Below are 144,179 nucleotides of genomic sequence, written 5' to 3' on the forward strand. Positions count from 1 at the left end.
ACCATGAGAGAGGGTGAGACAGAGCGCTGGGTCACCTTGCTTCACGTCAGCGACTCACCATGTAACCGGACTGTTCATCTCTCTACGACTATGAGCTCTTTAAAGACAAGTACCTCACCTTAGTGATTTTATATGCCCACGATCGGTATAGTGCTCGGGGCCTACACAGTACATTTTCAACAGATAGTTGTTGAGCAGAAATGGATTTCTCTTTGGTACACCCTAAAATGTCTAGCGTACACAGCAGGCACTCAATGAAAGCTCATTGGATGAATTCATAACGACGAGGAGAAGTAATGTTGTGGGCCTGTGTAGAGGAAAATATTATTTCTCATCAAAATCATCTCAGCAAAACCATCTCTTAGGGCTGGATGGGCACTAAGGGAAATAACACTGATGTTAGACCAAGTCCTTGGAAATGAGTAGGCCTCAGCTGACGATCCAAATTGGTTTGGGTACCATCTGGTGCTATGACTGAGGCATTTTTCATGCTCACTAATAAAGAACTCAGGCTGGCTTTAGGGAGGACGGGGTCAGACCAGTGACTTCCCCGGGCTTGAGCACCAAAGCCGGCAGGGGCTGCAGAGGGAGCTGACCTGGCTGGCTGTTTCCTCCTCCCACCCCACAAGGCAACAGGCGCAGACTCCGGGGAAGAGCCGGAGGGCCCACGCTTTGCGGGGAGCCCCCCAGGGAGTACCTGACCACGAGGCTGCAGCAATGAAAAGATCCTTTCTCTGCACTTGGCTCGCGAAGGAAGCCCTGTGGCTTGAATCCACCAGCGCCGCGCAATCTCCGACAGCAGAGCAGCTCGGAGACCTGCCGACGGGCGAGGGGACAAGCGAAGGAGAAACGCTGCCAGCGGTGGGAACAAAAGCTCGCTCGCATTGCTGGGGTTGCAGGGGAAGTAGCCTAGGAGTTTTGCTTTCATGAAGGAAAAAAAAAAAAGGAGCATTTGGAGTCTGGGATGGAGAGGACAGAAAAGAATTTTTATTCTTCATGAGGAACTCAGGGAACCTGGATTGTGGCACGAGAAGTGCGTTGACAGAGCCCGTGAATTTCAAACAAGATGGTCAACACGCACGTTCCCTGTGCTTCGAGCAATCTTCATGTGCCCCTCTTTACAATCAGACCCCCAAGGAAATTCTCAGAGAAGGGCCGCTCAAGGGTGTTTTAGGCCCTTTTATTCCTTTTTGCTTTGTTTCCTCTCTTTTCTTCCCTTCGGCTGTCTGTCTGGGAGGGGGGAGGCAGGGCAGTGCCTCGTGACAAAGAGCTGAATAGATCTGAAAATTATTCTCCAACTTTACTTGTCCTTCAAACTATATTTAGAGAGGTGGCCTTAACTAGAAATACCTAATCGTAACTAACATTTATTTTTTTTTTATCATTTCCCACAGGACAGGAACCACTCTTAGTCTTTACCTCTGTTAATTCAATTCATCATACAATGGATTCTTGGGGGGGGGGCATAATAATCACTGACACTTTAAAGACGAGGCGATCGTAAAACAGGAAGGTCAAGGAACTGTCGCAACTCTCTGTCACTCAGAGAATAAAGCATGAGGCTGGGACTCAAAGCCCAGAGGTCTGGCTCCAGAGCTGGCCTATGACACTGCACTAGGGGTCCTCCAAGAAGGGACATCACCACTGGCCTGTCGCCATGGTGACTCCTTGCCTGGCAACCCTGTCTGACAACTGCCCGCCTTCTTCTGGCTTTGGTTTTGTCTCTGGATACAATCTCTTGATCACTTGCTTCTGTTTCATGCACGGAAGACGGTTCTCAGGCAAATGTCACTGAGGCTCCAGGGACACCACCCCCGACAGCCCCGGTGCTGGTGCCCAAGCTCCTGGGCTCGGGGGGAGGAGATGACACTTCCAGGTCTTCTCTGTGTTCTTTCAGCTACGCCATTCGTCTCTCCTTCAGCCCGCTGTTTTCTCCTCCTGATAATGCTCAGCGCCTGCTTTCTGTGTTGTATTTAGACACTTCATCCTGTTGAGTCCAGTGCCTTAAACCTGTGTTATTAATCTCAGCATCACCGGCAAACCCAAGAGCAGACTGAGCATAGAATTCATCTGTGTTTCCTTCCACAGCAAAGCAGAGCTGTTGAATGAATCATACATGAACAAACCACCTTTTCTTTTCCTTTCCTCTTATTCTTCTGACCCCCACAAGTCAAAATTAAACTTTAGGTGGCTAAGAAGTTCTGGGATTGGTGGCGGCAAGTACACTATGGAAATATCAGAAACCAAGTGATGGGGGCTCAGTGCTGACTCCACTCCTAATTTTCTGCTGAGACGTCTCCCCATACCTCCTAGTCTGAGAACACTAACCTCAAGAGCCCACTTAGGGTGGATGGGACGCTCCAGATTTTCAGAAGTGAAAATGTCACATTTAGCAGGGAGGGAAAAGGAGAGCCCTTTGAGACAACACTTCTGGACCAACATGTCTACTTAGATACTCATGAAAACCAAAGAAAATGGAAACAGGAAAGCCTATCAGCTTATACTGAGTTCTTTAAAGACCACCGGTTGTTTTCTCCAAGCATCCAGCACAGCAGCTAGACATTAGAGGATGCCACAGCGTGCCTTGTGGCTCAGCTATGCTGTTTGAACTCCAAGGACCAGGAGATAGACCTGTCATTCTCCCTCTCTCTTCCAACCAGCCCCTTACCTGATCCATATCCAGCCTTTCTTCCCCAGCAAAGTGTGGTACAAGGAACACGGGTTCTGGAGTCAAACAGTCTTTGATCCAAAACCCAATAAATAAATCCCATCATTTATTAACTATGGGATCTTGGGCACTTTGTTTAATTTTGCTGATTTGTCTTGAAGATGAAGTGAGGCACCATGGAGAAGTACTTAGTAGAGCTTCTGGCTTACGTAACTTTGAGCAGCATTGACCGTGTTCTCCACCTTTCTTCTAGCTCCTTCCATTTTCTTCCTGATGTTTTTACGTTTTTAGACCTGTATTTGTTAGTCTTTGCAATTTCTGCTTAACTACTTAAGCTATCCTTCACAACATTTTTTTTTCTAAATTGCAGCTCTAAGTTGAAAAAGAAAGAACAAAACAAAACAAAAAAACCAGAGAAGTTATAACAGTATTGAACCTGGAAACGATAAATGGAAAAGCACTGCCAATGAGCCGTGGCCTGAGAAGGAATAACATGTCACTGAGATTCTGCGAAGTCTGGAGGCACCAGCTGGGAGTGACACCTGTGAAGAAATAAGCCAGTGTCTCCCTCATTCAGAAGATACTCTGGCCTCAGGGATCAGAGCAGCCCTGAGCCATTTTCAGGGATGACGCAGTGTCATGGATGGGAGAAGAAGGGGAAACAACCTACTGAAATATGAGTCAAGAGAGAGGACTTGGAGTCTCTAATTGAATGTGTGTCTCTCTAAGCCTTTGTTTCTTTGGACAACAGTCAGGCTCCTGTAAGACCCTAAAACTTGGTTGGCCTTTTGGTGGGTGTTGACCCAAAAGACACAACTAAGCCAAAGAATGGGAAAAGGAAGGGGTTTTACTTTCAACAGGTAAGGAGAACACTAGGGATCTTTCCCAAAGCAGTGTCTCCCTGAACTACACAATTGGGCAAGTTTTAAGCTAAGGGTGCATGCATATTCATGAAGGGGCTTGAGTAATGGGGAAGACAGCATGGAATTGGGGGGAAAGTCATCTTAAAGTGACAGAGTCCAGGGGCGCCTGGGTGGCACAGCGGTTAGGCGTCTGCCTCCAGCTCAGGGCGTGATCCCGGCATTAGGGGATCGAGCCCCACATCAGGCTCCTTTGCTATGAGCCTGCTTCTTCCTCTCCCACTCCCCATGCTTGTGTTCCCTCTCTCGCTGGCTGTCTCTATCTCTGTCAAATAAATAAATAAAATCTTTAAAAAAATAAAAAAATAAAAAATAAATAAAGTGACAGAGTCCAGGTCAAAGTCACGAGGACCAGCAAGGGTTGACAACACCAATCTTCTGGTTCTTGTTGGTCTGGTGTCTGAGTATGCAGAGAGGATTAGATCCTGCAAAGATATCTCAAGAATGAGCATCAGGTCAATCTTTATGTTGACTCAGCACTGGGAGTTTTATCATAGATTTATTGTCAATGATATGAGTAGGCAATCTCCTGGCCTGATAGTGGCTATTTGGTCTTACATTCTTTTGCAAGATGGCCAGGGTCCTAAAATGACTTTTCTTGTGTCAAGAAAGCTATGTTTTGTCTTTCTTTTCCTGAGGACCCCTCATTCTGCTTACACTGTGAAGGTTCATGGCTAATTTCATAGCTTTTGCTCTCTAGACTCTTATAACTATGAATATTCTTCAGGAAGACCTCCTGAGAACGTATTTATGCTACCAGAGCCTACGTGCTTACTTTTGCCGCATTGTAGTAACAGGAAAAAGAATGACAAGAAGACAAGATGGTATTGGGCAAACACGCTAATATGAATTATACTTCAGGCCTGGCTTCAGGAAGCACTCAGTTAAATCGTCTGCATCTCTATGATTTCAGCGTGAGGAACAGAAAACGCACCCATAACATACAAGGTAGAAGATCTGCGCTCACAGAAGGCTAGCTCATAAGGCAGTTTCCAAAGGGGGAAAGCTCAGTCATCTCTGGGTGGAGAAAAGAGCCAGCTGCAAAAGCTTTATGGAGACTTAGACCTTAAGGGATGACGAGGATTTGCCAGGTGCACATGGAAAGGAGAGCAATCCAGGTAGGAGTCCCACAGAAGCCAAGCACAGGAGGGCAAGTATAGGATATATTTTTTAAAAAGCGAACAGTTCAACTTGTTAGGAGTATGGGGAATATTTAAGGAAATAATGAATATAAGAATGGAAAAAGCCGTAGGAAGGGAGCAGGGGTGAGGTATTTCAGTTTAAGGAATTTCAACAGTGGGAAGACAGAGAGCTGCCAAGATGCCAAAGACAAGCTTGTGTCTGCCTTCTCGTGGGAACTGGTCTCAGAGTATACATCCAATTACTACCGGCCTTATATGAACATTGAGCATTCTGCCTTTCCCACTGAGCTCTTTCACTTCTCCCTCCATTTATCAGTGACTGGGTGAATCACTGATAGCAACGTGGGAAGGGAATTCAGAGATCCTCTGGCTCATGCTCCCATTTTATGGATAAGAGAACTGAATCTCAGAGAGTTCTCAAGGCCAGTCAGTCCAAGGAGGTCACCTATCTCAACCCACCTCCATAGCCTTTTCCACCTCAAGAGGCTGCTTCCTGTGGCAAAATGACTCCCTCCTTTTCTCTCTCTGCACTCCAGGGCTAGTTTCCTCATTAGCATTGTTAATGTACTTTGGAAACATGCCTGTTCTGCACAGAGTAATGGCTTTGCTAAGCAGCAGCTTCCTTTAAACCACTTTCCTCTTAAAGAGCAAAGAAGACTGCTTGGCTCTCCTCCAAAAAGTCTTGGAATATTTAACCCAGTGGGTTACCCAGAGAAAATGTGAAGTCAGCACAATATGGCTACCAAAGCAGGGAAGAGTGGAGAAGGAGTGACCTCCTAATAAAACACTGATAATTGGGTGGTACCATCCTCTTTAGAAGTCTTTGGAAATAGACTAGGTGATGTCAACCTATGCTTCCTTGACGTAGGTCAGATGTTAACTGACTCAACGGTGGGAAAATGGAAGTCATGGCTTTGGTGGCTTCGAGTCCACAAATGTGTTTGTTTGATAGGAGATCTTGTATTGTGATTAATCCAGATCTTAAAAGTAAAATATATAAACATCTCAAAATGATTAAGCTCACATGTAAAACTGTATTTCATAGAAACTAAATAGCATATTGTAGGAAATGTGTGTATTAATTTTCGGTTGCTGTATAACAAATTACCGCAGACTTCGTGGCCGCAAACAACACACATTTATTATCTTACGGTTCCCATGCATCAGACCTGGGTCTGGTACAATTGGATTCTCTGTTCAGTGTTTCACCTGCTTGAAATCAAGGTGTCAGAAGAGTAACATTCTTATCTGGAGCTCAGGATTCTGTTCCAAGCACACTGAGATGGTTAGCAGAATTCAGTTACTTAGAGTTACAACTCTAAGGACCTGAGGTCCTGCCTTGCCTGATGGCTGTCAGCTGGGGACATCTCTCTGCTCTTAGACACTGCCCTCAGGTCAGAGCCCTGTGGCCCCCTCTATCATCTGTTTACAGTGAGGTTCTTCCAGTATCTTCTAAGGGCTCTGACCTGACTAGGTCAGACCCATTACAGATAATCGTCAATTTGATTAGCTCAAAGTCAACTAATTAGATACTTTTAATGATATCCATACAATTCCTTTTGCCATGTGATACAGCATTATCACAGGAGAGCTATGCCATCATCAGTACAGATCCCACTGACACAGGGAGGGCATGATAGAACATGTACATGGGATGGGGAGGGGATGGGTCAGGAATCTTGGGGCATCATCTTAGAATTCCGCCAAACTCAATGTGTATGTACCCTCTCTTCCCTTCCGGGCTGTGAGCTTCTTCAGGACAAGGATCAGAATTTAAATTGTTGGTTGAGTTAATGAAAGAAATACTTGAAATTACTTTCCCCGATCTTCTAAGTGTCTTTAGTTTATATCTGGTTATGTTGAGACTTTGTCACCAATTATAATTAAGCATAGATTTCCATAAATAACTGGCAGTTTGTAAGAAAGATTTGTCAATATAACTGGCACTTCTAGAGATCCCAATTTCCTAAGATCTGTATAATGACTAATTCTTCCTCAGAGTAAGCCTATTCATCAACACGCACTTATTGGAAACCAATCGTGTATGTACTGAGCAACATGCTGGACTATATGGGAGACAAGACAGAAGAGTGCCAGACGTCCTCTTTTTCTCAAAGAGCTTACAGCGCAGTAGGGAAGACAGCTCAGATAATATTAAACAACTCCAAACAGCACAGTTTATATGACTGAACCGAGTGGCACTGTACACGCTGCTAAAAGTTCCAGAAGTAGGTGATCAAGATGGCCTGACGTAGGAAAAGAAGTTTCTAAATTACATCAGCTCTCAAAAGCCAGGCAGAGAGACTAGATTTGATGGGTTAGACAAGCCAGCTGCTAAAGGATTTGAACGAAGACAGAAAGCGACGGAAAGCTACAGAAGGAACAGGAGAATGAGAAGAGTTTGCAGCGCGGACTGAGGGGGAAGAGGCTGTCGTGGTGGAGATCACCTTGAAATCTAGCATAGTAATCGGGAGGTGAGGGGGTTAGAGCCTGGGCCGTGTGGCAGAGCTAGGACTAGATGGGTGGTGTAATGAGCTATACTTGAAATAAGAATACAGCAGAATTCGCTTTGACCTGATTTGGTAGATAAAACAGGGACTGCTGGCTGCACCTCAAAACCCATTTCCTTTTTCCTTCCCTGACAAATAACTGGACTACATTTCCCAGCTTCCCTGGAAGGGGGCGTGGCCATGACGCTAAGCCCTAGCCAATCGGGAGGGCAGAGATTATGCAGTACTGCCCTATCCTTGAAACCCCCTACAGGCAATCCTGCATTCCCTTCTTCCCTCCTACCTGCCTGGGTTGGAGTCAATGCTGGGGTCTCTAAAAGGACTCTGTGGAGAAGGACCACCCAGCACACCTGTTTTCCCCACCCTGTGCTGTTATGTAAAGAGAAAATTTCAATGGACTTTGAGTCATTTTGCGTTCTTTTATCTATTTATTTTAGAAATCAGACTAACCATTGTCTTAGGAATAGTGACATCACCAACAGAAGTAGTGAGTTGGGCAGAGGACGTTCATTTGGTTGTTATAGAAAATACCAGAAGAGAGCAGAAAGTCTATCAGGCAGCTGGTGGTACAGCAGGATCAAAGCTTAAGAGCAAGGACTCCATAGGAAATAAATTTGTTATTTGCAAGTAAGTTTGTTGACACCACAGAACAGAAGACGTCTCAGATGAAGGGAGTGTAAGAAAACAAGAGTGGGGATCGAGGACTGGGTCTTAAACATACGTTCATAGTTAAGCAGTGGAAGGAGGAGGAAGAGCCAGCGGAGAACTGGGAGAGGAGCTTTAGGGATACAGGAAAATAACAGATTTTCCAACAGCTCGAGTTTGAAATCCAATTTTGACCTAAGTGTGTTCCTGACGCACCTCTGACCTAGAGCCATGCAAGTCCAGATAACATCACCATCGTGGACCTAGGGCCATGTTGCAGTGGAATCAGCCACCACAGCTCATTGCCTGACTCCTTCGTACCCTTCGAATGCCTCTTTCCTCTCAAACGAACACGTGCAAAACAATGAACTGGCCAGAAAACAGGCAGCATTAAGGAGGAAGAAAAAGCACAAAATCTGATTTATGAAAACATGATTATATCTGCCTTCACTTGACTAAAAATAGCTTTACGCACATTTGGAACTTTCATCCATTTTACTTCGTCATCACTGTACCTCAACTTTTTTTTTTTAATAATTTTTTTAAAGATTTTATTTATTTGACACAGAGACAGCCAGTTAGAGAGACAGCCAGTGAGAGAGAGACAAGCAGGGGGGAATGGGAGAGGAAGAAGCCGGCTCCCAGCAGAGGAGCCTGATGCAGGGCTCGATCCCAGAACGCCAGGATCACGCCCTGAGCCAAAGGCAAACGCTTAAGGACTGAGCCACCCAGGCGCCCCTGTATCTCAACTTTTAACTGCAAAATATTAACTGTTGTCTATGTGAGATCAAACCGTCTCTGATTTTTTTCCCATGAAATTATTTAAATTACCTGGCTTTTGTTGGTGTTATGTGGGTACGACCTCAGGGGCAGCCGCACAAACCGAAAGAAATACCTAAAGTCTGGTTTTGAACTTGAGCTTTGTTCCATAGTAATCATTCTATGCAAGGAGTCGTATATTTTGATTTGTTCACAGTTTAAATGTAAAAGCCTAAAAATGGGGTTGGTTTGGTTCTGAGCTAAGGAAATAAATACAAGTTATTTTGTTGTTGTTAATAATAATAATTACATTTGAGGATAGTCCTTACTTAAAGGAAAAAGACGTTTAAAGCAACAAAACGGTCTTTAAATTAAATGTCAATTGTACAAAAATTTCAAAACAGAGATAATTTTGGGTGGAGGGTAAAAAATATGATCATTTCTATGTTTAACTGGCGGGAAGACATTTTGTTAATATTCTCACAAGTGGCTTAAGGAATAAAGCCTCGGACATGCCCATCACTCAGCTAGCTCACAAAAAAATGTGAACACAGCCTTGCAGACACTCAACAGCTACACCTTGTCCATCTGATCCTCTTGCCCATTCCCCATGGAGACGCCATGTTCCAGGCATGGCGGTCGGCACCACATTTAACTTAACTGTGTGGGGAATGAAACTGCAGAAGGATGTGATTTACTTAAGGCCACATCTACGTGATACCAAAGCCATGCATCACTGCAATCAATCCAGTCAAAACAATCAGTCAAGTTAGAGAAAACAAATAAGTCAGATTTATTATTTAACGATGCTGACAAATCCAGTGAATGATCTGAGCTATTCAATCTCCTTCGGTGATTTTTTCCCCACTGTAGAAAGACAGAGGTCCTTGATACAAGATGACTTCACTTATTGTCTTTATCATGCAAAGCACCACTGTTCTCTCCTCTCCTTTTTTATACAGTGTCACTTTGCCCAACTTTCAAGTAGGCAAAATAACAGTGATGGAAATGACTCAGTGATCTTTTTAATTTCTCAGGCTCTTTCAACCTCTGTAGACCGACTTTAATGCAAATCAAACTTGGGTGGATTATGCATTACCTCCTGAAAAATAGTTTCAATTAGAAATTTAATTACACTGTCTTGAGGAAATGGAAACGACATTTTCTTTGAATTTTATACATTATGGAAACCTCCAAAGTGCTATAAATCTGCTAATTGATTTCTGTACCTGTAATGTTTGATTAGGTGTATTTTATTGTCTTCTTGGTTTTAATTAACCCTGGGCTTGTCAAAATGCTTCCAGCGACAAAGGATATATGATGAAGTGTGATAAACTCTATTAACAGAGGCTGACTTTTGTCAGTAATTGCTCTCATGCACAAGAGTTATTAGAAATTAGCACACAGAAAAAAAAGAAACTGTACTTTTGGTAACAACTTTTATTGGCAGCCATAAATCTGGGGATTGCCCCCTATGTGCTGGTGATAAGCAAATGTGAGTGACCATAGGGTCCTGTAGAAGATCAATCACTCACTGGATGTCATATAAATATTAAGAGTGACAAAATAGAAAGAATTATGAAGCCTGAGTGATAAGAGCCAAAATTATACCAACATCCCTAACAGTTCAGATTAAGGAACTGGATCCAGCAGGGGGACATAAATGTGAAGTCTCAGCTATTACCACAGCAGCGGACCCAAAGCAGACATTCACTAGGTGCTGGTGCCACTAATGTCAGAATAAATTAATCAATCAGTCAATGAACTTTACCAGATGATTAGGATTGCTCTTCCTTTCCAAATCATTTTAACCATAATTTCCTAGCAAGGGGATAATACAGATCCTTCTGTTGCAAATAGAAAGAGGAACTTTTATGTTCCACTATCTACTGTATCAGAAACAGAAAAGAGGGGAACAGGTTGATGCATTTGTCCAAATATTACAACGACTTTTGTTTTGATTACAGTCTGACATGGCAGACCCATACCAGCAAAGGCTCTTTGGTTTTAATGCCTAAGATACTGAGAGAAGCACTCCTTCCTAAGAATATCTTCTGAAAACTTGTTTTACACTGATATCATGTTAGAACCCTGAACACCTGGGGGTGCCTGGGTGGCTCAGTCGTTAAGCGTCAGCCTTCAGCTCAGGGCGTGATCCCAGCGTTCTGGGATCTAGCCCCACATCAGGCTCCTCCGCTGGGACCCTGCTTCTTCCTCTCCCATTCCCCGTGCTTGTGTTCCCTCTCTAGCTGGCTGTCTCTCTCTCTGTCAAATAAATAAATAAATAAAATCTTTAAAAAAAAAAAAAAAAAGAACCCTGAACACCTGGATGTGTGATATCATTTAAGTAACCAGATGACTTTGCCCAATCAGATTAGACAATTGCCCATGATGCCTGGATCTTGGAGGCAATCTCTGGGTTGGTGATCAGTGTAGTGGGTGTCCTGGTGTTGGTGATCCTCTGGGGGTGACTGGTCATAGCGGTATGGCACCCAGATTACTCTCTTGACTGAATCAGAACTTGCTCTGGTGACATAGGCGGTAAGACCTCAAAATTCTCAACTAATGGAAGTATTACTATAAAGTCAATCCACATTATTACGATTGCTATCCATTTTTTCAGAAGTACATCTATTGAATGTGTTCACCATGGCAGGGCGCTATGCTAGGCAATTGAGGAGACACAAAGATGGATTAAAACATGAATTTCATTCAAGAACATTATGGATTTTCTTTTACTGGAAGGGATAAAACAGACTAGGCAGGAAATAAGTGAATTAATATATGTGAAGTGTTTAGAATAGTGCCTGATAAATTAAAATTCAGTAGAAGTGCTAAGTAAGTTTCAAGTATTAGGTATTATTAGGAAGTGATACATATATGTGAGTTACATGAGAGATTATTTCCATATGAAGATATAAGGAAAGTGGCTTTGCAGTAAAGCCTTGAAGTATGTTTTCAGCTTTAATAAATAGAAACGGTCAGAACGTATAATTTGAGGGAGAAATGCAAAACCTTCTCTTTGGCATGGGCAGGAAAGAGTAAATTTTCTTGGTGTCTGTAAGAAGATGGAGGGGAGGAGCTCATATCACAAAGAGGAGAAAGCCCATTAGTGCCAGGCTGAAGGGTCTAGAACTTCTCAGAAGTGACGCATCTGACAAGTTGCTGACTGTTTGTGGTGCACCACAGTGTGCTCTGCACCCCAAATTCAGGCTGGCTCTACCCCAAGAACCCCCCTAGACAGAGCTTGCTCTTCCTGTAGCATGAACCCCCAAGAGAAAGAGGAGAGCAAACATGGGAAAGTGGTGTTGGGAGGACCGTTGGTCTCCTCGGGTCCTGAAAAGCTGCAGAAGTATCTGGCATCTGAGTTTAAAGAGCTGAGAGATGGGGCGGGGATGACCTGTTGGCCACTGCGCCACTGGCCCGTAGCTATGGACATCACTCTTTCAGCTTCATCATGGATACTGACCCCGTGTAGAGCATATGGCAGCTGAGCCTGAGCCCAAAGAGCTAATGGAGCAATGTCCCGAGGCAGGAATAAAACAAATAGCCAAAGAGAGGAATAACAAGGCAAGCGCCAAGCACGAAGTTCCTACTGGTGAAGAAGTCTTGGAGAAGATGGCAATGTGAACAAAATAATGCTGGTGATAATATTATGAGTGCTTAAGGAAAGTGAATTAAAGCACAGGCACTTCCTAGAACTTGAAATTCGAGTTTCGAATTTTGAAATTTAGTAGAGGCAACCCAAGAAGTCTATATCCAGCCAAGATAGCACTCACCTATCTATTAAGATAAGAGAATGAGGGACGCCAGGGTGGCTCAGTTGGTTAGGCATCTGCCTGCAGCTCAGGTCATGATCCCAGGGTCCTGGGATGGAGCCCCATGCCAGGCTCCCTGCCTAGCAGGTGGTCTCCTTCTCCCTCTCCTGCTGCCCATACCCCCACCCCTGTTTATGCTGTCTCTCACTCACTCTCTCTCTCTCTCTCTCTCAAATAAATAAATAAAATCTTTTTTAAAAAAAAGATAAGAGAACAGTATACAAGAACTTAGACAAATACACCATTTGCATACTCTGAGAATAATATTAATGGAAAGGACTTTAGACAGCAAACGAATCCTGAGGAAGAATTTAAGTTAGGGGAAGGTACAAAGGAGAGGAAAAAGGAGCAAGGGATAAACCTGGCAATATGTATAATTGAGTGTAAGAGAATAATGACAGAATGATGGATCAGGAGCGGCCTCATTGTGAGACTAGAATTCCTAGAATAGAAACACATCCAGGGGCGCCTGGGTGGCACAGCGGTTAAGCGTCTGCCTTCGGCTCAGGGCGTGATCCCGGCGTTCTGGGATCGAGCCCCACATCAGGCTCTTCCACTATGGGCCTGCTTCTTCCTCTCCCACTCCCCCTGCTGTGTTCCCTCTCTCGCTGGCTGTCTCTATCTCTGTCAAATAAATAAATAAAATCTTTAAAAAAAAAAAAAAGAAAGAAACACATCCAGCAAAGAAAAACCTAAATATAGTTTGAAATTAAAGGTATACAACTACTTCAGCAATACCTAGGGGTTGTAAATGTTGGGGATGGGTGAATGAATGATGAAGATATCACCCACCCAGGAAAGAGAGGAAAAGGAAAAACAGTCTAAAGGTCTCATTTTTCTGGGGTGGGGGAATCAACAGATGAACAGTGTCTTGGAAGGAAGAAATAGTTGTCATTTTGTTTTCAAAGAAGAGCAAAGAAATACACTCAACAAGTGAAATGTAGGCACTTATTAAACCTCTGTTGAAGCAATACATTGTGGGTGTTGAGAAAGAGAAAAGCACCATGAGGTGAATAGAAAATGATTCTGGAACTTCCAAACAAGAGGAAAAAAGTGAATAAATAGTCACTTCATTCAATGAGCATAAAACATGAAGTGCTTAATTAAATATAAAATAGAACGGAAAGATTACAATCAAGCATACACATTGCTTTCCTTAAATGTGAATATGCCAAATTCTCTTATTAAATTACAGGGACTAAGAATTTCTTGGTGTGAAAACAAAGCTCAAATTAAAAAAGCAAAGAAACAAAGCTCAGCTATATATTGTTTACGACCTTGTTACTCAAAGTACGTGGAACCAGCAACGTCAGCATCACCTGGAGCCTGTTAGAATGCAGACTCCTAGGTTCCACCGGAGACCCACCGAACAAGAGCCACGTGTCGTTCATCTGCATGTTAAAGTTTAAGGAACATCCTTTTACAAGACGCATATTTAAAACGAATTTAGAAAAGAACATTGAAAACACAGAGGTAGGCAAAGAGGTACCAGACAAATGCAAACAAATAAAAAAAAAATTGGTGTCAATATTAATATCAAACCAGGTAATGTTTAAAGTTAGTTAACAAACAGATGAAAGAGGAAAATTGCATGTCAATTGTTTTAAAGCACAATTATTAAATTATTGATGTAATACTATTATTAAAATTATTTTTATTTGAACTCAGGCTCACAAAAGTGGATTATTTATAACTCCTAGTTCTCATCGTTCATCCATTCATAGCCTACTTTTATTTAGTTAGTTGGATATTTCATTCATTAGTTTTAATTTATATTACTAACACCTGAGAATCCTGACACACAATAACTGGTAGGAAAGCAGCAATCACCTACATCTAACCATATGTCCCTCTTCTACCCCACCCCCTGTTTTCCCCCACCTGACATAAAGATCACTCTGAGTCCTGTACCTATCACACACTTGGTCCCCTTTTTACATAATCTCCTTCGATTTATATTTTCCTAAATCACATGCACACACACTCATCCTTAGTTTTATACAAATGAATTCCATGTATGAAATCCTTGAGGAATTTTTTTTTATTGCCATCTTATTGCTAAGATGCATCCATTTAGCTGTCTGTCCTTACAGTTTTCATTGTCATAGAATATTCCACCGAACCAGAGTGCATCCTTTCATTCTCCCGTTGGTTATTTTGGGGATTTTAGAGGTTTTTGATTTTATCAACCAGTGCTGCTATGAACACTTCGTACGTGTGTCCTGTTAGAGCTATGGCAAGAGTGCCTATCGCGTACGTATACAGGGTAGGGGACGATCTAACTTTCAAAGATGATGCCAAGCTGGTGTTTGAAGAACAGAGCACTGTGTGAGAGGTCCTTCCTGCCCACATCCTCCCCCACACTTGACATGGTAGACTAGTAAATGTTTGTCTGTACAATAGGCATAAAATGGTGAGTCATTGTGATCTTGACCTGCATGTATGATGGTAAACATCTCTCCATGGTTGTATTGGCTCTATGAGTCCCTTTCAGGTGAAATGCCTGTTCATAACCTTTACCTTTCTTCTATTGGTTGTTTGTACAAAAAGTGCATAATCAAACAGAGCTGGTGGACAAAAGTGTATAAGGCCATGGGAACAGCATGATACAATAAAACTTAAGTTTCACCCACACAGAACTTGTGTGTGTGTGTGTGTGTGTGTGTGTGTGTGTGTGTGAAGAAAGAAAGAGAGAAATTTACATCTTTAAAAAAAGGAGAAAGTAAATTTATTTCGTATGTTCATGGAATATTTACAAAAATCTACCATGTAACTGTCGTAAAACAATTTTAACAACTCTCGGGAGAGAAATTTTTATAATTTATTTCAATAAAATGGGCATAGAGATTTTAACTCTTCAGAAATTAAGTAGCCCTACAAAACCACTGATCCAAAAGGCGGACAAAATTGAAACTCAGAGTAAAAAACGAGAGTTTGATTCATATTATAACCTATAATAGCTAAAGGAAAACTTACTAAATGTTATTTGAATATGTATTTTAAATTTAATAAAAATAAAAACGTTTATTTTTAAATAAATACTAGTGACAAAGGAGCTTAGGACTCAACCTAAGAACTTTAAAAAAGGAACAAAAGTGCAATGCCTGGGTGGCATTTAAGCATCCAACTCTTGGTTTCAGCTCAAGTCGTGATCTCAGGGCCCTGAGATCAAGCCCCACATTGGGATCCAGGCTCGGTGGCAGAGTCTGCTTGAGATTCTCCCTCTCCCCCTGCCCCTCCCACTCCTGCTCTCCCTCTCTAGAATAAGTCAATAGGTCTTTTTAAAAAAGGAACAAATGGATTCAAACAAAGTAGGAGATGATTAATATAGATAAATGCCACAATCAAAGCCAAGAAGTTAGAGAGGATTCATAATTCCAAAATCTGTTTGAAAGAACTATTTTTAAAAACTCAGCTTCCTGAAATCCTGTTTAATGGGAAAAAGAGAGAGTAAAAATACAAAAATCAGAAAATGAAAAGGAGACAAGAGATTTTGAAAATTAGGAAAGAATACAATCTGTGCCCTGTGGAGCCTTGTTTGAAAACCTAGAGAAAACACATAATTTACTAATAAAATGTAAATGAATAAGAAAAAACCTGTGAAGAAGTAAATAATTTGAATAGGACCAGATGTAACAGAAGAATTTGGAAAATGATTAAATTCTATCCTTTATACTCAGTATTGTTTAAAGTATTTTAAATGATAAAAAATGGGATGCTCTATAATTTATTTTATGGAGGGAGTATAGCTTTAATACTAAAATCTGAAAAAATCATTACAGAGATCAAGACCTGAACATATCGTTGTAACTTGTTGAATTTTGTGAAGAAATAACCCCATGAGCTTCCAGTCAGAAAAAAAAGCAAACAAAAAACTATAACACCAACCAAAAAAACATAAATAAATAAAAGCCAACAAACACAAACAGTTGACTACAGAGGGGGGTGGGGAAAGCAGGGGCTCAGATTTCTCCTTTTAACAATAAATGCCTGAAGACCTGAAGACCATAGATAGGTAACTATTGAGTATAAAGGAAATGGCTATAATTCAAGGAGTCCATATTCAGTGAAATCGTAATTCACACGTTAGGAAGAAGATACTCTCAGATACGCAAGGACTAGGGAGAGAGAATGTTTATGTACCAGTGCTGAAAATACTTTAATCCGTGTGCTTTCCATTGAAGAATGAATTAATATAAAATGATGAAAAAGAAAACGCTGTGAGTATATACTGACCTAAATGATTACTGAAAATACATTTTAAATAAGGAACAAGAAGACAAAATTTTCTCACACAATAGAAAAAATCAAGAAGACAGGGAGAAAACCTTTTTATGCGCATTCCATTTTCTTATATAGCGAGGTTGTTAATTTTAACTACTGGGGGTGAGATAACTTGAAAGGACCAAAGGTTCAGTCTTTAGACTCCTTTTCTTTTTGATCTGTGCTTACTTCTTTGATAATCTCGCCCAATATTGATAACTATAATCAATACACTGTTGACCTCCGGATTTATGCCCCTAGCCCTGATCTCTCCCCTGTCTTACCATGGGCTAATCTCCATCTCCACTTGGGTCTCTAATAGGCATCTCAGCCTGAGCAAAATCAACCCAAATTCAGGTGCCCTACATTCTCAGTCTTCCTCCAGCTTCACAAGTGGCCCCATTTGTACTGCAGCTCAAGCCAAAAATCCTTCAAATGATGCTTGACTCCTGTCTTCCTCTGATGCCCCACACCTAATCCCTATTCCCTGGTGTTCCTACACTGCATATCCAGGGAATCCTGCTCTCTCCCACCCTCTGTGCCATTTACAGCCCTAGTTACATCCTTCATCTATCTTTTTCAAGAGAGTCCTAACAATTTTCCTTCTTCCTCCTGATACTCTCCGCACAAGAGCCAATGACCTTTCTAAAATACGTCACATCCTATGCCTGCTCTGCTCCATACCTTTGCCTCTCCTTCAGAGTTAAAGCCAAAGCTCCCAGCAGAGCCTTCACAGTCCTGCACAACCTCATGCCCCCAACCCCCCTTCTGTGACCTCATGTCCGCCACGTCCCCATCAGTCAGTCCTTTCACTATAGCTGTACTCAACTCCTGGCCAAATGAGTTCCCAGCTCAGGCACTTAGCTGTTGCTGTTCACTCTATGGGGAATGCTTTTCCCCCAGAGAGCAGCAAGCACAGCTTACTCACCTTTGGGTCTTCTGTCGAATGTCACCTTATGGAAGATGTCCTTCCTGACCACCTGTATAAATTAAAGCACAATCCCCATTTCCTATCTTCGTATCCCGCTCTGTTCTTTTTCTTCACCAGCACTCATTCTCACTGGACATATTTACTTTTAGACATTCGTTGGCTGCCCATCCCCACTAAAAGGTAAACTACATGGGCACAGAACCACAGTGCTTCCAAGCTGAGCTGCCTAGCACATAACAGCACTCAATAAATATTTATTGAGTAAGTGAATAAGATAATTACTAGCAACACACACACACACACACACAAGCACACACCCTACAGAGCTGCATTCCTAACAGAATTATCGACTGAGTATGAATTCTATGGGATTTTAGCAAGAGATATGTCAAATAAGCTTAGGGAATATCGTGTTAAATGAAATTGCCTGCATTCTTGATGGGCTCGATATATCGTTACGGGCTGCCTACTATTCGTATAGAAAAGGCAGATGCTGAGACTCTACTGATGACCAAGACAGACAAGTTCCTGCTTTTATGGAGTTTACAACCCATCCAAGAAAACAACCATTAATCAAGTTATTATACAATAACTAATTATTTGTTGTTATAACCAGTGCTACAGAGGAACAGCGCAAGATGCTTTGGGAATATATAATGTGGACCTGATCTATAGTCTGGAATTTTCCCCCAGTGAAATGGTATTTGACTTGTGAAGTGGAAGAATGAGTTATCTAAGGTGCAGAAGCAAGAAAAAGAACCCTTGGGCAAAAGGAACTGTTGTGTGAACGTCTGAGGCAGGAAAGAACTTGGCGTATTCGCGGAACAAATCAAGTCCGACAGAGTGTCATGGGGTTGGTAGGGACCAGATTTCAGGAGTTCACAGGCTGTGCTAAGGGTCTAGGATTTGGTCTAAAAGCAATGGGAAACCATTGGAGAGTATTAAACAGGACTTCTCAGAGCCCTTAAAATACTAATACAAATTATAAATCTCTAAGAAGAAGTGTCTTCAATGTATTTGATTACAAAAACTACTTTTTTACAGCATCTCGATAGGACTATTATTCTATAGAACGTATTTTGGGAAATGCTACAATAGGGGAAAAACTTATTAAGGAAAATATCTAAGTAGAAAAATAAGAAGGAAGCATATAAAAATAAAATGAGACTTTATAGATCAGTTGGGTCCATAAATGTATATGGATTAAGTTTTATTGTTAGAGGAAAAAAAATCACATATTGGTTCCAAACCCCAAGTCCAACATCGTGCTGTCTATAAAGATTAATCTAATATAGCTCCCATAGGATACAGCTTCTCCATTCCTATTTACCCAAAAGAAATAAGAACATATGTCCACACAACCACTTGTACATGAAAGTTCACAGCAACTTTATCTGTAATAGCAAAAACCGGAAATAACCCAAATGTCCATTAGGAGGTGAATCAAGAAGCAAACTGTGATGTGTCCATATAATATATGGATATAATAGATGTAACAGAGCATCACATAGCAATAAATAGGAAGGAACTGCTGACATATACAGAAACTTGGATGAATCTGAAAAATCAGTATGCTAAATGAAAGAAGCTAAACACAAAACAGTATATACTGTATGATTTCATTTATAGAAAATTCTAGAAGATGAAAAATAATTTACAGTGTCAAAATAGAGATTAGTGGTTGCCTGGGGCCAGAGCGGAGGAAGAGATGGATTGCACAGGAGCCCAAGGAAGCTCTAGGGAAGGATAAAATGTCCCGTATCGTGACTGGGGTTGTGGTTTCTTCGGTACACACATCTGTCAAAATTCATCTAATTGTGTGCTTTAAGTGGGAACAGTTTATGTGAAGTTCATCTCATTAAAACTAATAAAAACTGAAGAGAAAAAGAAAAGATAACTCTAAAGCAGGGAGCATATCTGTTTGGTAGCCACTGCGAGCCTGGCACTTCATAGATGCCCAACACATGGTAGATGCCTAATAAATAAGGAAATACTTTGGTTGACACAAATAGTGCATTTGTTTTAATGGTTATATAGAAATTTGTATCTTACAGAAGGACAACACATATGTGCAGTTGGCCACAAAGAAAGTACACGCCAACACTCTCTTAAGAACAATGTCGCCAAGCTAGGAAATAACCAAAAGACAATGGCAAAGCTGTAACAATTTGAAAAAATGTAAACACTTATTTTAAAGAGGAGAAAAATGAGAAAAAAGAAGGGGAATAAAAAGATACAAATTCAGAAGCAAGAAAGGTTTACAATTACTGTTAAAACTAAAATATGTTTTAAAATATATAAATGATGTAATATAACAATTTGAAAATCATACCTGCAATGAACATATTTCCAGAAAAACTAAATTATCAAAACAGTCCAGATGAAATAGGAAATTTGAGTAGGCCAGTATTATGGGAGGATATGGTATACATTGTCAAAGATTAGAAAAGGCACAAGCAAGCACAAAATAGAAATTGTAGCCCAATATCGCTTATGAATTTAGATTTTAAAATTCTAAGTAAAACATTAACAAAGAGTCATATAATGCATTAAAAATTATTGATGATCAAGTGGAGTGTATTCCAAGGTTAAGTTGGAGGAAAAGAAGTAATAAATGTAATAAATGTAATAAAAGTAATATTTTTATTAAGTGCATTTTTTTAAAAAGCTATTGTTCAGTGGTTTTTCACCTTAAATATGTTCATGTTATTTAAGAGAAAAAACATTGAACAATGATTGTAAAAAAAGTATCTAATAAAAGTAAGCAGCAAATCATAACAAATATTCTAATTAAAATAGGATAGAATGAAAATTTCTAAAAACAGTAAAAAGCATGAAACAGAAATTGGTAACAAATGTAAAATTATATGACGAGACAATGGATGTATTTCTCTAAAGCTAAAAATGAGAGAAACGCCTGCAGCCATCACCAGTTAAACAGTATTCTGGAATTAATAGCTAACGAAATAAAATAAACAAAAGGGCATATATATATATTCCAAGAGATTCAACCGATATAAGAATAACTATCAGAACTACTAAAGAATTCAGCAAGTGGCTGGATACAAGATTAACAGTAAATGGCTTTCTTTGATACTAACAAATCAGCTGGAAACTATAATCAAAAAAGATATCCTGTGCTTACACATCAGCAGAAAAAGTATAAAGTATCCAGAAATAAATATGTAAGGAAATGTGTAGGATTAATAAAGAACAGAACACAAGATTGTGTCATATTTTTGTAATTCTGACATTTATGCTTAGTTCTTTTGGCATTTCCCTTTGTCCAAGGTACAAGGAAGGAATTTAGCTTCTATGGGTAAATAGTCTCTGATATCTACACTGTCCATTTCCCATCATTTGAAAATATCACAGTGATCATCTAATACATTCTTATATATTTGAATCTTTTTTCTAGGCTACTTATTCTATGCCACCGAGTTGATCTATTTACATATTTCTGAACTTATAATATAAACACCTTTAAGAGAAAATAATATTTGCTAGAGGATTCCAATCTACCGGTTAATAACCCTTCCTGTGAAACATAAATGAAAAGGAGTGTCATTAAACAGACTTCAGAATTCTGGAGCCAGGTGGTTTTCCGTGTGAGAAATCCTGCATGCATTCGTCTAAGAAAGTGGATTCCTTCACTGTCAGCATGCCCCCCGCCCCCAGCCTTGTTTTTGAAACAGTTATTAAATATAATGAGAAGTTGATCTTAACAGAAAGTTCCCACCTTCTCTGTTCACTGACCTAGTTTGGAGCCCAGCAAGTTGTTGCTCAGCTTTTAAAAAACTGGTGACTCTCTCCAGGGGGTTTTAAAATACTAGTGCCAGGTGCAGCCCATTCAAACAAAGGCAAGGCTCAGCATTTCCAGGCGATTCCAACTCTTCCCGAGGCTGAAGCTAGCAGTTCTGTCAGTCTGTCCCCAAGGTAGCTGGGGGTCCCACCAGGAAAGAAGAGTCTTGCTTATTTAATTTTGATTTGCTTTAGAAAGCAAATACACACAAATTTTAGTACGTGCCTGTGAGGACTCATTTGTTAACCGAGTAACTATTTCATTGTGTAAATGTATGTGGGCATCGTCCTTCCTGTTTCCAAGGAGATTTAACTGCACCCACAGACAAACACATGTGGATCAGAAAGCCTCCCTTTTATGAATCTGATCAGAATTTTCTTTGTTTTGACCAAGGATTTCCAAAACCTTCCGCAGAAATAATGGGTATAATCTGGCATTCTGAAAAGTTTGTAACTTTTCAGAACTTCACCTTTGTAAGGTCAAAATTGGACCAACTTAGGGTGAACTCAAAACCAGAAGAATCACACACAGTTTTTAAATTGGTATTGTAAGGTGAATCACCCGTGTAATGTATCATTACGTTAGCTTGATGTTCTCTCAAGCATAACTTTGGACCTTATTTTCAAAGTGACCAATAGATCAAGAAACTTGTACACAGGTCTTGTCTTTAGTAACTAAGTTTCTTTTTTTCCAGAACAATTTTTCAAGGAATAGTAGGATTGATCATTAACAGTTTTTGAGGGGTGGGGAAAGGAACCACCAATGTCCTTTTAGCCAAATTCCTGTCGTATGGAAGAGGGTTCAAGAGTATTGTGAAAGACTTTCTACTTCAGGTGGTTTAAGATCATAGGCTTTGGGGGGATGAGGAAACCCAGTGATATTTATTTTCAATCATGATTATAGACCATGGATCTGGCATCAGTTACCACCTCATTCTGGAAAAACAAATTGACAAAGTAAAATAATCTAACGTAATTAGCCTGCTTATTGTATAACAGCTGGTTGGGGAAGAGGCGATTCTAATGTATGGAAGTCTATCGGACAAAAACTTGGGCCATCACGTTATCGGTGTTGATGTGAGAGCAAAGAATTCAGTTTGACAAGTGTTTGTGGGATGTATATCATATCCAGGAACCATGTCAGGTGCAGGAGGTATAAACATATGATTCCAACCATAAGAAGTTCACAGTTGAGTGGGAAAGACAGATGAACCTGTAAATATATAATCTCTCTATAATGTGGTAACAAACAAGTTAGGACAAAACACAACACAACAAAACAAAACAAAACAAAAAAAACTGCACGACTTTGATGAACAAAGGGAAGTAGTAGTATCTAAGGGTAAAAACCAGGCTCTAGAACTTGGTCCTCCTTTCTATAACCTTGAATTTCTCCAGGCCTCAGTTTTCCCATCTGTAAAAAGAGGAATTCTACAATTTGCCTTGAAAGACTTTTTTGGTGAGGATTTAGATGAGATACTTTATGTGCAATGTAGCTCCTTATTAGTCATTAAGTAAATAGTAGCTATTGGCAATATATGCTGTTAATACAAGGGACGTAGAAATCAACACCCAGCTACTAAAAACAAATAAGCAAACAAAAAAATGAGAAACATACATGAAGAGCCCACTCGCAAAAGAACAAACTCAAATAGCTAATAAAAAAAGAACGTCATTCCAACTTCACGTGTAAAAAAATAAAAAAGAATGAGATGCATGTCTTGACCACCAAATTGGCAATTTGTTTCAAAGTAACACTGGACTGTGGCAAGATTGTGGTAAAATGAGCTGTTTGGAGTAGCACCAGTGACTTTGCAGAGAGTTGTAACCTTTCTGCAAAGGAGTTGGTCAATATGTAGCCAAGGCCTTCAAAATGTTCACATGGCCTTTAGCCTGGTAATTCTGCTTCTACTTTAAAGATATCCATTACTCTGCTTTCTATTAGAAAGATTTTTTTTAAAAAAACAATCTAGATATAAAAAATAGGGAAATGGAAAGGTTTCATTCTACCTCCATAGAGTAGACTATCATATAGGGGTAAACCTAATGCTTGGCCAGAATTTTCTATTATGATTATGATTAAAATGTTGAAGGGAAAGAAAGATACAAATTTGTTGTAATTGGTGTGATTTCTACTACAGTAAAAATATGTACGTATCAGTAAGCTGTTGCTGCATAACAAGCAGCCCCTCAAAATTTAGTGACTTAAAATAACCATTATTTAGCTCATAATTTTGCAGCCAATTCAGGCTGGGCTCACTTGGGCAAGTCTTCTCAACTACGTTTATCTCCACTGGGTTTGTTTAGGGATCTTTGATTAGCTGGTCAGTTGGGAGCTGGCTGGTGTAGGATGGCCTCAGGTGGAATGATTCATCCATTCTCCAAATGTTCTTTTATCCTTCATGAGGCCAGCCTGGGGTTGTTCTCATGGTGTATCGAGGTTCCAAGAGAGAAAGGGGAAGGGTACAAGGCTCAGAACTGGCACGTCATCACTTCTGGCACAGTCTGTTTTCCAAATAAGTTCACAAGGTCAACCCAGACAAAAGGGAGGGAAAGGAGACCCCACCTCCTGGGAGAAGGAGGTACAAAGACATATTGCAAATGACCAGAATACAGACAGAGGTGGAGAACTGAGGAAATTTTTGTTTTGTTTTTTAAAGATTTTTTTTTTTAATTTCTTCATTTGAGAGAGACAGAGAAAGCATAGAAGCAGGGGGAAAGGCCAAGGGAAAGGGAGAAGCAGGCTCCCTCCTGAGCCAGCCAGGAACCCGATGTGGGGCTCGATCCCAGGACCTGGAGATCATGACCCAAGCTGAAGGCAGATGCCTAAACATCTGAGCCATCCAGGCAACCCGAGGAAATGTCTTATAATTAACCTATCACCATAAACACAGAAAAAGGTTTGGAAGGTAATATTAACTAACATATTAACATTGTATTTTTGAGTGATAGAATGGTGATTTTTAGTTTTTCACAATTTTCCCTTTTCTGAAAGCAAACTTTTAGAAGCAGATAGAAATTAATATGAGAAATGTATTCTCTAGTGTACATGCATCTAGTGCTGTGAACACATCAGGGCAGGTGTGGGATCACAGCCTGGGGTGGAGGTCAGAGCAGGCTTCTAGACTTCTAGACAGGGCGCCATTTGAGCAGAAAGTTAATGGAAGTATAAAGAGGGTTTGGCCAAGCAAAGGAAGGCAGGACTTTGAAGGTCGGAGAAGGGGTCAAGAAGAGAACTCTGTGCAGGTGGGCGAAAGGGTACTGAAATGGGGGGGGGGGGTCAGGTGGGAAGGTGGTACACGGAGGGGGGCTTGTGTTGTACTGTCTGGACATGAGCTATGAACATTTAAACCCAGTCCTTACAAACTCAGAGCAGGATGATTTTGAAAGGTGGTTCTCTTCTAAGGTTTCAAAGATATTAAACTACAGTCATGGGGACACTGGTGCTGAGGAAGAGAGGTTGCTTTCAGCTGAGATCAAAACTCCCAAAGAACAAGGTGCAGAAGTAAAAGGACGACCATCTATTTTCTCAGCAGCACCGACCGCTCCCCCCTCCCCTTTTGAAGCGTAGGGAGTCTGGGCAACTGCGTGCTAAGGAAGATTTTTAAAGCAGGATTAATCAGAACCTGCTGGTTAAATTTTGGGCTATAAAATTGCAATATAGCTGTCACAGTTCTAGTGACAGTCGTCTGTGTTATGTGTTTTCCAATGAAGGGCTTAATGAAAATGAATGCCTAGATATTTAAATTCCTAGAGCCAATCAATCAGCTCGTTGTTTATGACTTCTCAAAGGACCCCTCGTGGTCCCAGTGTAATGCGGGCTGTGGTCCCAGTGTAATGAGGGCTGTGGTCCCGCCCCTGAGAGAGATCACCTGTTCCAAAAATCGAGTTCACAGCCTCGTCAGTGCCTGACTTACCAAAGGAGGAAAAAAATGCAACAAAACACAGCAAACTGCCACGCTGGCAAAGACATGAATGGAAAGTCATGTGTGGAAATCCAATCACCAGCTTGACAGACGCCACCTCACACAGTAGGCTGTCAACTCTCTTCCCTTCTTAAGAAGCCCAAGGAGTGTAACATATGTGTGTTACCTGTGACAGCCATTGGCACTCAGTAAAAGCTCAGGGAAGGTTCTTTTACTTCCCTGTCTAACTTTCCGTGGCTTTCTGTGATGGTGAGTAGAGACAACTGAGAGAAACGGTGTTCTTCTTGTAATGATGAATGAATTTTAATTAGGATCGCTACATTTAGCAAATAAAAACTACAGGATGCCCAATTACATTTGAATTTCAGATACACAACAAATATAAATGTAAGACATACTAAAAAAATTACTCTTTGTGTATCTGAAATTCAAATGTACCTGGGCGCCCTGTATTTTATGTGCCAACCCCGACGTTAGGTGTCTGCTGGGAGGGCAGAGGTCCTTCTTCACAGAAACAGCGGGACTTGGGCTGGGCACGGGAGAACCCAGACGGGAGGCCAGGTGTCTGAGTCGGCACAGCTTTGGAGGAACTCCTGGGGTCCCCGAGCCCCCGCTGGATTCTCTTTCCTCACCACACCCTGGGTGCACTTCGGTTGGGCAAGTCATTATCTTCCAAATGACTCCATCGAATTTTATGTGGCTTACCTGGAGAGAAATATGCTTCTTTAAGCAAAACTACCTAATTTGCTAAGCTGAGAGCCAAAAGTTTGACTGTTGGAGTCACCATACTGCTACCCAGCCCAAATGTGCAAGGATATAGGGGTTCAGGGAAAAGGGAAGACTTGGTAACAACCCTACAGTATGAACATGTGAACATATCCACTTGGAGGGATCTGACCGTCAGAGGAAGGACTCCCTGAACCTCATCTAAAGCAATTATAAAATAGGGCTTGGACGCTCCTCAATTCCTTCCTCATTAAGAAATTAGAAAAACAAAATATCCATTAGCCAAATTCCTCTCCCATGTAGCCCTAATTTTGGAGATTCTGCCATCTATTACCCTCTGTCCTCCCCCCACACTGGTCTCTCTGGCGTGATGCTTCCAAATAGCAGGGTCCTCATGGCTCTGTGAGGATTTTTCGTAGTACCCGTCTGCAGTTGGGCAGTGTTTGTTCTCAGCTCTGAGTGTTTTCCAAGAGCCACTGCTAAGGATGTTGGCTCCTTGCGCTGCACTCTGCTGACGTGCGCCAGTTACTCTCCAGCCCAGGAATAGCTTCTCTATCTGGCCGCTGGTGCTGCAGCTCAGCGTTCTGCCCCATTGGGTTGTCCGCATGCCGCGGTGACAGAGGATGTCTGGCCCCCCTCTTGGGAGAAAATGCCATTTCCTATTTGGGGTCCGATCTGAAAATAAATTCCCCACAGGGCAGAGACATTGATTTCATTCATGCGTTCTTCCACAAATTATTCCTGAGCACTGATTATGTCCCAGGCACTACACGAGGCTATGGGAATAGAAGGAAAGAAAGAAAGAAAGAAAGAAAGAAAGAAAGAAAGAAAGAAAGAAAGAAAGAAAGAAAGAAAGGAAGGAAGGAAGGAAGGAAGGAAGGAAGGAAGGAAGGAAGGAAGGAAAGAAAGAAAGAAAGAAAGAAAGAAAGAAAGAAAGAAAGAAAGAAAGAGGAGGGAGGGAAAGAGGGAGGGAGGAAGGGAGGAAGGGAGGAAGGAAGAAATATGCCCCCTACAGTCTAAAGAAGAAGGCAGATACTTATTAATAATTTTAATAATGTTGGGGTGCCTGGGGGGCTCGGTGGTTAGGCATCTGCCTTCAGGGTCCTGGGATGGAGCCCCGCATCTGGCTCCCTGTTCCGTGTGTCTGATGGGGGGAGGGCTGAAACAGAAACATGTATCAAGGCCCCTAAGGAGAAACATGGAGTTTGATGTATCATGAAAATAACCAGAATATGAAGGAGGCTTCAGGAGATTCACAAATATTTATCAAATGTCTGCTATGTACCATACTATTCTAGAATCTGGAGGCACAGCTTCGAATACAACAGACATTGAGGAGGACCTTAAATCCTAGCTAGGAAGACCGACACCAGGGAAACAGTAACAAGATTACCCCATGCATGGACAGTTCACTGAAACAATAAAATAATGAGCTCGGGTCCGATTGGGTTAGGAGCTGGGCTGCTTTAGCCAAGATGGTCAGGGAGAGTCTTTGAGGTGGTGACAGTTCCATTGAGGTCGGCATGTGGAGGGGAAGCAGCCTTTTTTGGTCCGGGGAAGGCAAGAATGCCATGAAACAAAGAAGATCATCAAGGACCCTTAGAGCCATGTTTAGGAGTTTCAGCTTTATTCCAAGGGTACTGAGAAAACAGCTGAGTCTGTTATGCAGGTGAGCAGTTTTTTTTTAAATAATGATTATTTGGGCTTTCTAGATCAGAGAGGAGCAAGACAGAATGTGGCAAGTGGTCCAAGGGATGGGAAAAGGATTGGGTCCAGAAACATTTCGAAATGGGAGTTGGTTAGCTTGTTGACTAGGTTGTAAAGGGGATGAGGGAGAGAGAGGAGGGAGGAAGGTTTTTTTTTTTTTTTCTTTTTTGTCTTGCACAACCGGGTAGCTGGTGGTACCATTTGCTAAGAAGGAGAGATGAAAATGATAAATTATATTTTGTATGTGTTGGAATGGGGTCCCTATGGTACATCTAAGTGGGGGTGCTCAGAAGAAAGGCACATGCATAGGTCTGGGCTCAGAAGAAAGGTCTGGGTTGGACATGTGGTTATCAGAAGAGCAGACGACAAAGCCGAGGGAAAGGGTAGACCATGGATAGAGGACCTCAGACACAGCCCTGAGGAGGGCCAGTGGCAGCCACTCAGGCACATGACGGTTTTCCACGTCCGTATTAAGCATGCTGGACATCCTCGAAACACGTCTCCTGCCAGTTGTTGAAAGACCTGGTGCAGCTCAGGATGATTTTCATTTTGCAAAATTTATTATATATCTAGCATGAAGACAGACCTTTGTGAAGCATGGTAAAACACCTCTTATCAAGAGGTGAAATATACCTCTTGATAAGAATTGTGTCTAGGAGGCCAGAGATCTGATGAGGATTCCATGGGGGCCAAGGATGTGGGGTGACTCCCCTGCCCCGATCAGTAATAATAAAAATAATGAGTCATGGGATGTCTCTACGCCAGACACGGTGCTGGATGTTGGAGATCAAACAGTGAATCAGCCCGAAGCTCACAGATGGAGGTGGAGTTTCTCGTATACGAAAGTGACAACGAACCACTTTCCTGCAGGAACAGGACACACAAAGAGATAGGGAAAGGGTATTGTGGGACATAGAAGAGGGAGGGGGTAGTAATGGCCTGGAACACCAAGGAGAGGAGGTGATGCACTTGACCCGTGGTTGCGGCCAAATGCCTAATGCTAGGATGGAGACAGATCGTACCGAGTAATGCGAATAATCCATATTGGGACTCGCGAAGATAAAGCCCTTAAAACTCTTGATGGGTCATAAAATGCTTGTGGGGTGGTGGGTATCTTTAAACTATTTTCAAACAGTACAAAAACGAAAGCCTTCTATGGAAAAATAATTGGATTACACATCACTCTTACCTGGTCCACATCAGGTGACTGATCGGGGTCTGAAGTAGGAAAGCCAGAGGCTGCTATCAGGAACTCTTGGCAATTTGCTTCTTGTATGTGGCCTACACATGGGAGGTCAAATTTCTCTGACCCTAAGTTCCTGCATCGCTAATCTAGGTGGGGGGGTGGGGGTGCGTATGAAACCTTCTCCACGTGGTGAGGATGGATGTCGTGATGTCCCCGAATCAGACCATGCACTCAGGAGATGGCCCGGGATGTCCTAAGTATTCTAGTTACACCTGGTGATGCTGATAGATCATTCCAGATGTATCTTCAGGACAGGCACCACGTTTGAAGGACCTGGATGTTGCATCTCGGGATATCCCTTGATCCACTCAATTAGCAAGGTTATCTGTGCCACCCGTGAGTAAACTTACCGAATAGAAAGCACGGTTATTGTAGACGACAGAACGACCAACAGCCAGCACTGGGGGAGCGAGCAAGTCAGAATCTCCACCCAACTGAGGTGGATTAAGAAAAACAACACACAGAACAGGACCCAAATTGCCTGAAGTTGGGATTAATTAGCAGAAATGATCCAGAATCGGGTGATAAGGTTGAAGCTGGTCCAGGGTAAGAGCAGTTTCTAATCCTAACAACGTACTATTATTCAGAGTCCATAACAATTTTGGCTAAAGCCACCATTTTAAGGCGCAACATGTCCTCCACATTGGTTTTCCAGTCTAGACTTTCCAAATAAATCAGAGCATTTGTTGATTAACCTCTCATTAATTTTTAATTATTTTTGCTGTGTTAATGGCCTGCCCCGATCAATGGTTTTAGTCACAAAGACCAGACACACGGATGGAGGTAAGGCCAGCTGTGAGCGCACTGAAAGGGCGACAAGGGACCAGCCAGTGCGGGTCGTGGTGCCTGGCAGTGAGCTGAGGGGAAGAATTTGAGACGACAGTTGTGGCGTTTGGTGACAAGCCTGGCAGGCATTTGGGATCCGAGGGCTGGACCCTGCTCTCAAAGTCCGACCCAGGTGTCCATCACAACAACTGCCTGGTCGAGACGGGAATCTTCTGTGACTTTTTAGGCAGAAGGTGCTCAGATCCAACGGTTCTGTCCTGGGGAGTGCATGCAGGGTGAGAGGGTCTACGTGGTCCTCCTCACTGTCCAGCCTCTTGGAAGACCTTCAGGGAGCAGTGGAAATCACGCAGGAAGATCTCATGTCCCCTAAGCACTGGGCTGATTTTTCCTCCGGCTGCCTTCTCGTGAGCCAGGAATTCGGATAAACGGGGGTGTACTTCTTGTTCCAGCCAGTCAACACTGTAACCCTCCGCCAGCCACACGGAGTGTTGTATCCAGCATAAAACTAGATCTGAGCATTTCACAACATTCTGTTCTCCTTTAAGGATGGTATTTGTTTTTCAGAAATATGTAATGTTGCTACATTGTGAATAATGATGGACATCCCTGAACCATCACCTAACTGAAGAAAGAAAACATTAGCAATCCAACGGAAGCCTTGACTAGAGCCTTCTGAGAGGACAAGGCGCCTCGCTATTCTCCAGTAAGCGCTAACCTGGAAGTGATTGAAGTTTAAAATGGAAAGAGGGGCACGTGCCCCTGTGACGCTTGGACATGGGGTGAGAACTTCCAAGGCAGCCTTAGCTCTGGGACGTGGGGTTCCTGGAGCCCGGGCCCCATGAAAACTGGTGGGATTCCCTCCCTCCACCACACAAATCCCTGTTGCCAAGGAATGCCATGGAACTTTAAAACTCTGCAGCAAGCAAGTAGGATTTAGTACATTTTTTAAAAATTCAAGTTCATTACCATAAAAATGCGCCTTTTCTCTGTCCCAGCTTGCAATTCTCTCCGACATTCAATTGACTGATCAGCAGACCTGTGCCTTATAGTTGGAGATTTTTTGCATTCCTCTTTGATCTGATTTCCCCCTATTTAATAGACAATTATAGGCTCTTGAAATCCCAAAGGTTCAGAGACAGCAAATAATTACCAGTAGCAATTTTAGAATAAAGCCAATTTAATGAGTTCGGTTAAATTATGCGATACTAAGTAGTGGCGTTTTTTATTTTAAATAAGGCCAGCAAATCCAAACCCCAAACAATCGTTATACTGCCTCCAATTCCTCCTGACAGCTGCCTGTTAAACTTCTGACCTGTTTGTAAAAATCTGCACACCATCTACCAAAGGGATATACACATGATTGCAAACTTCTGTTCTAAGGACATTAAATAAATTATTTCTTTAAGATCATATGGCAGATCTATAATTAATTAAACCCACCGTGATATTACGGCAAAATAATTTAGCTTTTCTAAAAAGGTAAATGTAATTTGCCGATCCGGTATTTGGAAGAATGCTTTGCCCAAAATCAATTCCTTTAGTTTCTAGAGAATAGAAACTAGAGGCAATCTCATTTTAATTATATCTCTTTATTGCTAACAAAGGAATGATTTATGCAATTAAATTAACTGGCTAGAAAATTATTCTCAGCTGGGCTGTCCTAATTCTTTGCTTTCTGAATTGCAGGCTCTCACACTTTCCTACGTAGATTAATTTTCCTGATATGCAAACAATGCTTCTGTGTTCGTCTTGTCCTTTTTTTTTTTTTTTTTTTTTTAATTCAAAAGTACCCTTTTCTTCTTGCCAACGACATGAGTAATATTTGTTGAACTGCCGGGCTTTGACTAGTATTTTTTTTAATGTTAAAAAGATGAAAAAGATCTTTTCTTTCCAATCTCATTATTACAGAACGGAGCAAGGTTTCAGGGTTTCTTATCTGCGGTCCTGGAGCAGCAGCAAAGACAGGGAAAAATTGCAGAAATGTCAAAGGCTGCAAAATCTGAATGTGGTTTCAGCAGCCCCAGAAGTTGTAAATTAGCAAATGTTTTCAGGACCATCTTTGCTCCTTGCTTCCCTCTGTCCCTCTGCCCTCCGCCCCCCATCTTCGGCTCCCTCTGTCTGCCCCAATTATTTCATACGAAGTGCAACCCGGTGACTAACATGCTTAAGTATCATATCAGCAGCCCTAAGTCCACATTTATGGAGTGACTTCTGCATGCAGCACTGACTGTGGGAGCTGGGGGGGGGGGGGTGTGTGTGAAAAAGGAATCCAAAGACACTTTCTCTGTTCCTGAGTAGTTGGTGAACCTGGAGGCAATTTTTGGTAGAAATTTTTATGAAATAATATCCATTTCTGTATTGGCAGGTTAAAGATAGAATGATGGCATTATTGGGGCCCTCATTAATTTAGATTATTTTTATTTTATTTTTTTAAAGATTTTGTTTATTTATTTGAGAGAGAGAGCACAAGCAGAGGGAGGGCCAGAGGGAGATGGAGAAGCAGACTCCCCACTGAGCTGGGAGCCTACTGTGGGGACTCCATCTCAGGACCCCGAGATCATGACCTGAGCCAAAGGAAGGACACTTAACCAACTGAGTCACCCAGGCACCCCTAGATTATTTAAAAATATTCTGGGGGTGACTGGGTGGCTCAGTCGGTTAAGCATCTGCCTTCAGCTCAGGTCGTGATCTCGGAGTTCTGGAATCGAGTCCCACATTGGGTTCTCTGCTCGGCAGAGTCTGCTTCTCCCTCTCCCTCTGATCCTCCTTCCTCTGGTGTTCTCTCTTTCACTCTCTCTCAAATAAATAAATAAAATCTTTTAAACAAATAAAATAAAATATGAAGAAAATAAAAATATCCTGTGTATTTTGTTATTGAACTTTTTTTTTTTAAAAGATTTTATTTATTTATTTGACAGAGATAGAGACAGCCAGCGAGAGAGGGAACACAAGCAGGGGGAGTGGGAGAGGAAGAAGCAGGCTTCCAGCGGAGGAGCCTGATGTGGGGCTCGATCCCAGAATGCTGGGATCATGCCCTGAGCCAAAGGCAGATGCTTAACGACTGAGCCACCCAGGCGCCCCCTGTTATTGAACTTTTAAAATAGGATGAGGTGAGGAGTTGTGACATACGTGTGACATACATAGGCTGGTGATGTTAGGAAAATGACAGAAGAGATTAAGCGCACTTTTGCTTCTGAAGCAAAAGTGATCATTTCACGCTTCCCAGTGTATCACCTTCATCTGCTGGACCAGGAGTTACAACCTTCCTCTGTAAAGGGCCACATGTTGGAGTCCAAGCTTGTCCTGCTCGTGGCATCATGGGCCAATAAGTTAAGAGGCAAGGTCAAGTGGGGGTAAGGACAGCGACCTTACTGGGAAAGCCAGCAAACCGAACCAGGAAGATGGCAGACCATTGTCCCAAAGAGCATCTCCCCTGGGCATGAAATTTGAGCTTCTTTTATGTCAGGAAAAGGGGGACGTGGGAGAGGGTTGGCGTTGAAAGGCGACTGACCTCTGTAGACATCCGAGGAAGGTCGTGACTTCTTTGTCCTTGGTCAGTTGATCTTTGCATACAGGAATCTGCTCATGTCGTTCCCGTAAATCTTAGACATACTTAGTCATTTCTGCACCTACCTCCTTATCTCCTCGACCGAGGTAGTTGTGGGTAAAAAGTTGCTTTTGCAAATCTCAGCTGTAACATGCCAATGTGCAGGGCTAAGCGGAGGTTTCTAAGCTCTAGGTCACAGCAGCAAGGGAAATAGAAGCAATATGGAGTCAGACAGGCTAAGTGTCTCCCTGGCACAGCCAGCAGTAAGTATTTTGGGGCCTGTGGGCCATGTGGTGTCTGCCCCACTTCTGAATTCTGCCACTGCAAGAAGAGAGCAGCTGTCGACAATGTACAAGTGGTAAGCGTGACTGTGTTCTGATATAACTTATTTCCAAAAGCAGGGAGCAGTCTGGTCTAGCCCGTGGGCTGTGTTTTACTGACCCCTAGACTACTCCATACATGCTGCTTTCAGTCTGTCTGAGGGCAGAGCCCTCAAAATCGCAAGTATTTTGGGGCCCCAATGCATACAAGGCACCATGAGTGATAGTTTGCCTTCAAGAACTCCACAATCTGGTGGATGAAGTATCTTTAATGGATTTAATGGATGTAATAGATTAAAAAATTACAATTCAGTGGAATAAGCACTACGATGCAAGTTTTAAAAAATGCTACGGGGAGAAGAAAATGAAAAGACAAGCCACAAACGGAATAAGACATTTGGAAAGCTGACAAAGGATGGTACCCAGAATTTAAAATACGTGTATTCTTGAAAGCAGTAAGGGGGGAAAAAAAGAAAGTAACCAATGAGAAGAGTGGTCCAAAAATATGAACAGGTAATTCACCAAAGAAGAAAGATGAATGGTCAATAAACATATGAGAAGATGTTTATCCTCAACAGTAAACAGGAAGATAAAAAATGAAAACCACAGTGAAATGTCATTTCACATTCACCCCAATGGCCAACATTAAGAATTCTAATTATACCTAGTGTGAAAAAGGTAGGAAATCTCTAGAATGCACAAACGTCACTGGCACTAAGATAAAATGGCAAATCACTTCGGGGAGCCCATCATTCTACTTGATATGTATCCCAGAATGTCACTATGTGCAGAGAAAGGTAAACAAAGTTATATAGTGCATAGCACATCTGTAATAGCAAAAAAAAAAAAAAAAAAAAAAGAAGAGGAAGTGCTCTTAAAGTCCTTCGATGGGAGTATGTGATATAATCGTGCAGTGAAATACTACACAGAAGTAAAAATGAAACAAGAGCTATGCATATAAATATAGACATAGCCCACAAGTATAATGCTGACTCGGTCCGGGAACACTTGAGTGCCCACCATGTGTTTGGCACTGTTCTAGGTGCTATGGATATACCAGTGAACAAAACAGTCATCACTTGTAAGTTGTTCCCAGTAAGTGAAGAAAAGCAAGTTGCAGAAGAACATACAAAGCGTGCCATTCAACATTATGCTCACGTATTGTTAGGGATGCTTCATAGAAGCAGTAAAAGTATAAAGAAATTCATGGAAATAATAAAGTACAATTTCAGGGTAATGGTTACCTGAGAGCAGTGAGGGGGTTTGTCATCGTGGGGCTATGCAAAGGGCTTTAATCGCATTCAGGCTTTTTCTTTTAAGTTAGGGGAAGGTACAGGGATGTTCATTATTGTTTGCAATGTAGTAGCGTTGTATATTTCTGAAATATAATACCTTTCTTTTAGGAAAACAGAAATGTCTTCACATTCAATCATTACGTAAAGATTTTGATTATTAAGTATTACAACCAAACATTTTAAGCACGAAAGATAGCCTGCTTGATATTCTGCATATCTAGAATAGATTCAACCAGCTCTTGAGAAATTAACATGATGGAGTTTTCATTACATTGAAAAGAGTGCTGTGATTTGGTACCGTTATCAGTTAAAACGGAGCCTGTTGTTTCAGGGTTTCTGGGCTAGAACCCCATGTCAGATGTTTGTAATTCCTTAGTAGAAATTCCCTTGTAACCAGGAAAAAAAAAAAAAGATAAAAAAAAAAGATGGTAGCCTTCGGGGAAGTAGAAAATGAGGAGTAATTTTATCTGTAAGAGTTAGGGAAAACTTCTCGGTGGGTACTCCAACTCTGACCTGGATTCCTAGCCCTGTTCCATTTATAGCAGTGCTGCCTAACCGTGCATGCCAGCGATCTGCTCAAAGACCTCGAGGGGCCATGTCTCCTGGGGTTGATGGAGGCAGAACTGACTTAGTGGGCCTGTTTCACTCTGAAACCACCTTTGGAAAATAAGTCAACTATTTGGGACATGCCAGGTAACTGTCAAATCACTGAGTCGAGGGTAGAATGGGCTGGTCTTGAGTTTCAAAGAAAAATTGAAGTGAACCAAGACATATATAGGGGAAGGGCTTGGTGGTAATCCCAGTGAGCCACCATAGAAACAGGAGCTGGAAAAGAGCCATATTTGTATTTCTTATAAGGAAACACCAACTAGGGAGCCAAACCCTGCTTCCCAGAATCTACAGATCTAAATTTCTGGAATCACATTGGCTGTACAGTTCATCCTGCAGCCTCCAAAATTCTGGAAATATGGCTAATAGATATTGTGTTTGTTTTTGTTAAAAGTTAAAACAAAAAAAAAAAGTTGGATCCTATTTGTGATGTGGTTTTGGAATATAGGTGAGGTTCAGTGGGGTGGAGTCCAGAGCCGAGGACCAAGAAAGAATTCTTGAGACGTCTTTGGTGCAAAATGGTGGTTTATTAAAGCAGGGGGACGGGACCCGTGGGCAGAAAGAGCTGCGGCTGTGGGTTGTGAGGGGTGGCTGATTATATACTATGGGGTTGGGGGGAGGTAAGGGAAATGGGAGGTTGAGAAAGGATTTTCATATGTTAGAGAAAACTCATTCTTACTATTGTCAAGTTAGGGTTGTTTTTCCCTCTTAGCAAGGCATTTACATGAAGATAGTTGGGAACTTCCTGGAGGAAGGTTATACTCTGCCTGCTGCAAATATCTGTCAATGGTCTGCAGGTTATAAGGACATTTAATTGTATCTACATTCCCTTCTGGAAGCCAGGTTATTGATAGAAACGCTTTGTTCTTGCAGATCGCCAAGACATTTGTAAACTGAGGGAGACTCCTGTTTTGCAGGATTGTGAGCTCTGTAAGTTAACTGTTTGTTTTTTCTTTCCTTAGCTTTTTTTTTACATTTTTAAAAATATTTTTTTATTATATTATGTTAGTCACCATACAATACATCCCTGGTTTCTGATGTAAGGCTTGATGATTCATTAGTTGCGTATAACACCCAGTGCACCATGCGATACGTGCCCTCCTTACTACCCATCACCGGTCTATCCCATTCCCCCATCCCCCTCCTCTCTGAAGCCCTCAGTTTGTTTCTCATAGTCCATAGTCTCTCATGTTTCATTCCCCCCTCTGATTACCCCCCTTTCTTTATCCCTTCCTTCTCCTACTGATCTTCCTAGTTCTTATGTTCCATAGATGAGAGAAACCATATAATTGTCTTTCTCTGCTTGACTTATTTCGCTTAGCATTATCTCCTCCAGTCCCATCCATGTTGCAGCAAATGTTGAGAAATCGTTCTTTTTGATAGCTGAATAATATTCCATTGTATATATGGACCACAACTTCTTAATCCAGTCATCTGTTGAAGGGCATCTCGGCTCCTTCCACGATTTAGCTATTGTGGACAGAGCTGCTATGAACATTGGGGTGCATATGGCCCTTCTCTTCACTACATCTGTATCTTTGGGGTAAATACCCAGTAGTGCAATGGCTGGATCATAGGGTAGCTCAATTTTTAACTTTTTAAGGGACCCCCACACTGTTTTCCAGAGTGGCTGTTATCAACTTGCATTCCCACCAACAATGTAGGAGGGACCCCCTTTCTCCACATCCTCTCCAACCATTGTTGTTTCTTGCCTTGTCAATTTTTGCCATTCTAACTGGTGTAAGGTGGTATCTCAATGTGGTTTTGATTTGAATTTCCCTGATGGCTAATAATTTTGAACATTTTTTCATGTGTCTGTTAGCCATTTGTATGTCTTCATTGAAAAAGTGTCTGTTCATACTTTCTGCCCATTTTATGATTTATTTGTTTCTCATGTATTGAGTTTGAGAAGTTCTTTGTAGATCTTGGATACCAGTCCTTTATCTGTAGTGTCATTTGCAAATATATTCTCCCATTCCGTGGGCTGCCTCTTAGTTTTTTTGACTGTTTCCTTGGCTGTGCAGGAGCTTTTTATCTTGATGAAGTCCCACGAGTTCATTTTATCTTTTGTTTCTCTTGCCTTTGGAGATGTGTAATGAAAAATGTTGCTGTGGCTGATGTCGTAGAGGTTGCTGCCTATGTTCTCCTCTAGGATTTTGATGGATTCCTGTCTCACATCGAGGTCTTTCACCCATTTGGAGTTTATCTTTCCTTAGCTTTAGGGCAGCCAGGAGTGCCTGAGGAATGTCACATATATCCCACGGAGGGGGAGTCAGCTTCTGCTTTGTCCTCAGCTTGCCTTCTGTTCCCTCATCATTTGGAAGAAAATATTTTTTTTCAAATAACTAAATCTTTAATATTTTTATATTTTTAATTGCAGATATAGAGAAATTATAGTTACAGAGAGTCCTAGAACACCACCAACTTTCTTGGTACATCATCACATAGTTAAAGGTCACAGTAGCGGGGAGAAGTTCTAGCTAAAACTCCAAGGTTTGCGTTTTTTCCCCTTTCCATTTGCTTAACAAAAGGGGGGGCTGGGATGTGTTGCCAGGGCTGGGGGGAGGGGACGCTGACTGAGTGTGTAGAAGAGGGGAGCTTTTCTCCTTGAACGCCTAGATCCCACAGATGGACAGGTGTGAGGGAGTGCCGCGTACCCCCGGGGAATATGCTTTGTAGAGTGGGAGGGCACATGGGGCTCTGACCTTGCTCACCCCGCCCCCACCTTTCTGGAAAGTTGGGAAAAGAATCTTCACTCATAGGAACTTTGGCAGTTTGCCTTCCCCTGAATATAAAACTTAAGCAAAAAAAGTCATCCTTCTCTGTGTTGGCAGAGGGTGGGGTAGCTCTCTCCAGGAGAATCTGGGGCCTGGTGACCTAATGGGTTACACGGCCATGGATTACTAATACAAGGATTGGAGCAAAAGGAAGACTAGCAACATTTGGATGGAGAGAAAGTCTTTACCAGTTGACAATGTCGGGGCACCTGGGTGGCCCAGTCAGTTAAGTGTCCAACTCTTGATTTTGGCTTAGGTCATGATCTCATGGTCGTGAGATCGAGCCCCACGTCGGGCTCCATGCAGAGTCTGCTTGAGATTCTCTCTCTCCTGCTGTTCCCCCGACTCCTGCTCTCTTCCTCTCTCTAAAATAAATAAAAACCTTAGGGGGGCGCCTGAGTAGCACAATCATTAAGCGTCTGCCTTCAGCTCAGGGCGTGATCCCGGCGTTCCGGGATCGAGTCCCACTTCGGGCTCCTCCGGGATCGAGTCCCACATCCCAGCTCCCCCCTTTTGTTAAGCAAATGGAAAGGGGAAAAGAAGGAGCCTGCTTCTTCCTCTCACTCCCCTGCTGTGTTCTCTCTCTCTGGCTGGCTGTCTCTCTGTCACATAAATAAATAAAATCTTTAAAAAATAATAATAATAAAATAAATAAATGAATACATAAATACATAAATAAAAACCTTAAAAAAAAAAACAAAACACCAAAGTGTTGACAATGTCCATGGATACTTCTGGAAGTTATGCTTTCACTTTTTTCCACGTGCTCCAATTAGACCTGGTATCCCGTGGACTCTTGGTAGATGTCGCTAGAATTATTGAGCCAAGGTAGGGGGCTAAACTTTGTGAAAGTAAAGAGAGCCCAATCAGGGAGAGGAGCATGGGCTGAACAGAGCTTCATGGATAAGACACGTCTAGGAAGACCAACCATCCTAGCTTGCCCAGCACGGAGGGGTTTCCTGAATGTGGGACGTGGAGCACTAAAACTACCCCAGTGAGAACCCCCTTAGAGGGACCGTCCAAGGAAAGCAGAGAATTCACGGAAGAACCAAATGAGGGGCAGCCTGTTATACCTTGAAGACGGTGAAGTTTCCTCACCAAATATCGTTTCGCTTCCATTATGTACTAAGTTCTAACGACAACATGAATTCCGGCCTCCGAAGCAGAACTGATGCAAAGTTGCCTTGGTTCCACGGGACAGCTCTGCCCTCCCGGAAAATGCACTTGATTTCTGACAGCTTCTTAGAAGATATTAACGTTCCCATCATATGTTTTTTCCTTCAAATCTCGTCCAAAGGATGGCTTTAATCATCTCAGTAGTTTCTGAATCCTTTCTCCTTTGCCTGGTGACAGACCTGAGGGCCATCAATGAATATTGGTAGTGGGTAGTCAGAATCCCAAGTACAGTAGGAATTGTTTTTCTGCTTCAATTCTATTTCTTTGAAACCGTGAAAGCTCACCTCCCACGGGCCGCAGTCAGTTTTATCACCTCAACTTCTTGATCTTTACCAGTAACAATAGCCATTTATGAAGAGGGCTAAGCAGTTCACATTTATTATCTGATTTAATCCTCACAGCAGCTTAAAGACACTATAATCCCTGATTCACAGGTGAGAAACAAAGGCTCAGTGCCATTCCATAATGCGCGCAGTTCGCACGGCTGGTCATCGTAAACACGGATTGGGAAGGTCTTTCCAAAACCCACAACCTGAGCCACTGGGCTAAATACCTCGTCTTCACGATGGCCAAACACACATAGAGTGCTTGACTAGGCCTGGCCGCCGCGCCGAGCATCGCACAGGCATCATCTCAGCCTGGAAGGGCAGAGAACCCAGCGGTATGAAGGTGGAATCAACGATGAGGGGCTGTTAATGTCATATTCCAAGTGTGGTCTGTGGCCCAGCAGCAGCAGGATCACCCACAAGCATTTTAGAAATGCAGGGTTATGGGGTCTCCCCCAGACCGACTAAGTGAGTATCTTCATTTTAAGAAGAGCTCTCAGTGACTTGAACACAAGATCTGTAAAAACTGTAACCCAGCTGCGGGTGCATTCCCCTAAAGCAGTGCTTCTCCAGCTGGGACCCTCAACCAGCAACATCGGCCTCACCTGGGGACCTGATTGAAAGGCATATTCTAGGGGTGCCTGGGTGGCTCAGTCGTTAAGTGTCTGCCTTCGACTCAGGGCGTGATCCTGGAGTTGTGGGATCGAGTCCCGCATCAGGCTCCTCTGCTGGGAGCCTGCTTCTCCCTCTCCCACTCCCCTTGCTTGTGTTCCCTCTCTCGCTGGCTGTCTCTCTCTCCATCAAATAAAAAAATAAAATCTTAAAAAAAGAAAGAAGAAAGAAAGAAAGAAAGAAAGAAAGAAAGAAAGAAAGAAAGAAAGAAAGAAAGAAAGAAAGAAAGGCACATTCTAGAGCCCCACCCCAGCCCTTCTGAATCAGAAACTCTGGGACAGTAAGCCTGTGGAGCGTCCAGGTGATTTCACCCAGGTGGAGAATCTCCTAATACCATCCCTACCGCGGCTCAACCTGGAGAGAAGAGCCGGCAGCGACACCCTGTGGACCCAAGGGAAGGTTGCACCTTCTCTCTGAACTACCTGCCGCTTTTCCCTGGTAAGGTAGACTGTCGTGATCTTTGTTCTTTGCACCAAAAATACAATGAACTATTTGCTTTGGGGTCTTGTGCCCGTTGTGATCAAGCAGACTAGATCCTTTAATTCAGCAAACATTGACTCATTCATCACCAAGCAGGTGTGAAGGTTTGCAGTCGAGAAGGTGGGAAGCATATCAGATTGGTCCCCGGAGCCGTGTACTAACAGTTGTATTTATAACGGCACCTGCTGCCCTGGAATATTTGCTGTGTGGCAGGCACGGTGCTAATTGTTTTCCCAAACTCCTTCGGTCCTTAGAGCTGGAGATGTAGTTACTATTGCCATTTTATAATAAAGAAAGTAATGCCAGCTCAATCTCATGCTCTTCATCACCAAACAGCACTTCTTAAAGTGATCCCGGAGGATCGCTGTTGAATCACGTAGTGTGCTTGTATCAAGTGTAGCTTCCCAGAGACCCACCACATCAAGGCATGTGTGACCAGTACCGCAGGCAAATGTTACACTCCCGCAGTCTGAGAACTGCTGCGCTACTCTGAACTCCGTCCATTGCAACATTGTCCTTCAAAGGGCTGTGGACTGTTCCCGAAATGGTGAGGTGAGCAGCGAGGATTCATAAGGCAGTGGGGAAGAGATGACCAAGGGGACCTCCAAAGGGAGATCTATGTGGTGGCAGTATGAGTGGATTAGGGGAGGATGTGGTGGTAGAGACTGACTTTATCATCTTATCAGAAAAAAAGGATGTCCGCCAGAGTCCTCAATGCTAGTGGCGATCGAGCTTTGTTTCCTAAGTGACTTGCTCATCGTTGCATGGGGCATCTCAAACTCTTGTCTCGGGAAAATTCAGTTTTAAGAGTTGCATGAAATCTGAGCTGGAAATCCAGCACCATGCACTAGGAGAATGATTTAGATAAAATCATCTTAAAAGGGTAATAAAATAGGGTCAGAAATTGGAGTTTTGCACAGAGTCATCCTTATAAGTAAAATTTTAAATAATTTTAAGTGACTGCTTAGAACCTATTTTGACTCTAAATAGATTGTCTCTGGGTTCCTTCTGACACTTTTTTTTTCAAGTTGTAACTATCACTTTAAATTTTTCAGCTTTCAAATCTTAAAATCGAGTTATTCCTGCATTGGTCATGCAAGCTATGTTATGCCCCCTGGTGGCAATATGGGAAGGAAGATGAGAGGCCGGTTTCAATCAAAGAGAGAGAGCCGACTTAATTGAAGTCGGTGGCGGGCCCTGAATTTGAAATGGAATTTCACATAAAACTTTTCTGGTTTTACTAAAAATAGGAAACATCCCGTTAAGCTAAAATCAGATGTATTAACTTCAGCCTGCAAGGTGCATATTTCAATTTCCCTTGCTTTGTCATAAAATGGATTAGCTCCTTGAAATATGGCAGTTGAATTTGAAATTAAATATTTGCTCTACATATAGCTAAGTAGCTGGACTCATAAAAGACGCCTGGAGTCCAAATATGGGCAGAATTTCGTTCGAGATCAGGCCTCAGCCTATGTCACATACACACTGTTCTTTCCTTTCTTCAGAGCAGTCACTGCCCGGTTAATAAACTTTAAAATGCTACGGAGCCCAAGGAAGTCATACATATTCAAGAAGGCTTTGGGAAAAAAATTTCAAATTTTGTAATGTATTCAACTGAAATGGCCAAATATAGGTTTAAATGTGGACTATACTGAGGGCTTCTTGAAGGTGGCTTTTTATCTGTCTGTCGGGGTGGGGGGCGGGGAGGGGGGAGGAGAGTGAAGCTAGCAAACTAGCGGTTTGTTGTGAAAATGCATGGAAGATACAGGTTTCTTGCTGGATTTAGATAAACTTGACCTCGATGGGCAAATTTTTTGGTCAAGGAGAGAAAAATGGCAGTTCCTTAAGTAAACAGAGTAAGTGACTACCGGGTGTCCGACTCTATGCTATCCTAGAAGTACGGGGGGGAGAGAGAGAGAGAAACAGAGACAGAGAGACACACTCATGGCCTCAAGAAACAGTGAGTCTAGCAAGTGAAGATGTGTGAAAAATTACAGTGATAGAAATTAATGAAAATCCTAACAGATCTAAAGGAGAACCTGACAAAGTTTAAAAGTGCATTTCAGCTGTAGTTTGGATTGAGACTTGAAAAACGAGTATTCTCCAGTTGAACATACAAAGCAAAAACTGAAACTAAGGGAGGAAACGCGCGCAAACACACGCAGGTGTGAGGTGCCGGGGACACTAAGCTAGCCCGGGATCGCTCCCGGGTAGAGCTCTGGCGAGAAGCAGCGAGACAAGGCAGGAGTCTGGGTTAAAACTCGTGCAGTTACTTTGTCCTGAGAGAGGTCCCACGACTTTCTCAGTTCATGAAGCCCTTCGGTTTCGGAAGTTCTTTCACTGTGCCCTTTGGCCAAAAAAACAACACTTACCAGTTCCATTAATTAAGTAGTTCGATTAAAACAACTTCATGGGCATTTCTGTCCTAACGATGTGTGTTTAGGAAAAATAACACGAAAACGGAGAGTATTTTTATTCTACTCTTAAATAACCGATTATTAATTGGATGTGTGCGCCTTTTGGGCAGTGTCCAAGTCCTCAAACTTTGCGGTCAGTTTGGACACCAGCACCGGCGTTGCTCACTCCCTAAGCACGTGATGCTTATTATCGCAGCAAACGCCAGAAACCCACTTCGTCAAGACGTTATCATTGAAGGGAATGCAGCGCGATCTAACTTTGGAACTGTGAGCTACCTTGGGCTAGCAGTTTGCAGTGGGGTCCAATAGAAAGCCACCATCTCTATCCTTCCCGTGCAATTTCAACTGTTCCCTAGTTCCCCTGTGAGGTCGCCACAGCACCCCAGCAGCAGTTTGAAAATCCAAAAAACTTTGTGCAAATCACTGACATAATCTAGCTTGCAAGTTTAGAGCGCCCTAATGCCTAAGTAGGTAGGGGTGGGTAGAGACCGGGAGCCTGGTGAGCTTGTCACAAGCATGTCGGGTAGGAAAGGACAATGCAAATTGCAGGGGGGAAGACATGAGAAGAAGCAGAGCTGGGTACATCGATGCACAGTTCTGCTAACTAAATGTTATAAGGGAGGGAGGTGCACAAGAGGGAAAGTGGAGGGGTTCCAACTAAGTGTAGTCAGCACTACCATTTAGCAGAACACGTATTAAGTATTTTGATAATCTTATTTGAATCTCATTTGTTCCCCTTGCAATCCCGTATTTTATTTCATGCGCGAAAAACATTGTTTTGAGAGGGTCCGTGAGGCTCCACCAGGATGCCAAAAGGTTAAAAACATCTACTGACTATTGGACATGCAGGTGTGAAATTCAGGAGAAAGAGGCAAAGTGTAATTAAATGTACGTGATGCAGTCAAGGTGGCGTGGATGTCTCGCTGGCGATTGGAGCTGGGGGTGTAGAGACAAGTTTTCAAGCAGGAGTAAGAGATCGAGGATCAAGGGCGGAAGCCCACACTCCAACTTTCTTTCAAATGATTACATTAGGAAGTGTGGTACAGGGGGAACATTCCAGGCTCCAGCACCATACAGAGCGCTGCTCAAATTCTGGCTCAGCTGTTTAATCTCAGGACCCTCCTGGTTGCTTCACCCATAAAGCGGTCACAAAATATGCACCCAGAGTTGCCCGAGTGAGGATCAAATGAGATCCCAACCACGATGCTCGGGAATACTACCCCCCGATGTCCACAAACGAAGCACCGACAGCCAGGGTAACAACAGAAGAATCACTTCTTTCAAATGCACCGATTTTGGTTTTATTCCAACTACTTACAAGGGGCAGAGACATGAATCGCTACACAAGTTATTTGAATTATAAGTTAATAAACGTCTACGTTAAATGCATTATCTTACAAAATAACAACCTACGAGAGGATATAGGACATTATGTGTTGCTTCTGATGCTTCTGTTGACTTTAACTGTTCCCTTTCCAAACCTAAGCTGAAGGCGGTGAGCTGTTTACAGGAAGACAAGTGACTGTGTCCATCAGGCCGACGTTCTGAACATCCTCTTCTTCAGTTCAGCTGTCTTCTGCTCCAGCCGAGCACCACGGTCCTCCGTGGCCTTTTCGATGCCTTCGTGGTATTTCTCCAAGCCAGCTTTCAAACTCAGAAATATTTCCTAAGTGAGAATGAAGTGGAGTAGGAATTATCCCACGCATCAATCTCAACTGATGAGAGTTACAAGAAATCTAATCATCTTTAGATGATTAATAAAATTAATAAAAATAAAATAATAAAATAAAAATATAATTAATAAATTATATATAATATAATATATATAAAATAATATTATATATTATATATAATATAAATTAATTAAAAATAAAACTAATAAAAATATTTATTAATATTTTATTTTATTTTACTTTTTAAAAAAGATTTTATTTATTTATTTGTCAGAGAGGAGAGAGAGAGCACAAGCAGGGGGAGTGACAGGCAGAGCCGGCAGAGAGACAAACAGACTCCCTGCTGAGCAAGGAGCCTGATGCGGGGCTCCATCCCAGGACCCTGGGATCATGACCAGAGCCGAAGGCAGACACTTAACTGACTGAGCCACCCAGGTGTCCCTATTTATTAATAATATTTTAAAGCCTAAACGATCTCATGTGCACGTGCACATACACACGCACATGTGTGCCTACTCATTTTGAAAAATTCCTTCTGTAGGGGCGCCTGGGTGGCTCAGTCATTAAGCATCTGCCTTCGGCTCAGGGCGTGATCCCAGAGTCCTGGGATCGAGCCCCACATCGGGCTCCATGCTCCGCTGGGAGCCTGCTTCTTCCTCCCCCTGCTTGTGTTCCCTCTCTCGCTGGCTGTCTCTTTCTGTCAAATAAATAAATAAAATCTTTAAAAAACAAAAAAATTCCTTCTGTAGGCGGTACAGACACATCAAAGAAGTCTGCTGCTTAGAAAGAACAGAGCAGAGACATGTAACAATGACTTGGATTCGAAGACGTGAAGAATGTATTTGTGATTGTCAAGGAAAAGCTTTCCTTTGGAGCTTTTCATCTCCAGACAAGTCCCCCTGGGTTACTGCAGACAGCTAGACCCTCTGGTCTGGCCCCGATCACCACTGAAAGGTTAGGTCAACAGATTTAATAAGTCATCTGTATGACTGAAAAATACCCATGTTAGAGACATTTTAGTAAACTCATGAGGTAATTCTACTATAACCAATAATGAGTTTTCATATAAACCTATGTGAATGTGCTACGAATTAAGAAAAAAAAGAGAGAACAATGTTTAGAGACGGAATAAAATAATGAAAGAAGCCAGGTGGCCTGCAAACACTTTCTTTTATCTCATATGTATCCAGGACAATTTCGATCCGTGTATTACTCATTTTTCTTGAACAAAACAATTCTCAAATCTAGACACAAGAAGAAGCGGTATTCTAAGCTGATGGTTTTTCGTCACTGAAATAAAACAGCAGTTCTCTTCCAACGGGAGGAAGAAGCAGTAAACGGGTATAATGTTCTCAACTGTAATCGTCCCTGCCATTAAATTTTTCTTAAACCTATAGTTTGGCTACTGCTTACCGTAGTTTAAATTTTAGTGTAGATACTATCTGATCTTGAACAAATTGTAGAGATTATAATTTAATATATTACAACTCATAGTGTTTCAAAAAAGAACGAAACTATTTCCGGACTCTGGCATCTATGCAGGTTTGAGAACTATTGCTCGAGATTTGGCGAATATAAATAGATGCTTAAGGCTAAACACCTTCTAAAAATCCAAACACAGATAGTTATTAAATCTTAAGACAAAAATAGAAGAGTCTATTTAGATTTCTAAGATCTAATTGGGTATCAACTTACTACAAATATGATGGAATATGAATCACTAAGAAAATAAACATTTTTGAAAGTTTTATTTCTTCAATCTTAAAGGAAAAACAAGGTGAATTAGTTGCTAGCCTGTGTAGACACCATTAAAAAAAAAAACAAACTCAGCACATTCAGCAGCTGTAGATCAATTTAACTTACCAGTTCCATGGGAGTGTATATTTATTCTCACTAAAAAAGAAGCTGAATATATTTGGTGGAAAGATAGTACTCGTAAGAAACTATTAAGACTAAGTGTGGTTAAATAAAGATACATAATCGAAGTATCTGAACCAACCACTTCGAGCCCTACAGAAACCAGTTCCTTCCAAGAACAAAGACGGTCTCATGGAGGAACCAAACCCCGCAGGGAGAGCTGCCAGAAATGACATGTTAAAGCCCATTCCAGGGGCATCTGGGTGGCTCAGGGGGTTGAGCTCCCAACTCTTGATCTCAGCCCAGGTCTTGATCTCACGGTTGTGAGTTCGAGCCCCACGTTAGGCTCCATGCTGGAAATGAAGCCTACTTTAAAAAAAAAAAAAAAAGGCCCACTCCAGGGCAGGTCAACAGAAAGAAGCAAGCGCGCATCTGAAGTAACAAGCCAGCCTTCAGAGGGTGCTCACGGCAACAAGCACGTCCTCGCAAATGCTGTTTCGGTTTCCAATTCAATTCTGTATCCAAGTGGAACTTTTTATCATAAATTCATATCTAATCCACCGAATAAGTACATCTGACGGTGATGATGTCACTAAAGTGACATATTTTTAAATTCCAAGTCCGGCTCTGTGGTGTCTGTGCGGTGACCACTAGGTGCCTGAGGCTAGAAAAGTGACATTCGAATACCTCCAGGCTGCTGGCTGCGTTAACCGCACGTCAGCTGCTCCACACACAGGGACCCGGTGGCTACTGTCCTGAATGGGACAGAAGAGCATGCCCATCACTGCAGAAAGTTCTACTGGACGGTGCTGGTCCGGGGAACTTTCTCACTTTTACATCAGATAAATTTAAAAGGACAGTTGACCCTTGAGCAACACGGCTTTGAACAGCATGTGGGTCCATTTACCCACGGATTTTTTTTACAGTATAGGATTCTAAATGTATTTTCTCTTCCTCATGATTTTCTTCCTGCCATTTTCTTTTCTCTGGCCTACACAATGTAAGAATACAGTCCACAGTACATACAGCATGCCGAACACGTGTAAATTGGCTGTTCATGTTACCAGTAGGCTCTTAGTCAACAGCAGGCTATTAGTAGCTACGGTTTTAGTAAGTAAGAAGTTATATGTGGATTTTTGACTGTGTGGGGTTGGCCCCCCAAGTCCCTGGGTTGTTCAAGGTTCAATTGTATACAGTATACATGGGGTTTTATAGCCAGTCATTACCCAACAAGTATGTATGTAATTCATCAACCAAATACATTACTGAGTACCTTCCAGAAGTAACACTGTGAATAAACACACTAGAAAACGCAGATGTGCTTTCTACCCTGAAGGAACATACAATCCAGACCAGACTGGATACCGAGCACTCAAAGGATAGCTAAATTTTGTACTGCATTTTAAATATTTAAAATTTTAAACATTATTTCATTGTAATAAATCACAAATCCAGATTATCTGGACTCGACTAAAAGCACTTTTACTGTATTGGAGAGAGGAGAGAGATCGACGATCTGTCCCAGGAATCAGAGAAAGTCATACAGCGGCTATACTTTCTAATAAGTCGTAAATAACGGAAAGGATTAGCTTAGATCTAAAGTTTTAAAAGTCCTAGAAGGCAGGGTCGTGGCTTCCCTATTCGCTACTGACTCCAAGTCAGGTGGCGCCCCTGGCACCCGGCGGGCGCACAGGCCATAGGTGAGCGAGGCACTGAGGGAATGCACCACAGGGAAACTGGGAGCTCCCGTTTTAAGCAGGAAAGTACAGCCACGGGGCTAGTTTAGCAGGATAACTTTGGCGGTACATAGCACTCAGGGTGGATCTGATGCAGATAATCTTAAGTCAAGGAAGAAATTTAGCAAGTTTTTGCCATAGTCCATGAGCATTACAAAATTATGGGACAGAAGTAGAACAGAGAGGGGTTGTGATGAACAGTATCGACGACTTTTGGAAAAGTCCGAACACTAACTTGGTGCTTGCCTGGGTCAGGATTGTCAAAGAAAGTCCAAGATTTCAGCTCCGTGGGATGGAAAAATGCTGATGCCATCAAAGCATAAGAAATTTGTGAAGAAATGGAGTAAAAGGGAAAGAGAGAAAGAGAGGCAGAGGGGAAGGAGAGAGAGAGTGAGGAGGAGAGATGCTGGACGCTGCCAGATGCCATTCTGTAAGTGTCATTCTTGTGATGAGATGTGAAACATCTGGCAGGCAGCTGCAGTAGAGAGCAGAGGTGGGGTGACTGGACAGAGCAGGACGCCGATTTAGAAACCGATCTCAATCAAAGTGTTAACTGAAAGCACCAGAGATGAGGATCTCTGGGAAAGAATATTTAATGAAAAAAGGGATGTGCAGATCTCTAGGATCCCAGAGAAAATGCACCCAGAACAAACGGGCAACCGTAAACCCATCTTCTCCTTCTCGTGGAAGGTGATTATGAAGGAAGCTACAAGGAGCTGTTTGGCAAAATGCAGCACAATTTGCCATCGGATTTAGACTCTCCCACGCTGCTCAGGACACGTGGGTATCACAATGCAGACTGTGAAACGTTACAACAACTTCGCAACTTCAACAACTGTATCCGAAGTTCCGATCAGTGGCTCTATGCCACTCTGAAGGAAGAAATACCTAATGTAGCAGAGGGCCCAATTCTACTCAACATTTTTATTTTGGAGAAGAAGGCATGTTGATCAAATGCGCAGGTGACGCGAAGCCATGAAGTATCATTGATGGGAATGAGACAAAGATTTAAAATGACCTTGATACTTTGAAATTGGCATGGAAGTAAACAGATGAAGCCTAAAAGAAATACTAGTAAAATTCTGACTCAAAAGTCCCAGGAAATGGTTGCGTTCAAGTATGGTGAAACAATTTAACTGGACAGAACTACATGCGGAACGGACAGGGGTCGTTTAATTGATCACCAGCTTAATATGAGCCAAGGGCGAGATGCTGCTGCTGAGAATCCAAGCCAGTATTACACTTCATTAACAGAAGCCCTGCGCTTCGGGACTGGTCACAGCGTTCCCTGGAAGGCTATGTTTAGTACTGGGTCCTACATTTTAAACAGAATAATGACAAACAGGAAACAGAGGGGAGAAGACAGTAAACAGGGTAGTAATGAATCTGAAAATTAAGCTATATAAAGAATGGCTGGAAAACTGGGGCTCGTTAACCCAGATGAAAAGGTTGGAGGAACCCATGATCATTATCTTCAAATGTCTGAAGTGATATTAAGCACAGGACGATACAGATTTGTTCCAGAGAGATCTTGGTTCACTCGAGTACAGAAATTTTATTTTAAATTCGAAATAAGAAATAAATTTTAACCACTAAAGCGGTCCTAGCAGAACAGCCTGGGTGGTGATGAGCTCGACGATATTGAAAACAATGAAACAGAGCCTATCGATGGTTCTCAAAAGCCACAGTAAAAAATTCTGGTTCGTGAACCCCGTTGCTGATGATTCTAATTCAAGACCTATGGGGCTGGAGGTTGGGTGTTCATTTTTGAATTTTTTTTTTTTAAAGATTTTATTTATTTACTCGACAGAGATAGAGACAGCCAGCGAGAGAGGGAACACAAGCAGGGGGAGGGGGAGAGGAAGAAGCAGGCTCATAGCGGAGGAGCCTGATGTGGGGCTTGATCCCAGATTGCCAGGATCACGCCCTGAGCCGAAGGCAGACGCTTAACCGCTGTGCCACCCAGGCGCCCCTCATTTTTGAATTCTAACACGCAGCCAGTTTTACCGAGCGAGATGACCATCCAAACTTCCAAATTCTGATGAAAAACATACTACACAGAAGGCGCCATTCCAGGCGCGGTTTGACAGGACACGCTAAGGTAGAAAACACAGGATCGCGGCTGTTAGAAACTGAGTATGTTCCTGGCGAGACAGACACTAACGCAGTGCCGCAGGGCCGGCGGGGGCATGTTTGCGACCGCTGGGCCAGACGTGCTGAGGCGGATAGTAGCTGGTTCACTAACTGCACCTGACCATGTGATAATAAATAAATATTAACTGATTGATTGCTTTGATTAGGGAATAGGATTAAATAACTCCTAAGATCTTTCTAACCCGCGTTCTAGAGATAAACAGAGGGCTGGGCCTTGGTGAATATCCAGTTCAAGGGCAGGAAAAAGAGAAGTAGTTGAAATGTGGCAAGAAAGGGAAGCAACATAAAACGTCAGGACAGCAGACTGGACCACCCTGGCAGGGAAGACAGCCACTCTCTTTTCTTTTCCTTCATTCCATCCGTCTGTCCTTCCTCCCTTTCCCAGAAGCCTTGAGACCGCACTCAGGGTACATCTACGCATGCTTCCACGTGCACAGGTAGCGACACCATCTTTCGAGGGGATCCAAGGTCCTGAGAATGGGTGAGGGGATTGTCTGCAGTGGCTTTTAGTATTAGAACTCCTTGCAAATTGGATGTGGAGGGTGGAGGGTAGGGGCAGCACTTATTTAAATATTTCTCAGGTATCAGCGTTTTAAGAAACCTGGATCCAACATGCCAATAAAGCGGAGGTGAAAAAGAATGAGGGGGAAAATAAGAGGCCATGGGATTTCACGTGATAAAGGGCTGTTTTTAGTGATGGCTAGTAGAGCATTTCAGGGCAATATGGAGGATATAGGTCAAACTTCAAAAGGTAAGAGAAAATGAGATAAAATGTATGTATCAGGAATAGATGACTTCTTGGAGACACTGGCAGTTAACGATGGAAAGAGGTACGCACTGGGGTGCCTGGGTGGCTCAGCTGTTTAGCATCTGCCTTCGGCTCAGGTCATGATCCTAGGGTCCTGGGATCGAGCCCCGCATCAGGCTCCCTGCCCAGCCGGAAGCCTGCTTCTCCCTCTCCCACTCCCCCTGCTTGTGTTCCCTCTCTCACTGTGTCTCTCTCTGTCAAATAAATAAAATCTTTAAAAAAAAAAAAAAAAAAAAGAAAGGAAGTGGTAAGCACTTGATGTCTGATGACGTGCTGACATTTAGGAAAGACAAAAATGTAGAAGATGTCTGTCCTCGTTAAACTGAGAACTGTTAATGCAACGATAAAATAAATACACTGAAACGTGCCAAGAATGAAAGCAGGAAGTAACGCCAGGCAATGATGACAAAGATGTGATGAAAAGTCTCATCGCATAGGGACCAGCCCCAGCTACTCTGCTTCAGGTAACAACTCCTACACTTTAACACTGATGGTGAGAAGTTGTTTGTTTTTTTTTTTTAAAGATTTTATTTATTTGAGAGACAGAGAGAAAGAGAGAGGGAGCCCTATGTAAGGCTCAATCCCAGAACCCTGGGATCATGACCTGAGCAGAAGGGAGATGCTTAACTGACTGAGCCACCCAGGCGCCCCTAGAAATACTTTTGAGATCCTTTTATCAGGACAAGAAAATGCAGCAACTTTTTAGAGGACATTACTTAAAATCACTATCCAAGGTCATCTATCAAAAAAGTTCAGAATGAGCACTAGGTATTATAGAAGACTGATGAATCACTGACCTCTGCCTCTGAAACCAATAATACATTATATGTTAATTAATTGAATTTAAATTAAAAAATTAATTAAAAAAAAGTTCAGAACCTTTATGGAGCATGCACTCTTACCGCAGAGCACGGTGCCTGGCTCGGTCAGGGAAAGGACGTGGGGGAAAATGTATGAAGGAGGCATACATCCAAACCAACGTGGGTAATGGAGAAGGGGCTGTAAATGGAATCAGAACCAAGGAACTGGGGGTCAATTTCTACTTCAGAGAGCCGGCAATACCCTGAACGTGAGGGTGGCAGAGTCGCCGCGGTGAGGAAGAGAGACCATTAGAAAGTCACCTGTGGGCACCCACTCACCTGAGACTTCAGCCTCTCCCTCTCAGTGGCATCTTTCAGTTGCTGAATTCCGAATCTGATTTTTTGGATTTCTTGATTAATTGTGGTTACTCGCTCGTAGACAGCTCCTCTTTTTTCTTGAACTTTATTGCAATCTCTACAGGAAAACAGACAGCTAAATTTTAATTCCGCTCAAGCATCTGAAAAGGAAAACATGAAACTCTTAATTTTGATTCCAAAGAGATCACGTGTACTTGTCTGACAAGCCTAAACCCCTTCTCAGGACGTAAAAGCAAAGAGCTACCAACCGCAGCGGGGGCTGTTATTTACACCGGAGACTTTAGGGTGACCCCCAGCTGAGCTCACGGATGCACTACCGGGGGGGAATGTGACTCGGGACAACTTTTCTGCAAGGCAGTCTGGCAGCAGATACAAAATCCGCCAGTTCGGCCCTTTGTCTTCATCCGCATGAGGAAGAACAAAGGAAATCTTCACCACGCGCAGGCTGAAACACCCACAGCTCATCGAAGTACGGGGAGGGGGGGTTTCTAAAAATACATCCTTAGAACTGACAGGAAGAAGGTTCTACCACAGGAATACCCAGCACGCTGGCTAACTACAGCCGTAAAACGCTTCGTGAAGTATTACTTCTTACCTGGATAAAAAAACCAATAGAACCTTTTCTCAAACATGGGTGCTAGAACGCCGAAGCCCAGCGGGACCGTGAGATAGACCAGTGGCTCACGTGATGCAGCCCCAGCCACTCCTCCAGGTGCCCTGAACGGGCAGTGTCTAAGTACGGGTAATGATGCTTCCTAACTGCCAAACAGCCCTACGCAAAGGAAAACTGCCACAACCCTTTTGGAGAATCCTGCAAAGGATCTGGAAGCGTGGTATCTGGAAAGGGAAAAATCTGGGACCTAAAACAGCTCTAAATCTAGACCCAGCATTATAAGATGCATAATTAACACCTTTTTAAGTCACCCAAAGGTGGAATACCTTGTTGAAATTATAGGAGTTTCGGGATCCTAGGGTGGAAAAACTGGGCTAGTTTTACCCAATTCTTTTCTAACATGTCAAACTGAAAACAAGTTCATACTCAATCACTGTGCGTTTGTACTGCTTGACGTCCTCGTGCTTCTTATTTATTTTGAATTGTGCTGTGGCGAGTTTTTCCTTCTTCACAATCATCAGTCTTTTGAAGGAATTTTCTTCGGTCTTCAATTTCTTCAACTCTGACTCATCACTCTCAATTTGGTCCTCCAAATTCAGGCTCTGTAGTTAATGGGAAGTATTTAGAGTCGACACAACCAATTAGGATTTATAAACAAAATGAACATCTATTTTCTGGGATGAGCTCTAAGAAGATACAATTTGAAGGTGAGATAAAACCGTTTAAGTCCTAAAGCCGAGCAGAAGAAGGGAGAGTGTTGGGAGGAGACCACAGAGTGCTGGGGACGCTGGGAATGAAGAGGACCCCCACGAGGCTAGACGGAGGGGGTTTGGGTCTGAACTAAGGTAGGAGGAATAAAGAGAAAAGGGGAAACCCTAGAACCATTAAGAGCAGTGCACCTCAACCTTCTGCTGACTTTGGATGGCAGACAAGGGAGTGTATGGTTGGTAGAGAATATCTCAGGCCACCTCGCCTTCCAACCCCTACTTCCCTCAAACAAAGAAATCCTTTGTCAAATGCACTGTTAGTGATCCTGGGGACAGTGTGGGTCCCTATGATAAAGTTAAGAAGTAAAAAAGGATTTTCAAGTTCTAGCTTGAGAAACTTAAATAACGTTGGCATTTGCTCTCCATCTTCAGGGCAGGAGCCAGGGCATAAATTTAAATCCCAGGTACGATGTGAGGCTTAAGTCAGGACTTCAGGCTTACTGGTGGGAAGATCATTTCCAACTGTTAGAACAGGTTTAAAGTTCCATTACTTTCCTCCAAAATACACACGGCAACATGCCATGTTAATTAATCATTCATTTCACTGAAGGTTAACAGAGGTCTTACCACTGCTGTGTTTAAGAAGAAAAATGTTTTACAGCTCAGCATACACTGCCACATCTATTACCCTCTAGAAGGATCCTGCTTTTCTTTAGGAAAGCAGTAACACAAAGTAAAACCAAAGCCAAGCAACTATATTAAACTATTCCATAATAAAAACATTAGAATTCCACACAATACAAACCTCTTTTAAGATGCTGGTTAATTTTTCCCTGTTGTCTGCCAGGTCCTGTATTTTCTTCTGATACAACTGGACCTCCAGCTGACATGAAGGTAAGCAGTCCACAGAGTCTCTATAGATTTCATACTTTTCCATCACTTCTTGCTTTGAAAGAAAGAAACATAAAAACCAGTTTGATGGTCTCCCTCGTGAAACTGCAGTAATGTTGGTCTGTTTGCTCTTAAATAATTTCTGCACTTACTATCGAAAGCTTAAGAGCAGAGAACAATTAAGTTTCTAGGTCAGTAAGAAAGCGCTATTACTGACATGTGTCTAAGTACATATAATTATGCTTCTTAATTGCCAAATATCCTCACACAAAGGAAAACTACCACAATTTTACTAAATCACTCGCTGAAGTACCTTCCAAAGGTTATTCATGATGATTTGAAAAGAGTTCGTGTCTGCTAATATTCAAACTGCTCCTAATTACTCCTGGGCAATTGTATTACCAATTATAATCTTCCTATTCATCTGTATAATAACTATTACTATGGCTGATTCTTTTTAAAAGATTAATTCCTCTTCTAAAATTAGAAAATGGACACGTTCATCACAACCACTGTAACAATACAGACTTACTTTTCTTCTCCCCACTAGGCTATCCCTCCGCCCACCCTCTTAACCAATTGGATTTTGCTTTCAGTGAAATCGCTTAATCACATCATTGCTCATTTTTGTTGTCTTTTTCTTACCAGTCCGTAACCACTCTGAGTTTCTTTGCATGCCACTGATGTCATCCTTTTACCTCTCATATGCACTAGAAACATGTTCCATGTCTCCTTTTCTCTAACTTAATTTTTTAAAAAAAATCTATCCCTGTTCAAGATTATACAAATGTTCTCTTAAAATTTCTAAAATTGTTGGAAGTTTTAATCCACATAGAATTTATTTTTGTAAATGGTGCAAGGTATAGACCCAGCTCCCTTTTCTTCTAAGTGAACAGCCAATTGAACCAGAACTGGTTTTTATTACATAAACTACACTTTTTTCATCAATACTCAGATCTAGTTTTTGGCTCTCATTTCTGTTCTGGTAATCTTTGTCTATTCCTGGGTGATAATTCTTAATTATCAGGAATGACTAGAATATCAAATTCAGGGATAAACCAGAAATGTTCTGTTAATCGATGGTTTAAAAGCCCTGCCCCACAAAGGATGCTAACTTGTCTGCCCACTTCTACTTCTGTCCCACTGCACCTCCATCCATCTCCCACAGCAACCCATCATCTTGTTAAACATAAATTAGATCGTGCTCCAACATCACCCTTTTAAACTAGTCAGTGGTGTGTCCTTGCTCCTAAAGTAAAATCCAGCACCCTGAATCATCTGCCCACTGCTTATTTTCCTATGGTCACCTCATGCCACTCCCCTTCTTATGCATGAGGCTTTGTTTCTGGGATATACCTCGCTTCCTTCCACCTCGAAGAATTTGCACATGCTGTTCCCGCTGCCTCCAACAGTCTTCGATGTACAAATATGGTAGGATAACCATGGTTTATTCTTCAGATGTCAGCATCAATTTCTATTTCCTTCCCCCTCCACCCCATATTTCCAAAATATTAAATTAGGCTACCCTCGTTACATGATTTCAAAGATCCCTATGCTATTTTTTTCTCTTTCTGACGCTTTTTAAAAAATATTTTTAGAGCAGTTCTAGATTCATAGCAAAAAGGAGCAGAAGGTACAGGGATTTCCCATATACTTCCTACCCCAACATGTGCACACCCTATACGTTTTCATAATATATAACCTGTAATATATCATCGATTATAAACTTAATACCTTTCTCCTTCATATAAAGTAAGTCTCAGGGGAACAGAGAATTTCTGTCCTGATCACCCAGGGCAAAGCCTCAAAAAGTTGTTGCCTCATTGAACAAATGTCTTGAAATTATACTTCTTTTCCCTATGCCTGCTTTACAGGAGAGAGCAACATATCAGAGAGAAGGGCAAAAAGCTTAAGAGGAAAAGAAGTGTAGATAAACTGGAAATCACAAAATTAACACATGATTAAACAAAAGTTGCTAAAAAGAAAAAAAATATATAGAAAAGCATTAAAATTTTAAAAAAAGGAAATTCACCCTGGAATTTTTAAGTTTCTGGACTGTATCTTTCATTTTTTCTTTATAGTTCTTTAGCTTCTCTGGAGAATCCACAATTTTTGTTTTCAAACTCTCTTGTACTTCTTTCAAAGAAACTACTGATAATTTTAGTTCATTCTGTTGAGAAAACATATTTATATATTAGATACAGTAATAAAATTGTTAACTTACCATTACAGTAATGGAAAAGAACAAAGAAATTGGGTCTGTGCTCATTGTAGTGGAGGTAAAATTAAATAATGATCACCTGCTTATTTGCTCCCATTTGTCTATGGGCCCAAGACCAAGCCCCTTAGCAGGACATCCGAGGTCCTTCACTGTGTACTACTCCTCCTGTCCTTGCCAGGGTCCTCTTCTGCCAGCCCCCACTATACCTACAGCCTGCTAATCCCAGTCCTAGATTTGAACAGTGCACGTGATCTCTCTTTGATCAGCACGGTCCTTCTAAATACCATCATCCCACCCCTGCACCGCCTCTGAGTTTCATTAATCCTTGGAACTCCTGTTCCCACTTTCTCTGCATTCCCTCTACGAACAGTACAATCACCGTACATCCAATGCTATAATTATGCACTTAAGCTGTGTGGCTGAATTTGACTGAGCAGCTTGGGGTTGTGAGAAGTCATCTTTGTTCTCCCAGAACACAGACAAAGCCTGCTGAATTAAACAAATTTCCTTACTCTCCTGAATTTCAAACCATTTGGAGAATTCAGGTGAAGGACAACAGAGAATTCTGTGAAAACTTTTCTGCAAGTCTAAAATTATATAAAAAGATAAAAAATAGTCATATGAACTTCCTCCCCAAGGATTAGTTGATAAATTATATTTACATTGTTTTGAGATACTCTCTATGTATCGATATGGGAAGATTCCCAAGAAATATTAAGTGAAAGACTCAATTACAGGTCAACATACAACACAAACCCATTTCTAGGAATCCTGGATAACATATGCGTCTATGTAAGAGTGCGTAATGTCATGGAAAGGGATGGGAGGCTGTGACCTGCAGGGGAGACAGGCCCAGAGAAGAGGGCCTTCTGTGTCTGACTCTGTCCCTCTCACTATACACATACATGTACACACACACACACACACACACAGGTCCTTTGAGTATTTTATAATGGGGATGTATTACTGTTGGCTTCTGTAATTTGTCTACAAATTATTGTCAACTAAAAAGAACCACAAAATGATCATACATTTTGATCAGCTAACTCAGAGGCCCAAACTGAATGTTTGAAACAATGTATCTGGCATTTTAGCAAACAGCCACATGTGTTTCATGCTCTACAAAATCGGAGGCCACCTCCTTACAACTGACATTGACATTCATCACGTTTCTTCCCTTTATAAGAAGACTAAACTTGATATTATAAGTACACAATGATTTTGTTTCAAGGTAGATTTAAATGGGACAGAAAGAAATGAATAATAAAACAACCATAGTCAATTCTACTCAGATGAAGGCATTTGCTAATAAAAAGAGGGACAGAAAAATAAGGAATACATTACACCAACGTGAATTTCAGGTGGCTCTACAGTGTAAGTGTTAATAGGGAAGCCATGAAAGTACAATGAGACCGTGGGATTAAAAACATGAGATATGGGGCAGGGTTTTCTATGTATAAGAATTAAAGCCACAAACCATAAGGGTCATGTCTATAAATTTTACATTAAAAACATAAGCCTTCTAATGGAAAAAAAATCATGAATTTAAAAGACAAGTAGTTAATATCCGTAATTCATAAAGTTTCTTTAAAAAAAAAAAACAACAACAAAGAAGCCAGGAACACGGGTAGTTTACAAAATAAGACATAACAACAAACCATTGAATAAGATGTCAAAATCACTAAGAAGCAAAAAAATCAAAATGAAAATGAGGTGTTTTTTGTCCTATAACAGCAACAAAGACAGAGAAAGCAAACTAAAAACATCCCATGCTGGCAAGAGGGTAGGGAAAAGAACACCCTCATGTTCTATTGGTAGGAATGTAAATGGGCATCTTTTTAGAAGTCAGTTTGGCAAGGTGGGTCAGTTTTAAACGTGTATTCCCTTTAACCCAGAAGTCCTACAAGTAGGAATTCGGTCTAAGATGGAAAGCAGCCTGGTACACAGATCTCGGTGTGTGTGTGTGTGTGTGTGTGTGTGTGTGTGTGTCTGTGTACCCACACTGCTGTCCAGTAGCAGAAACAACAGAAGCCAGTGAGTGTCCACCAAGAGGACTCCAGAAAGACCGACATCAGTGCGACGCACAACCATAAGCAGCTGTTAAGGTAACGAGGCTCGACGGCGGCGTGGTAAGTACTCATGCTCTTTTGTTCAGCGAAAAAAGGCAGGTTTGAGGCATGGAGAGTCTCACAGCTCTGATGTAACGTTACACAAACAACCTTCTCCGCATAGAGAAACGTCGTCTACGACACACATCAGACTGTGTGGTGAGCCACTGGGTGACTTTCCCTCTCCTCATACATTTCCATGTTTCCATTAAACAAAAACCAAAAAACAATAGTCAGCTCTTTTATTTAAACTGAAAAAGGTTAAACTAGTTTCATTTTAAGGAAAAAGGGAGGAACACTGACCACAACAATGCACACGGTTAAAATACTCCTCCACACAAAATATTCGAACCTTAAATGCTGGTTATATGAAAAGACGCTTACCAAACGCTTGGTTTTCTCTGAAATATCGGACTTCTTTTGGGAATTTCCATCCTGGAGCACAATCTAAGCAAAAAAGCCAACAACTGTTTTCCGTGATGACTCAAAACAGATTTAAATTAGCCACTCAGTGCTTTCTCATAAAATAAAGGTAAGGAAGGAGAGGAGTTAAATGGATTAGACCAGATATTCTCAAACTTCCTCTGTTTACACGTTGCCCCCAGACCAGAAGAAATCATAACGGTTCCTCTAGGGAGTAGTGGAGTCGAAATAACGGCCTAAGTACTTAGGTCCTAACAGCTTAGCAGCCCTTGGAAAAGTCATGCATACAAATTGGAAAAAAATAATATGTTTATTTTATTCTTAAATAACAACTACTTGGGAACTGGATGTGTGTACCTATTGGGCACTGCACAAGCTCACACACGGTGGAATCAGATTGGACCCAGCCATTCTCATTTCCCGTTCTGTGAGGTCGTTCACGTAGTACTGGTTTTTCACCACAGCAAACGCCAGGACCCAGCTTCACGAAGACGGGAAAGGAAGGCAACGAGAGCTGCTGGGACTGTGACGACCGTGAGCTAGTGGACCAAGCAGGGTGTGACACATGCTGACCATCAGTTTCCCATGACAGTTTAAAATACCCTGAAGCACTCCTGCGGGTTTCCTGCCAAGTGCAGGGTGCCTCTGCACAGTTCGGGAAAAAGGCAAATCCTAAAAAATTCTGGTCGACAAGACAGCATAGAACTTTGACAACACAAATAAATAATCGTGGTTGACAGAAGTTCATATCCATCACAAGGGGCACGAGTAGGCTCAGCAACATACCCTAGATCTTCAGTAACTGAAAGTAACACGCTCTCGCCCCTCCACAACTGCCCCCCTCAAAAAACTTGTGTTTGTTTTTTTTAATTTTAAGCCAACAACAGTGAAAATATAATGAAACCTCACTCACGCGGAATAGGGATGCCAGGAGGGGGAGCTCTCACCCCGCACCACACCATCTCAACTCCAGGAAGCCTCATCAGCGAGGGCCCCCAACAGGGTAAGAGGTCTCCACTGTGTCTCTACGGGAAAGCCACCACCCCTGCCACTCCCTCAGTGAGAGACCATCACCACCCCCGTGCTAGGTTAGTCTTTTCTGACCCCAAGAAAGGCGGTTCTCTTAGCGTTCTCAAAGCTCTAGCTGAGCAATTACTTTGCTGGGCTTTCTGCTTTTATCCCCTAGCTTTGAGCAAAAACAAAACCAAAGTGTCCAAAAAGAAGAATTTTTCTGTCATATAATGAGTCAAACTCTGTGTCTGGACTCTTGCTTTTCTTCCAAAGACTCTGATTCCAAACAACCCCTCCCAACCTCCTCCTCCTTCTCCATAAAATAATATTCCTCTCCTTTGTTTGTGGGACTAGGCTATGGGTTTTGCTGCAGCTTACTTGTACCAAACTGCAGTTCTCTGCTATTCCCAAAGAAACCCATCTTCGCTGATAAGCTAACTGGCTCTTTGATTCTTAAGTTCAGCACAACGGCCAATACCGTTTTTTGACGAAACTCTTGATTCAGTGACTGCTGCAGCTCCTGGATCTCGTCCGAAAGCTGCTTGAACTCCGCTTGTTCTTCAACTGGAACAGAACTGAACACAGCAGAACAGATGAAAATAACATATATCGGGTTCTTAACTTGGCAAGGCCAAAACAGCATCTGTCCTCAAATGACTCGAGTGAAAACAAAAACAAAAACAACTATCTGCTTTCATGTTTCTGAATTCTCATCCTTCCATGTGACAGCAAATCAAAATAGATGACCTGGTCTCTACAACACAGAAAACAAAGATCACGTGGGCTGCCTCGGGCTCCCACCACAGAATCTGCGTGGGGATGCGTCCGCGTTCGGACCTGCCTTTTCTAACCCGGCTCCTGATACATGGAGCGTGACCTTCCCTTCCCTGCTCAGTGCCTGCTCCTGCCTGGCTCCTCTCCTCCCCTCCCTCTCTCTCCCTCTCTCTCCTGAATCATCCATTCCCTTTGCTCTGCCCGTCCTTCCTAACAGCAGCTGCCATGTAAAAGTCTCTGCCATGCACACCGTTCTCAGATTCTATTTTGAGACACGACACAGAATTATGGTTTTTATGATCGTTTCCCTGACTGCTAGTGAGTTTAATAATCTTTACATATTTTTAATTACCCTTTTGTGTTTATTCCTCTGTAAATCCCCTGTTCTTAGCCTTTGCCTACTTTTCTATTATCCTTCTGCCCTTGGTTTGTAGGAGTTCTTTGTATGTTAGGAACAAAACAAAGCTCTGTTGAAGGAGTAAAACTTTTAACAGAATTAACTGGTCTTAAGGAAGAGAGTCCACTTAATTACTGTTCACCTATACAAGATAAATACTTCCAGACACAATTTAGGAGGTAACTTAATGGCTTTAAACATCTCAGGCTAATTCACTAACTCCAAGAATAAAGCAAAAGAATATATTATGTACTAAGAGTTAGAAAGAAGGAGAAAGAGTGTTTCTTTTTTTGGAACAGATAAACTTAAATAGTCTGCTATTTAGTGAGGAAGGTGAAGGAGACTTGAGGTAGCCTGCAGGGTTGTCAAATACTACTCACAATTCATTCTGCATCTTGAAATTGTATTTATCTTATTTGTAAATCTCCTACTTACTCAAGTCTCTCCAATTTCATTAACGCTTCCTGGTGCGCAGTATTTAACTGGTGCATTTTGTCCAGAGAAGATTTCTATTAAAGCAATTTTCATATTAGTGTTTTTCAACACAGTGATGCGTTTAGAAAAAAAAAAATCTGAGTACATGCTGCAAAATGCTTACAAACTCCTCAGCTTTCACCATCAGAAAGAAGGCATTTTTAAGAGAGAACAGGCATTCGTGACGAGTGAATTAGGAATTTACTTACTCACGCATAAATGCTGAGTTCTTACTACATCAGAAACTGTGCTAAGTGCCAAGAGTAAAACCCAGGAAGAAGTAGCTATAGCTGGGACTTACATAGCTCATTCTCCTTGAAGGGTCGATACACGTATGTAAGTCTACAAACCAACTTGTTATAGGACTAAATATAACGACATCCAGCCGAACCTGGGTAACAGCTGGGGGGGAGCATCATGGGGCGCTTTGTAAAAATGATACATGTTTGAGCTGTGTCTTAAAAAATGAGGAGAAATTCGCCAAGCAAAATTGTATGTTTCTGTGTGTGTGTTAGCAAACCCACCCGAAGCTTTGGAGAGTGTGCGATGTTTGGGAAGTATAAACGTAACATGATCTGTGCAAGGAAGAATCTATGTATACAGCTCAGTGTAGCTGGAGCTGAAGTTCAAATTGTCTGGTGTTATTCTGGCATTTTTCTAAGAATAGGATAACCCAAAACTGAGGCCAGATGGAAACAAATCACATGGATGACCCATAATCTTTCCAAATTCTCTAAATTGTTGATGAAATGAGTTTCCACCTGTTAAAGTGATTTACTTGGACTGGATCTTATAATGCAATGTTGGGCAAGCATGATAGACAAAACATCATTTTAGGCCATTCTTTAGAAAGCAAACATAAACCTCAAATATCTCAATTAAATAAAGAAGACTACACCATCTATTAAACTCCAAAGGAAAAAAATGTGAATTTGTCACTATTTCTCTTCCTGTACGTTTCCTAATACAGGAAAAGGAGCCTCAGCTATAGGATTAGAAGAAAAAAACTCCAGCCTTTCCCCAGTGTTATCCAACGGAGAAGGGAATCTCATTCTGATATACACTTTCCAGTAACGAAAATCTGCAACTTACATAAATATTAAAATAAATTTGATTCTAACAGCCATCTGACAATTAGATATCTGTGACAACCATTTCAAACAGATTAGTAGTTCATAAGTGATGTTACTAATCTGGTATGAGACACAAAAATATATTTAAATCTTACATATTGCCAAAGGAATTCCATATAGGTCTCACGGCATGCTTCTCTGAAGTGAATGAAGTTGATAATGCCGCTTAAAAACCGACTAGTCCGTTTTGCCTCTAAAATAGAAAGCAAGACTCCTTAAGTAAATCTTTGAAACAATGTAAAAATAAAAATTCATCCTCTCCTATGATATACTCTGCTCGTAGCACATAGAATAAAACTGTGTGCATGCTACAATTACTCAAAGTGCAAAAAATGTGCTCTAATATAAAGATCAGAATTCTCTTTGCACTAATAACTTAAAAAAAAAAAGGTAAATCATTTTTGGCCAAAAGAGAATAATAAGGAACCAATTTATTTTCCCATCTTAAACAACTAGAAAACCAGATAAAATATACAAAGCAACCAATTTTAGACTCCAGACAACAGGCAATACAGGACAGCCATCCCTAAGAGAAACAAATGAGGGGAACCCTATTAATGTACCAGCCCAGTCCTTCAGAGTTTTCAGGCTGTACCGCAAGGAGGGAGAACACAAACACCTCTTGGGTTTTGCTGAGTCACAAAGATAGAGTCTGGAGTTGGGAGAGGCCAAGGCAACCAGAATTTATGAGTTCTAGAGGCCTTGGACTCTCCCAACTAAACTCTATCTTCCTGACAGCCTTTAGAAATATATTCTATATTCTATAAATATATTTCCTGTTTGTCCAGGAAGACAGAGAAATGCATCAACATTATAAGAAAAGGGGAAGATTTTTTTTAAAAGACCCAAATCAAACTTTCGTACTTAATAAATAAAATATCTGAAATAAAAAATACACTAGGTGGGATTAAGAGCAGATTGACCTGACAGATGAATGCATTAGGGACAGTGAAGACACAACAATAAAAGCTATCTAAAGGGCCAGAGAGAAAAAATGAATAGAGACCTATGAGCTGAGGGACATCAAGCACCATAACAAATGTGTAATTGGAGTCCCACAAAGAGACTGGCAGAAAAAACTTACATGAAATATCTAAATATTTTCTAAATTTGATAGACACTATACACGTAGCCAAAGAAGTGAGCCAATCTAAGTGGGGGTGGGCAGGGGGAGAAGAACACAGCAACAAATAGAAAGAAAATCCCCCAAAGCACATTATAATCAAACTGCTAAAGACTTGTGATAAGGAGAGAGTTTTACAAGCCACTAGACAGGGAGAGAACCAAAAGAAAATAAGTTCAGGCTAAGTAAGCAAGTGGTTTGGATTATTAACTTTCATGTAGCAATAGTTGCTGATGCCTTGGGACTTGGAGCTGAGCTCCCTAGAAGATGTGGGACTCTAGGAAGGCTTAGGCTCTTTCTAACTTAGTGAAAAGGTAGATTGGGGAAAGAAAAATCTCCCATAAGTGAGGGAAATGACAAAGCTATTAGTGTCTCTTAGCCTTGTCTCTGGTGAGAAAATAATCTCTGAGAATTCTAAAGGTTGAACCTATTGTCATAACGATTTTTAGTTTGAATTGAACTGTATATGTGGTCCAAGAACTACCAAAATTTGGTAGTTTGTGAGATCTAACCCATCGAACCCGAGGAGATTCCCCCCCTTAGCATACGTGTGCTTTCCCCCCTCTCTCATAAGTAAGTAAATAAATAAAACTATGATATGCTTAAAATATGAGTAAAATCTTAGCATCTCTGAGGCCAAGATTTCTGAACAGTACACACAAAAAATGGTTTTATGAATCATTTTTATGAAAAAAAAAATTGATCAATTAGAATCTTCAAAATGGAAATATATTTTGCTCTTCAGAAGACATTGTTACAATATTAAAAAGGCAAGTAATAGACTGGGAGAAAATATTTGCATAATACATATCTGATAAACTATGTGTTTTTATAATATTTGAAGAAGCCTTACCATTGAATAATAAGACAAACAATTAAAAAAAAAAAAAAAAAAGGAGGGGCGCCTGGCTGCCTCAGTTGGTGGAGCATGTGACTCTTAATCTCAGGGTTGTGGGTTTGAGCCCCACACTGGGTGCAGAGATTACTTAAAAAAATAAAATCTTGAAAAAATGATTCCAAAAGACACTTTACCAAAGAAGATATGTGGATAGCAAATAAGCATATGAAAATATGCTGCTATTAGTCATCAGGGAAATGAAAGTTAAAACCATGAGATAACAGCTACATAGCCACTAGAATGGCTAAATTAAACATTTCTACTATCAAGTCCAGGGGAGGACGTGGAGCAACTGAAGCTACCAGATGCTGTCGATGCTGTGACGCCGCTGCTTTAGAAAAGAGCTCGGCAGTTTCTTAAAACATTAAATATGTACTTAACACATGAACCAGCATTTCTACTGCTAGGTGTTTACCCAGAGAAATGAAGACACACGACCTCAGGAAGCCTTGTAACCTACGTTCAGAGCAGCTTTGTTCATAATGGCTGAACACAGCAGACAATCCAAATGTCTTATCAACTGGTCACTGGGTAAATAAATTGCGGTTTATAGTTACAACAGAAAACTATTCCAAAATAAAAAGAAACAAAATACTAATAAATGCAACTAACATGGATGGATCTCGGAAGTGTTCTGCTAAGTTAAAGACACCTGACACAAAAGAATACAGACTATTATTTCATTTATATCAAGTATCAGACAAGTCAAGTCACTACAGGGACAGAAAGCAGATCAGCGGTTGCCAGGGAAGAGGGGTTGGTCAGAAGTAATCAACTGCATGGGGACCCGAGGGAACTGTCGTAGGGCCATCGAAATTTCCATACGTGATCGTGGCAGTGGCTATACAACTATGTACCTTTGTTAAAATTCATTTAGTTATATACTTAAAATTGGTGAATTTTTTTTGGTGTAAATTATAAATCAATAAACAAAACAAAAAGGCAGATCAGAAAGAGGAAAAAAACATTTTTAAATAGCACATTGAATCTCTTGCAACATAAAATAACTTGATGTATAACTATCAGAGTCAAATGAATTAAAGGACGTTTAAATAAATTTAAGAGAAATTGACATGCTAATATAATATCAAGACTATTCTTATCAGTGCTAAAAGATATTTTCTTCACAGTAAAAAGTAATTGTTACATTTGAGAAAATTGGTACGATGAATCCACTACGCAGTATCACAGCTTGCATGTTACTCATATTCATGTTTTCAAATTTACAGAATATCTTTTAAATGTTAAGGAATTAAGAAAAATGGATCAGAAAAACAGCTTTCCTGTGGACCTACAAAGAAAACAATTCCAGTAATAGGATATAAAAAAAATTCATCCTTAAGAATGAGATAAACTTTCTAAAGCCAATCACCTGTAGTTTTTTTTTCTTACATTTACTGCCGGAGAAGTAAAATATTAGATTGAAGTCAGATATTAAAAATTGTTTTTAGGGGAGCCTGGGTGGCACGGCGGTTAAGCGTCTACCTTCGGCTCAGGGTGTGATCCCGGCGTTCTGGGATCGAGCCCCACATCAGGCTCTTCTGCTATGAGCCTGCTTCTTTCTCTCCCATTCCCCCTGCTTGTGTTCCCTCTCTCGCTGGCTGTCTCTATCTCTGTCAAATAAATAAATAAAATCTTTTTAAAAAAAATGTTTTTAAATTCTCACTTACTTGGATATAGAATATCCGCAATCTCAAAGTCATTCACCCGACAGATGGGCAGAAATGAGTCCCTTGAAGATGAAGTGGAGAAAGAATATTGTAAGTTACATATAAACCATACCATGTAAGCATTTTATTTTCCAAGAGATTTCTGGATATGTTTCTCAATGTCCAAAGACCACATCGGAAGTCTACTACCATGCAGAGTCCTGTTGCACAGAATTCTATGTTTTCTATATGCTACACAAGTATTCAAGCAATACCAAGGCATAGTTAAAAATTCTAACAAACAACACATACTTTTGGAGGTGCTAGGACTCCTTAAAAACTAAAAACCTCCAAACATTTTTAGATTCAGAATATCTTAAAACTTCCATTGAAAGCAGAATTGAAAGTGCTACAGAGGGAAGCAGTCAGTTCTAGTCGAAGGAAGTCTACAATTTGGAATGTACTGATGGAGTGGAGAGGGAAATGATAGAAATTCTTTCTCCAAGAAAATCCTGTCATTAAGAAAGCTTAATACAATGAATAAATGAATGTATGTAGTCTAAGAAAATAAAACCACTTTACTCACAGATGAATGAATAAATTGCTGACTGGTAAGAAGCCTTCCATGATATGTGGATACATGACTTCCGAGTTCACTGGCATCTAAATGTAATACACCACAAAATCTAAGTTACACATTGATTAGACAAAATGAGAAAAATCTTCAACCTCAAAATAATCTTTTTCTTTAAAGCAGGTTCCATACCCAATGCGGAGTTTGAATTCATGACCCCTAGATCAAGAGTCATAAGCTCCACTGAGCCAACCTGGCGCCCCTCCCCCCCATTAATCATAAATTAAGATCAAAATAATCTTATCATTAAATTTTTAAAACTTAGCAAACAATACAGATCCTAGCACAAAACTGGAGTTGTTACTAGTAATGCTAGGTTTATAGCAGAAGCTCAGTAAAGATTTTTTAAATGAATGAATGAAGGGGTAAAGTCAGCATTTACTGCATCAGGAACTATGCTAAGCATTGTACATGTATTCTTCTTTAATTTTCATAACTACCCTAAGACAGTGTGCTATTCCTATTTTATACACAAAGAAACTAAGCCTTAGCAAGGTCTCATACCAAATATGTGGCAAAGCCTTTGATTTTTTTTTAAGATTTTATTTATTTATTTATTTATTTATTTATTTATGTATGTATGTATGTATGTATTTGACAGAGACAGCCAGCGAGAGAGGGAACACAGGCAGGGGGAGTGGGAGAGGAAGAAGCAGGCTCCCAGCGGAGGAGCCTGATGTGGGGCTCGATCCCATAACGCCAGGATCACGCCCTGAGCCGAAGGCAGACACTTAACCGCTGTGCCACCCAGGCGCCCCAAAGCCTTTGATTTTTAAACAAAATGTCATCCTATCGGTAAGATTCTAAAGCTAGTACATTTTTAGTAAAATTTCAGGTCATGCCCTTAGGATTTAACAGCAACAACAAAATTTAGAAAAATGACTTTTCCTACTAGCAATACCTAATTTGCTAAAAGCTCAGTTGCCTTATTTCAATTGTTTTCAATCTTAGTGTACATCTGATACTCTAATTTGGGAGTCTTTTCTCGGAAGAGAGAGTCTGTGTGAAGACTCTGCTGTTGCTCATTAGCCTCTGGAGACAAGCCTGTACATCTGTGAACACCTGCACAGCATCAATGACTGGTGTCATTTAAGTCTTTTACTACTGTTGTCTTACTGAAGCTATCAGCGTAAGCCACTATCTACCTAAGATTCTTCTGCCAGTGGTGTTCATTTTATATAAGCCTTTGATTTTGTTAAAATCAAGCCAAGAACTTCCTATCCTGAGACCAGTATGCAACGTGAACAGGGGAAATGCAGCACAACGAAGTCATTTTGCCTCATCTTAAACCCACCATGTAAAAGTGCTCCAGTCGAACTCCGTATACTATCTGTAAGGCTCTCATGTAGATCATGTGCAAGACTTCAGGCTACAACAGAGAAACAGCTTGTAATACTCTGATGCGTGACTCTCCAGCGAAACCAGCATCAGCATTACCACCCAAATCGTAGACGACGGATGCAAAGAAAAGAGTAACAAAATGACAATATTTCTCTTGAAATATTTCCTAAATTTCCCAAATTTTAAAACACCTATATACTTCTCCGTTTGCTCAGATGTAATAAGTGGTCAGTAAGATCAGTTGTTTTGGCTTCTATACAGAATGAGAACAAGTATATCTAAATCCAACCCAAGCAATCCATCCACATTAGGGAAGATGGGTTAGTCTTTCAAAACAGATGGCAGGCATGGGGCAAACACAACAGCACACCGAGGGTGTATTTTTTAAGAGAAAAGACCATGGGCAAACTTATTTCATGCTTTAGATGTGACGGTTTCTTGAGAGGTTAAAGTTTAAGTGAACACTATGATCCTGGGGGTATAAATTTAATAGAGTAGCATGGAATGTTCAAAAGTTTTATCTTTCAATTCAGCAGCTGCCCAATATTGGCCTGTAGAAACTGTTCTGATCCATATACAAGTTCAATTATTCTGAGATTATTCCTTCCATTTTAAAGAATTAAAAAGGGACTGAGATCATAAAGTTTGAGTTCTGCATCATTAAACCAGATTTTATTATGTTATCACTTCAAGACCAACACAGGAAAATGGAAGGAGACTTTGGGATTTTCTGTGACACATAAATAGTTCATTTTTGCATTTAATAACTAAAGAAAATAAGAACGAAGCCTGTCAAAACAAGTCAATCCCCCCCTTGGGGCATAATGCAAGAAAATTAATCTGTAAGCTTCCAAAGAGAATTGTTTCTAAGCACTTTTTATTGTTGGAAACCACTTAGAATAGGTTCCTTCAAGCCCTACCAATAAATGATACGCTCAGACCACCACTACAATAAAAAAATTTAATATACTTTAATATGTCTATGATTTAGAGTGTTCTTTTTTTTTCTTTTTAAGAAAACAACCATATTAAGGAATTGAATTCCTAATGGAAATATAGATGTCATCTCACATATAAACTTAACATTATTTTAAAATTACACTAGGTGAGAGATTGCTTCTGGATTAAGATGACTGGCCCACATCAAGGAGCAGGGTACACACCCTTCTGCAAACACTGTATACCTAGTAGTTTCATTTGTTTTTAAATACCATCAGCCACATGCAAACACAATCACATTGTACCTTTGGATTGGGATAAAGATCATTCTTGGAGAGGTTTTTACCATCAGCTCCCGTTAAGATTTTGTTGCGAATATGAATCACAATCTCAGCTACATTATATCTGGGGAAAGACAAAGTTTCCATCTTGGGAGTCTCCTAGTTTGAAGGAAGAAAAAGCAAAGATCAGAAACATGGCACAACTAGCTGTTCTCTTTATCTGGAAGCTGATAAATATAAGCAAAATTAACAAGCCAACGTTGAACTATTCATAGAAGTGTTAACTATCATCAAACATCCTAGTAAGATAACACAAAGTACATACATATGTATATCCTAAATTATAAATGTGCATATATATCCTAAAATATCTTTTATTCTGAAATGGCTCAGTTATTCTCTAATTTCTTAATCCTGTTCTCTTTCATATGGGAAAGAGGACTTTGTTTGAATAAACTTGAAGATCCATGTTTTTTTCTTCGTTAAATTTGGGGGACTTAGGGTTTAACAAGATTGGTCCTGAGAATTAATCCTCAAGGCAAGATATATAGGGAACACTATCAGAAGTTATATATAAATAGTATCAACATAAGGATAATAAAACTGTACTCTAATCTTATATCCTATTCCATGTACATATAGAGAGATGGGTAATAAGATTTAAGATGCAGATAGGAAGAGAGATGGAAAAAAAATAGAGTAAAAATAGTATGCTGTAATTGGTAGGAATTCCAATCACCAGAGAGATAACTTAAAACAACAACCACCACCACCACTTCCCCGTAAAGTCCTCAGATGTGAGATACTCCCACCTGTGACCCCCTACCACGGTCGTTCTCACAATTTCACACCCACCCCCGGGGGGTGGGGGAGATATCAAGGTATGTATAGAGACATCTTTGGCTGTCAGGACTGGAACAGGGGATGCTACTGGAATCTAGTGGTTAGGAGCCCAGCATGCTGCTAACAGCCTACAATGCACCGGAGACTCAGCCCAAACGTCAATAACGCTGAGGTTAAGAAATCATGTCCTAGAGCCTTGCATTTACCTGTTACAATACAAGGCACAGTGTATTGTGATGATATTTCTAGAACTCTGACACTACATTTTGAGCCCCCATAAGCTGACACCTTTTCATTTTCTTATTTCTAGCTGTGCCCGGCAGAATAGCAGTAGTAGTAAGAGCAGGAAGAGCACCAGCCACAGCAGCCACTGCCTCTGCCTCTCAGTTGACAATATCCGATTTATAACACACAGATCCCCTACTCTGTGAGGAAGCAGCATAATTCAAAAGACCCAATGTGAATATACTCAATTTTGCAAACAAACTGAAATGACCCAAAATTCTGAAAATCCATTTCTTTAGATGCCTAATGTTTCTTACAATATTGCAGTTAAAGGAAGCTTCAGCAACTTGCCTAATCTCTGATAAATGTAGAAAACCATTCTGAAAGATGACTGACAACTTTGCACTTCTGCCAACACGTGCAAACATCACAAAATTCACTAAATCTCAAGGCAACTTTTTTCCACTTCAGTATGGCTCTAATAATTAGATAACTCTTCCTCACACTGTGTAGTAATCTGTTCATTGTAATCTTTACCCACTGGTCCTATTTCCAGTCAATGCAACTACAAAGAATGTATTAATTTCTGCTTACATGGCACCACTTTTAAAAATGTGAAGAAAGCTATCACATCTCTGCTTAGCCATCTCTTCTCTAAGGTTAAGTATAATTTAAGTAGAGCCACTGCTTATACGACATTATTTTAGAAACTTTACCATTCTACTCACTTTCCTCTAAAACAATTTTGTCAATGTCTTCTTAAAATGTAATGCTCAAACTGAACACAATACTCCAGATCTGGATTGCCTACAGCAGAGTATTAATATACTAGACATCGGCTACTGCTGATCTAGTCTGCAACTGTAGCACTTACTGATTCTCTGTCTCTGTCTGTCTCTCTCTCAAACACACACACACACAATCAACTAAAACTCCTGGAACTTCTTTAATGTGACCCATTGATACCAAGCCAGGACTTCACGTTTTTCTTACATAATTACTTGAACCTTAAGCAAGAATTTGCACTTCCCCATTACTGAATTTTATAATTTCACACTTTCATTCCATAGTCAGCATCTTTCTGACTCCAGATCCTGACACCTTACATATTAAATGTCCTTTTCAGCATGAATACACATGCCACATTTTCATCTAAGTCATAGATTTAAAAACCACTGATAGAAATATTTGGCCAAAAGATTGTAGAAAAGGTCACTTTTCCCAAACAAGCTACGTCTGGATCAAAGATTATCACAATAGGGGTGCAGTCAGTTAAGCAACAGACTCCTGGTTTCAGCGCTGGTGATGATCTGAGGTGGTGAGATGGAGCCCCAGGTCAGACTCTGCACTCAGCATGGAGTCTGCTTGGGATTCCCTCTCCCTCTGCCCCTCCCATTCGGGCTTGCTCTCTCACTCCCTCTCTCTCAAATAAATCTTAAAAAAAAAAAAAAAAAAAAAAGATTATCGCAAGAGAGAAGGAGTAGGTGTAAAATACCTTCATAATCATTATCACACATCCTTCTCTTACGTGTCTTGCACACTTTATCAGATTAATCCTTATAAACACCAAATGCATCATGTAACATCTTTACAAAAATACTTCAATTACCCTACCCACCACATCAAATTCAAATTTTTCTGTTGATTTCTAAAACATTCCAATATTTAATAAATCAATGAATTTTCTGTTTCAAGTTAGTCTCCTCCAAGATGTTTCCCAAACTCCCAATACTTCTTTTTGGAATCATCTTTCATATCCAATTTCTATCTTTCTTTGATAATACAACTTCAGTTCCAATTCATTTTTGGGAGGTGGGGGAAAGGACCTTCCAACTGAACAGTATGAGGTCTCTAGTGGGATAAAGCATATAAACAACCTAATAATGTATGTAGACTGACCCTCAGACCACCTAGGAAGTAGCAGGTATTAACTGCTAATTATCCCTCTGGTTTCTTGCAACACCTAGAAGCTGAACAGAGTACATGTTGACAGAATACCTGTTATATCGTACACACTTCGTTTTGCTAAAACAAGTTAGTTCATGAAATCAAAATTCCAGGAGGCAAAGACTAAACAAACAACCTCAATAAACTAAGTAAAAAGTTTCCTGAACTCATTCAGGGAAAATGAACGTGCTATGCACGCATGGTACCATACATACACCGCTCTTATCCTTTGATTCTTAGATTAAGTATGATATTTTTGCTCTGGCTAAGCGATGTGTGAGCAACGGAGATCTGTAGAAAGTTGACGAGCGTCTCAACACTACTGTCTTCTAAATTAATGGGTTAAAAAATATAAATACAAGCTTCAACTGGCCAACTTCAGCTCAAGTTTCTTCTCACACAGTTTATGCGGCAACAAACACTCATCGTTTCGTAAGAACGAACTAACCTCAGGTTGTTTCTGGGACCAACACTATATTAAAAGAGCCCCCATCTCCCAAGGGCTGCCTTTTCCAGCCTCCTCCCCAGCCCTGCGAGCAACGAAAACACTGCCAGGCCCGGCGTCCGGGCTCCGGCCCGCGCCTCCGGAGAGACGGCGCACTCAGGCTCCCGTCCTCCCGTGTCCGTTCGCGTTCACTTACCGCACCAGCCAGCCGCCCGCCGGAGGGCGAAGATCCGAGGAGTTGCTGCAGGGGCGATCAGAAGTCAACAGACATCAACCATCAACCGTTGTCTCTTTTCAAACTTGCCGCCTCCTACTGGAAGTCCCGCCCCCTCCGCCCAGCCCACTTCCTGCGCGGCCGCCGCGCCGGGTGCCGGTAAGGCTCAATACACTGCAGGCAGGTGGGACTTGTGCTGCGAGAGAAGACGCCGGGCTCCAGGCGGAACCGTTTTTCGCGGCGTTGGCTTCTAGTCGGACCTGGATTTCACAGGAAGTGGGAGTGCAGCGATTTGCCGGAAGGGCTGGGAGTTCGGGCAGCGGGGATGCTGCTGAGTTGCTCTACAGCGTGGAGCATGTCGGAGACCCAAGGTTGAGAGCAAAAGCGAATGGACAGTTTCTAGAGATTTGAGCTAAGCTCAGAGTGAGAAGGGAGAGACAATGTGGGGCTCTCCATGGGGCAGGGTAAGTCCTAGAGTCCCAGAGTGATGATATTAATACCGATATTTTGAAATCGAGTATGATCGCACGGCTTCTGTGTTAGGCTTCATTAAAAGGGGATGGAAGAAGGGGGCGAGTAGATACTGTCATCAAATGAGGGATTTAAATCAGAAAGGCCATGCCACTGGCGAAGGACGCGCACAGTGGTTCACACGCAGAACAACCAGTATCCAGACACAAATGCCCTGATTCTGCGTTGGTGAGCACGACTTGGAGAGGTGAAAGGAGCGTAACGGTTCATCCGGCCAGAGCCTTTCACTTTTACAGGCAGGCAAATGGGGGCTTGGAAGTGATTTGTTCCCAACTGTGCAGTAAGCGGCACTGTCTAGAGTAGAAGCCGGGAGTTCTGATTTTAGCTTCTCCCTCCCTCCGGGCATCTCTCCACAATAACCAGGCACGCCAGCTGCTTCCCGACACTGACTGTTCCCCAAACGTGCACGTCCCCGAGTGAAAAGCGCTTCATCATGATCACAAGTCAGACTCTTGCAGCGCAAGACATGAGCGAACTAGTGTCGGTGGAGAAACCGTGGAGTTTTATTTGGGTTTGGGGCGCTAGAGGCCATAATGGGACCTACGTCTGACTGCAGGATGGAGTATTAGCTGGTGAGGGTCCTATGTTGGATGCGGAGCCTGGACTGAATAAAGTGAAAAATCATGCTAGAAAGATTGTGTTGGAAGTAGACAAATTCTGGTGCTTTTTTGTGCATATTGTTAGAAAAGTCTGTACCCATTCTAACAGTACATTTCATATTAAGTAGTTTGGGGCTTTTTTTCCCCTAAGTCTGTGTACTTAGGTATATGTCAAAGTCAGAATGTAGTAAAACTCAAAAATAGGTTAGGAAAGCAGAATTTTAAAGATCTCAGAGAGTCAGTGAGGAAAGGAGAGAAAAAAGACCTTTTGTTGGCACTTGCCGAACCAAATGTATTACTTGTGCATACTTACCTGCCCCTGGAGCACATCTCCTTTAGAGGCAGGAAAGAGGGGGGCACCTAAGGGTTGGAGGGCACAGCTTTGGAATCAGTAGCTGGGTTTAAATCTCCAGTCACACTACTGCCTATATGGACTCAGGCAAGTTGTTTAACCTCACTAAGCTGCTTTCCACCTCTGCAAAATGGAGATAATAGTCCTATTTGATTTATAGGTTGTCTTGAAGATTAAATGAATTAGTTCGTGTAAAGTGCGTGGCAGAATTGTGAGCACTCAATATATATTAGCTCTTATTTTTATTATTATTTGTATTTGGTCCATATGTACATGGTAAGCACTCAGCAAGTGTCTGAACTGTCGAGAATCCAGACAAGAAAAGATGTGGGCCAAGAATAGAATGGACCCAGTGGGAAGAAAAACAAGACAACTCTACAGTGTAATAGATTAATTGGGGGATAATTTTACCATAGATATGGCAGTTTGATAGTTATATTAGAATTAAAAGTATGAAAGAACTAATGGGTATTTATTGAGATTATCTCAGGGTAAGTGTGACTTTAAAAGTTCAGTTGCCTATTAACTGGGCAGTGTGAGGTAGAGGGCGGAATGGCAGAAATCTCAGCTTAGACTTTTAATCATCATCCGTAAAGACACTAACTACGCAGAAAATGGAACCTAGTATTCTTTATGACTATGGCATCGTATTTTTCTGCACCTGTATCCCCTCACATGCTCTGTATCTGTTCTTCTGTTTAATTTTCTCTGTCGGTGCTCAGGCCTTTGCCTCTCTTCCCAGCCTAGACTGCAGGGTTTATCGGCATCCAAACTCCCCATGTCCAAGGCCTCTGACCCAGGTGCCTGTCCACACTGACCCTGAATGCATCCCGTAAATCCTCAGCTCGGCTCCCTGAAGGAAAGAGTACACAGGGGCATACGACACACTCGTGGTCTCCACCTTCCCCTCACCCCCTGCTTCTTGACAGTCCGTTAATTTATCCTCCGTCAGTTTCCTGTCTTAGAGCTTTGAGTGCCTTCTTACAAACGACCCCTTCCCAGCCTCAACTCCCGTCTTTATTAGAAGGGGGTCGGTGTAGTCTGAACGGTGTTTTTCAAGCACGTAACACACATTCACGTGCATCTGCAGTTTTTATGCCTGTTCCTGTTCTCATTTTAGTCACATGTTCTCTTTCTAGATTGCACTTTAGAGGCTGGATGACAGACCTGTAAGGACTGAGCAGACCTTTGAGTGACATGATGGAGATATTCGGTGAGACAATGACAGCCTGCAGCTGGGACTTTACCTTTAATGCAAGGGGTGCTCTGTGGTAGCTCGTGCTTTGGGTTAAAATAAAACAAATCTCTTTTTAAAGTGATAGGTTCCAAATTGTTGTTTCCGCTTTGTTTTTAGCAGATCAGTAAGGCTGAAAAGTTGATTCACTTGATCTTGGGTGATAGAAATAGCTGAAAATATGAAGATGGAGTCTACTCCCTACTTGCCATCAGGCACCCGTGCATTGGGACAGAGGTTCCCTATGGGCCACACATTTCCAGTAGCCTTGTTTCCAGTTAACTGAGAAAATTCAGGCTGTTGTGCAACATACACCTGAATGCCCTGCCTCCCCATGTCCCTTCCCTCCTCGTGTACCTCTTAACTTATTTTAGAAGATGGAATATACCAACCCCGCCTGCGCTGTGGGCAAGTGCTTCTCTTTCTTTCTAGACCTCTCAGCTGCATTTGCTACCACTGATCAGATCCTCTTTGAAACCTAACTCCCTTTGCTTTGCTCCTCTCTCTTCTACCTACCGCATGCTTCTTAGCTGGCTCTTTCTCTCCCTGCCCTTTAAATAGTGTAAGTTCCAACCTTGTTGTTATTATTTTTTGTCTGTATTTTCTCCTTGGGAGTATCATCCACTCATTGTTTTAATGTTTGCTCATGAAGCCTGAAACTACTGCTGTTCCTGACTTCTCCCTTGAGATTCAGGCTTAAATTTATTGGTTCACAAGTTCCTTGGGACCTTCCTGGGTATAATCTGAAACCAGGCAGGGAGAGACGGAAGAAAGAGGTAGGCCACTCCAGATTAGTAGGTAGCAGGTTGAATAAACAAAGGAACCTACATACAGGGTTTGTCTTGGGTGGCCGCAAGAGGAGTAGATCTCTCACTTGCCTGCCAAATCTTGAAAGTTTATATAGAATCCTTAGTGGGTTTCAGTCACGTATACAATCCAGATGGGTCTCAACAGCACATCACTGTCTCAAGGCTGTGTCCTTGGAGCAGCCTCTGGGCGCAGGAAGGCAAGCTGGACACACATTCCAAGGACGGGGAGGGGGTAAGGAGCCTCCAGTCGCCGGTGTCCAGCTCACAGGTCAACCAGCGGTCATGTCCTCTTGGTGACTCCTTCAATAATTTCCTTGCCTTCTAGATAGATCCACTTGGGAGGGCGCATGAGCCATTCCAGCTTTAATTTGTCCCTTTCATTTCCGCTATCTCAGTGCTGTCTCTAGCCTTACCACCTCTGCCCACACCCCCAAATTCATCTTGTAAGTAGCAGCCAGAATGATTAGTCCCAAATGTAAATCTGAATGTTTCCCTTGTCTGCTTAGATTTCTTCCAACCATCTTTCTTATCACCTCCAAGATAAAGTCTAACTCCATGGCCTGGCATGCTAGGACCTCCACGATCTTGTCAGTGTTTATTAAAGTTTCCAGCCTCACCTCCCATCACACCCACTTCCTGTTCATGAGGCTGTTTTATACTTTGAGACCATATTTGTGTTGACTTGTCTGGGCTATCCTGATTTTCTTTGCCTGACTCTTACTTATTCTTACTTATTTTTCAGAGAGTCTTTCAAGAAGTTTTTACCTATGCCATAGTCTGAATTAGTTGACTTTCCTCCTGGCTTTCTTGGCAATCTATCTTTTCATTCAAAAAAACTTTATTGAGCCCCTAATTTTGTGCCAGGTGCTGAGCTTCGTATTAGAAACATAATAGTGAACAAACAAATGTGGGAGAAACCAATCTAACAATTGGCCTGACATCTTATATTCTCATAGGGAAGGGAGACAGGTAATAAAAAGAAATTTTTAAAAAATGCAGTTCAGCCTGATTGGCTCCATGCTTGAGAATATCTAGGAATTGGCCAGGTTAACCGGGGAGGGGGAGGCAGTGCTGCAGATAGAGGTAACAACTCGTGTGAAGGCCCACACAGGAGAGGAAAGCACAGTCTGGGAACACAGATTCTAGACAAGGGGCTGAGGAGGTAAACAGGGACCAGACCATGAAGAATACTCTAGTCATGTTAAGGAGTTCTTCCTAAAGGTAATAGAAGGCTTGAAGGGTTTGACATGATTAGGTGATTAGGTTTGTATTTTAGGTAATGATTCTGGCTAGTGTGAGGTAAGTGCAATTCAGGAGTGGCAAGGACACCAGTTCAAGAGGGAGGGAAACCAGTTAGGACACCATTATAGTAATCCGGAGGAAAAAGATGACAGCCAGTATGAGGCTATTGCCAGTGTGATGGAAATAGATCCCAGAGGAATTTAAGAAGTAGAAGTGGTGGAACTTGACGACTGCTTGAACTAGGAGGGCAGAAGTAAGAGGAAGCAAGAATAGAGTCTCGTAAACAGGTTTTGGTGAAGACAGGAACGACCCTATTTGCCATCATATATTCATAGCCTAGCACAAGTCCTTAGATGTTGTAGATGCCTGATAAATGTTTCGTGAGAGCTTTCTGACTCAAACACCCAGATAAATGGGGTGTCATTCTGATTTATAGAGGGAAACTCATTTTGGGTGGTGAGCAGTGGTTGAGTTTTAGACGTGTCAAGCTCAAGACGCCTGTGGGAGATACACATGGAAATGTCCAGATCCATGGCATTTGGAAGAGATCAGTGGATTCTTTGCATACCTAAAAAAAATTAAAGTTTATGTTATATTGAAATGAGCTGTTATATGTCTGTCTCAACTACTATACAGGACTGGTTCTTAATGGCTCGATTCCTGGGCACCTAACACCACGTCTGGTACAAACTGAACACCCCGTTAATGTTGAAATGAACTACTCCTTTTTAAACATGGTTCATCTAACAGGAGAAATCAGTAATAGTAGTAGCTTCTGAGGAGGAAAACGGGGAGGGCGTGGGTAAGAGTAAAAGGAGATTTTGATTGTATATTCTTTGGTTCTTTATGTTCCCTCTCCATGTGCTTATACTTCTTAAGAAAAATAGAAGGGTGACCAAAAAAGTGTTCTATTCAACTTTCGTGAACTTGAAACTGAAAACCACACTCTGACTATGTCTGATCAGTGTAAGGGAGGATAGTGATGCTATGTGAGATCATGACAGCATTTTTGACCACATCACATTGACTGATGCAGATTTGTTGGTTGTATCATTGATGCCATTATTCAACTCCCTTAATATTATTAATAATTTTTATTCATTTCTTTAAAATGATGACTAACCATGAGTAGCAGGCTGAAGTAAAATTATGAACACACATTTTATATGAAGGGCATCAGACAAAATCTTTGAAGCTCCGTATCGAGAGATGTAGATAACACCTCATAGAAAGGAGTGTCATAGTTTTATGCCTGCCTAACATTTCATAAGAGAGAAAACAATGTGTCATCTAACATGTATTGCTCAGCAACATTACACGTTATATCTAATATGCAAAACGCTTTATCACAAGTGTTGGAATAGCCTTTGCACATTTTAACCGTAGTTCATTATGAATGAATAAGTAAAAATGTGTAATGCTTTTATAGATTTTTCAATTACTATTTTAGTGTAAATTTTATATAGAAGTTTGGGGCTATAGGTCTACTGAAAATGCACCAATATATAAAGAAAATAGCAAATTCTAGTAACATTTCTGTATGCATGGCATGTTCACTGGGTGGCGTGGTTGTATTAACGTTAACCTTACGCCCCTTGAAAGTCAACAGGAGTAGAGTGATAAACATCGAACACAATGTTCTAGGTGGAAAAAATTAGATTCTAAATTTATTGGCTTTAAAATACATGTTTAGAATTCAGGCTTAAGAAAAACAGCATTGAAGTCAAAGTAGCTGTCTGCTTTGATTATCTTTCAATCATTCCAGACCTATTGATCTACTTCATTCCTCAGCTTTGTTAGTGGATTTGGGAACTGAGCTCTACATTTGCAATGGTTTAAACATAATCTTTGTTACGGACTCAAAGGGAATTTTTAGTTTGAAGCCATAAAATACATGTCATTTGCTGATTTTTGATGAGCTCTAAATCAGATCCAAGGGAGAAAACACATGGTGTTATACTCGAGCCCCTCTAGTGTCCTCCCCACCACCTCTCACACCAACATCTTGTTTTAACACACTTAATATAGAGCACCTTGGGGATTAATAGCCCAAACTAATTGGACATTGATAAAAATATTTGTCCAATGTGACTTTTTTTTCCAAATATAATTTTCGTGCGCTGGGTATTTCCAATGTTGGCATTATAATATCCTGTAGTGTTGCCAGTTATTTCAAGGGAGTTCATGGGAGTCACAAGAAAAAATGTTAATCAGTTTAAGGAACAAAACAGATGAACAGAGTGGGGAAAAAAGGAGACGCAAACCAGAAAAGAGACTCTCAATGATAGAGAACAAAATGAGGGTCGATGGAGGGAAGTGGGGGGGGAGATGGGCTAGTTGGATGATGGGCATTAAGGAGGGCACCTGTTGTGATGAGCCCTGGGTGTTATATGTAAGTGATGAATCACTGAATTCTACCCCTGAAACTAATACTACACTGTGTGCTAACTGGAGTTTAAATAAAAACTTGAAAAAAATTAAAGAATAAGAATGTTAAAATTAATTATTCATAACAAATTTTGGAAAAGAAAGTTACAAAGAAACCAATAATGACAGTGAGCAGAAATCAGAAAACTCTGGGGATAAATAGCTTTTGTCACCGTTCTGGTGTTGTGTTGTTATTCCTATGAGTTCCTTAATGTTAGTGACTTCTATTTTCTAGAGTTAGTCTAATATAGACTCTTTAATGAACCCTGAGAGGGAAATCACTTCTCAGTTCCCAACATCTTTTTATACACACTAATTCTCTTTTCTCTCAGGAAAGAGACTCTGTGTGTTTTATCAAAAAATTCCAGTGTAAGTACTAAGTGGATAGTATCTAATTTCATCCTTGGTATTTGAAAAAATTTCACCTGCCAATTTTCACCCACTACTTACTAAGCAGACTCAAACTGATAAACAGAGTTTGGCCATATAAATTCAAAATGAATACTGAATATTGCTCCGGATAGCCCATTATGATATGTTCCATCTATATATCTTTTGCTTCTGGTGCTTTAATAATATCTTTTGCTTTTGGTGCTTGAAATAACTGCTTTAATAATAAGAACTCGTGTATAAAAGATGTCCCAGGTACCAGTTCCTCTGCACGCATTACCTCATTAATGGTAACAGCTGCATGAAGTAGTTTCTATGCCCACTTTCAGATGAAAAACCAAAAGTGCAAATCACTAAAGAAACTTCAACAATGTACTCATAGTCATATGGCTAGGAAAGCAAGGAGCCAACAGTTGAACCCAAGCAATCCAATGGTAGAAGACCCGCCCTTCGCTACTCCACCGTGCTACCTAATGAACCCCTACAGCATAGCGGTAGGATCAGTGCTGATTGCTGTAGCCTGTGCAGCAGACCCCTTCTCTTTACGTTCTGCAGCTTGTATCCCTGGGTCCTTGTAGCAAGGCCTGTATCCCTAGATACCTTCTACCCTCTCCTGCTTCCCTGCTATACACACACACAAAACCAGTGAGAGAGGCCTATGGGGCATTGAGTGGCTCCTTTGGGATGGGTTTAGTTGATGGTTCCTCTGACCTAACTACTTTGCTTTCTTGTGTTGTTCTAGGGATCATGAGCTCTGGAGGCTTTGGGGTGGGTTGGCAGCCTCACAAGAAGATTCTAGGTCTTCAGAGATGTCCTAGGTAGATATTATTTCATACCTAACCCTCTTCTTCCACAATTCGGCAGCTTCCAAGTCTCTCCCAGCCCCTATTTCTCTAGGACCTACCGTCACTCCAAAGAGGGTAAAGTTCCAGGCTCTCCCAGTTTCCTCCTTTGTCTTAAAAGAAGTCTCAGAGCTTTTGCCATTTGTTGAATGTCACTTGCTTCTGCTTCTGCTCATTAACATGCTCTCCTCTGGGGGTTTTTCTCCTGGGGTGAATATTAACTAAAACAAAACACACTTAATAATTTATCCCACTCCAAGAACTAATTTCCTTAAGAAAACCACTACTTGGGGCGCCTGAGTGGCACAGCGGTTAAGCGTCTGCCTTCGGCTCAGGGCGTGATCCCGGCGTTCTGGGATCGAGCCCCACATCAGGCTCTTCCGCTATGAGCCTGCTTCTTCCTCTCCCACTCCCCCTGCTTGTGTTCCTTCTCTCGCTGGCTGTCTCTCTCTCTGTCAAATAAATAAATAAAATCTTTAAAAAAAAAAAAAAAAAGAAAACCACTACTTGTTCTCCATGAGAAATTCGTAATCATAGTGCTTACATAATTTTGACCTTATTTCTTAGGAGTAAACCAACTCTCTTATGCTAAGAGATCTCCTACCCTGACTGACAAGGAATTATTTATCTTGAAATCACTTTCTCCCCTAGCCACAACAAGGGGGTCGTTGTGTGAGGGAATGAGGACATTCTACTTCACCCCTCTTACGTTTTCATTCTAAACTTGGAGACAGAAAACAGAAAGGCAAACCACCTGGCTAGAACTAAGTTCTAACCCCAGGATAAGCCAGACTCGACAAATATTGCAAAGATTTTGTATAGACTAGAAATATACTGGCCATCACTGCCTGTCAGCAGGAATTCATTGAAAACTTGTATGTGTCCGACACTCTAGTCTCAGAACCAAAAATTAGAACATATCACCAGTGTAAAATTATGTTTTAATTTCCTCTTCTTTTCTAGGTGAGTGAAAGGGAAAGACCCTGTTTCTCCTCTCAACATTCTATTGCAATTCCAGTCACCAAATGTGTGGGTTTTTTCCCCACAGTGACCAATTCTCCAATGCCAGCTGGGTGTCCAACAATTCAGTTCAGTTCTGACACTATTTACCAGGGGTTAGCATCAGATCCCGCAGGGTAAGAACTTAGCCCACAAGACTGCCCTACTTCAGAAAGCATCACAAGTCCAAGGTTTGACACTTGTGCTTCTGACCAAAAGCTATAAATTGGAGTTTCCATGACCCCTTCATCAGGTTCAAAAACTTGTTAAAATGGCTCAAAGAACTCAGGGAAACACATTTACCAGTTTATTATGTAATAAAGGATGTGGTAATAGTTACAGATGAACAGTCAGATGAAGAGACACACAGAGTGAGGTCTGGGAAGGTCCTGAGTGCAGGAGCTTCTGTCCCCATGAGGCTGGGGTGCCACCTCCTGATACGTGAATACATTCACCAACCAGAAGCTCTCTGAACCCCGTCGTATTGGAATTTTTATAGAAGCTTCATCACATACTCATGATTGATCATTAACTCAATTCCATCCCCTCTCCCTGCCCTGAGAATGGGGGAAGGCCTGAAAAGTTCTAAGCTTCTAATCATGGCTTCGTCTTTCTGATGACCAGCCCTCATCTTGAAGCCATCCAGAGCCCACCCAGAGTCACCTCATTAGAACAAAAGATACTCCTGTCACTCAAGAAATTCCAAGGAATTTAGGAGCCCTGTGTCAGGAACTAGGGTCAAAACCCAAATTTTTTTTTTAAATTTTTTTTTATTATATTTTGTTAGTCACCATACAGTACATCCCTGGCAAAAACCAAATATTAGAACAAAAGATGCTCCTAATGGTCTTATCCCTTAGGATATTATGAGGGTTTTAGAAGCTCTCTGCCAGGACTGGGGAAGGGGGGGTTGTGGAGAGGGTAGGGAGAGGAGGGTTGGGGAGAGGGTAGGGAGAGGAGGACAGAGACCATATATTTTGCCTTTTATTTCAGTTTCCTTCTTAGTGAAATAGAGGCTTTTCCTAGATAGGTAAAAAAAAAACAAAAGACAAAAATGCTCATTTTTATTTCATAATAATATAGTGAAGGATTTATTTATTAAGTTCCCCAACTATTTATCACTTTGCCAATGTAGAATTCTCGATTTATGTTGGAGAAAACAATTTCATTTCAGGGAAAAGAATAAAGGATATACTAGAATTAATTTTTCCTGGATGATGACATCTTTTTGGCTCAGAAAGGGGATGAGGTGAAGAGAGGTAGCAGGGCCTGGAGAGGTAAGGGCGGGAAGACCACATATTGGGCAGCCTGGCCACAGAATCCCAGTAGCTTTGGCCTCTTCTTTCGTCTCACCTCCTATAGGTGTTGCTCCCAAACGGGAGGTGAGTGCTCTTGGTATATGAACTTAGAAATTAAGAGATTAAGAAAAAGGTGTTGTGTGTTAGGGCTGCCATAGCTAGTACCACAAATAGGGTGCCTTCAACTCCAGAAATTCATTGTCTCACACAGTCTGGAGACCAGAAGTCCAAGATCAAGGTGTCAGCAGTGTTGGATCCTTCCAGGCTGCGAAGAACCTGTTCCGTGCCTCTCCCCAGCTGCTGGCCGTCTGCTGGCAGTCTCTGCTTTTCCTTGGCTTGTAGATGGACCGCTCCAATCTCTGCCTTTATCTTCACATGATGTTCTTTGTAGACGTGCCTGTGTCCAAATTTCCCATTCTTTTATGAACACCAGTAATATAGGAGTAAGAGCTACTCTAATGACTTCATTTAACTTGATTATGCCCAGAAAGACCCTGTTTCCAAATAAGGTCACATTCTGAGGTTTTGGGGATGTGGACTTCGATATACCTCTTTTGGAGAACACAGTTTAACCCATAAAACACAGTTCACCACATCATGAACCAAAATCCGTCCTGTGCAGGGTCTATAAATAGCCTGAGGACTCAAGCCAGGACAAATGTGCCAGCTCCCCTCTGAGAAGAATACAATTCCTGGATTTATACTTTTTAAAACTGAGTACTAATTACTTATTATTTTTATATCACTAATGCCCTTTGAGTGCAACATGCTGAATCCGTGTGATTGATTTTATTTTTCTTAGAAACCGTGCTCTTAAAAAGCACTGTCTGGACAACTTCAGAAAGAACAAACAAAAAGTTAATTGAATTGGTGACACTTTGTATCTCTTTCATGAAGAAAAATAAGGTTTTACGCAACCGAGCACGGAGGATCGTCTTAAATTTCCCCAGGACTGACAGTGTCTATGAATTCTAAACCAGGCACTTGGTGAATACACAGAGACAAAATTGAGAGAAGCATCACAAAGTATGGGTTTAGGGGCGCCTGGGTGGCACAGCGGTTGGGCGTCTGCCTTCGGCTCAGGGCGTGATCCCGGCGATCTGGGATCGAGCCCCACATCAGGCTCTTCTGCTATGAGCCTGCTTCTTCCTCTCCCACTCCCCCTGCTTGTGTTCCCTCTCTCGCTGGCTGTCTCTATCTCTGTCAAATAAATAAAATAAATCTTTAAAAAAAAAAAAAAAAAAAAAAAAAAAAAAAAAAAAACAAAGTATGGGTTTAGAAACAACTTTTGTAGGGTGCCGAAGCCCCAAACTTTTGATAACGTGCTGGTTTGCTAGAATGGAAGAGTTTGCTTTCTGTTGTGTAGCCGGCTTTCAATGAGCTATGTTACAGAGCCCACGTCAGTTCCGCAGGGGACGTGGACCAGCACCAGGGGGCGCCACTTCCGGTGACTCCGTTTGGAGCATCCCTCAGACCTGACCAGCTGTGGACCAGGGACTGTACTTAAGGAAAGCGTATCCCACAAGAGAATCCTGGGTAAAGATGGAGGTGCCAACCAACGGGAGAGTCTGTCTTCTCCCTCGCCGATCTGTAGGACCTGTGGCCCACCATGGAGGTCCCACCGGAAACAGTAGAGCACTGTGGGGAGAGAACCCTTAGGAAAACTCGAGAAGGAATCCAGAGGAAGAGCATGTTTGTAACATGGTGGAAAGTGCCTATTTCTTATGTAGATATTATGAATATGGGAAGTACGCCGGCGTATCCTGTATCTGCAGGGCTCAAAGGCACCGAAGTAAATACTTGGGAAGAGAACCCAGAATATGATATCTGAGGCTCCAAATGAAAGGATACAGACCCAACAGTTGTTGGGTCGGGGGCAGGACCTCTAGAGCAGCTCAGGCAGCCATGGGACCAAGGGAGGGAGCCCTCAACCCCCGCCTCAAAAAATATTGCAGCAGGGCTGGAGTTAGTCCAGCCTGAGGACAATTGAACACCTCTCCAAGAAACGAAGCGCTCCCTCCTTACGAGACCACCACATCCGCAGAAGCCACCAGCAAAGGACAGAGCCATTTCAAGCCAGGGGGATTCCAGAAATGCCTTATACCTTGGTCCAGGATAGAGACAGTTTTGTAAGGTGAACTCTGAGTCTCTTGTCCCTCCTCCCTGCCTTCAATTTCAAAGAAAATAGGCCTAGAAATAAGAGAGGGAAGTAGGGGGCACCTTCTCCCCTCCTGTTTTGAACTGGTAAATCTATGTTTTAATGATTGAAGGTGGCCAGAAAGTTATGGAATCTACCCAAGATGGGATTAAAGAAACAAAAGAGAGAGATTCAAAATAACATAGTTGGAGGCAATAATTAGGAGAAACAGAGCAGTTTAGGACTTATAGTGTGCAGCATTGTAAACACTCCTGAGCCAGTAATGATCCTATTCTTAGAAGGAATCTCCGGGCCTGACCGCTAGACATAATTGAAGACAGCTTGTAAGAACATGAGACAAAAATAAGTCTTCTTTTGTGGCTGTTTTCAGTGTTTGAGCTTCTAATCATTAAAGAGTCACTATACTGGCTGTTTCATACCTAGGGATCCCATTTCCATAAATGTATCAAAATATTTATTTAACAAATATATGTTGATTGCCTATTAGCGGATGGACATTATATTAGATGCGGGAAGTATAAGTGTAAATAAGGGGTTGTCCCTGTCCTTGAAGAGGTCATTGTGTGTGTGTGTGTGTGTGTGTGTGTGTGTGTGCACAAGTGCACGCTTATGAACAGCTGATTATACCTCAACCAGAGAAGGATAGCAGAGGGTTGACTGACATGTGGTGATAGTTCCCAGGAGGAAGCAGTTAATCTCCAGGGGAAATCAATAGTCTTCACACAAAGCATGACACTCGAGCCAGTTCTGGGAGGAGGGGACCATTAAGACCACTAAACCCATGTCAGCATTTAACACCATGTTCAGATGAGTTTGTCAGGTTGTTTTTTCACCTGGCAGTTAGATGAGCGCAAGAAGGCTCTTAAGGGAGGAAGGAATGCCCGAGTGAGGAGGGTGACAAGGACAGAAGCCCAGTGCTCTGGGCTGAGTCTCCAAAGGGCAGGGAGAGAAGGAGGAGAGGTGCTGCTAGAGGGGGAAGGAGAGCCGAAACTGGGGTCTTGATCACTCTACTGAGGTTCATCTGGGTTCTGTTGATATCTCTCAGGGGTCTTTTTATCATTGTATTCCACTTAGCAGGCAAGTTTGGCCAGTGACCAAACAGACGGGACAGTCCCTGATTCTTAAGACTTTACAATTCGAAACAACGTGCAAATGTGTAGAGAGACGTAAAGATCAGTAAAACAGGGGCCGAAACAGTTGTAAATGGAAGCCCCCAAATGAGCCACTGAGCACGTACAGAAGTGAGGTTCAAGTTTTTAAGTTCCGGTTTCCATGACGGGTACACTTGAACATAACCTAGTTGCGTGATTTGGAGCAAGTCTCGGAGAGATCCCATTTTAAAAAATAATCCTAAAACTAGAAGGTCCAGCTAAATTACTTCCTGATCCTTTCCAAAGCCGTCTATAATTTATGAGTCTTTGAGGTTAGTTCAATAAGTGCGAAAGATGCCACAGTCAGACTTGGAGCACTAGGATGAAATCCATTCATTTATAAACGTGTTGAGCATCTGTTAATAAGGTTCCCTGGTAAAATGCAGGATACCTACTTACATTTGAATTTCAGATAAGGAATGAGGACTTTTTAAAAATATAATTATGTTCCATGAAATATTGTACGTATTCAAATATTATACTTAGAAAGTATACTTGATTTGAAATTCAAATTTAACTAGATGTCCTTTTTAAATATATAGCGTTTCTAAATTGAGCATCCTTACAAGGAAAAGCTAGGCTCTGTGGAGAACAGTGAATCCAGTAGAGATGCTGGCTCTGAAGGGTGAGATAAGACTCAATATAAATAATCATACTACAATGTGAAAAGTGATAAGTGTATGCAAAATATACAGAGAGAAGCCTGTGAAAGTTCACTAGAGGGAGAAATTGCTTCCAGCCATGAGAAATAAGGGAAGCCTCTGAGGAGGCCTGGGCAAAATGGCAGGAGTGACGCTTGTGAACATGGAAGGGGTAGGGAGAAGGGTCTTCCTGGGAGACTTGGTGGCTCTAGAAAAGTCTTGGAAAATGAAGTCTTGGAAAAGTCTGGGAAATGACAGAATAAGAGAGGACACTCACCAGTCACTTGGTGCACCTGTGTCCTGCATGCGTGAAGGGAACTCATGGCAGAAGGGATTGGAAAGGGAGGGTTGGGCCACACCGGAGGAGCCTGGCCAGAGGTAGGAGGGATGGAGCCTAGAAATCTGAAGAGGCTAAGGGGTTGTACTTGGTGTTTGAGGTTTTCGATCCAGGGTGACACAGACACCAAGAGAAGGGAGACTGTGAAGGATCATCCCCAACCAACCACCTCCAAGAAAACATGGCCCCTTCATATTGTCTCGTGCACAAAAGAAAATACGTATCTTAACAAATATAATAAGTGGAGAAGAAATGTGGTAAAGTGAGAAAAACACAAGCTTTGGTGTGAAAACACTGTGAGTTCAAATCCGCATCCCCCCTCTGTATGATCTTATTTCCTGCCTCTGAAACATGGTTTCCTTATCTATAAAGGGGACTAACAACCGTCTTGCCGTGCTTGCACGTTATGAGGAAGTACCAACATCTACCTGGAACATAGGAGGAGCTCACTAATTACTAACTGCTGAGTGAGCTATTATTTCACGTACTACTTATTCCCCTTCTACCCTCAAGTGTTTTATTTTATTGTATCAGGTGAAGATGCTACCAGTAAATAGAAAACTTTCTTTCAAAATACTCATTTTTTCTCTTTATAAAGAAATTAATTTTTTAAAATAAAGAACAACATATACCCACTTGAACTGAAAAAAGGAAAAGAAAAAGAAAAACCAAGAAGCCAATATTTGGAATATTTGGGCTAAATATTTGCTCTAAATAGGTTCCCTCAATGCCAAAGGAAAGCTAGATTTCTGTCCTAACTGAAATATCACACCATTTGAACAGGTATCCTGGGGAGAGCTTGAGTAGTTATTTGGATAGTTATTAAATGAAAGCAGGCATTTCTACTTAAGTATCTATGGCCTGGCCAGACAGTGCGAACGTTCTAGCTCAGCTGCTGAATTGGGGAGTCTCAGGGATGCTCAGTGTTTGGTGGGAGAACAAAGCCTAGTGCTCATGACCTGTGAAAGCCAGAGAGAAGGGGAACTTGAGCAGGAATAGGACAGTTTATTCCTTGTAAAGACTCATTCTAAATAATTCTTCTTGTTTCTGGTTTTGTCCCCCAGAAGTCTATCTCAGTTGTTTATGTAAAATGGGCCACAAAGTTGGATTATCAATTCATCCTCTGAGAAAAGCACCTAGAGGAACGGTGACCCAAAGTGTCCTGTCAACATCTGAAACAGCCACCAGAGCTGAGAGTGCCTTTACAGATAATGCCTCCCTATTTTGGTATTTTTTCTTTTAAAAATGGATTATCCCCAGTAGCTACCCTTTATTCATGTCTGTTCTCCTCAACATCATTTCTGTCCCCATTGCCGAGCATCTAAAATAGACTTGCGGGGGAAGAAAGTCTACCCACTCCTTTGTCTTTCCCACCAGGCCTGCAGTCGGCTTCGAGCTCATTCCTATGAACAGCATAGCATGAGCTGCGTCTCAGGTTTATTCTCATACTTGGTATTTGGGGTCAATAAACCCAGTGCACAGCTGTGACACAGGACAATTCCTACAGGCTTTAAGCACATGTACGTGATTTTATCGGTCCCAGAAGACTGGCTCTTGAGTGATTTGCTGGGTAACATTCTTGGCAATGGTTCTTTCTTTGTTTTTAATAATGTTCTGGGTTCGTGTTTGTAAGACTCGAATTTATTTCCAATTAGATAAAGGTGACATTCTCCTTCTCCAAGCTGCGTCTCCCATGAGACTAGTGAATCCTGCTGAGGTCTCTCAGAGCTGCCATTAGTTAGCTGGGAGAGCACCTTCCGTCTTAAAATAGCCAAGGTCAAAAAATAAGACCACACACTGAGGAAGGACAGAATGGTCAGGCGTAGCACACCATATTTTTATCAAATTATTTGGTTTAACACTTGAAAACCTGGTTAGTGCTTGAACATGGAGCGACATTTTGAATTCAATGTGAAGAAACTGAAGGGAGCTAAAACACAGAGCATGGAATTAGGATCAGTCATATTCAGGATGGAAGCATCTTGGGATCAAGATCTGGGGACATTGAGAATAGATGGCTTAGAACTTAGCTCTCATTTGTCTGGATGGCCCCCAGGTATGAGCCATCACTGTCTGATCCAGGTGAGGCTGAGGTGAGGGTGACAAGACCATTGGCCTCCATCCCATCTGTTTGCCAAGCCTTAATCCCCACAAGACTCATCAATGTTAGTCTTGCATTGGGAATGAGATATCAGCACGATTCCCTTCTTCCTACTTGTCTTTCTGCTTCTCTAGAAGAGGAGCAGTTTTCCTGATTACCTTGAAAAACAGGAAATTCAAACACGATGGATGTAAACGGTGGATGACACCCCCATTGGATGCTATAAAGTCGAAAGCGAGACTTGATATTCTGAAGTAACGTGTGCTCCTTTAAGTGTGTCTGCTCTTTTTCTTTTTTTAAAAGAAAACACATATGAATCATTTTACAAGGTTCATTTCTGCCACTTCTCCCAAATATTCCCCCCAAAATGACAGAGTACAGTTGTAATTTAAAACACTGGAGACACCCTTAGTAGAAGAAAAAGCTTGTCTTGCCTTTCAGTTAGGAAAGAATAACACAGAGATCAAAACCATAGAGTAGTGATGTTGACTCAGAAGATAGACTGGCCTCTAGGAAACAGAATCCAAACCATGATTTCTCAAAAATATTCACCGCCATGACCCACAGATAGTTTCCCTGCACGAGAAAGCGTCTCGGTGTTCGTTGTGGGTCTCCATCAGCAAAGAACAGTACGTTGTAGATACAATGTGCTTCCACGTTTTCAAGGCATTTTCGCACGTGCTCCTGAATTGTGTATGACAATCCGAACCCTGTACTTGGTGTCACTACCCTGACACTGAGACAGAGGAGCTAAGGGCCCTGCATAATCTACTTGCTTTGTGATGGCAGAGCAGAGACAAACCAAGTTCTGGCCACAGCCCTCCTCCGTGTGCAGTCAAAGGACCTCCCTGAGTTCTTCGGTGTCACTCTTTCATGGTGTGGTAAAGCCCTCCAAGATTGGGAAAGACATGCAAAAGGAAGGGAGGCCATTCTGCACCTGGCTTCCCCATAGACCTTTCCTCCCCAGATGCAAAATCTGTAAAGAAAAGAAGACTGGCATTCTAAACAGTGAGCTTTGCTCGAAGAGAATCCACTTCTCAGAAAAGGAGTGTTTCTTCCAGGGCTGTGCAACTGCACTGCCTACTTATGGTTTCCAGGTCCTCTGTCATCCCTTCAGCCCCTACCCCAAGAAAACAGAGAACATACAATTGGCTTAATAATCTTGTAGGGGCGCTGGGGTGCCTCAATCGTTAAGCGGCTGACTCTTAGTTTCATCTCAGGTCATGGTCTCAAGGTCATGGGATCAAGCCCCATGTAGGACTCCGTGCTGAGCATGGAGTCCTCTTGTCCCTTCCCTGCCCCTCTCCCCACTCTCTCTCTCTCTCTCAAATAAATACAATCTTTAAAAAAATGATCTTGTGAAACGCAGTGCTTGAATTTCAGAGTAGAGATAAGGGAAACACACCAACAGACCATCTTGTCAATTTTATGCTTTTATCCCAGAAACGTGAGTGTTCTTTTACAGAGAAGTATGATTTTTTTTTCCTGCCAGAAGCCACAAGGTAAGTAATGATCTACTTAACATGCATAATAGCAATCATACAAGTAATTTGGAATTTAACCAGTTGTTACATACATACAAGTATGTCCGTGTCCTGTCACTCTCAATGAAGTGATATGCATGTCCAATATGCAGTTCATCTTTTTTTATGTCCTGTTTCCCCTTCATTCCTTGCATTGGAATATTATTAGAGCTCAATAAATTTTGTCAAATCAATCAGAAATGAGACGAAGGAAATAAGAAGTCCCATCTACAAATCTATAATGGTGAACAACAGTGTCAATGTTTTTCAGAAAAACAAAACACCAGCTCCAAGCTAAACCAATCTTGGAGATGTGCCTTAATGACTTGGCAATTAATGGTTCCCAGCTCAAAGACTAAATAAAGAAAACAAAACATTTGTTGTTACAAATGCCATCAGAATAATTTGTTCATCATAAATTCAGTTATGATTAAATTGCATTTTTACAAAACTATTGGGGACTATTTTGTTTTGCTCCTTGTTCTCGATTACATGTGTAACAAGATGAAGGTCTCTTTCTCCTTTATTTCTTTTTCTCTGCCCATTTCTGTGGAAAGGAAGAACTGATTAAAAAAAAAAGATTGATACTTGGTGAGCATAATACCATGTGACAGTCAATTATTGTCAAGAGAAAGAACTTTGGTTTTGTCTTATAAATACTATACTCTGAGGAATTTAAGAACCAAAAAAGGCTGCTCTATGATTCACAGTCTCGATGTGATGCCATCCACCAAGAATGGAGCCAGGATATTTGCTTGAGACCTTGATGCCTTGACAGTTTCCAAAATGGATTCAAGTACGTGGAGGTGGGCAGAAAAGGAAGGAAAGAAAAGGGGGGGAGGAAGGGGAGAGGGAAGGAGAAAGCAACTTGCTTGTCTCAATCTGGGAAGAGGTAGAGTCCGGGTGTTCACGTCGAGATTCTCTGGAATCAAACGGCTGAAGTTGAATCTGTCACCTTGTTAAATGAGGAAGATAATAGTCCTGACTCCAAAGTGTCATTTTAAGAATTAAATGAGTTAGTCCATGTAAATTGCTTTGAACAGTGGCCAAGAAGTAATCATTTTATAAATGTTAGCCATTAATATCTGAGTTTGTCTCTATTAAAATTGGTGGGGGCTCTGTGAGGGAAAGTGTGAGTGTGTTTTGGCCCCTTTCTGAACGACATATGTATGTTGAATCAGCTAACAAAAATTTTGGTTATTATGGTCCTAAGTGACAATCCATTTCATCTGGTTTCCAAATTCCCTACATAGCACAGTAATGCCTTTGCTTTCCCAGCTAACAGGAGACCCTCAGTATCTCGGCTGATTCCATAATTCTTCTTGAGGAAATAGCTCAAGCTCCCCACTTGTTTTCAAGCCTACGTGATTTGTTTGTTTCTTGAGCGAAGTTCACTAAGGGAACAGGTTATTTTCCTATTTTTCGTTCGCAGTCATGTTTTTGACATAAAATCTTGTGCTTCCTTTTTTTATTCAAAGGGCCATGAAAGGAAATGCTCACAATATACTATTAGTATTATTTAAAGGCAGGACAAAACTCTATGTGCACAGGTTAACCCCAAGAGTTTACTGTAGTTGCCTCCAGAGGTAAGCTGATGGGCGACTTTAGTGTACCTTCTTTATATTCTTGCATATTTTCTACATCACCTTAATACGCTCAGATTCCTTTGACAAATAATGACAACATTAAGTAAAATGTTTGTGTTCTCTCCAAAATATCATGTGAAACAAAGGAAAATTATCCAGACTAGATTAAAAATGGAGAAACAAAGCCAAAAAGAAGAGCCTGATTTCCCTTGGAGCACATTCTCCCAGATTACTATCACCAGTGCTTTTACTGCTGAACCAGGACGAAATGGTAAAAATAAATGATTCCGATGGGTTTCAAAGGTTGCTTCACCAGGGGCACCTGGGGTGGCTCAGTCGGTTAAGCATCTGCCTTCAGCTCAGGTCATGATCCCAGGGTCCTGGGATCGAGTCCCACATGGGACGCCCTGCTCAGTGGGGAGACTGCTTCTCCCTCTTCTGCTGCTGCTCCCTCTGCTTGTGTGGGCTCACTCTCTCTGTCAAATAAATCAATAAATCTTAAAAAAAAAAAAAAAAAGGATTGCTTCATCAGAACAACGTGGCTGATGGACCCCAAACACGTGGTATTTTCTCTCTCCTTAATACTATTTAGCCCACATCACGAAGAATCTACGTATTGGTCCCACAAGTAAGATGGCTAGTCTACCGTAGTGCTATTGACAATTCCAGGCTTTTCAGAATAAAAAAGGAGGGAGGAAGTAGAAAAGATTTTGTCCAACCTTAAATGCTGTATAACATCAAAATCATTCCCATTTGGGTTTAAAAAGTAATTGTGTCGGCATATCTATGCCTTGCGTCCTGGAAATTCACAGCACATTAAATCAAATGAGAAAGCTACGCTAGAAACTTGACATGAGATAGCAGAGTTGTTTGGGTTCCACCGAGCACCGTATTTTTTTAATGGCCTGGTTTCTCTTTCTCAAAATGCATGTCCCGATGCTATCTGCAGCACTGGGCTCTGTAGAGTATCAGAAGAAATCTTTTGATTAGTTTGGTGAAGTCAGAAAAATCCACGGACTGAGAGAACAACAGTGTTTGACTCAGCTCAAATGTTATTCGAATTGTTAATTTCCTGGGGTTGCCACTTGAAGCATCATTTTGGTCTTTTTCTCCCTGGTACTAAGCCCAAAAAAATCTATTCAAGTGATACTTATTATAACAACCATGTTTAGGACCGTATTTCATTGTAAGTAAAAAATTTCAAATGGGGCCAATCTCACATAACATCCTTTCTTTGGTGAGATGTGAAAAGAAAAATGGAGAGAAATGCTTTTTCTGATATTTGAAAGGCTTATTTTTTTTCTCTTCTGGCTACGGAAGCCCTGGAAGTCTGAGATCTTTAAAAGCTTCATGTATTTTTCTCTGCACGAGCTGCAGGTGTCTTCTGCACAAGATACTTGAATATGGATTTTTTTTTTGCCATGAGAGAGATGAATATAATATTAATATGGTATTTATTACAAGGGAATCAATAAACCTCCGCTGGCAACAAATAAAGGCATAATTAGATTATCCTAAAGAGACACCTCTGTAAATACATTGAGCTGGCTTAGTAAACAATGAAGACATTTTGCACAGTAGCACTGGCAGGAGCTATATGGGGGAAGATAATGGTCAAATGTGGTTTGGGAGATTGAATATGAAATGTGGTATCGTTGCCCTGAGCCAGAAGGTAATAGAATCATATAATCAGAATTTTAGATCAGGAAGAGACCTAAGAGATCAACTAATCCAACCCCAGCATTTTAAAGTATGAAAAATAATGTTCAGAAAGATGGACTTTTCCAAGGTCAGAGTCAATGTCACAATTAAGTTTAATGCAACATAATTATATGAAGCACGTACTATGCATCAGGCAATTAGAACCCCAGAGAACAAAGATTTTTTTAAAAAGATTTAAAAAAATAAGACAAATCCTCCCTTTGATCTGATTAGCCACTATCTGATTAGAGAGCCATGCATTTCCTAGATTTAAAAATTGAGTGTGGTATCGTAATACTACAATAGGGGTGCACAAATTGCCTGATTTGGACTTTCTGAAAAGCCTTTCTATTTTTTTCTTTTAGATTTTATTTATTTATTTGACAGAGAGACAGCCAGCTAGAGAGGGAACACAAGCAGAGGGAGTGGGAGAGGAAGAAGCAGGCTCATAGCAGAGGAGTCTGATGTGGGGCTCGATCCCAGGACCCCGGGATCACGCCCCGAGCCGCAGGCAGACGCTTAACGACTGAGCCACCCAAGGACCCCTGAAAAGCCTTTCTAGACAAGAAGATACGGGAATTAGCCAAGCCAAGAACGGTCGGAGGGGCATTCCAGGGAAATGCAACTGCAGGAGCAAAGGCCCAGGGGTATCATGCACAGAGGAACTAATGAGAAGAAAAGTGTGGAGGCAGAAGGATGGTGAGAGCTTTGTGAGGTGGGGACGGGTCTTAGAGGGAGACCTTGACAGATGCTTGGACTTTATCCTTTAAAATAGTAATATGGGGCATTCAAAGGGTTTTAAGCCTGGGAATATTATGAATTCAAATTTAGTCCATCGTCTAGTTGCAGTGTGCAGGAAAAGTGATCCCTTAGGAAGGGATCAGAGCAGCCCAGGCCAGACGTAAGGGAGCCACAACGTAGAGCTGTGACCAAACTGGGGACCACAACATAAAAATGCTAAAGAGGGGCACTTTCGAAAAATGTAAGGAGGTAGAACTTCATTCTTTTTTAATTACTTAATTTTTTCCAGCTTTATTGAGGGAAAAAATGACAAAGTTGTATTTATTTAAAGTGTACGACATGACAATCTGACTACAAGTTCATGGTGAAATGGTTACCACAATCAAGGTCATTAACAAATCCATCAGCTCACATAGCTTTCTGTTGTCATGGTGAAAAAGCTTAAGATCTACTCAGCGAATATCAAGTATACAATACTGTATTATTAGCTATGGTCACTGTGCTGCACATTAGATTTTGAAATTAATTCATCTTCCAACTGAAAGTTGTCCACTCTGACCTACATCCCCCCCATTTTCCCTTCCCCCCTCTCAGTCCCTGGCACCCACCATTCTACTCTGTTTCTATGAGGTTCTGTTATATGTTACGGTATGGATAGATCTTGGAAATTCTATGCTAAGAAAGAAGCAAGACACAAAGGCCACATATTATATGAGTGTATTTATATCCATGTCCAAAATAGGGAAATCCATGGAAACAAAAGTAGACTTAATCATTGAAAGAGGCTGAGGGGACCGGGAAGTAGGAAATGACTGCCAATGGGGATGGAGGGGTTTTTTGGTGTGATATAAATGTTCTGGGATTAGATCGTGGCGACTGATACACAACTTTGTCAATAGACTAAAAATTACCACATGGTGCAGTTTAAAATAGTGAACTTCTTAGAGTGGTAATTATGTTTTAATAAAGCTGTTATTAACAAGAAAACCGTTTTTTACAGAGCACCTGGGTGGCTTACTCGGTTGAGCACCTGACTCTTGATTTCAGCTCAGGTCATGATCTCAGGGTCGTGAGATCGAGCCTTACAATGGGCTCTGCGTTGGGCTCTGCACTGGGTGTGGAGCCTGCTTAAGCTTCTCTCTCTCTCCCTCGGCCTCTCCCCCTCCTCCCCCCTGCTAGCATGTGTTCTCTCTCTCTTTCTCAGAGAAACATTTAAAAAAAAAATATGAGGAGGTAGAATTGTCAGGGATAAGCAGACCACGTTTGCTTTCAGGTTTTTGATTGGCATGACTGCATGGATGATGCTGCCCAAATGCTTGCACAGGAGACTTCTGTGTTCGGGAGCACAGTGAGTTGGCGGTACCCATGGGACATCCAAGTTGCTATGTCCAAAAGGATACGTGAGTCCACAGTTCAGGACAGAGTCACACTGGGGTAGTTTATGTAAGAGTCATCACCTGTCGGTCTGAGTCAAAACGATGAGTGTGGATGAGATACGTAAAGAGTAAATAACCAAGAATATTGATGGAAAACCTGTGAAATACACACAAACACAGCTATCAAGAAATGATCAGAGAAGAAAAAAGGAGAGTCGATCAAGAAGCTTGTGGTGACATAACGTCAAATGCAGCCTCGCTAGTCAGTGAGGTCTGCAAAGATAAGGCTTGAACAGCATTACTGGGTGTGGGTCATGTCTGGTCATCTTTTCCAAGTACGGTGTTGGAAATCATATTATCTAACATTACAACAGATGGCTCAAGCGACTTCCAGTCCAGGGCTCTTTCCCCTCTAGAATACCGCGACACAACTTTAAACTCTCTCTCTCTCACCTGCACTCTCTCCCAAGTACTCAAAATCCACGTGCAGAGTACTATTATGCATGCTTTGTTTAAATGCAGGAGAGATCTGTGGAATGTAACTTCAGGACTATTGGCTCAGCCAGTCCTTCATGGGAACTAAATTTATAAGTTCTACTGTTCTGTTACTAGGAAAGAAAGTGAAAAAGTAGTAGTTAGGGTCAGAGAGGGGCTCCCGGAAAAGTGTGCTTTTATTTTTTTTTTTATTTTTATTTTTTTCCTTTTTTTAAATGTTTTTTTATCATATTATGTTAGTCACCATACAGTACATCCCTGGTTTCTGATGTAAAGTTCGATGATTCATTAGTTGCGTATAACACCCAGTGCACCATGCAATACGTGTGCTTTTAAACGTATCTAGTTTCTAAAGGAAACATTTCATCCAGTTTTTGGTTTTATGGTTTAAAGATGCTCAATTATCAGGATGACCAGAAAGGATTACAAATACCTATAGGTTTGGGACTTCAAGTTATGATGACACACGAGAGGTGTCCCTTCAAGAAATACATCGAATATGACAAACAAGTTTTAGAATAAAACTTATACCTCATAAAGCTATTTTTAAGAAAAGTCTTTAAAAATCAGGAGGAAGGGCAAAGACCAAGGTCTCTGGTCAAGTCTGGCTTTGTATATTTAGACAAAGACTGAGTTGCGCAATGATTATTTTTCTTTCTCATCGTCTGACTTGATTAACTCTGCTTTCAGTAGTAAAAGTTTATGGGAAATTTAAATGCTTAATTCCCTAGAGGACTTTTGACTTTTCTGTTATCCTCAGAGGAAAAACATCCAAATAACGGATGCATGAATTTCATTAACGATGAAAATGGTAGAATTTTTAAATGTTGTGAGGTTTTTTTTTTCCAAGAAAGATTACCAGTAGTTTTATTTATTTGCCTAAGAATCTCTTGTCTCAAATAAATTCACTTTCTGAAGTCCCTGCAGATGAAATTAACTGTAGGGCTATGTCTTAGCCAGTTCCGGTTGCTATCACGAACTCCCTAGACTGCGTGGCTTAAACGACGGTCGTCTCTCCTTGTTCTGGAAGCTGGGAAGTTGAGGATCAAAGTGCCGACCAATTCAGTTCCTGGTAAGAGCCCTTCCCTGGTTTGCAGATGGCCACCTTCTTGCTATATCCTCATATGGCAGACAGAGTTTATCTCTCTGGTGTCTCTTCTTATAAGGGCACTAATGTCATTCATGGGGGCTCCTTCATGATCTGACTAACTCCCAAAGGCGCCATCTCCAAATACTATCCCATTGAGAATTAGGGCTTTAAAATATGAATTTGGGAGGAACACAAACATTCAGTTTATAGCAAACTATAATGTCCTTGTGAACTCTGTAGGCAAAGAAAAAAAAAACTGTGTCAAAAATTCAAATATCTCTGAGCAATTAAGAGGTGTGACCCCAAGTATATACACGCCAACTTTATGCATTCATAAAATTGTAAACACTGTTAACCCTTGAACAACATGGGTTTGGCCTGTGCTAATCCACTTATATGCGGATTTTTTACAGTATAGTGCTGTAAATGTATTTTCCTTATGATTTTCTTTCTTTCTTTTTTTTCTTTTTAAGCAGGCTCCTCACCCAGCATGGAGCCCAACTCGGCGCTCAAACTCACAACCCTGAGATCAAGACCTGGCCGAAATCAAGAGTCTGACACTCAAATGACTGAGCCACCCAGGCGCCCCTTTCTTACCATTTTCTTAATAACATTTTCTTTTCTCTAGCTCACTTTATTGTAAGAATACCATTTATAATACATATAACATACAAAATATGTGTTAATTGACTGTTTATTTTATCAGTAAGGCCTCTAGTCAACAGTAGGCTATTAGTAGTTGAGTTTGGGGTGGGGGTGTCAAAAGTCATATGTGGGTTTTTGACTGTGCAGTTATGATTGTACGTATAACAACTATAGTTATATACTGGTAAATAGTTACTCTTTCAAGTACAATAATATAGATCTCCTATATTTGAATTTTTGTCCCCTTTTCCAGTTAGACATGACAGTGGACATAATGTCAAAATAAATGGTTCATTCATTCAATCATTCGGGAGAAAAAGATCATTCTAGGGAAGTAAGAAAGGTAAGTCAATTTTGTAGACATGCAGATTGGCAATTAAATAATATTTTTATCTCCCAAACTATTCTGCAAAAATGACATGAAACACTTGACATAATACATTCCGGGTCCATCCATGTTGTTTCAAAGGGCAAGGTCTCATTCTTTTTTATGGCTGAGTAATATTCCATTATAGATATATATGACACATCTTTATCCATCCATCTATTGATGGACATTTGGGCTTCTTCTATATCTTGGCTACTCTAAATAATACTTCTGTAAACATAAGTCATGGAGATGAAAAGAATAGCGTAGGGAATATAGTCCATAATACTGTAATACCGTATGGTGACAGATGATGTCTGTGTTTATCATGGTGGACACTGAGTTATATATAGAATAGTTGAATCAATATGTTGTACACCTGAAACTAATATAACATTGTATGTCTAGTACACTTCAGTAATTTTTTTTTAAAAAGCATTTTGATAAACAACAGCAACATGAAACAGAGGTCAATGGTAGACCAGAAAACTGAGGCTTTTTTCTGTTACTTATAACTGTGATTTTAGGCATTTTAAATGTTTAATTTTCTTTTTTTCTCATATATGAACTGGAGTTAATGATAACATAGTAGTTGCATGCTACTGTAATGATAAATGAGCGAGTTAATAGGTAAACTTAACCAGCATATCCCTAGGCCCTATAGCCCTGTGGTGTACAAATGAGGTGATATTAATATTAATAATTCAACTCTCCCTGCCTTGAAGTCCCAAACTGACTTAGGACCATAAGCCTCCAACCCAGTCAAGGAGTCTCTATCTTACGAATGCTCAGGAATGAGTTCATGCATCTTTTTCTGTCCTCATGTCATTCTTGTCTGTCACATGAGAGGGACTGCTCCTTCCTGCCTTGATCCTGTCTCCTGTGCTCCTTCCTGCCTTGATCCCGTCTCCTGTGCTTTCAATATGGCAAGACCTTCATGTGCTTGAAACCTCTGTTCCCTTTAGTTTCCCTGGTATTCCTAGAAACATGGGCTTCTTCAGAGCAATGAGGGAAAGTTCGTTTTCCTGCATCTCTGTATCACTTTGCTACCTGGGCCCTAAGGCAGCACTCCGCGGGCCTTGATTTTCACTGTGTGATTTTCATGTGGAGTTTTTTAGCGCTTGTCTTAGCCTTTTGTCTCTGAAGGGTGTCACATTTTCTCCCTGGGCCTGGTTAGGGAATAGACGCCATCTCTTAAGTTCCTCGGGTGTGAAGCCCACGAATGTCACCGCAGGGTTCTCTCATCCCGTGCATAGCGACACGTGCAGACAGATATTTGGATATCTCCATTCCCATATGTGTAGAAAACAACCAAACTGATTTCTAGTGTAAGTTCAGGTGAGGCTCTGTCACATGGTACACACACTGTTTATAGGAAATATGTGAAATTATTGCTTGGATGTAGAACATGCCTTGATTATCTTGACCAGAATTGATTTGTCTTCCCTCCCTTTGGTTCTGGTATATTGAAGACATGTGTAGGTATGAGGCAGACTGAAAACAACTAGAGGCAAGGACTGGCCCCATCTACATGCTAATTTGCTGCCCTGCTCACTTAGCACGGTGCCTCGCACAGATACTCGTTACCTACGGGATAAATCCAGATGAGCCAACTTAGGGACAGGGTCTAGCACCGGCCAATTTCTTAATAAACCTTCGACAAATAGGCACAGGGATGCAATACAGAAGCATTTCCTAGATTTCTGCAGATATTTCCAGAAACCGTAGGAGCAGTACATTTGTTTAGAACTTTTAAAAATGTTTTCATTTCCTAAGAGCAATTTATCTTCGTGATCTCTTTTGGTCGTCTCTAGAGATACACGTCTGGTCTTCATCCCGTTCAGAAGTGCACGAGAGGACCTCCCAAGGGCATTCATACAAAACACAAGGCTCTGGCAATCTGGAGACTCAAGTCCTATTCATAAATTTCTTACTGCTACTATATGTGACCTTGTTCTAAAAATGTACCTGGGATTTGTTTTCATCAGGTATGATAAGATAGCAAACACAGAAATGATTATCATGAAGAAAGAAGTTTCTATTCACAGATCCCTAGAAATAGAAGGCACGGTATGCCACACGTAGCAACACCCAGAGCGTTCAGGAGGTGGGAGGCAGAGAGGGGAGCGACCAGCCCAGAGCCTTTACTGGGATTCTCACAGGAAGGAATGGGTGAGGCAGCATAGGCACCCTAAGTATGTTGGGGGCTGGGTAGTTTGACAATTTCAGAGGGTTTTAGCCTCTAGTTGTCCAGTACCATGGGATGATTTGGGGCAGGGGGAATACAGGCTTTCTATGTGAGAGTTTGAGAAAGGAGATAGTAGGAGTTGGGGGCTCTGGGGATTGATAGCTTTGTATATCAAAGGCATACACAGGGGAGTTTGCTATCCCTAGGAAAGGCTATCTTTCCAGAATCAGGGCCTCATTTTCCAGAATTTCAAGAAGAGAGAAAATAAGTGTCCATCAACAGATGATTGGGTAGAGAAAATGTGATACACACACACACACACACACACACACACACACACAATGGAATAATACTTAGCATAAAAAAGAAGAAAACCCTGCCATTTGTGGCAACACGGATGGACCTTGAGGGTATTATGCTAAGTGAAATAAGTCAGACAGAGAAAGACAAATACGACATGATCTCACTTACATGTGGAATCTAAAACACAAACAAAAACAAACCCATAGAAAAAGAGATGAGATCTGTGGTTTCCAGAGGTGATGGGTAGGAAGTGGAGGAATTGGAGGAAGATCGCGTAAACGTACAAAGTCCAATTATTAGATAAATAAGCACTGGAGAGGTCATGCACAGCATGGTACTATAGTTAACACTGCTGCATGGTACATAGGGTCTTCCAAGACCCACTTGGGCTTCCAACTGCCCCCGCCCTTATTTTTTGAAACACGCTTATAAAGAAGTAGGTATTTTTGGACACTGTGGGTCAGGTTTTAGGAAAGTATCTGTGAATAAGATACGTCCCTGCTTTCTCTTGCCTTGCAGTCTAGAGGAGGAGGTAAGTGAGACATGGAATAGAGTGCCAAACACGCAGAGCATTAAGTCCAGACAAAGGAATTAGTACAAAGAGAAAATGACCCATTCCACTGGAAGGAGCTGCCAGAACCTGGGGGCAGAGGGAGCGGAGTAAGAATTCCCAGAGAAAAAAGTTGATTTTGAGGGGAATCCTGGAGAATAAACAAACATTTGATAGGCAGATTTTGAGGGGTGTGGACATTGAAACATTGAGGCAAGACCCACAGATAGGTCATTGGAAGCCCTGTATGAACTTAGAAAGAGTGTGCACTTTTCCCATAAAAAGTATGAGAAAACACTATGTTTTAGGAACATCATGCTTTAGAAACATGATCTAAGAGATGCAACCCCAGAGAAACAGAGACAAGTTGGGTGAGAACTGCAAGAATGGAAAGACGATGGGAGATGAGAGATGGATACGGGGACAAACACAGGAAACATTCAATAGGAAATATTTACATGATTTAATGGGCAACTGAATGTGAGGTCAGAGGCAGGGAGGGAGGAGGGTTCTGATGTGATGACTGGGTCTTGCCAGAAGCTCAGCTGTTGAAGGAAGGAAAGCTACAGGGTGCTGTTTGAGAAGGATACAAGGATGAAGGAGAACATCTTTTTTCAACTCTTATTAAAGAGCCTGTGTGTCGCCTATTTGAAAGGAAAGGGTAGTAAACACAGGTTAGAAGAGGATAGTGAAGGTATCAGTTCCCTCACAGGAGTAGGAGAGTAGATGTAGAAAACACGTGAAGAAACGAGCATAAAACTGGGGAAGGAGAACCTTCTCCTTTGCTGTAGAAGCAGACTCGGGGCAGAGGAATATACATTTACATTAACTGTAAGTTTATAGGTAAGACGGTAAGGGACTTCACGTCTGGGAGACTCATTTAGACTCACTAAGACTATAAACTTGAGAAATATCTGCTGAACTTGTAGGAGAGGTGGAGAAAGGCCCTGTGAAGTCTAAAGAAAGTGCAGACCAGCCCCTGGGAGGGACAGAAGAGGGAGCTGAGTGGAGACAGGTAGAAGGCTTGTCAAATGGTACAGGGGTCATCACCTAGTGGGAGTCCACCAACTCCTAGTGACAACAGTACACACAAGTGTGTAATGTCCTGTAGCGAGGCTCAGCAGCCCAAAGGTCTGAGTGGAGAAGGTGCATTTCTGTTTGTCAATGGCTATGAATTGGCTATGACAAGGTGGATGCAGAGGGGGAGGGGTCTCCGGACACGGAAGTGCTTGCTAATGAGTAATTTAAGACTCACTCTAGATTTAGATTGAAAAGAAGGGAAGCCACCAGGAAAGTGATGAATTGCGGGAAAAAGGGAATAAATTGAGGAACAGAGCCTCAAGGATGTTAAGGAATAGGTCAACCTAGGGGAATATAATGGCTATAGGGACAGGAGATGCTACTCAGATCTTGGAATGCTGGAATTTACCATTCCAGGGGCTATGCCAAAGTCCAGGTCCAGCCAGGGGATTGCGTTATTGAAGTGGAAGAAGCACTTCGGGGTGGAGCTTAAGATCAGTTTGTTGGATGGGCACCCATATGCATGATGCAATCATATGTCATGTTGGCAGGAATTGGGGCAAAAATGAAGCTTGTGAGGCATCCTTGAATGCTTAATGACAGAGGTGTGGGATGTCATACAGGGTAAATAATGAACAGACGAGCTTCAACTCAAGAATTTACTCACAGATATTATTGTACTTAATCTGCACAACCTATGACACAGACATGACTATTAGTCTCATGTTACGGAGAAAGAAACAGAGATTTAAGTTGATGAGGCTGGCCAAACTAAAGTCACTCAGCCTTGTATGTGACAAAGCTGGAATTCAAACTCCCATTTTCTGACTACAGATGTCTGGTTCTTTCCAGGATAATACATTGTATTAGCAGAGATAAAATTTAACCCCTTAGGGCACACATTTCACAGAAGTACTCTAAAGATATGATGCCTTAAATTTCAACAAAAGATGCTAAAATATGCAATTTAAATCCTGTAAGTAGGTAAGAGGTGTTTTCCCAGGAGCTGCTGGTTGGAGGGAAGAAAGTGTTTCTCCCAGTTTGCGCCGAAGAAAACAACCCCCTTATGCACATGCATCAGCCCTAGCCCCACCTCAGCTGCCCCCAGGTACAATGGACCCTCTACCACAGTATAGACGCTACGTGGCATTCAATTTAACTCAACCACGCCTGCATAGAAATGCCAGCTGAAGGGGTCAGGAACTAAGGGATGGAGCACCCTACATGCTCCTTAAAGTATTTCTACTTAAAAACAACAACATAAAGAAATGGTCTTACTGTTCACTCCTCTCTAATGATTCTCATTTCCTCTCAAAGATAAGAGAACTGATAATTATCCAAACAAAATGTTTCTGAAATACTGAGCTTTCTGACAGCAAGAATCACAATACCTCCTATTAGACAACATGGTGATTATTTATTTCTTCTGTTTGACTCACCATGACTAATAAGGCAGTAAACTAAAAAAGAAAAAAAAAAGAATTAATTCCTTTTTCCTGCCTTCCTCTAGTATTTGCATCCAGAGTTTATCCATGAAGGAACGAGGTCTTTGGAGTCACTGGAGCTCTTTCCCTTCCCAACAGTAGTGCCCGGAATATGGGCAGGCACCCAAGAAATAGTGACTAAGTTACCCTAAGCCTAGTAACTGGCTAGTTAGGGGATATCCATCAGGAGAAAGAACAATCTGACAGGGGGAGATACAAATACCCAAACCATTTTTAGAGAGGTTAGAAGAGGAAAAGAACTGATTTCAAGAATCTGAAGGAGCAGTCTCCTTCCTGGATACAGATTGGAGTGAATATTGGGAGGATTCAGGAAAAAGCCCCCCTTTGAGGAAATACCTAACGGGCAGACTGCCAAGAATTTGGATGGCGTGGGTCTACAGATAGCGAACCAGGAGAAAATTGGGATTACAGAACTGGGACGATACAACATGGCAAGCAAGCCTATTTCCAGTGCAGACTCTCTGCAAAGGGCTTGAGTTGTCAAATCCAGATAAGGAAGTTCCTGAGGTTCTTGGGCACCTCAAGTGTGGGTTTGGGTGGGGGTGATGGGCGAGCTGAGTTGAGAGGAAGCTGCACTCAGATGCCACTTAGACCAGTTGGTAGGACCGAGTTCTCCCTGCCCAGCAGGGATGTTACCATTACTAACAGAGACACAGGGATGTCCTCCCCTGGAGATGCCTAGGGTGAGAAAGAACTTCAACGTGAGTACCGGTGATGAGAAAAGTCTCGAGAATCCATATGACTCAGAGAGGGGGCTCATGGTACAGTGGGACGAATCTCTGTCACACTGAAAAAAGAGGCGGGGGAATCTCTAAATAATGGGGGAGCAGCGGGGGTGGAGCCCACACAGGAGAGGAGGTAGAAAGTGAAGTTGACAGCAGCATAGAGTAGAGAGGTGGCCGTCGGAGATCCTGCCTTACCAAGCCAGCCCCACGGGGTCTGCAGCATGGAGACAGCTGCCTGACAACAAGGGAAGAACCCTCGAATACTGGCCCCATGTGGGGCCATTTGAACCAACACCATCTCAGACTTCCTAGCAATGTGCCATCTAAGAGCAAGAATGGGGACTGATGGGCATGCCAACCCTCAAGAGCTCAGGTCCTGTCACTAAAATATTGACATACAGCACATGCTGGGTAAATGCCTTGTGAAGAGAATTGAGTGGACTTGAATAAAATCGAATTACCCACAGAGCGTTCAGCTCTTGCCCCAGAACACGAACTGGCTTCTTGATCCCCGTATTCAACACATCAGCCAGTTTGGCTACTGACCCATAACCTATAGATTGTTAGCACCGTTATACAGACCAGGTGATTTGCTTTTGTGCGAATTGCTTTGATCAATGATATCATTGCCCCGAAAAGCCCTATTTGGACAGGTTAGGTCCTGCCAATTTGGGAGAAAGTAGAGATAAAACAACTGGATGAGAAATACCTCCCCCCCCCCACCAGGGATGCAAAGATTTACTAGGAGAAGAGTATAGTAAAATAATGTTTTTGAAATATTGACTTCTTTGCCCTGACAGTTCCCCATTTCCCTTCTTTCTATGTAAGATATTAGTTATCTGTATTCATCATCCCGAGGAAAGGCACAAAGCTTGTGAGCCTCTTGATCCCAGTTTTGTTTTTCAAAACCCTGAAGGAAAGATTCAGAGGGGAGCTGGAATGTGTGGGAGTCTCCCCGTCCACACTGGGAAAAACTCTTCCAGGCTGGAGAAGGAAAAGGTGATGGAGAGCCTTGGTGAGAACAGAGATCAGCAGACCTAAGAGAGAGAAATGCCTGCACCTTTCTTCTCTCATCTAGTCGTGGGAAGGTGGTATGACGTCTGCCTGTGCTCTCAAGAGCAGGAGCGGACCCTGTTTTGTAGACAGAGCCTAAGAAAGGTGACAAGACCTCAGAGGGTGTGGACGCGTAGAATACCTGGGCAGAAAGTTCCAAAGGCAGTCTCCAAGAGATGGTGAAAACAGGCCAAGAATTCCTGTGCGTTTATGCAGAAGAAAGAAGGAGCAGAGAGAGCAGCCAGTCCTGGAGGAGCCCCAGCGGAAGGACCAAATGTTGTTCCAGGGATAATCAGCATAGACAGATGAATGAAGAGCAGACAGCATCCGCCCTCAGGGGCTTGGCCTACATAAGCTCTCATCAGATCTTAGACACCTAAAGTTTCTTCCAACACGGCAGAGGAGAGGCTTGAAATCTCATGTGGGGAGACTTAGAGAAGTTACATTTCTTTCGCAGAATTTCAGACCTCGGATTTATAACAGCTAACCTGCTATTCACGCTATTTGGCAACTTCATGCATTTGTCTTGAGTCCCCAACTAAATACACATACGGAGACCAAAAACTGTCTTATGCTTCCTTCTATTTCCTTCAGTCCTTAAAGGTCACTCAATCATTTCACGGCTACGTGGAGAGCACCTACCAGTTCCCAGGGCTACTTAGCTCCTGAGATTCATCTTTGAACAAAACTGACGATGTTCCGGGTCTCATGGGACTCCCACGCCACTGTGGAGAGGCCCAATATTCACATGAACAAATATATGGCATGTTATGTGGTGATATCTTGGTGAGAATTATGAGTCAGGGCTAGAGGGGTCTCCAGAGCGTCACTGATGTTGAATTCTTGATATTTGCTCAGTGAAAATGTTGAATTGAATTGACTGGATTCCCTGCTCTCTTTGAAACCCTGGCAACAATTTCAATCAGTAAGAACATTTTATCAAGAAAGCCAAAATAGGCAAATGAGAGAAGCAAATATTGATAGAGGACTCATAAATAAAACAAACCAGCCAGAGTCCTCATTAATAGACCGTCAAGAAAGGGAGATAAAAAGAAAAATCACACAAGACAAGAACGAAATTTATTTTTATGAATTTAAGTCCAAATATGTCCGATTCCAAAGCCTGTGGCATGTTATGACATCATGGAAGAAAAAGTACAGGCTTTGGATCATAATTCCTGTTTCAGATACTTCTAGTTATGTTGTAACCCTCAGGCAAGTGACTTAATTTTTTTAACCTTTCTGAGCTTCAATCTTCTTATATGTAAAAGGGATTAGTAATTCCAAACTCACTGGGTTGTTGTTGGGATGATATATTTAGTAAATGACAATTTTAAAATATTATGGTAACGTTATGATAAACATGATAATGTAAGCACCTAATAAATGATTACTAAAACATACTAGCTCCCTTCCATGTATCCCCTTACAGGTATGCATGGATTACACACAGACGTGGGGATGGAAACGAAGTATAGTGACTATATCACTGCTTTATGAGCGGAGTGGAACCTGGGGGTATTTTGAAGTAGCTAGAGGCTGCTTTCAGTGTTTGCTTTTGGAATTTACACTTAACCTCCAGTCCCTAGCATTTAACTGGGCATCTTCCCTTCCTGGCAGAGAACAGAGCTCCCTGAGTACCCGGTGCTCAGGGCTCCTGCCCCTCCCCTCTCCTCCCAAGCAAGCCACTGCACGCTCTCCAAGCCGCTCTGGATTTGCTGATGCCCTGTTCGCTCCCCATTTCCAGCCCGGGGATTTTTCTTTCCAAAATGTTCCTCTTTCTAATCATGCATGTTTGGCTTCTCAATAGATTCTTCGAAAATTATATGATTCTATGAACGATAAAAACTTCTGCAGCTCCCAAGCACCATATGATGATAACTCCTGCTGGCTTCTAGGAGTCAGAAATCATCTCCTGCCCCCTCCCTGTCTGTCTCCAGCTGCACGATGTCCTCCCATCAAACTTGGAGTTCCCCCTCATTATAATTACTTGCCTCACTGTACTGCAATCATCTGCTTACAGATCTCTGTCTCCTCAGGGGCTGTGAGCTCTTTGAAGGTTGAATCTGTCTTACTTTATCTTTTCACTACAGTGCTAGATGTAAATGGTGAGGTTCGGATATCTGGTTTACCAAATGAAGGAATGTACCATCACCATCATAGAAACATACATGCAACACCTTGGCTCCGTGCCTAGCACGATGCCAGTGCTTTTACACGCAGTAAGATGTATATTTTAGTATTCTTCTTCTGAAGATAAGACTGAGATTTTTGGCTAAATAACTCAAGGTGTGTGCATCTAAAAGAGAAACTTACCAGGCTAAACCAGAGGACGGGTCAGTGGAGAGAGAAACCTGTAGCAGATGAGGGCTTTAAACTTTCCCAAATCACGTGTAAAAGTAACCACATCTTTCTGCCTCCATACAATACAGGCATTGACTTTGGGATCCTAAGTAAGTCACCGCAGAAAGACAGACACAGAGGGGAAAGGGCTTTGCAACCACTAATCTATCTGTTTCCTCCAGATTTATATCCGGCTCATACCCATCCGCAATGAAATTCTGTAAAGGGCATTCATTCGTTAAGTTATTTTCTTCTTTTGACACTAGGCTAGAAACTTCCCAGAAGGAAGGGTACCCTGAGAAACTAGTTGGCTTTCTTCTCTAGTAACAGTCAAACCCATCAATTAATCCTTCTACGAACAGATTCAAACTGCAAAGATTGTAAATGGCATTGGAAGAACCCAAAGTGGCCACACGCATATTTTCCCCCACATGCAACACAAGTTGCTTGCATCTCAGCCCTGCTGAGGAGGCCAGGGCTGGTGGGAATGCAGGAACTGGGGACGAGCAGCCCTGAGCCACACAGCTCCCGGGGGAGGACTGTCCTTTAAGGTGCCACAGGGATCAGTTTAATGAGGCCAGCCTGAGGTCCTCGGGTCATGTCTGAAAAAGGAAACAACTGAAACTTCATGGGAAAAGTATGCAAGAATGAAAATAGCCAGAATATACAAGTAGGATCTAGCCCCCTAGGGAGGTTATAAGTATAGCCTGAAAAAGAATAGAAGGGGGTGGGGTGGGGTGGGGTAGGGACAGAGGGCCATGAAAAGAGAACTCGATTTGAAGTATAGTCCCAATTGGGTTAGAATATTCCAGTGTGTGTGTTGTTCCTTCTCTGGGCCTCAGTTTCTTCACTGGAAATGTCACTTCCGGTCACCATCCGTGAGACACATTCTAGTGCTGAAATTCTATGGTGCTGTTTTCAAGGAAGTCCCCGGGCTAGAGAGCAAAAGATACACAAAAGAGACCCCAAGACAAGATGGATTTGGACATGTGGGGAGTAATAACGCTGAAAGAGAAGGAGGGACTGAGAAAGGTTAGGGGTCCACTATGGGGATGTTGTAAAGCCAAGGAGTCCCTGCAGAGAAGTCTCCTTAGCGTTTTCTCTCGTGCTCTCACAAAAGGAAGAGGAAAGCCTCCTTGAAGATGTTGTTAGTTGGTCAGTGTTCTCGGAGAAAGGCAGCCAGCCGCACATCAGAAAGCTCTCAGTGGCTGTGTCCCCATTTCCGAAGTCGAGAATTGCCAAGGAGGCTGGCCGAGGCCAGTCCTGGGAGTCTTCAACTTCCTGTAAGCCAGACTGGACATCTGGCCTCATAAGAGAGCACGGAGGTGCCTTTCTGTTCTAAAAAATGAAATATTCTCAGGGTCGCCTGGCTCGGTCAGTTAAGCATCCATTTCTTGATTTTGGCTCAGGTCGTGTTCTCAAGAGTCGTGAGATTGAGCCCCCCCATCTGGCTCTGTGCTGGGTGTGGAGTCAGCTTGACAGTCTCTTTCTCTCTCCCTCTATCCATGCTCTTTCATGCTCTCTCTCTCAAATAAATAAATAAAATCTTTTTTAAAAAGCACATCTGTCAGTATTATTCTTAGATTTTGCCGTCTGCCTTCACCATTGGCCACGTGATGGCCGGCCAGGAGTCTGAGGATCCACCACCCTCTCCCCACCTTGGAGAGAACAAAGCGGTGCTGTTCCAGCCCCAAGAGCAGCTCTAGATTTGCAGAATCTTCTGACCAAGGAGGCTTTTCCAACCTTGCCCTCCTGAACAGCAAGTCCCCTTCTGGTGGGTTTCCCAACCACGGACACACAAGGCATGCTTCCTTTCACTTTCAACAGCTCCCGGTATGTATCTCCAAGAAACACATTACGTCGATTTGTAGCTCTTTCTTCGGTTGTCCAAATGAGACTAGACCGGACTAGAATGACAGCTCCTCGGTGAAAAGGGTTGTGTCATAGTCAGCTTGGTGTTCTCAAGGTCTACAACAGTCCTTGCGCCACGATAAAGCCTCAAAAAACATGCTCAGTAAATGGCAGAATGAACGAATGATTGTTTTTTCAACATGAGGAAAGGTGGCTGGTGATGGGACCTTCCAAAGCCTTTCCAACTCAGATTGTTAAACCTTTATTCATCTAATTAACCAAGTAGTTTTCTCAATATCAACATGACTTTGTGACGATGCTCTTCCCCAACAACCCTCACTGTCCATCTGCTTCCCCAGATTTCCACTTAACTGTTTCTTGCACTTACATGTCTGCCTCTCTCTCCTCCAGCACCAGGATATCCACATCCTTGGCCTGACTATTACTTTCATCCTTCTCTTCCCTCTGTATGCGCAGTTTTCTTTGTCCCCCTGTCCTGAGATGAGAGGTTGGGGGAAAATCATTTGTTGAAACAAATTTCCAAATCACTTAGGTGATATACCGTGTGTATGTGTGTGTGTGTGTGTGTGTGTGTGTGTGTGTAAAGTTCCTTTTAAGCAAGGATGCTGTTGCAGTTAAGTATAAACCAATCTTTTTTTTTTAAGATGTTTTATTTGAGAGAGCGAGAGAGCACGAGCAAGGAGAGGGGCAGAGGGAGAAGCAGACTCCCTGCTGAGTACAGAGCCTGATGTGGGGCTCGATCCCAGAACCCCAAGATCATGACTGGAGCCGAAATCAGATGCTCACCCCCCTGCACCACCCAGGTGCCCCAATTATAAACCAATCTTCATACTCTCCTTATTGGATGGATTCTATCTGCCCACTGACTAATTAATCATCCCAGCCTTCTTCACCAGTTTCCTGCTCCCTCCCTACCTGCTTCCTCCCCACCCCCAAGCTCCATTTAACTTTAGGGAAGATGGTCTCCTTCTGTCCTAATTTATTCCTGATCACTTATTTTCAATGTGGATTTAAATGAGAAGTAAAACACTCAGAGAATCAATGTATAGATTTTAGAGTCTCCTGACACAAGAGACCCATAGACATGGAGGATTGTGTCGACACTTTGATCCTGGAAGAAACAGAGTGAAAACACCTTGAGTCCTGGGGTCGTTTAAACATAAAGATGCTCCAATTGTCCCTGTCTTGAAGTGCTTCTGACCAGAATCATGCAGCAATTTCATCATAGATTACATTTGTGTTTGCAATCGCCTGATGTATTGGTGTGGTTTTATAATTAGAGAACATTAAATGTGCTCCAGCCCTTTCATTTCTACACATGGGAAAAGTCAGGCCCAGAACGGAGAGGCTTCTCCAAAGTCACACAGACAATTAGCGACAAACCTGAGATTAGATTCCACCTCTAAGTGCTTCTCTTTTCGAGATACAAAATCTTTTTCCAACCAGCTTCCTTGAAGCTTTCAACGCCCACCATTCAAATCACTTCCTATTTGTTTTCAGTTTGTCTCTAGAAAGCATGCCAGTATACGCCTGGGGAGCGTGGAGCATTCTCAGAGCATCACTCCCACACATTTTGTTGTCGGATTACTTCCTGCCCGCCTCCCCACCCCGTACGACCCCTCCCCCACCTCCCATCCCCATAGAAGGCAGGACCCTGAGGGAACTGGACACAGCAGACAGGCACACTTGGATATTGGAAGTGCAAGTAGGGAAATGGTTGGAACAGCGTGTCCACATCTGGGTTCTGCAGAATACCCTTAATCTGGAAGATGCGAACGATGGGCAAAAAAGACAATGTTGGTCCAGTCAATAGAGACACACTGGAATAAACACAATGAAGTGGGACGCTTGGCTTTTGCTCTGCAAAAGACTCTGTCTGAGTGTGAGACTGATAGGATTTTGCATGATTTTTTTTCTTTTTCATATTTTCCTCCTTATAGTTTTTGTACTTTAAAGATGAAAAAAAAGTGCAAATACGACTTTTTCCATATGTCTGTAAACTCTGTGAAAACAGAGCAAATCTTCTGTTGCTTGCTCTGGGATCCTTTTCCATACTCCAGCTTCACGGAGAAATTAATATCCTTCACAAGGAAAGAGCTTGTTCATTCAAGGAATACATTAATAGGCACGACAGAAAGTTGAGTTCATCTGATAGGCACCTTATTGTCTTACATAACTGTCAGGAGGGAAAAAGAAACAAAGAAGAAAAAATCTAAATTGTATCACCAGACAACTTTCAGGGTGGCATTTTCCCTCCTCTAGAATTTAAGCTTCAAGAGGTGAGAGATCGCCTCTCACTAGTTCTCTGCATAGTGCCGTCCATGTGGTGAGCCTCCAGAGTATTTGAAACATTTTAGGTCTGTTAAAACACAGAAACACCCCAAAACCCTACTTTTATGCAAAACTCCCTTGCTAATGCCTAAGCCTGGGGCAGAACTTGTCTATAATTTTTTACATCCAAACTCTTCTCTCTTTTATGGATGGAGCTTTACAGATCACGAATTCAGATGCTCAGAGAACCTTAGAAACTGGTTATTCTTAGTCTCTCCACTGATTCTCTGGTGTTGCATTACTGACTCAACAGAGCCTAGCTGACTTTGGCACTTTTCTAACACTAATAGTATTTCCTATTTTCTCAGGGCCTCACTGCCAAGAGTAAAACATAGCGAGGTGAGCAGAAAAAGGCATTCTCTCTGAGGACCAGGTCTTGAAAACTCACCTTGCATGGACCACAGTAAGGCTTCCTGCAATCCCACCACAGCTGACGTAAGCAGGCCTTTTGTTTTTCTTTAAGCAGAGGTGGAGGGAACCTGGATTCTCTTGGTAGCCATGCGACTAACCAGCTGTGTGACCTTGGATAAGTCACTTAATCTTGAAGCTACGGTGACTCAGTTAAAATGCTGTCTCACAACCTCGCCTCGCCAGGTTTGTTGTGCCAACACTGAGGCAATATTCATGACGGGTTCAAGACACACAGTGGAAGCTTAAAGGCCACAGCCCCAATATAGATGTTCTTCACAGATTTGTCTGGCTTTCGGTTTTCTTTGCCGTCATTTATGATAATTTCATGGCTGCTGTGACTGCTTCCCCAAGGTTAAATCTATGGCTTGTGTCTCTAGTCACGCCTTTTCTCGAGGGCACACTTTCTAGACGACCAGGGTTAGCCCTGGGATGCCTCAGTCTAAGCCAGGTTTGCAGAGAGACTTTGGACTCAACTTGAAAACCCAATGGTCATCTTTGGGGCCTGTGGCCCAAGCTAGCCGAGATCGATTGGGTGGTGTTAAATTAAATGAATGAGCTGGGTACTTCCAGCCTCGGCCCTATAACTCCAGGAACTGCAGCAGTACTGGACCTACCAACGGGGGTACCACGTATGAAGTATATATATATATATATATATTTAATATAACAAGGAAAATAAGAGCGAGCACTTACTAGTGTTTTGTGGTACAAACTCATTTAACCTTCACAAAAACCATGTGTAGCCATTACCATCAGACCCCATTTTATAGAAAAGGAAACTGAGGCACAGAAAGAGCGCGTGACTTTCTTAAGGAAATACTGAAGGTTTGGTAGACAGTTGGTGACATGATTTCATCCTCTAAAAGGAAGATCGTCCTCCATGTGGCAGAAAACGTAGCTTCACAAACACACGGAGAGAGGCTTATTGCCACAGTGCAGGTGAGAAATGAAGACCTACACTAAAAGCTTCCAGAAGGAGGCACTGATCTTCCGTGCACTTCCAGAGAAGAGACATTCTTCTCTATTCCCCATAAAGCAGAGTTTTGAAGTGGATGCTTCCTGTGTCTTTCCACTCATTTTTGTTCCAACTCAGGGAGCAGGGGTGGATGATTTGAAATTTGAGAGCCTCCTTCCCTATGTGGTGACTTCATTTGAGATATGGGTTTATTAAATGGAATACCAATATGAACACATTTCTCATTCGCCTTCACTCTTGTACTTTCTGCCCTTGTTTTATAAAGGGCTTTCTCGCTTCTTCCTGCCATCATGAATAGGCTGACAAACAGGGACAGATATTCCCCTAGGTGGTGAGGGTGAACCATTTCCCTGCTTCTTCCTTGCCACTGGAATGGATAAATTGGACCCTCTTCTTTCCACTGATGCCAATGTCCGCATTTAGGGGGAAGTGGTGAGGTGGTCCCAGGCTGGCGCAAAATTTTATCCACAATCTCAAACCCAGCTTTACCAAGAAACCCTGTGTTTTGTATTTTACTGAACAGCCAACAATAAGGTTGGGCTCTCTTTCTACCTTTTATCTCTCTACACCTGTTAAGATGCGAAGGGGAGGAAAGGTTATTAGCACCTAAGATTCTGGGAGAAGCACCTGTGGGGATGGAATTAAAAGATTCATGTTCACCAAGCAGGGTTTTTCCAAAGAAATATGCATTCTCGATATTTCGAGGAACCTCTGCTTCCCTGCTTGATCAGTGCCCACGCCAAGGAAATCAGTTTGGGTCTCTGAGTCTTGAGTTCCTTATCTGTGCAATAAGGATTAAGGGTAGGTAGCTCATTTTTAACAGAGGCAATGCTATTCCTCATCACCTCCCCTCTCCTTTGGCTCATCCTAGGACATCATAGAGCCTAGTGAGTTTTCTATCAGCTCATCCTTTATGGCAATCAAAACTCCATCTGGGTCTCCAGGACCCTGATGGAGTGTCAGAAGTCATTAAAGTAAAAGAGTAAAGATAAACAACAGGAGTCTTTGATCCCCGGATCTGGTAATAAGTCGATTAAAAAAAGAGAATGAGGTCCAGTAACTCTCTTTAACCATATTAAAGCCACGGCAGATCTGACTCTCTGCATGTTTCAGGGACCTGGTCCACTCACCCAGATCTAATAACAAAGGTGGTTTTATCTCTGCTCCTACTAATGCTGTCACTGTCTGTACTGAGGAAAATAATATGGGCAAGAAAAAAGTGAGCTCTGGAAAGCTGAGCACTAGGACTGTCCTGCCTGCTGATCTGTGAGTGCCCCACGGTGAGATCCATTGTGCCTAATGTCTCTTTTCATTCTGCTTCTTCGTTTATTTAAAATTATAGAATTTCAGAGAAGAGACAGAGGCACAGCCCAGAAAGACCGATGCTATGCTCAAAGCAAGTTAAGGATCGAGTAGGAACAGAATGTATTAATTGACAGTTGACTGAAAGAGCAGACATTCATTGATTGTCTACCATGGGCCAGCATTGTGTTAGGCTAGGCTCTAAGAGTGGGATTAAAGGATGAATAAATATTAGTTGTTGCCTGCCTCCAGGAATAGTAGATATTGGTGGTGCTTTAAAAGAATATATAGTAAGATCACTCGGGAAAGAGTGGCCATTTCTTCAGAAAAGAGATACATAGAGTGTATACATATCCTCGTTATGTATATAAAATAATCAACCTCTATCTAATCCAGTAGCAACATGCCATATAATTTCTGTAACTAAAGAATTATACAGATGATTTCAAAATGTTCTGATAGAGTTAAATGCAATTTACTTGTATTTGTTGGCCTGACAGTCAATCTTAATAGTTAACTGATTGCAGACTAAGTTAATGTATAATCGAAGTTCACCTGTTTTACAGGTAACATCATCAGGAAGACATGCCCAAAGAACGGCACCATATCACAGGGCTGGGAACAGCCCTGAAGGATCAACAATTCACTTGACTAAAACAAAGCTCGCATTTTCCCATTTAAAATTTGCTTTCAATTATCCAGATAACCATTTAAAGCACTCCAGCAAGTCTTTCCAATTTTTGGAAATTTACCATTGCAGTAAATCTCAAAGGAATCAGCAGGTAACCCTAGAGTCATATGCAGCATAAATTGCAGCATAAATGGACTACAGTCATTGCCCATAAAACGGGCTTGGTAACAATATGTCACCTCAAGAAGAGCAGTTCTTTCTGTAGATTAGTCTTCAAGTGCGTTGGTTCTCTTTCTCACAAATGTCTCGCATTGAGACCAATTGAGGGCATAATCCAAAGGAGTTATCTAGAGAAGGTCATTATTACACCTCAACTATACAGAACACAGAAGTCGTTTAAGCTGCCATTCACTCAGCACCCACAATGGGTCCAGTGCCATTTTAAGTACCTTGCATATAATGTCATAGTTAATTCTCTCAACAATGCTTTGAAATTGATATTGTACTCGTTTTTACAGATGAAGAATCAGAGTTTCCAAAAGGTAAAATAGTATACCCAAGTTTACACAGATAGCATGATTTGCTTTTGCATTCTCGACTGTGATGCAATAATCATCGTGCCCAGCATTTCAGAAGAGATGACAATATAAAATATAAAAGCTGTTCTTCCTGAAATCTAAGATCTTGCGATACGCTTGGGGAATCAGATCTTTATGAAGGCAAAGGGATGTCAATGTTAATGTGTTAGAAGCAAAGTCTTACAGTTGTATTTTTTTTTTTTTAAGATTTTATTTATTTATTTGACAGAGAGAGACACAGCCAGCAAGAGAGGGAACACAAGCAGGGGGAGTGGGAGAGGAAGAAGCAGGCTCCCAGCAGAACAGGGAGCCTGATGTGGGGCTTGATCCCAGGACCCTGGGATCACACCTTGGGCCGAAGGCAGACGCTTAACGACTGAGCCACCCAGGCGCCCCCTTACAGTTGTATTTAAAAAGAACATGAGAGAGGTGCCTGGGTGGCTCAGTCAGACTCTCGATTTCTGCTTAGGTCATGATCTCAGGGTCCCAAGATCAAGCCCTGTGTCCCACTCTGCGCTTAGCGTGGAGCCTGATTGGGATTCTCTCTCTCCCTCCTCCTTCTGCCCCCCCCCCCCACTCATGGGCACTTTCTCTCTGTCTTAAAAAAAATAATAACTCGAGGATAAAATAAAAAGAACATGCTGGGAAGGCTCCTTGGAAAAGTTGGGAGTTTTAAGAAACTCTGTAAGAATTACTCCTGTAAGTTAGGAGGGAAAAGAGAATTCTGGGCAAGGGTGCTTAGAAGTCCACAGGTAGATGGGTGAATAAAGAGAGCATGGTACCTGAGGGTCGTGGGGTATGAAAAGAGGAAGACAGTTGGGGGGCAGGACACCAGATGTCTATTATGGAACCAGGCCCTTCCCAACTACACTGGAGGCTAGGACAATTCTTCCTTCCACATCCATGTCATTGGACTTGTTGCAAATGAGCTGCTATAATGAAAGCCCTCTGATTAATTAAACGCTCTGGAAGATTCTGTGTTATGCTGAGTTCCATGATTCTTCGTTCTTCCGTTTTGCTCCCATGGCTTACTGTTTTCAGTGAATAGGTCTGGTTGTTTCCTCTCTGTTTGCCACCAAGAATGCGGTGAGTCAACAACCAGAGTTGAGGACAAATTACCCTCAACGTCTTTTCAGAGTTCTTTAATTTGCTTTATTTTTCATGTGTTGTAAATGTTATTGTATCCACCACAGTTGGTTTTTTGTTTAATTCTGTTTAAAATTTTTTAAAAATCACTTGTAATCTCTGTAGCTTACTTTTTCCATGACTCAGAGAAGCTGTTGTAGGATAAACTTCAAGCAGTCGGGAACAATATGTTTGATAAACTCTGCTGTGTTAAATGCTTTGAAGATCATCCCTGAACAAGAACAGCAGAACGAATTAGTAAGTTCATAGTGAGGCTGCAGGAGAGGTAGCAAGGGTTCCATCACTGGAGTAGTTTCTGGGAATGAAACTCTGAACACACTGGAGGATTCTGTGTTCAGCGTGTGGGTCTTGTTTTATTAAAACTGTAAAACCATCATCATGGCGACCATAGACCTTATCTTCCTGATTCTGCAGACCTCAGGCTGCTGCTGGTAAGTGCTCTTACCAAAATACTCATTGACCTGGGGTAGGTCTTGCATTGGCAACAACCGTAAAAATGGAACAGAAGTATTGGCAACGCCCAGCTTCTGTGTACTTACAATAGACCAGAACCTACATTAAATCCTTCAAATGAGTTATTGTATTCACTGCTTAACAAACTGTAAAGTAAATATCTTTAATTCCATTTTACATTAGAGAATTTAAGTATCTTCAGCAAAGTTATACATCTATTGAAGGAGCCAGGTTTTTGTCTGATTTAAAGCTCAGGTCCTCGACCACTGTAATGTTTTACCTCTCAGATTTGCTGATTCTCTGCCAAACCAGTGTGGTGTGTGTGTCTGTGTGTGTGTGTGTGTGTATGTGCATGTCTGTAAATGCCTCCTCCTGTGTATAAAGACACCCATACAAATGTGTCTCTGCTCTTTTGAGTATAGAACATTTGGTGACACACGGTGGAAATATCATTCGTAGTATCTGCAGCCCGCTGTAGAGTGCCTCTCTCTCTCCTTCCCACATACCTCTACAGAGGCCACTGTTTATTACACAGCTCCGACCATGTCACTATTGCTCTCAGAAAGCATTCGTGGCTCCCCACAGGAAATGCGATCAAGTCTGAACTCCTCGCCCTCCAACGGCTTTCTTTCCACTTAATTTTCCAGCCTTATGTCTCGTTACATTTTTCCACCACTTCGAAATTCTCAAAGTAGGGCTACCACCATCCCGCTAGTCTACATGCCATTTCCTGCCTATGCACCTTCTTTTGTGATGATGTCCCTTCCACCTGGAATGGCCTCACCTGTCTTAAGTCTTAAATCTTAAATATCTTTTAAGACTCAGATGAAACATTTAAGGTAGAATCCGCCTTTGCGTTTTTTGATCGTTGGCTACATGTGGTGTGAGTGTGTTTCAAAGTCTGACTTTAAGTACAATACTCATTTGCCGGTGTGTCTGTCTTATCTCACGTCTCCCTTCCACCTGTGTTCCTTTCAAGCTCAGGAACAACATCTGGTTCATTTCGTATCCATCACGTCTTGCCTAATGCCCAACACGTGTTCAGAAAATGTTGGTCACGTCAAATCAAACATTCACTCATGTTATCCATTACTGTAACGACCTCATTTTAACAGAGCACGTAATGTATTTATGCCATGATATGACCAAAATGTCAATATTTTTTTCTGATGTATTTAAGCAATATGCCACGTTTGATCCATTACCTGTCTGTCTTCATGGAGCCACTAACTTAGACGTTTAAGTCAAAACTTTTATAGAATTCATCTATAAAGGTTTAAGGACAGATTATTTTTCAAGAAGGACCTTTCTACACAATGAAGAGATTCAATTTAATGTCCCGCTTCCTTGGTCCCAGAGTGGCTTGAGGTGTTTGGGATTAATAACAATTCATCGAGTTTCATCTTGAGCACACAGTACTTAATACAAGTACTGTACTTATGCAGCTATTCATTTTGCTAATAATGATTAACCATACCCCTGGATGGTCAACCAAAACTCTCCATCAATTATAGCCATTGGCCAATCCCCCATCTCTAGTGAAAATATCTGATCCTTTACTATTTTAAATATTTATAACTTATTTTTATACATGTATGCCTGCTCGTGTCAGTTGTTCCATCTGAAACTGAACATTTAAAGACTTGAATGGAGATGTTAGAGCCTGGTCAGCCAGATCATTTCAGTCATTTTATTGTAATTTTGTAAAAGATTTTATTTATTTATTTGAGAGAAAGAGTGAGTGAGAGAGAGAGGGGATGAGAAGGGGGAGGGGCAAAGGGAGAGGGAGGAACAGACTCCCCTGCTGAGCGGGGAGCCCAACATGGGGCTCGATCCCAGGACCCTGAGATGATGACCTAAGCTGAAGTCAGAGACTTAACCAACTGAGCCACCCAGGTGCTCAGTCATTTTAATTTAGCAAATGAATCGGATCAATAACTTAATGATCTGATTCAAGCTTATGCCATCTGAACTCAAACAGTGACAGAAAACATGCCTCGTGGTCCTGAGCTGTGAATATGTGATCCATATGTGTCTGGAAGGCACAGTAAACCAGCAAAACTATAGTCCAAAATGTGGGTGAGGAACAACTTAATCACAAAAAAAAAACCACCACAATTTAATCCTAACTGCTGCAGGCAGGGGACACATTTGCAGAGAGAAAAGATGTAGAAAAAAGATTTTAAAGCAATGGAAGAGAGTCTCCTGAGAATGTTTAGACCAGAAGATAATGTATTTCCAAGTCAAGCCATGGAAGTATTCATTCCCATTCATTCAACAGGTATTTACTGAAAGCCCATTCTGTGCCAGACATTGTTTTAAGTACCAGGGATACAGCGATGAACAACAACAAGATTCTTGCCATTATTATACTTGCATCTTAGTCAAGAGACGAAAATAAACAAATTAACACACAATACAGTATCTGGTCTTAGAGAAGAAAAATGAAGTAAAGTCATATAGCATCTGGGATAAGGGGAGGAACAGATATTTGGAAGAGACTGGTCAGGGGTCTCTCACCTGATGACAGGTAAGCAGAAACCTGGAAAAAAACAAGGAAGCAAGCCCTAAAGATATTTGGGAAGACAACAGCAAGTGCAAAGAGCATGTGGGTATACTGGTGGGCTTGAGGACCAAGAGGCGCATGGTGTCTGGGGCGTGGGGAGCTAGAAGCCAAGTGGTAGGATATGAGACCAGAGAAGTAGCCAAGAGAAATTCACGTTGAATCCAGGCATAGATGCTTTTTTTAATTGAGGTCCACTTTATATACAGTGAAATAGAGAATTAGATAAATTTTGATAAGTATATTTGCCCATGTAACCACCATCTCAGATAGGATATAGAATGTTTCCATTACCAGGTGCCTGGGTGGCTCAGTCAGTTGACGGTCCAACTCTTGATCTTGGCTCAGGTCATGATCTCAAGGTCCTATGATCAAGCCGCACATTGGGCTCTGCGCTGGGCATGGAGCCTGCCTGAGATTCTCTCTCCCTCTCTCTCTGCCCCTCCCCCCCCACACTCTCTCTGTCAAAAAATAAAATAAATTAAATTCTTTTTAAAAAAAAATGTTTCCATGACCCCTAAAAGTTCCTTCCTACCTACTTCCAGTCAATCTCCACCTGCCTCCTGAGGCACACAGTCTAATTTTTCTCTACCATAGATTTCTTTCACCCATTCTAGAACTTCACATGAATGGAATCATGGAGTACATATTTTTTTGGTAAGGCTTTTCTTGCTCAAAATGCTTTTGAAATTTATCCATGTTATTGTATATTTATTAGTCTGTGCTTTTTCACTTCTGATTAATCAGTATCTCAATATATGAATGTAACAACAGTTATTTATCTATTTTCATTGGTATTCATTTGAATTCTTTCCAGTTTCTGGCTATTACTGTGTAGAAGTCATTGTATTAACATATCTTTTCACTTCTCTTGGGTAAATTCCTAAAAGTGGAATTGGTAGGTCATTGGGTAAGTGTATTTTTTACTTTAAATGAAACAAAACCCGCTAAGCAGTTTTCTAAAGTAGTTGTACCATTCTTCATGCCCTTCAGCAACATACAAAAGTTCTGTTTCTTCCACATCCTCACCAACATGTGATCTTGTCAGTTTGTTTCCATTTCAGCCATTACACTGGGATCACTGAATTATCTGGGCTTTAATGTGTATTTTCTGACATCTAATGATGTTGAATACTTTTTCATGTACTTATTGGCCTACTTATTATTGGCTTTTTTTTTTTTTTTTTTAGAGAGAGAGTGAGCACAAGCACATGGGAGGGACAGAGGACAGGGGAGAGGGAGAGGGAATCTTAAGCAGGCTCCATGCCCAGCCTGGAGGCTGATGCAAGGCTTGATCTCACAACCCTGAGATCATGACCTGAGCCAAAATCAAGTCTGACCCTTAACCAACTGAGCCACCAAGGTGTCCCATATTTGTCATTTTTATATCTTTCTTTGTAGACAATCTTCCTCAGTGTTTTGCCAATTATATCGGTTTGTAGGAGTGACTATATTCTGCATACAAGAAGGTAAGGACTTTTAACTTTAATTTTATTGGTTTCTGACTATGAAGCAAAGCCATCAGAAGATGTGAGCATGGATTAATGCAGAACCCCATGTGTGGTTATGCATCACTATACGGGCCGCCGTTCACACTTGTAGACACCGTCAATATACATTATTTGTTATAATTCCCCAGCAGATGTCAGCAGATGTCTGGAGGAGACCTTTTTTTTTTTTTAAACTCACTCTTACCAGTTTGGAGAAGACAATACCAGAGATAGTTCAGACCTATATTATCTTCCTCGGAAGCCACAGGAAGCTTTCACTAAGTATGCTCGGTGAATGAAGGGATACCAAGGCCATGTGTCTGCTCAGACCAAACAGGCGACTCCACGAACTGTTCCTACTTTACATGTTGGACAAACTGACCAGACTTCAGCCCGTAGGTTGCACAAAACCATCTATCGGAGAATTATGGCCCTGCGTCTTAAACCAGGCAACTGCTGCGTCCAGTCTCCTCACGCCCATTTTACAGGAAAAACAAAACAAAACGCAACAAATGGAACCTGGGAAGGTAACCATTCAAGGGTGGGTCTAGAATTAGGTCCCATAAGTCTCATTCTAAAAAATTTTTCTCTGCATTTCAACCTCTGATTTCGCCCTTAAATTTGCAGCCCACACCTGCTGGGTGGAAGCGACCACCTCAGTGCAGGAAATCTTCAGCTTCCACCCCCCGCAGCGGCCAGGAGAGGTGCAAATCGCAAGTCCTCCCCGAGTGCGTGTAAAGCACCAATTTTAACACCAAAGAGGAAAGTTTCCCATTTAGCCTTTGTTTGATTCTCCTACTTGTTTCTTCCCAGTGCACAAGATAACAGCCCTAAGAAGCGTGAAGGCTCCCTAGTGCGCGGGCGTGGATAAGGGAAATGAGCACCAAAAAAGTTCAGTTTATTCTTCATCCTGCAAAACACATTCCTTCAGACTTAACTGTAGCCTTGCGCATACCACCGGACTAAAAATAGACCCAACCTTTATTCCCGGAACAATTGTTTGCTTTACTATTGTTACATTCTCCAGGCAGAGTGGTTTTTCCCAAGAGATGGCATCTGGGGATCACAAGAACTGAGGTTCTCCCAGAGCTGCGTCTCCGAAGCCTCCTTCCTCCTAGCCTCTCGTAACCTGAACACAGGCTCTGTCTTTCCTCCGGACACAGACTTCATCAAGCCCGCGCTCAGCCCCCGGCCTGTTTCCTTGTCTGTCGGGTGGGAAAAATAACCACTTCAGCTGCGCACGGATTCTGCGCGGCTCTCGCGACATAAAGATGTGGAAAGACATTTTATGAATTTCCAAACACTACAAATGCACAGGATGATTATGGTGGTCAGGGCCCCCAAGAGGTAAATTTCCCCAAAACTACTTGCTATGATATCATATGAGGAAGAGAGAGAGAAAGATGTTGGAAAGATTTCTCTAGATGGTATCTTTATACTTTTCACCTATCCGTCTGGTCAGTCGCAGCTCCCCACGTGCCTGATGTGTCTCTCACCCCCTCCACCCTGCTGTCCTGGCCAGAAAATGTTTCCTGACCGGATATCCCAGAGAAACAAGTGCCAATAACTTGTACGAAGTCCATATAAAGTGCAGAGTTGCCATCTTATCGATAATGGGAAAATCATTATAAATGGGGTTGAATTTCCTGTGATGTGTGACATGACACAGGGAAACCTATGTAGAAATAATCGAACTATCAGACTCTCTTCTAACTAGTTCGCATATTGTGCACTTCTTTTTATGTCACCCAATGTAGCCGGAGCTCCTGATGGTCAGCGATAAGGTCTTATAAGTCCTTTATCCATTATAGAGATAATTAATGATGAAAGTAATTTAGTGACAGTACAGTGTCACTGAATCAACCGTCATCAGAGCCTGAAGTCTCTTGATGTTGGAGAAGTAAAAGAAAGAAATCCATAGATTGACATTCCCTGATAGTCCTGTATAAGCAGGGTGTGGGTGGAGTCGATAGCGACAAAGCTCAGTGAAGCTAAATGGTCCGTGTGGAACTAACATCACCAAAACATTGACATTTTAGAATTAAATTAACCACTCAGAGACAATATCATAATAACTCCTATTAATATTATCAGCATTAACATTATAGCTTTTGGCCTGACTGATAGGAGAATAAGAAAAAAGGAAATTAAAGTTTATTGCATACCTATACCCTTTCATGCTCGCCCAGGTTCACAGCAATCCTATGGGGTAGGAAGGGAAGTCATGATTATGTTAACATGAAGTAGAAAGTGGCGCCCAAGATGACTCATTCCTGCCTTAGGCCCCGGTCTTCTGACCCCTGGACAAAAGCTGTTTTCAATTTTACCTCTAAAAACAAATATCTCATGTTTCAATGCTTTTAATTCAGAAATTTGAAGGCCTTTGTAAACAGGAATTCATTATCAATGGTCAAAAAAGCAATGAGTTAGATGAGAATATCAAGACCTTTCTCTTAGGAAGGAACGAGTTCAGGCACAAAGACATGAAAAGAGCCACTTCCCATCGGATAATGATTAGATCTGTTTGTTTGTGCACCATTCATTCATCTAACTACTAATTTGATAAATATTTGTTAATGACCTGGGAGCCCAGTGTCTGGAAGAGGCTGGGGGTCAAGCAGTGAACAAAAAGATGGAAAGCCCTGCCCTCTTGGAGCCCAGATTTTCATGAAAGGCTCAGATGAGAAAGCAGGTAAGGACAGACGTTCTGTGCCTGTGTTGAAATTTTAATTCGAATGGCAGAGAAAGTCTCACTAAGAAAAGATCCTATTTCAGTAAAACTCTGAAGGAGGTTGTGGAGGAAGGCCACGCAGATGGGAAGCGCATTCCAGGAGAGGGAGGTGTGAGGCCAGATGCTGGCAGGTGCAAGAGGTTCTGTGGCTGAGACAGAGGGAGGGAGGACAGAAGGGCTGAAAGTGAGCTCACAAAGGTAGCAGTCCCTGGGCCTGTGGATGGCGGGGAGACGGGAAGTCTTGCGAGGCTTGAAGGCTGCTACCCCAGCGGTGCCCTCCTTGCAGAAACACCGGAAGTCATCAGGATGTTTTGAGCAGAGAAGTGACCGTACTCTGACCTAGCTTTTAACACAGCACGAGCGCTCGGGTGGCTGCATTAACAACAGATAAAACGGGACACTGAAAGTGTGTAGAAATGGAAACCATTTAGCCTAAATCATTAACTCAAGTGAGAGATGCTGGCGGCGCGGGCCAGGCTGCCAGTGGTGGAGGCAGGGAGAGTGGTCTGTTCTGGTTATGGCTTAGGACTGTCGCCCCTGCTCCGTTGTCACTCACATCACTAACATACAGTGTTTATAAAGATGATTTAAAAAAAAACACTAAATGAAGAAAACAAAACCATTTTTGTCCTGGAAGGGCAGTCATGGGTAAGCAAGCAGTTCATTTAGTTTTCTCTCCCAGGAGAATTAAGCACGGATAACAAAACCCTAATTGCTTGAAACCCTATTTTCAGCTGGATGTGCTAGCAATCATCTTGAAAGAGTCACCTACCACGTAAAACTCAGTGTCATCTGCAATCATTTTTCTATTGTTGATTAGAAGACAGTAATTGTGCAGTTTAGCTGTTCTTTGGACACATGATTGGTATTTGCTTCTCGGGAAAGTCAAGTCACAGAACATTCTGTGGCCAACGCATTAAGCATATTTACTAAGGTGGGAATGCAGCTCAGAAACCACGATAGATTCACGAGACAGGCTTGCCCCTCAGAGGTCTTGGTTCAAGGCCCAAGTGCCCCTCCATGCAGCCCAGGGACACCAGCACACACTTAGCAGTGTCCCTCTTCAGAGGGGTGGGCTGAGGCCACGACACTGTTCACCCAGCCTTTACGTTGAATCAGGCCAACCATATCCCTTTGCGATCCCACTCCTGAAGGAAACAGCTGCTTCCCATGGTTTCTACCTCAGTGCTAATTTTTTAAAATAAGGTGCCCTTTATTTTGCCTTTAAATATATCCAGTAAACAGTTTTGATACCTAATTAAGAGTTCTTCGTATTATAGTCAGACTTTCAAAGTTACTTGTAATTTTTACCCTCTGGGACCCTGATTGAATCAGAAGTCGAAACCAAGATTGTCCCCAGAAATGGTCCCTCAAAGATGGAATTTGGAAATTGATTTGGTTACAGCCTTGGGCCTGAACTCAGTGCTGAGCCTCTGGCCATGGTACATGGGATGCTAGTAATTTGTGGAATGATTAAGTGGTGTCACATGGAATCAAATTACCTGTGATTGATGGCATTAATGTGCCTGCTGACGTGCCTCGAGGTACCAAATGTCTCTACACCTGCAAATTCCTATGTAAAGTTTCACGTTCACAGGTTCTGGGGATTGGCGTATGGACATCGTTGGGGGCACATTATTCTGATTGCCACAAGAGCACAGCATCAATTCCATGATCTTCCATGGAATTGGCCTTGTGAAAATATCAGGTAGGCTAGGTTTGAAAGTCACCAGGTAGAATGAAAGAGCTGAACTCTTAAAGATTGTCAAAAGATAGGAGGAGAGGAAGGAAGGAACTGTTGCAGATCAAAGGAACTTGATAAAACGTGATGACTAAATATAACACACACGCACAAAACATTCTGGAACACAGAGAGGATTCTGTTTGGATAAGTAGTAAAATCTGGACGGAGTTTGTGAATTAGATAATAGTGTTATATTTAATTGATTTTCTCATTAGGAAGGTGGTATGGTATAAAGTAGAAAGCCTTTTGCTTTGTGTGGTCTCATGCTGAAGTATTTTTACTGCTGGGGCATCATTTCAGAGAAAAGTTGTGTGTGCGTGTGTGTGTAGAGGAAGAGAATGGGGGGAGGACAAATGTGGGAAAACGACAAAGAATCTGAATGAAGAACACAGGGGAATTCTTTTATTATTATTGTAACTTTTTGTAGGCTTGAAAACATTTCAAACTAAAAATATATTAAGGAAAAAATATAAATAATCAATTTCAGTCATAAAAAGACAATATCACTACAGATCTCATAAACATTAAAAAGATAAAAAGGAAGATATTATGAAGAATTTTATACAAATACCTTTGATCATGTTGATAAAATAATTTCCTCAAAGAGCCAATATATTAAAACAGATGAGGAATCAGATTTGAATAGCCTGATATTTACTAAAACACTGAATCTGTTATTTAAAATCTTCCTATAAAGAAAACTGTAGAATGAGGGAAAATATTTGCAAATCATCTTATAAGGGGTTAATATCCAAAATATATAAAGAGGGGGCGCCTGGGTGGCACAGCGGTTAAGCGTCTGCCTTCGGCTCAGGGCGTGATCCCGGCATTATGGGATCGAGCCCCACATCAGGCTCCTCTGCTGGGAGCCTGCCTTCTTCCTCTCCCACTCCCCCTGCTTGTGTTCCCTCTCTCGCTGGCTGTCTCTATCTCTGTCGAATAAATAAATAAAATCTTTAAAAAAAAAAAAAAAAAAAAAAATATATATATAAAGAGCTTATACAACTGAAGACCAAAAAATCTGATTAAATAATGGGCAGGGGGGTACCCGGGTAGTTCAGTTGGTTAAGAGTCTGCCTTTGGCTCAGGTCATGATCTCAGGGTCCTGGGATCAAGCCCGACATTGGGCTCCCTGCTAAGCAGGGAGTCTGCTTCTCCCTCTCCTTCTGCCCCTGCTCCTGCTCTCTCTTTCTCTCTCTCTCTCAAATAAACGAAATCTTTAAAAAAAAAAATGGGCAGAGGCTCTGAATAGACCTCTTCCCAAAGAAGACATACAAATGGCCAACAGGGACGTGAAAAGGTGTTCAACATCACTAATCATCAGGGACACGCAAATCAAAACCACAACGAGATATCACCTCACACCTATCATGATGGCTATTATCAAAAGGACAAGAATGCAAGCTGGTGCAGCCACTCTGGAAAACAGTATGGAGGTTCTTCAAAAAGTTGAAAATAGAGCTACCCTCTGACCCAGCAATTGCACTACTGGATATTTACCCCAAAGATACAAATATAATGATCCGAAGGGGCACCTGCACCCCAACGTTTATGGCAGCAATGTCCACAATAGCCAAAGTATGGAAAGAGCCCAGATGTCCACTGACAGATGAATGGATAAAGAAGATGTGGTATATAGACGCAACGGAATATTATGCACCCATCAAAAAATATGAAATCTTGCCATTTGCAACAACAGGGATGGAACTGGAGGGTATTATGTTAAACGAAATAAGCCAATCAGAGATAGACAATTATCATATGATCTCACTGATATGTGGAATTTCAGAAACAAGGCAGAGGATCACAGGGGAATAGAGAAAAAAAATGAAACAAGACAAAACCAGAGAGGGAGATAAACCAAAAGAGACTCTTAATCTTAGGAAACAAAATGAGGGTTGCTGGAGGGGAGGAGGATGCGGGGATGGGGTAACTAGGTGACGGACATTGTGGGGGGTATGGGTTGTAAAGACCACTGCATATTATATAAGACTGAGGAATCAAGACCTGTACCCCTGAAACAAATAATACATTATATGTTAATTAATTGAATTTAAGTTAAAAAAAAATTAAAAAAAAAAGACAAGTGTTGATTTTCCAAAACAACAAAAAATCAATACAAATCAATAAAAGATGGACAGCCCAGTAGAAAAATATATAGCATAAGTGAACAATTTACAAAACAGTATTTACATAGTCAATATACATATATAAAATCATTCAATTTCATTTGTCAGCCAAGAAATGCAAATTAAAACCTTGATACAATACCACTACGAGATCAACAGAAGAGCTGGAATGATAAACCACACTTCCTGCTGGTGAGAATGTAGACCAACTGAAACTTAGCAATGGCTGGTGGACTAGAAACTGATGTAGGCATTCTGGAAAACTGTCTGGGGGTATCTACTGGAAACTAAATATACACTCGTGTTCCAGCAATTCCACTGCTAGGTATACATAGCAATCAGAAATAGGTTCATATATTCATCAAAAGACATGTTCATAGAAGTAGTATTCATAATTGCCCAGAACTGGAAAAGACACAAATGTTCATCAACAATGGAACAGAAAAGTAAATCATCGTATAGTTCGCAATTACAGTCGTGGTTCTCAAGCTTTTTGCTCTCAGGACCTCCTGCATTCTAAGAAACAGTTGGAGAACCCAAGGAAGCTTTATGTGGGTTATATTTATTAATACTTACCATAGTGGAAATTACAACAGGGAAATTTTTAAAAACGAGAATGTACGAAGTACCATGTAGCTTCTAGAAAACTCCACTGTACACTCATTAGAGAATGAGAAAGAAAAGGCAGATGAAATGCTTTCAACCCTGGGGACATCCTGGAAAGGCCCCAGGACCCAGGAGTCCCTAGGTCACACTTTGAGAACCTCTGCTTACACACCAATGGAATCAAATTGCGACATGCAGAAACATGGATTCGTTCCCCAAACTTAGTGAAGAAGCCTAACACAAGGGCACATACTGTTATGATCCCATTTATATAAAATGTGGTGCAGGAGGTAAAACCAAACTCCCCTATTTGAAGTCAGAATAGAGGCACATGACCAGAAGAGAGCCTGGGGGTTTCCAGGGGCTCTTAATGCTCCTTTCGTTACTTCGGGTGCTGAGTATACAGGTGAACTCAGTTTGTGAAGACTTTCAGATCTGCGCCTTGGTAATACTTTTCTGTGTACATATTATACTTTGATAAAAGTAAAACAAATGAACAATAACATTGTGAAAACTTGATAAAACTGCTCATCTATTTACCTCCACTCCCCGCCATAAATCCTGTCCCCACTGAGTCTTTGAGTCTTGGAATTTCAGGCCCCCCAGCAACAAGCTTTTGACTTCAGCCCATCCCTCTGGCCTTCACATTAACATCTCAGTATGAGGCAATTATAAACAATAGTTTGGGGTGTGGAAGCACCACCATAATCCACTTCTTGGTCCGCAGCTGTTTTCCAGATGCGTCTTCACAGTAAATACCTTTGTCCCTTTTGTAGGGCGGAGAATTTAGGGAGTAGCCTAAGGCAATGTTTGTGTTTATTACCGCAGTCTGTTCCTAAACCTCCTTTCTCCCCATCTCCTCTTCGCTAATTTTATTGCAGGTAAATAAGTGCTCTTAACCTTCGTTATGCCACAAACCCATTTGGAATTTTGGTGAGGCTTAGAGACACAGAATAACGTTTTTAAGTAAATAAAATAAAATGCACAGATTACAGGAAAAATTAGATTGAAATACAGTTGTGAAAATCACTAAAATCACATTTCTGATATTATAAGTGTTTATTAATTTTTGAAAACCGATGTTGAAGATATTCAAAATTAATTCAATATCTAGCTGTGGGGTCTACTGAAATTTCAAAGTAGTTATGAATTTAAAATGATATTTTGAGACATCTGTAATAACTATCACGTGATACAGAAATACCTGTGTATTCTGTTGTTGACGAACAGAATCACACGGATCCAGCTGTGGGTTGGTTGGTTGGTTTGGTCTACATTTATAATGAAAGGAAATGCCGAATTTCATTTAGGGACTAGTGAAAAGAAAGAGGTAGTTTTGTTTTCCTATCCAAGTTCTTACCCCCATACTCTGAATTTTGTTAATTGAGCCATAAGGTGCCCAAGATAAATGGAAACCAGATTAAGAACTCGTGGCTCAGATTCAGCTTTTCTGAACTTGCAGGGCTCAAAATGATCCACTGGGTCTGCAGACTACAGATAAACCTGCTTCCCACCTCTCTTAGAATGGCCACTTTTAGAGTATGCCTGCCTCCATCTTGTATAAGGCCACAGGAAATGGTCAACACAGCATCATAAATGGCGGGTTCCTCATTGACCCACGTCCAACCTCCTACACCCCATTCTGCATTTGATTCTGTATGTAACTCACAGTAGCCTACTCTGGGTACCAGTTTCCATACCTGTTGGTTTGCATAACAAATAACATAAGCCCTGATTCTAATGCTTTTAAACAATAAGATTTAATTAAGCACATATTAGAAGTTTTAATGCTAAGATTCAGGTTCAGGGTTATTTTTTATTTTTTATTTGAGTATAGTTGGCACACAACATTACCTTTGTTTCAGATATGTAACTTACTGAAAATGACAAGTTTATACATGATACAATTTCACCACAAGTACAGCTCCCATCCGTCCCATTACATCATGATGATAATATCATTGACTATATTCCTTATGCGCTGCTTTTTATTCCCATGTCTTGATCATTCCATAACGGGAGACCTGTATCTCCCTCTCCCCTTTACCCATTTTGCCCAACCCCCCACCCTCCTTCTGACAAACATCAGTTTGTTCTCTGTATTTTTAGTTCTGATTCTGCTTTTTGCTTATTTTTTTAAGAATTCCTCTTATGAGTGGAATCATATGGTATTTGTCTTTCTTAGTCTGACTTATTTCGCTTAGCATAATATCCTCTAGGTCCATCCATGTTGTCACACGTGGCACAATCTCAACCTTTTTTATGGCTGTGTAACGTTCCAGTATGTATATAAACCACATCTTCCTTATCCATTCATCTGTTGATGGACACTTAGCTTGCTTCCACGTCTTGGCTACTATAAATAAATCTGCAATAAACATAGGGGTGCAAGTATCTTTTTGAGTTAGTGTTTTCATTTTCCCTGGGTAAATACTCAATAATGGAATTATTGAATCATATAGTATTTCCATTTTTAATTATTTGAGGAACCTCCATATTGTTTTCCACAGCGACTGTACCAATTTACATTTCCACCAACAGTGCACAAGGTTCTTTTTTCTCCACGTCCTCACCAACACTTGCTGTTTCTTGCCTTGATCTTAGCCATTCTAACAGGAGTGAGGTACTATCTCATTGTGGTTTGGACTTGCATTTCCCTGATGATGAGTGATGTTGAGCGTCTTTTCATGTGTCTGTTGGCCATCTGTAGGTCTTCTTTGGGAAGATGTCTGTTGAGGTCTTCTGCCCATTTTTAAATTGAATCGTTCGTCTTTTTGGTGTTCAGTTATATGAGTTCTTTATATATTTTAGATATTAACCCTTTATCAGATATATCATTTGCAAATATCTTCTCCCGTTCAACAGGTCGTCTTTTGTTTTGTTGATGGTTTCCTTTGCTGTGTAAAAGATTTATATTTTTATTTTATGTAGTCCCAATAGTTTTTTGTTTTTTTGTTTTGTGTGGGTTTTTTTGGCGTTTTGGGTTTTATTTGTTTGTTGCATTTGTTTCCCGTGCCTTAGGAGACATATCTAGAAAAATGCTGCTATGGCTGATATCAGAGAAATTATTGTCTGCGTTCTCTTCTAGGATTTTTATGGTTTCAAGTCTCACGTTTGAGTCCTTAATCCAATTTGAGTTTATTTTTGTGTTTGGTGTTAGAAATAGTCCGGTTTCATTCTTTTACATGGAGCTGTCCAGTTTTCCCAGCACCATTCATTGAGAAGACTGTCTTTTCCCTCATTCTATATTCTTGGCTTCTTTGTCATAGATTAATCGTCCATATAAATGTGGGTTTATTTCTGGAGTCTCTGTCTTGTTCTATTGATCTGTATTTATTTTTGTGCCAGTGCCATACTATTTTGATTATTATAGCTTTGTAGTATGTCTTGAAATCTAGAATTGTGATACCTCCAACTTTGTCCTTCTTTCTTAGAATTGCTTTGACTATTGGGGGCCTTCTGTGGTTCCACACAAATTTTAGTATTATCTGTTCAAGTCTTGTGAAAAATGTTGTTGCTATTTTGGTAGGGATTGTATTGAATCTATAGATTGCTTTGGATAATATGAACGCTTTGACAATATTAATTCTTCCAATCCAAGAGCATGAAATATCTTCCCATTTGTTTGTCTTCAGTTTCTTTCATCAGTGTTTTATAGTTTTCAGAGTAAGGTATTTTACCTCCTTGGTTAAGTTTATTCCTGAGTATTTTATTCTTTTCAGTGCAATTATAAATGGTGTTGTTATTTTAATTTCTCTTTCTGTGACTTCATTGTTAGTGTATAGAAATGCTACTGATTGCTGGGTATTTATTTTGTATCCTGCCATTTTACTGAATTCATTTATCACTTCTTGTAAATTTTTGGTGGAATCTTTACAATTTTCTATGTATAGTATGTCATCTGTAAATAGAGACAGTTTAACTTCTTTACCAATATAAATGCCAATTATTTCTTTTTCTTGTCTGATTGCTGTGGTTAGGACTTCCAGTACTATACTGGATAAGAGTGGCAAGAGTGAACATCCTTTTCTCATTCTTGACGTGAGAGGGAAAGCTCTCAGTTTTTCACCATTGAGGATGATGTTAGCCGTGGCTTTTTCATATATGGCCTTTAGTATGTTGAGGTATGTGCCCTCTAACCCCATTTTGTTGAGAGTTTTTATCATGAATAGATGTTGAATCTTGTGAAATGCTTTTTTCTGCTTCTATTGAGATGATTATGATTTTTACCCTTCATTGTGTAGATGTGGTGTGTCATGCTTCTTGATTTGCAAATACTGAACCATCTTTGCATCCCAGGAATATATCCCACCTGTTCATGGTGAATGATCTTTTTAATGTATTGTTGTATGCAGTTTGCTAGTATTTTGTTAAGGATTTTTGCATCTATGTTCATCAGGGATATTGACCTGTAGATGTCGTTTTGTTTTGTTTTGTTTTTGTGATGTCTTTGTCTGGCTTTAGTATCAGGGTAATGGTGGCCTCATAGGATGAATGTGGATGTTTTCCCTCCTCTTCTATTTTTGGGAATAGTTTGAGCAAAATAGGTATTAACTCTTCTTTAAATGTCTGATAGAAATCACTTGTAAATCCATCTGATTCTGAACTTTTATTTTGCAGTAGTTTTTTTAAATTAGAAATTCAATTTCATTACTTTTAATTGGACTATTCAGGTTTTCTATTTCTTCCTGGTTCCATTAAGATTGTATGTTTCTAGGAATTTATCCATTTCTTCTAGGTTGTTCAGTGTGTGGGCATATAATTTTTTACAGTATTCTCTTACAATCCTTTGTATTATGTTGTACTTAACATGCATTCCTGCATTTAAGCCTCATAAGAACCCTGTGAAGTGGGAACTATTATTATCCTAATTTTATAGTCTTGGGGCTGGCAGGAGAGTCTGCACTCCTTAACCACTGTGATATCTGGCCTGTGGTGACAAACATAGTAATTTCAGAAACTGCACTACATCAGATTCAACCTTCCTGCCTTTCTGAGAATGAAGCTTTCTTTATGGCCTGAATTATCTGTCTTCTGGGTAGAGATTCACCTGGCATGATTTCAGGGACATCCTTGTAAGCATACAATGTTCCTGGATGACTTAAGAGAACTAAACCAGGCAAACTATGTTTGTGTTTATCTCACTCACATATAGTTTGGACTTTGTAATGTTCCTACAGTAAAACTAAGTTGTTTCCTCTAAACAGTTGTATGCACTGAACCCAATGGATTGGGTGGGAGACAGTATTATTGCTGAAGAGCTGCAGGTGGGATCAGGGTAAATTCCAGTGATTTTCATTTAGAGAAATAGTTTCCCTCCTGGTTACTCCAGGTGGTGACAGTGAAGAACTCGCCTGACACCCCATCAATGATGAAATGCGTGGCCCTACCTCACTTTCTTATTATATCTCATAACATCATCACCAGAAATTTCATTGTATGTTCCCTAATGTGTGATTTTTTTCAGCAGGAAAATAAATTTTTCACAAAATAATTAGGTTTAATATATAAATATCATGCAAGAGGAAACTTGTACCCATATTAGGGTATAAATGATTGGTATTGATTCATGTTGAAAATTGTGTGGGAATGGGGTGCCTGGGTGGCTCAGTTGGTTAAGCATCTGTCTTCATCTCAGGTCATGATCCCTGGGTCCTGGGATCGAGCCCCACATCGGGGTCCCTGCTCAGAAGGGAGCTTGCTTCTCCCTCTCCTGCTCTCCCCGCTTGTGTGCTCTCTCTCTCTGTCAAATAAATAAATAAAATCTTTAAAAAAAAGAGAAAGAAAGAAAGAAAGAAAGAAAGAAAGAAAGAAAGAAAGAAAGAGGATCGTGTGGTATTAAAATGGGAATTTAGAGCTATTATGGTCAGAAGACCCAGGATTGCCCCAAAAGGACTCTGACAAATGTTCCTACTCTGTCCGGGTTTTTCAGCATCACTAGCAGAAAGGAAACCAAGAGTATTTGTTGCTGTTAATAACTTTGCAAGCTCTTGGTTCCTCAATGAAAACTTTGTTAAAGGCCTAGTGAAGAATTTTTTTAACATTGAGGTCTCACCATTCTTTTGCTGGCTGTATAGATAGAGGAAGATAGAGAAAGAATTAGAGTTTTGAAATGTTTATCCACATAGATACATAGCAGAGAGGAAAGAACAGAAGAGAAGCAGCCAGTAGGGAGTCCTGAGGGGTCCTCTATCATGAGGTCATATGGAGAAGGAGAGAGGAAGAGGAGGGTAAGAGGGAAGACTGTGGGGGAGAAAGTAATTTTCCTCCATCTTCTTAGGACCCCTGGCTGGGTCTGAGAATTTAACTGACAAAAACAGATTAACAGGAGAAAAGCATGCATGTTTATTTCATACACATTTTATGTGAGATGGGAACCTTCTCAAAGAAATGAAGGCCTAAGTAAACAGCAAGGCCTGAGTGTTTTGATGCCGGGTTTGCTGAAGAATGGAAAACCATGGACAGATGTGATCAAACAATGAGCAAAGTGTGGTAAATGGGAAAACCTGGCAAAACCTGTCTCTTCCAATTCTTTTTGGGTTCCTCCATCTTGAAGAAAAGAGTACTCCTTTACTCCAGGTTTAGGGAGGGCATCTTTCATGTGAGGATCTTATAACCTGCTTCAGGGAACGGGCAAGGGGAAGGTCAGAGAGACCTTCCTGCCTCTGCTATTTTCTCCAATCCTTCAGCATAAGGTATTCAGTAGGCCCACCTGCTATGTTTTGGGGTAATGTGTCCTGAATCCCACCAGGAAGGGGGGATATGAGAGGGAACAAGAGGAGAAGAGGAGGGAGAAAGACCAGAAAGAAGAGAAGAAAAAGAAGAGAAAAGAAGTGAGAGGAGCCTCAGTCCTACAAGGGGCCCTGATTCCATGCACCTTGTGCACAGGCCTGAGGTCAAGGAGAGAAGAGAGACGAAGATCGACAGACTAAAAACCATGTCTTGCTTGAGTCAGCTGACCACGGAAAGACAGGACACACGAGGTCCCGTGACCACTGGCTCTTATACTGATCCAAGCCTCAGAGCCTAGCCAGTCAGATTAAAAATTTCTCCTCCACTGAAGGATAAGCTAAAGGGAGGAAGAACTGGGCCTACATACAGAGAGAAGGGACCCTAGTTTATGCCTTTTTGAAGGTTATTTACACTTCTTTTGGTCAGATGATGCAAATGTTATAATCCATCAGGGGCGCCTGGATGGCACAGCGATTGGGCGTCTGCCTTCGGCTCAGGGCGTGATCCCAGAGTCCTGGGATCGAGCCCCACATCGGACTCCTCCGCTATGAGCCTGCTTCTTCCTCTCCCACTCCCCCTGCCTGTGTTCCCTCTCTCGCTGGCTGTCTCTCTGTCAAATAAATAAATAAAATATTTTTTTAAAAAAAATGTTATAATCCATCAATTGTTTCTTTTTAAAAATTTGTCTAGGAAGAGTTTACAGTTCAAACGAATATAGGAGTGGAGATGCATTTTTGAGCATGCACTTTGAAGGACAGCTAACCCTGGACAACTCAGGTTTGGACTGGGCAGCTCTGCATACAGACAGATTTGTTTCGACAAATACAGTATGATGCTGTAAGTGTATTTTCTCTTGCTTTTGATTTTCTTTCTTTCTTTTTCTTTTCCTTTTTTTTTTTTTTTTTGAGAGAGAGAAAGAGCATGTGTGGGGGGAAGTGAGAAGGCTCTGAGGGAGAGGAAAAGAGAGAATCTTAACCAGGCTCCATGCCCAGCATGGAACCCAACACGGAGTTCGATCTCATGACCCTGAGATCCAGACCTGAGCTGAAGTCAAGAGTCAGCTGCTTAACCAACTGAGCCACCCAGGTGCCCCCCCTTATGATTTTCCTAATAACATTTTCTTTTCTCTAGTTCACTTTGTTGTAAGAATACAGTGTATAATATATATAACATATAAATATGTGTTAACCGACTAGTTAGGTTATCGGTGAGGCCTTCAGTCTGCAGTAGGCTATTAGTACTTAGGTTTGGGGGGAATCAAAAGTTACACATGAGTTTTCAACTGCATGGGGTGTCAGCATCCCAAACCCGACATAGTTCAAGGGTCAATTGTATTTGCAATGATTTATTTGTTTCCTAATGACACATCTATTTTTGTTCTAGCCTAGACCTGGTAACAGCTTCCTCTACCCCCTGCTGCACGGGTAACTGTCCTATTCCATATGGTTTACGTATACTCTGCCTACACTCTTGTAGTTAGTCCTTTTATAAATAAACCCTCTTCCAATTATCCTAATTTGAATGTGCCATCTGCTTTCCTACTGACACACTAGTATTGTGTGCTTTCTATAGGCCAGGAAGCTCCGAGGTACTTCACAAGGTCAATTTGTTTAATCCTCACTTAATCCAAAAACTAGCTACATTTACTAACTACATCTCATAGATGAAGTCAGAGAGTTTAAATAACTTGCCTAAAGTCACAAGCTAGTAAGTGACAGGTGCTTAAATAACTTGCCTAAAGTCACAAGCTAGTAAGTGACAGGTGCTTGGATTAAACCCAAGCAACCTGATTCCAGAGCCCCTACAATACCGCGTCTTAAGTAAATGATTTTCAATACACATGATGGGATACAGCACAGAATTTACAATGAATGCCATAGATAAATATGAAACATCATGAGAGATCTCAAAAGTCTAAAGTCGAGGAAAAAAGAAAGTTTCAGAATGACTCCATCTTATGTATGTTTTAAAATAAATATACAAAACCAGATTTAGATTATGTATGGATATATATGTATAGATATAGATATGTACTTGTATATGGTGAAGTATATGACATAAAAATGAGAAAATGTATATTTATATGCAGCAAAATATAAAAAAATGATTTGGATACAAACTAAACCTATCATCATGATTTTCTCGGTAATGGAAGGAAATGTGTCTAAGGAAGAAAACAAAGGGGTTCCAACTTTACCCGTGAGGATTTGTTTGTTTAAAACAACACAACATTAAAGAATCTGAAAACATTAGACAAAATGCTAGCAATTTTTGATTCTAGGTCATGAGTAGATGAGTGTTTGCTATGTTACCCATCACACTAAAACATTTGTCAAAGCCCAATTTCAAAAAGCAAACAGCAGCAATAAAAATATTTATAGGAATACAATGGGAATAGAAAATAGGAGGTGAAGGTATGGAGATTGAATGTGGAAAAAATTCTTTAAAGAATTTTGATCACAAGGGGAGGAGACATAGAGGTGGCTCTGGGCCGGGAGTTGAGATCAAGGGTAGGTTTCTGAAGAAGAGCAAGGCTAGAGCGGGTAAGAATGATAATGGAGAGTGAGCCATAGAAAGGAAGAGACAGATGATGGAGAAGACAAGGGGGGAATCATCCAAGGGAGCAAGGCCCCTGGTAGCTTCAAGGGAGGTCGTAAGTATTGGTGATGAAAATAGGAAGGAGTTCATTTCTGAAGGTTTCAAGTTCTACTTTTTTCTCCAATAAAATATGATACAAGGCTTTGAGGAGGTGGTGTCGGCCAAGTCTACACTTATTTTGGCAAGTGGGAAGTGAACTTACCAGAACAACCTAGGCTTGCTGGGGAGAGCTGAAGACCATTGGAAGTTGCAGATCACAAAATGAACATGAAACCCGTCTCCCATGTGAAAACTTGTATAATTCTCAAGAATGTTTGATTGCTTCTTGAAACCAGACTTGGGTTTTTCCATATGAATAAATTGGAGGGAGCAGGTGTCAAAGGTATGGACAGTGTTTGCCAAAAGTGGTCATACTTTAGTTTCATGAGGTTTTACCTGGGCGGGGAGGGAAGTAGAGGATGGATTTCAGGGCTAGCGATGATGCGTGATCAGAAGAGGTCAAAAGCTGGATTAAGAAGTTGTGGTCCATATATACAATGGAATATTACTCAGCTATCAGAAAGAACGAGTTCTCAACATTTGCTACAACATGGACAGCACTGGAGGAGATAATGCTAAGTGAAATAAGTCAAGCAGAGAAAGACAACTATCATATGATTTCTCTCATCTATGGAACATAAGAACTAGGATGATCGGTAGGGGAAGAAAGGGATAAAGAAAGGGGGGGTAATCAGAAGGGGGAATGAAACATGAGAGACTATGGACTATGAGAAACAAACTGAGGACTTCAGAGGGGAGGGGGGTGGGGGAATGGGATAGACCGGTGATGGGTAGTAAGGAGGGCACGTATTGCATGGTGCACAGGGTGTTATACACAACTAATGAATCATCGAGCCTTACATCGGAAACCGGGGATGTACTGTATGGTGACTAACATAATATAATAAAAAATCATTAAAAAAAAAAAAAAAAGAAGAGGTCAAAAGATTGTTTTAATGGGGTTGCCCCATTAATTAATCTTGTAGAACAGGAGGTGGTGTCAGAAAATGGAAGGTTTGGATTTGAGATTTGGGAGGAGTAATTTCTGGTTACGACAAAATCCTGCATGAGTCCTTAGTGGAGTGAGACAAAGCTAATTAGAAATGAGTTGAAAAAAAATCTTTATGTGTAAATATTGATTGGCCCCCACCCAGATACCGATATCACAGTGAAGGATGGCAAGAATCAAGGTACAATGGGCTACAAGAAGGACGTGACCCCACAGTCACAGTCCTTGGAGAATAAGGAGGAGAAACCAGGAGAGAGGAGTTAATTGTCTTATTTAGCTTCAAACGCGGGTTAAGTAGGGGCGCCTGGGTGGCACAGAGGTTGAGCGTCTGCCTTCGGCTCAGGGCGTGATCCCGGCGTTATGGGATCGAGCCCCACATCAGGCTCCTCCGCCATGAGCCTGCTTCTTCCTCTCCCACTCCCCCTGCTTGTGTTCCCTCTCTCGCTGGCTGTCTCTCTCTCTGTCAAATAAATAAATAAAATGTTTAAAAAAAAAACGTGAGTTAAGTAAATGAATTCTATTTTTCTTGCATCACAAGAAGCCGAGATGTAGGCTCTCGAGGCTAATACCGAGAGGCTTCTTCTTCCTCCCTGATAAACCATCTTTAGTTTGTGGCTTTGCCCTCGGGCTGGCTGCCTCGCGGTTGCCGAGATGTCCTACCAACTTAGTGTCACACGCAGCAGCAAGCTGTTACAGTCGGGAAGAAGGGGAAGGAGGCTAAAGCAGAGAGCCAGAGGGCTCGGTGGGCTTCCTTTTCCAGTGAGTTCCTGCACATTCTACCCAGTGATTTCTGCTTCACCCCATTAGATAAAATCCTGTGACTTGGCTAATCTTAACTGCAAAGGAATTTTAATTTTAATTTTTTTAAAAACGCTGTGCATCTTGCCGCTGCAAACGAGCTCACGGGTCTGCTCACGGGTCTGCCGCGTGTCCTATTCAGGGGGTCCCAATCTCAGGGGATAAGCGGATCTTGCGAGGGCCAGGAGGTCTGTGAAGTGCTGATGTATCGCAAGGGGGGAAACAAAATTACCTCCTAATCCTGAAATCCACAGGATGTGAAGGAACAAAACAGAACAAAAATAGCCAAAAAAAAAAAAAAAAAAAAAAAAATCCTCTAATCTGAGGAGCAGTTCAATTTCAGTTAAGTCCCGGAAGTGGTGGGGATGATAAGAGAGGAAGCTAAAGATAAAAAAGTAAGCTAATTTAAAAAGTGTGCAGAAAGGCCAGCAATATGAACGTGAGAGAGAAAGGGTCCGAGTCGTGGCAGGTTAATAGTTGGTGAGCAGTTGGTTAATAGTTGGTTAATAGTTACTTCTGGAGGTGCCTGAAGTTGATCCCCAATAGGATCTAAGATGAGGAGGTGTGGGTTTTGTGGCTGTGTTCCAGGCGCTTAGGTTCCGGGTGCTTAGCTGTCCAGGACAGCCGTCCCCTCGGGTTACACGCAGACTTTGGGGGAGCTATGAGGACCCGTCGCTCAGGCTTCGCAGGAGGTCAGGTGACATACGGCAGCACAAGCCCTCCCAGTACAGTTGTTGGGGTTGCACTCTGCACAAGAGCACATGACCAAAGGAGGCTGGCGGTGAAACTCAGCCAGAGCCGCCCTAATGCAGCCGTGTAGTTAGATGTTTCTGCCACCTGGAATGGTCTCTCCTTTCTAATCCTCACGAAGGTGTTAGCCCCAAGCAATGCTATTATATCTGGAGGTATTGCCATCTATTTAATTAACTCATTTTTATATTTTCAGTCACGGATATTTACTAATACAAGCAAGTCTATCCTACATGCTCTGGGGGAGCCAAAGACAACACATGGTCCCTATTTAGCCTCAAGGTGCTGACCCCCTGCTGTGGACCTAAGGCACAAATGTCTGCAAACTCCCAGATTCAGAGCCCCCGCATGTTAGGAATGGAAGAGAACCTGGAGGTCATCTATCAATCCCTTTTTCAGATGTGGGAACCAAAGCTAAAATAAAACAAAACAAAAAAACACTTGCAGGGAAGATGGAAACGAAAGATTAGAAGACGTATCCTTCTTCTAAAAGCTCCTGCTTATTTCATGGAAAGGGAATGAAGTCCAAGACATTTTGACTCAGAAAGTTCAAGAAAGCCCTTTGTTTTTAAAATGTCCTCCAGTGCTAAGTTGGATAATATTTGTAGTGAGAACGTGGACTTACAGAATGTTCTTCCAACAGAAATTATTTGTCAGGGGAGGATGCTGTTCTCCAGGGAAAGGACAGCCGTTTTAACAGCCACTACTGACCTTGAGGATAAATACTACATTAGGATAATTATACCAGAAAAGCAGCTCTCACAGGCTTATGTTGGCTCTCTGTGCCCTTTAGAGACAGAGTAG

General features: G+C 41.7%; 1 protein-coding gene and 1 long non-coding RNA gene across 4 annotated transcripts; one reads left to right on the top strand and one right to left on the bottom strand.

The window, feature by feature from the left end:
- Positions 1–44,745: 44,745 nt before the first annotated feature.
- Positions 44,746–74,265, bottom strand: NUF2 (NUF2 component of NDC80 kinetochore complex). Of its 2 annotated transcripts, XM_057315515.1 has the most exons (15): positions 74,147–74,265; positions 70,515–70,649; positions 69,224–69,298; positions 67,882–67,958; positions 67,317–67,378; positions 63,721–63,818; positions 62,454–62,527; positions 61,326–61,422; positions 59,798–59,860; positions 57,117–57,254; positions 54,999–55,139; positions 53,913–54,088; positions 52,835–52,970; positions 52,598–52,694; positions 44,746–45,133 (listed from the first exon to the last, which is right to left on the bottom strand). In XM_057315515.1, the coding sequence occupies exons 2-15, from the start codon at positions 70,635–70,637 to the stop codon at positions 45,033–45,035; spliced, it is 1,458 nt and encodes a 485-aa protein (XP_057171498.1). In that variant the 5' UTR covers positions 70,638–70,649; positions 74,147–74,265; the 3' UTR covers positions 44,746–45,032. The 2 variants fall into 2 exon arrangements, with proteins under 2 accessions (XP_057171498.1, XP_026373038.1); XM_026517253.4 differs by lacking the exon at positions 52,598–52,694.
- A 175-nt stretch (positions 74,266–74,440) lies between these two features.
- Positions 74,441–100,453, top strand: LOC113268682 (uncharacterized). Of its 2 annotated transcripts, none has more exons than XR_006411476.3 (4): positions 74,441–74,628; positions 76,786–76,859; positions 99,654–99,769; positions 100,261–100,453. It is a non-coding gene; the product is annotated as an uncharacterized LOC113268682 (long non-coding RNA). The 2 variants fall into 2 exon arrangements; XR_003321223.4 differs by having other exon boundaries at positions 100,264–100,453.
- Positions 100,454–144,179: the final 43,726 nt, after the last annotated feature.

Source organism: Ursus arctos, unplaced genomic scaffold (genome assembly GCF_023065955.2).
Source record: "Ursus arctos isolate Adak ecotype North America unplaced genomic scaffold, UrsArc2.0 scaffold_2, whole genome shotgun sequence".
NCBI lineage: Eukaryota > Metazoa > Chordata > Mammalia > Carnivora > Ursidae > Ursus > Ursus arctos.

Excerpts from the sequence above, each read along its gene's own strand:
- NUF2 (XM_057315515.1), bottom strand. The coding sequence starts at position 70,637 with ATGGAAACTTTGTCTTTCCCCAGATATAATGTAGCTGAGATTGTGATT. Across the intron at positions 54,089-54,998 it reads TAACCAGCATCTTAAAAGAG|AGCCTGAATTTGGAGGACCA; the intron begins GTTTGTATTGTG and ends CATTAACTACAG. Across the intron at positions 52,971-53,912 it reads TACAAACGCACAGTGATTGA|AGATTGCAATAAAGTTCAAG; the intron begins GTATGAACTTGT and ends GTTTTCCTGTAG.